Raw genomic sequence first — 144,179 nt, 5'->3', positions numbered from 1 at the left:
TAATGGATCCATATTTGGGGTTGTATCTGTGGGAGTCCTGCTGTTTCCAGACGTTACATCACTGTCTCTGCTATGAATCCCAAGATGCATAGTTTGCTTGAACTTTTCACACTTTATTTGTAATTCCTTATTTTCCTTGTTTGGATTCAGTTAATTTCAGTTCCTCTTCAACTCTCCTTCCAATCCGTTTGCTATCCCACAGCATATGAGGAACATCACTAGACTTTCAATGCACCCGGTTCAGGGCCAGATTCTGCTACCACTGACAAAACAGATAAGTCTGAGCGGCGAAAAAGCCAGCGAGGTGTTTTTTAAAAAACAAAGAAAAGGCATTAAGCTGGACATATCTGCCAGTTTAGCTGCCTTTGATAAAAGAATAAGCGTGGATGATTGAGTTTTCATGAAACTAAGAATATAAAATTCTTTACAGCTCTATGAATTGTGTTAGCATTCTTTCATCATCATCATCATCATCATCATCATCTAGGCAATATATAAGAAATTTTAGGCAATTGATAATAGAATATCCTATATTGCCCAATCAATGGCTTGAAGGTTTAAGAAATGTTAGATAGGGCTGAACTCAATTAATTCAACAAAAAATTATCTTTAGGATGTTTTGGTCCCTCAAAGAATGTTTAGATATGGTGAGCTCTTTTCCTTTCTGTACTGGAAATAAATCTGAAGGAACTTCAGAACAAGTTACCAGTAAGTACACTTGCAATAGCTTATTAGTTAGATATTAGTACAAGGGGGAACTAGGTTCTTGGAAGACAGTGAAGGGTTAAAGGTATTAATGTTTAATTACACTCTATCCCTCAAATCTGGAATCTTTCCATCTTTGAAGAAGATGACCTATATTGAGCTTGGAGTGTTCCAAAATGTGCTTTCACTCTTGGAAGAATGCCTTTGTCCCAGACTCTAAAAGTTGGCTTCACAAAATTGGTCAATTCTCAGTCTTTGAATTATCTTTGTAGTGAAGGAGAGGCAAGTATGGACAACATGATCCCATATTATGTAGGTGTAATTCATTGATAAAAAATTGAAGGCCTGAAATGATAGATAGATGGTAGATTAGATAGATGATAGACAGACAGATAGATAGATAGATAGACAGATAGATAATGGAATTTCTAGGGTTTCTTTCCTTTTTCTTTCCCCACGTGTAGCTTAATATGTTTTTTTCTTTTCCTTCACCATATAGTTTTTTATATAATAAAACCTTCTTTAAAGTCTTTCATATAATAGTAATATTGTTGTTGTTGTTATTATTGTGTAATATCAATGCTTTTCCAAGAAACATTAACTATAATGCTTTTAAACCTTAATTAAAATAGAAATACTAAGAAAAAAGATTCGACAATTCTGTGGCTCCTGCCTTCACACAGTCCTGGACTGTTCTCCATTATCTTGACCAGTGGGTGACTCTGACTCACAAAGAGAGGAAGAAGATAAGTAACTCAGCACACACACATGCAAACAATCCTTAAAAGGTTAAACATTTTAATAGTAGACATCACAAGCTTCATTATGGCTTTGACTAAATATACACACGCAATTCCAAACCATATTGTTTTTGTTGAGCTTCATCACCAGGATCAGCTTTATGGCAGAGATCCAGGGCTGGAGGCTGACACAACTGACTGCAGATTTGTCCAAAAGAACTGAAATACTCATGTTATCATAGCTGCACAATTAATAATTTTATTTATTCATTGAAGAATGCACCATTTCTATACAAATAGAAGCTTTTGAGAACTTGGGATGTCTGTAGATTTCCAGCTCCAGTGCTAGGGTTTGACTTCTCTTGAATCTTGTTTTAAGCACTGGGTTGGGGGGTGGGGGGACAGGGTTTCCTGCTGTTCCTGCTGCTAATTAAATGTGAGGGCTAAATCTTCCTCTTGCTTATCCAGGTGCAGCTTCATTGAAGCAAACGTAAAAAGAGTTTTGCCCTGCATCTGTGGCAGCTTCTCTTTTGTGCCGCTGAAGAATGCTGCGATTCAGCTGTTCCTCACACTATTCATTCGGTGTTTTGACCTGGATTGACCCAAACCAAATATCCTGTACATGTGTGTGTGCATGCGCTATCCGTGAATGTGCCTACTTGTGTGTGGGGGCACGGGAAGCAGGAAATACTGTAGGTTGACTGGTTCAGTCTCATTGTGCTTCCTTTGTGCCAGGGTGTCACAGCTCTCAAAGACCTGGCTGACCAGCGACCAGCCAGCAAGCTGCCTTGTCATCATTTTGCCTGGGGAAGATTTCCCGGCATTTTATTTGTGTCACCTTTTCCAGTCCACTTGCATAGAAGGCGAAATCAAAACCAAGATTCAGAGAAAGGAGATCTGGGCTGCAAAAATCCATGTGCCTCCTAGGGAACAGCAAAAGAGCTTTCTGGGTCTCTTGAGCTTTTGACACCCACCTCTTATAGATCCAAAGCCTTCTCTGTGCCTTAATTTTATTTTTTTTTAAGAAGGTATGGAAAATGTCTCCATCACTAGCAACAAGCCAGATGTTCACCTGAAATCATTCACTTGGACAGGACAAGCTCGGTTTCTGTTGGGCTGAGCTTCCCACTTCCACTTTCGCTTCCACTTTCTGGCCAGCCATTTCTAGCCATGAAGAACACCTCCATATCGCCACTATTCCCATTCCCCTGGCCCTCAAAAGCTACCTGAAAATCATCCATAGTCATCTTCATACTGCTAATCCTGAAAGGCTAAGAACATGGAGTAAAAGTCAGGGAAAACCAAAATAAAATAAATTGCTTGCACACTCATTATATACATAAAGTAGTTCACACACATTTGGGTACATGCTGAAATAGAAATCATAGTAGCTCCTAAGAGGGAGTGTTGAAAAGGCATCAAGATATCTTTCCCAAAAGATCTGCTGAGGTATCTGAAGTATCTCCCTACCCTGATCTTCAGCCTTTAAGTGGAGAAACTGACTGCCTACAACAGTGTTGTCCAAACTTGGCCACTTTAAGATGAGTGGACTTCAACTCCCAGAATTCCCCAGCCAGCATGGCTGGCTGGGGAATTCTGGGAATTGAAGTCCACTCATCTTAAAGTGGCCAAGTTTGGACAGCACTGGCCTACAAGCTCCGCAGAGCTGCATTTTTCTTTAAGACTAGTTTTACTGCAGATTCAAATACACTGAACCCAAGCCAGAAGTAAGTCAGCTGAGCTGATAAATGAAGCCAGCATCATTGGAATAGAGAGGACTGTATCTGCTCTCAAGCTGGTTTAAAGTCCTTGTATAGAAATGCCCCAAAGCTCAAGTATATTCTGTGGTACTGCAGAGTTGAGCAAACTTGTTCTCTGCAGGATTCCAAATTTTCCATTGCTCCCAGTGGCATGGTGAGTGATTCAGAAACGTTATTTGGGGAGGGAGGGGTGGAGAGCTGAAATGTTCAGCTAAATATAAGGGATCTTTTTGGGATTCTGGTGGAAAATAGTATGTTAAGCCTAGCAGAGAAGAAAAAGAAATCACAGCATCAAAAAAACACACAAACCACACTCTATTTTGCTACTAAATTTCATTGGTATGATATTGGAGCACGTAAAAATGGCCACAAAGGCATTCATGTGGGTTCAAAAAGTCAAGATGGCAACCATGAGTGTCCAACCAAAGACCAACCCCTTTTTTACAGGCATTACATGCATAGTGCATGTCAAATCAGAGTGAGGCTTCAACTGGGTAGTCCCAACTAACATCTTGACTTTCTAGACAGCCCCCTATGCAGACATCTTTAGAAATGGAGCAAAGAGTTGCCTTCTGCTCATCCTTGACTTCCAAGTTGGGCAACAGAACAATACAAGAGCCAATTCCATTCCTCAGTGAAGCCACTGCTTCTTACAGCTCTTATTTAGGCTCCTGTCCAAAACCCTTATTCCCACTTGGGATGTCCAAGGTTCATTTTGGCCTGCTACCAACCCAAGAGATTAAAATCTCCAAGTTCTTGAGCACAGAAACAGTTGACTTTTCTCAGATAAAAGAGGTACCTACTCAGGAGCTGAATGGGTGTGTACCATATAATACAAGCAATACTTTCTATGAAATCAGTACATAGATGGATTATTGTTCCATGGTATGCATAAAACTTTGACTCAGTATGAACTATTCTTAGTTTACCAAAAACTTTAAAAAAAACACTCTTTGAAGCTGCAAACAGAGAACATAAGTCACTGGGACAATTCTGCATTTTATACCTTTAATTACAGTCCCCTTAAATCAGCTAACAACAGTGTTTTTGTTCTTCCAATCTATTTCCTTTGTGCCAAAAATGTCTTTGGGCCAAATAAATCTTTCCAGAGAAAACATGTTAGCTTCCAAAGTCCTAAATTTAAAAGGCAGAAACATTATTTCTCCATAAGATAAAAATCCATCCTGCTCAACTTTTACATATTACCCAGTTTTGAAGAGGGCCTGTTTGTGAGAATGAGAATGAGAGAAGATTTTAAACAGAAATACTTTGAGTAGTCAGTTGCTATATACAACTGGTATTAAGAAGCCTTCTGCCTCTGCTATAGTGCTACAGTGCCTTCTGGCACTGTTATAAATATCAGTGGATTAGCAGCCATTGATAGCCTTATAGCCTTACATCAGTGGGCTGAATTCCCTTTGAAAGTTCTGCAAGTTGGCAACTGTCACCATAAATTCCATACCTTGCCAATGGTTGTTTAGCACAGCATACCTACCAAAGTCTACTGGACCATAGTTCATTGAGCTGAAGTTTCTGGATTCACATAGAACCCTGACTGAACCATGAACACAAATCCTAGGTTTATACAACATGCTGGGCAAGAATGTAGTTGGTGAGTTTTCCACCCAGTGGATCTTCTGGGTCTGTCCTGAATGTCCCAACGTTAGGTGCGCTGGACATATCAAAGTGCTTGAATTATGAGATGTGGGGGGAAATGTACTTTTCTAAATATGCATAATTTCAGTAGGATCAATAGGCCTAAAAGATTTGTCTCATCAAGCAAGGATTCTCAATTTCTGCTTAGCTTCAGCTATTATTGCTTGCTAGAAGATGGCGTCAGGCCCCAGTGTATTGTAATGAAAAACAGTTGAGTTTTTGGAAGTCAGAGTGTTGTTATACAGAATCCCTAGATTCTGCTATTTCGGGAATAGATACATTTAGAAGCTTTGTTCTGATTTGGAGAAAGTACAGGAATAGACTCTTCATTATACAAATCTACAGTATGTTTAGAATATCTCAAACAGAGCTGGATATCCAACTTCTGGTAATCACTTTTCTGGTGAACTTTTTATCTTCTGAATGTCTCAACCTGTCTGTTATAATACTTGCAGAATTGCGAGTTTTTTTATGCACTAAAGCCACAATAGTAATATTTTATGGTGAGTCTGAAGTTTGTATAAACCAGATGGAAGGGGGAAAATAGTAAGTGATTTTTATTCTTTTTAAATCCTATAAACTTTCTGATATCTTTTAAAGCGTTCAAATCCAGATATTATAACCCGAACAAGAGGAAAATATATTTCAAGTCTTCAGCGCTTTCCTCAGAATAAGTCCCACTGATCTCCACTGATTAATTTCGGACAGGCAAAACCTTGTTTTAATGGGCTAATTCGGAGAAAGGGGATGTCCGTAATTCAGAAATGTCTGTTAGATAAGACTCTTAAATGTCTGTTAAATAAGAAAGTATGTCATCCTGGTATAACTTCTGTCATTTGCAAGACAATATCACTACACAAAATATAAATCACAGTGGAAATCCTGTCAATCTGTTGCATTCAAGTCCATTAAAGTGAGGTTTCCCTGTATCAGATTCCTTTGTATTATCTAAGAAAACAATGCAAATCAGCCATTTTAGATTAAACCTTCACTGTGCCTTTTTTGATGTTGATCATGTAAACAGAAAACTGGGCCTCTAACCAAGGACAAACTACCATGTTCCCATAGTTGTGGTGGGGAACATGGCAGGAAGTTGTTGCAAGTAGACTAGTAATATGACTGTTCATAATCTTCTAGAAAACAGTTTTATTTCCTTCCACATTTCTACCTGGGAAGTAGCCCCCTTTACTTTTCAGTTGATGAGCCAATTCTTCATCATAGCACCAACTCCTGGGCCATGGTTCTCACACAAAAGCACATTACAACAAAGGGAGGGAAAATGGGCTGGATTTTCTGAAAGTATCCAATCTTTCTTGTGCCCATATAACAGAATAAGAACACCTTATATATTACCTCAACAGTAGCTGGGGAGGCTGAAAGACTGTAAGTCACTAATGGGGAAACGGATTTAGTTAGGCGTGGTTTGTGTTTGCCACATAAGCCATTAGGAAGAGTACTTATCACGACTGGGTTCCTGTAGAAAATGCATAATTCTTCTTCAAAGTTGTAAAGCCTTATTGTTAGTGTAGGATTCTCTTTCTTCTCCTCAAGGAGAAAACAACACTGTTTTTCTCTGTTATGTTGCATTTCTCTGGTTGCATCTGAAGATCATTTTCTCAACTCCCCTGAATCATCTTAAAGGGAGAACTTCGTTTTATTGCATTTTTATTACTAGATCTTGAGAGAAAGGAGACAAGTTGCGCCATTCTTCCAAATCAAAAAAGTTTCTCCAAGATTTTTCACTTCTTTCAGGCCTCTGCTGGATCCTAAAGAACCACAGTGTTGCTTCTAATGTAAAGAACAACAACTATGTCTTTGCACTAACCTTAACTTTCTATGTTTAATAGAGTAAGTCATCATTAACTTTGCTCTCAGTGTTCTCTAACATTTTTCTCTGTCACAGCACAGACCTGCACATCAGAACAGAAACCTTTCTCTGTGGTTTACCTTCCTTCACAGAAACGTTCCAAGTGTTTCTTCTCCCCGACAACACACTCATAGTCTTAAAATCCTATGCTTTCCCCATTCAACCCCTTTGTTCCTCCAAGTTGCTTTCTCATTTCTTCTTGGTAATTTATATACAGTACATGTATGCACACTCTTGTTAGGAGAGCACCATATGCACATCTCTCTATTTTCTCCAGGGAGTCGTAGAGCTAACATCTCCTCTGCCTCCATTAAAAGCAAGCCTGTTCTTAAATCAGAACTCCACAACCAAGGCATCTCTGCTGCATAGGAAGCCCACAGAATGCTTTGTGTTAAGCCATAATGTGATTCGTTCCATTTTGTGACTTGTAAACCCTTGTGATTTGTAAACCATGGTTTATGGTTTAAAATGTTATGCAAACTAAACCAAACTTGGTTTATTCAGTATCCCATAATTAAATGCTCCCCCTCAATCAATCAATCAATCAATCAATCTTCATTTTATAACAACCTCACCATAGGGTACCCTAGGGTGGCTCAGCTGCTGTAATGGTTTTCTAGGAAAGGAGGGTTCTCTGAAACTCGAAGGAGTGGACTTGAGAGGCCCCCCAAGAAAAAAACCCTTCCCCTGAGTTGCATCACCACCCTGCTGCTACAGTCTGATATCTCAAAGGGGCTAAGCCCCTCTTTTTTTCATAGGGGAAATAAAAGACCCTTCAGTCTACTTTTTATTCATCTGGCATTCATTTGAAGGAAAGACAGGAAATAAGTACATTGATTAAATATCTCTGTAGCCTCGAGACAGAGGTGTCCACTAGGGTGGTGTCAAAAAAGTGAAGATGATGGCCACAAACATGCGGTCAATGTGCATTAGGACATAAAAATGGGCAGGGCTTTGATCCCATGCTTGTGGCTGCCACCTTCACTCTTTTGACCCCCCTGCAGATACCCTGCCTCTGGATTTTAGCTTCCCTAAGGGAACTTGTGTTATAGATGATCATAAATACTTCCATGTTTGGGACCAAGATGACAGTTTGCAAAGATCTATTTGATATTTGAGAGCTAGGCTGGTGTAGTTGTCAAAGGCACCAGGATAGGAACGGGGAGATCAGGAGTTCTAGTCCAGCCTTAGGCATGAAGCCATCTGGCTGACTTTGGGCCAGTCACTCCGTCTGTTAGCCTTAGGAAGAAGAAAGCAAAGGCAAAACACTTCCAAAAATCTTGCCAAGAAAAATCCAGGGACCAGCCCAGGTGCTCGCCAGGAGTCAGCCCGGACTCAAAGGCATACAAAATATATATATATATATACTGATATTGAGTTATTGGAATTATACACTTATTTAATGAGTTACTCCTTTTCTTAAAAAAATCTAGACTGCTCTACTATAGACAGGAAAAGCTTACTCAGGAAGAGCTTTTTCAAAAATTTCCCATCAGGGTACTTACCTTATCTCTAATAAAAGTAGTCCTTTTTTCTATTTTAAGCATTTGCACAACTTCCACAAACTCTTAAACTGGCAAGGAACAAAGAGTTTGGTTTGAAGCCCATACAATAAATACGTCATGACACAAACACGAGCAAAACATCTTTTGTTAAAGGTCAGTAGGTTGCAGGCTACATAAACCCACAGTGACATTAATTCCTAGATGTTGAAACAGAAAAATACAGAGTGTATGACTTATTGCTTGACATAATTTGCTTGTAGTACAATAGCCAGACAATAACACAAATATTAATGGAATTAAGAGAAGAGGGTTTTGCTCCATTGCAGAAATCCAGGTAGTGCCAGATGAAGCTCAGGTGGTAACCCCAGCATTACTGTGAAATGTTATGGGTCTGTTTGGATTTTACATGGCTGTACCGCCCCAAAGATACTGTGTTAGACTAGAATCCTGGTTCCAACATTTAGTAAAGCAGTGGGACAGTAGAAGTAAAGAAAGACTTTAATAGAGTTGTGGTACCTGCATAAACACTTTTTACCCGTTAAGTATTTACAGGATATTTATATTTCCTGTTACTTCATATTCCCATTTCAGAGAAGCATTTCCACAATAATGTTCACTAGAAGAAAGTGTTTCAGGTGTTATTAAACACACAGACAGCAGAAACAGATGTGTTTCCACAGAGCCCATCTCTGTATTTCGCAGAAATTTCTTTAGCAAAAGTCCCACTGAAATTAGCATATGTTGCTTAATGCTCAGTGGCCTCATATTCATTAGTGGGAGGGGAGGTGGCATTTGGATTGTTCACATTAAGCATTAGAAATGTTTTAGACCAATTCTATTCCTCTTTTCATTAATTACTATAATCAAACACCAGTGTTGTGTAAATATGATATGGAGCACACAAGTTAAATCGTTACCTTCAGAAGACTGAGCCTTAGAAGATAGTGTTCCTTTAAAAAATACCTCTTACACATTGCAAAAGATACAGGATGAATCGCATGACAGATTTCCACACTAGATGGTTCTGGGGTAACTAATTTGTTGTGGGTGGTTTGTGAAAAATGTGGGTGGTTTGTGAAAAGTGTTGAAGTTAGTTTGCAAATGGAAGAATCAGAAAAGGCTGAACTGATGAATGCATTCTAAAGTGCAAAACTTGAAAGCCAAACTTTTGGGGTCTGTGGGATAGCCTTCCCTCCTACCATAAAAATAGTTGGAACACGTTCTATAGAAACATCAAGAGAAATTATGCATTGCTGTTATTTTCCAGATAGGGGTGCAGGCTATTAAAAGAACGAGTTTTGTTGACATCTCTATTGTGCAGAAGTCCAAACTCTTCAGGTAAGATTTTGAAAAACTAGAACTCAGCAGGCTCCAATTCAGCCTTTGCAGGTGTCTCTCCTGATATGTGCGTCTGTTTTCAAAATATGACTTACCCACCCACTCAGAATCCCAGCTGCTCTTCAGAAACTGGATGGAAGTTCTCTTTGCTCACTGGGCTGCCAAGAAATTACACTGTGCAAATAACAAAATATTTTTGGCAGCCTCTCAAAAGGGGCTCAAGAAATGCCACCAGTTGGGAAGGGAGTTTTCAAAGAGGCAGCCTTAAGCGAGCGTTGGAAGGCGTTAGCATCGCTGATCTCTTGCCAGCTGCGGCTTTGGAAATCCAGCCCTGTAGCTATTCACAGTTGATTACTTCCTGGCATACAGTCTGAAAGTCGACAGCAGGAAAACCAAATCTAGTGAGGGTTTTGGCCAGGGGAAGGGAGGTACGCGGAGCAGCAGGAGGAAGGATTATTCAACATCACTTAGTATGGGTGGAAGAGTCTGTGCGTGATGTTCAGAGTTACAGTTTTGGTACCAGCCCAATGCTGAGGCAGCAGTGATTCAAAGCTTCAGGGACATCTGAACCTTAAATGTTGTTGTTTAATCTATAGGCGCCAGGACTGAATTAGGTAAGCAGGATGGGACTTTAGTTTGCAAAACACATGTCATTGAACTTTGGGCCTCTGTGGGGGAAGAAGAAGAGGAGTCTCAAAACACTGGATTCCAGTAGAAAAAATATCTGTAATTCTATTTTGTATCATGCTACAGTCAACTTGTTTTACTATCCATATAAAAGAGAGATTTCTTACAAGGAAACATGTTAGGTTTACGCACCCTGGGTGCCATTGGTAAGGAAGGGAAGGGTCTTAAATGCTACTAAGGGGGTTGTTTACGGTTGCAGGAATAAGGGTATAATCCTATGGACCATGGAGGAAGACAGATAGAGGCTTATCCTCTACATTGCAGTAGGTTACGGGTGTTCATGGGGAGGGGGAATGTGATGTCCCAGGTGTCATGACATCATACAATGACCTTTTTTGCCTGAGACAAATAAATAAACAAGAACCAGCATATCTGTGGTAAAAAGGGATATGTTGCTGCTGTTACATTATACCCTAAAATATGCAAACTTGGAAGAAGGCCAGCTCATATGGAATATTTTTATACTGAATTTATACACTGCATTAATTCATAATGTCATATAGTTTGTGCTTAGCAAGATGTGCAAGTTTATTGTGAAAAGAAAAATGTTGGAAAACAAAGGAAGGAATGATCACCAGCAATTCAAATAAAACCAATTCAGTTAACGTAACTAAACTAGTTGGCTCATTACTTCCTTGAATAAGTTCTTGGTTTCAGCACAAACATGGTAGAGAGAGATAATCTGACCCTCCTACCTGGATGGTGGTAGGTAAGGGCTCCTTTTTCCTGTCCTTGCTTCTTTTTTCTTTTAAGCACTTATCCATATTTGACAGAAATGTGATTTAGAGAGGAAAAAAACTAACTTCATCATGCCAATTTAGGGAGTAAACTCAGAATAAAATTATAGAGATAGATCCCTCATTGCATCCTTTTCTGTGTCCCTCCTCCTCCTCCTCCTCCTGTCAAATTCCTGTGCTCTTGGAATAAATTATTCCCCATTAACTGAACATAAAGCAGAATCTCTGTTTAGAGCCTTTGCTGAAGTGTTTGTCGGTGTAAATGAATTTTAGCTACGTTTCCTTTTCTTTTTGTTATCTCATACCTTCAGTTTCTTTGGCTTGCTCCTCCTTACTCCTTTTCCAAGCTTTGGAGAACATTCCTTAGCCTGAAAGGGAACAGTATGATGAGCAAGTAGCTTTTGAGCATACAGTATATTATCCTTGCTTAACCATTATAGCCATGGGAAAGCAAGTTTTTCCCCCCCAATTAACTGCCTGGGGGCTGGGGAGGCAGTTATCTTACATCCCCTGAGAATAGCAGAAACTGTCCAAAACAAGGAAATGGGCAGGAGGTAGCAATACATGCAGATGTTCCTGCTGAAAACTTGGATGCTTTTGAAGACCAATCAAGGCAACTTGGAAAGAGTGGAGATCATCCTTCTCCTGGTGAAGGTTTATTCTTTGCATAATGCCTACCCAGGACTGTAGAAAAATATGGAGATGGCCTTGGAGAAGGAATGGAACAGCTGTTACAAAAACATTTAGAGAGGAATTGCAATCTACATTAACCTAGAAAGACAGGGCAGGGTGAGGAAGAAACTCAAGATTGCCCTACCTTGGCTTTCTTCGGTATAAGAGAGGAGAGAGAGAGAAAAACTCTGTCAGGCTTTCAATATTTGTTTTTATACCCTAAAACAATAGAATTCCAGTAGTTCTTGTAGTGTCTGTATCTTGACCTGGCCTTCCTCAAGAGCTCATAGGCTTCTGCCACTGTCTGTCAGCCCTTCACCGTCTTTCCCTGTCCATCTCTCCCTCTCATCTCATCTCTCCAGTTTTGCTCTCCCCCTCCATTTTCACTTTCCTTCCTAGGATACCAAACAAATAGGAGGTGCAGTGTGTCTGAATGGGGGGGGGGGGGGATGGGGGCAAAATTGACAGATGGAGCATCACAGTGCAAACTCCATCCTTTTGCACATATACTGACATTGTGTGGACAATGGGGTAGAAACTGTGTTGCAACATTCCATCTGCCATCTTGCTAATTTTGACACTCCCCACTCCCCCACACAGATGGCCCTGTCTGATGGAAATAGAAACCATTGACCTTGTATCTTGATGTAATATTAAAACAAGGTTCCATTAGTGTATATATTAAAAAATCCACTTAAAATAATTTCCTTTAATTCTCAGTAACTTTATTAATGAGAGTGGGAAATAAATGTATGCCTATTAACTCCACCCTTGTATTGCCACCAGGCCAAGGTTCGTGAAGGTTTCAGCAACGCTGCACATCATCTTCTGTCTAGCACGAGGAAAGCAAAGTTCTTATATTTTGGTTGCTCAACCGGCACAAGATTACTCATAGTCCACACTGACTTCAGGCAGAAATGTTCATCATCAAGGGTGTTGCTTTGGAAACAATCCATATTTTAATATATATATATATATATATATATATATATATATATATATAGGTCACTTTCTCATATTACTCTTTGTCATCTGCATTAGATAAGCCACCTTCAATGGCCATCTCCTTAGCAACCAAGGCACAAATAACAGGTCTTACCTGGCTAATGTGATTCATTTTAGACAAGGAAAACAGCAGAAACAATAATGCCATTCCTTGTAGAGTTCATCTTCCTTTTTATCTGTTAAGAAAGGAGGTACATTTATCCCCTGAAGGAAAAAAGCAGCATCTGCTGTTTTGGAAATGTTAGAACGCAAGCATATTTATGGAAATATCGACAAGCTTGCAATATCCTCCATCTACAAAAGCATTCTGCTTCCTTGTCTCTTGATATAAGCTATCATTTGCATGTCTCCACCTTTTTCCCTACCTCAGCATATACTGTGAAGACATGGCTATGCAATATTTTTCAGAAAAGCAGGGCCATGATTCATCCAGAAGAATCAGTTGGTGGCCACATGTAGACAGGGCAAAAGGAAGGGGATTTGGTCAACTCCTGTCTACAGTGAAGACCACATTTTCTTAAGCTCCATTCATTCAGGTTTGGTGTTGGCCCTGCTGTCTTCCACCTTAGCCCGTCCTACAATAACCAATTTTAATTCCTATTAATGTACTTAAAACTGATGGCAGAGGAGGAGGTGGGAGCTGCTCCAAAATTTTTAGAGGACCAGGGGTTTGAGCATTGCCACAGGTAGCCTTGTAAAACTTGTTCTGCTATTTACCTTCATGCTGGGAAATGCATCGCATTGAACGTAACCCTAGTCAGTATAAAAGGGACAGAAGGAAACCATACCTTATGTGGAAAACACACTTGGCACCAAACTGAGCAAAGCAATGAGGCAGGCAAAACACTGAAAGCATTGTCTATATTGTAGCAATTGTCAATAAACTGAGTTAATGTCTCATGGAAAATTTCTGGTTTGGTTCTAAGGGATAAACAGAGTAGGATAGTTTAAGAAATAAGAGCAAATGAAGGATTATTTTTTAGGATCACCCAGTTGCTAGAAGTTCTCACGAAGCACTCTTCAGAGCCCAAAGAGAAAGGATGTCAGTGAAAACTCTGAAAAAACAATTGAATGCAATGTAAATATTTGGTTCTGGGTGCTCCTCTGTTCTGGGTGTAAATCTTTCTTAGTGGTTTCCACACTGCAGCTATAAGCTGCTTCATTCCTATGAGTAAACCAGCTGGAAGTGAACTGGCTTCAGAAATCCCTTTCTGGATTTTAACTTCTCTCTCAACTTTTGCCACATAATGTTCAGTCTGAATGGCTTGCGACATGGCTCCCAATTGGTGGGTTCCCTTGTTTGTTTATTTCCCACACCCATGCCAGAAAAGCAAGTACCAATCACTTTCCCTTTTCAGGAGGTGGGTCTTTGTGGACACATGGTTTCCATTAATAGAATTTTGTATGAACATCCCCTTGTGCTTGACCTGATGGTGGATCATAAAAAAAGAAAGAAAACAGCACAGTTTTACACTTGAGCTAGAAGGAAGGTAGTGGAGCTCTTGCCAATTTGACCTAGGTGGAGAAGGAAGATCCAACATCACTCTTCCATCAGTAAACTTTAAAGAAAAAGTGCTAACCAGTCCACTAGCCCAGAATAAATTGACTATGGAGGGCCATGACCAATGACCAGATGGGAAGGGCATTTCTGCCACAGTGCACAGTAGCCAATTTGAATGGAGGCTTTGGCCTACAATGAAATGAGGCACAGCAATGAACCAAACAGCATCATCTGAGCTGGCACAAATGCTACATTTCACAAGGAGCAGGAAAAAATGGGAGGATGTTACCTTCCCGGAGGGCTGGAGGGGGATAAATACGGGACAACATTGTGCATTCCTGCCCTGTAGTTCTTACATTGAGGGGACCTGGTCATGCAGATCAGCCCTTAGAAGTCCTTCTCAGTGGTAACTACCATTCATTTCTATAGTGTGTGTGTGTGTGTGTGTGTGTGTGTGTGTGTGTGTAGTACAGGAAGTTGCTACCTTGAGTTGGCTCAAATTTGGCCAAAGCTGCTCAGAATCTTGACATAGCAGGGCTAAATAATACCTTTACTGCTGACCTGACCTGAAACCAGTTGACTGCCCTCTGTAAATATGAGAGTGAAGTCCCTTTGACTGTCAGCAGTTTAAATCTGGTGCTCCTTCTTCCCTTCTTCTCCAGGCTTAACAGACACTTTGTCTTTCTCCCACGTAGTGCTAGCTCACAAGCGGCTGTTTACAATTAATTTGACATCTAGTTCACAACTAGTCTCCCACGCAATGCATTCAATAAATATCTGCAGTTTGGAGACAGAGGACCAGAATGATAACTTCCAACTTTTCACCCAGAGAACTACAAACTTTAAGAGAGCATCTTACAGGCATAATACGTCATTTTTACTGTGTGATAGTTATGCTAGTAATCAATTATCAAATGCATTGTCATTGAATGTACACATGTCAGGGTACAATTGCATAGATATCAATATTGTAAAAGGTCAAAGGCCTTAGGGAGGAAACTGGATCTGCTTAGAAAAGATGATTGAAGGAGGTCAAGATAGATTTTTCAGTGATCCTGAAAGGATGTCACACTGAGGAAAGTCAGAACTGTTTTCTATCATTCCAGAAACAAGGAATGATTTAACCTTCTGAAAGATTTAATCTACTGGAAGGTTGGTTCCAATCGAACAGCAGAAAAAAACTTCCAAAGAGAAGTTCAACAGTGAATCCATTGGCCCCAAAAGTTGGTAGGTTCTTCACTGGATGAATTAAAGTATCAGGGATACTTTAATTTAGATTCTTGTACTGAGCGTGAGGTTGGATTCAAGAGGTGACATGACCTCTTCCAATTTTACTGTATGATTCCATGAAAGGATGAAAACATTGGAGAAAGAATACTTACTGTACAAAGGTACAGAAGCTTGGAAATATTTACATTTCTTTAGGATCCTGCAAATATATAAATAATGCTGACACATATTTTCATGTATGAACTGTGGGATTTTTTTAAGTAGTTACTGCTTTAGCTTTAGTAATAAATTGGATTCATTCAGTTAACAAATGCAGGCACTGCAAATTGTTTTATATCTCCAGGGATAATTAGAGGTGGGGGGAAAGGGATCTGGGTTTCTGACTTTTATGCATACAACTGAAGTTAACCAAAGTTTTCCTGAGTTAGCTGAGAGTATTTGGATTGGTAACAAACAGAAGTACTCAGTTATGAAACTCTTTTACTTCACTTTTCTGGGTATCCAAGTTTCTGTCGCAATTCTTTTCCTGCAACAGTGAAATGTGAAGAGGACCTCATTTAGAAACACAGAAGACTTGAGACAATATGCTTCTCAGGAGTGGGAAAAAACCCCTCTACCTTATTTAAGAAGCTGCCTTCACAAAGTCAATTTTGCTCCTTTGCAAGAATTTTCTGTGTTAATTTTCTTTTTTAACTCTTGGCAGTGCAAAAAGAGCAGCTAGGGGGATGTGACTGGGTTTTCTCTTCTCTTGGCTTCTGCATCTTCTATCAAAAGCGGAATATTAAAATCCTTGCTTTGGTTAAATGAAGAGAAATGCCTTTGGTTCATTAAAGCAGCATCCTCTTAACTTGCTTGCAAAGCTAGTGGAACAACTGGTCTGTGCTGAGTAGATTTAACACCAGTTATCTAGAGGGGAAAGAAAGCGAATCCAGAAGAACGAGGGACATGTCCTTCTTGCAAATGCATTCATGACTGGGTGAGAGAAGGAGGAATATATTTCTTGAAAGGACCATCCCCAAATGGTCAGTGGGCATCTCTTTGCAGTCTAGAGAAGGGGAGGCAATATTTGTCAAGGTACACCAGACTAAAAAAACAATACCATGTAGGTCAGGACTACTTTTATTAGAACAGCTATAGTAACAGAATTTGCTTCCCTCCTCCCTCACTTTATCTCCATGTAAACTAGAGAGGACCCCCGTCTGAGACATTTTCATACATTATTTAAGACCCCTCTTATCTGACCATTGCCTTGGTCTTGGCTCTTCCTCTTGTCCTTCAAGGCTATTCTTTCTACCCTCTACAATATCAGATGGTGAGTGAGGGGATCAGCTTTGTTATGGGCACTTTGTTTGGCCCCCATCCAGGTCACTTGCCCTACCTGAATTTATTTTTAGGAACACAGTCTTTCATTAAAAGACTTCATGGGAAGGTGGCCTCGTTTTATTTTATTTGTTTATTTGGAAAATTTATATGGCTGTCCATCTTCAATACATAACTCTGGGCAGCTATTCTTTCCAATGGTGCCATCTAGGGTGTCCACAGGTCAAAAAAGTCAAGCTGGCAGCCACAATGGTGCAATCAACACTCCAGCTGTTTTTAATGGGCATTGCACATGCTTAAAATGCCCAGGTTCAAACCGCTGGCAACGCTGGTGGAATTCGGCAGGGAAATCTATTGGATGAGCAACTTTACCTCCTTCCTTGCTACTAGTGACAGTCTTACATAATTGAGTAATCATCTTTCTAAACTGGGGAATTAGGTATCAAATCTGTGACCCAGTGCTATTTCAATGATCTTGCATGCTCAGGGATTTATCTCTCAAGGAAATAAATTTAGCCTTCTCTTTTTTAGAATAATATGGGACTTTTTTTTTGCACTGGATGCAACAAATGTTCCATATTAAAAGGGAAAGTATGTGAAATTCCCTCAAGATGAACACAAGTTTTGGTGGTTTTGTTGAAGGGTGCCATTCTCATCTTCTGGCTTCACAGTCTGGTGTACAGCTCTGGTAGTCCTAGCGCTATTCCCATCCGAGCGCTGACCAGACCCAGGTCTCTAGTTTTGAGTCCAGACAAGGTCAGCCAGTTCATTAATTATTACTTGAAATTGGTATTAGTACTTAAAAAGGAACCAAATTCATCTACAATCTTTTGAAGGTAACTTGAATCTTTCTTGAACAAGAACAGATGAGCCAATGAAGCAATTCTGCACTGAAGAAATATATCGCTTCCTTCCTTCCAGCACAGCCTCATGAAAAATGGGGTTTCAAATTCATTCCATGGGGAACCATTACTGAAATAAAAACAGACTTTTCTCAGTTTTCCTCTACATCATAGGGAAAGAATGATAAGTTATAGACATCTACTTAAAACGTTGGCACTAACAGCGCAAATACATCAACACTGAAATGTGACAATGCCAACAGTGATTAACTTCCTGAAACAACCAAGTTATTTACGTTCTGGAAGAGAAAGTTGGCAAGACATTTCTGATAAGCTGGTACTGTCTGGGCATTTCTACAAGGAAGAAGGTCCAATCTGAACAAAAAGACCCACAAGGGACTTTCTAGCATCAACCACTATAGCAGTATAAAGCCTGTCTTCATTACTGTTACGTACTCCCAATGATGATGGGTTGATTCTACAAGATGTTACAAAGCGGTGGTGGTGGTGGTGGTGGTGGTCAAAATTGGCAAGACAGAGAACAGAGCATTATGAGGCAAGCCCTACCTCTTTTGAACATGCATGAAACCTTGACCAAGCACCACCATTTTTGCAGATTTTGATACACACCATGGAGGCTGTTGGAAGGCATGTGTTTTATGCTGAATTTTGTAAGCTACTTTGGATGTACTCTACATTTGTGACACAGAACTCGTTTTGTAAATCTTTCTCTCAAAAAAAAAAAAGGCTCCCAAATGTATAGTTCTGTTTTGTTGCTAAACTGCATCTGATAATAGAATAAATAAATAAGGAAGCTAAGTGTATCTCCAATTCAGGGATCCTATAGCTGCATAGATAGTTCACAAAAAGCATGCATATTAAATTTAGTTAACATCATGACCCAGCCTTAGATATGAACAATGACTATGATTTCCATATTCCTCTAAATTAAGTTTTAGGAAATCAGTGTTTGTTTCTTGTAGAGATCTGAGTGATGCAATTCTGTAGAACTGTTCAGTGTCATAGTGATCTGGGATAGAAGCCTTGAAATTGTGATCAATGTCTTGCTGCACAACTAGACTCCAGCAGGTGATTCATCTTAAATATATTTATACCACATACTCAATCTGCTCCTATGTCTGGCTCTGAGCCTCTCCCATCCCCATCTCCAAAAGACAGATTTTCTTAGAATTTTAGCTTATATAATTGGGTACCACACCCTTTCCTTTGCAGGTACATTTTCAGCAAACTCATATGTCCCCAGTATATATATGAGTTGCCATTCTTATGAAATAAAAGCTGAAGCAATTCCTTTTCTAGACACACTCTCAGGTGGCACTGATTTTTGTCCTTCATGCTGAGAAGCTTCAAAGCTATAAGCCATTGATGAAGACCCACCTCTATTTTGTTATTGGAGAAATGCCTAATTCCTCCATTAAATATCTGTTTATTTATTACTTTTACATCAGGCTTTTACCTGAGAAGATCAGTGATGTGTGTAGCTATCTCCCCTACCTTCTGGCTCAACTGATAAATGTAGACACTTTTTGGCTTAGGTGAGGATTTGGACCAGTCCTTCACAGTCCTTGATATGAAGACTAACCTCTGAACACTACTCTTATTTTGTATCACTGCTTGGGATGGAAGTTGCTACGAAAGAGGCTGGCATTCCCTAATTGTGGTCATATTGTGCCTTCATCCACATTTCCAGGAACTAGGTAAGCATATAAGCCAAGAATTGATGAACACAACCTTTTCCATTTCCACCCAAACAGCAACCATACGGCAGGCCCAATGCTTTCAACAGTGGACCAGATTCATTCTGCTTTAATCTAGCTGCTGACGTTCCCTCAAGGAAACTTTGAGAATTCTACATATATTTAGCAAGGGTGCTGAAAAGGTAATCCCTCTTAAAGAATTTACTTATTTAAAATGATTTTATACAAAATTTATGAGATTGACTCCATGATAACCCAGGGTGGCTTACATCAAGAAAGGCAGTACCAAAACCATGTAAGAAAAAGGAATTCTGCAAGAATTTTCCACATCTGCAAGAAAATAGACTCGCCACTCATCCTAACCCCAGCCCTGGAGAAAAAGCCATGTTTTAATGAGGTCAGGGTAGAAGCCACATGGATCTCTGGGAGGACACTGTTTCAGAGGGCTACCACAGCAGCAGAGAAAGCCCACTTCCTGGGATGGCAAGTTTAACGGAGGGGACCAGGAGCAAGACAACTGTGTCTGACCATACTGGACATGTAGAAGTAACCAGAGATAGAGGGTCCCTCCAATAACCTGGCCCTATGGCAGGAAGGTTTAATAGGTGGTGGCCAGCACCTTGAATTGCACCCAGAAGTCAAGCGGCAGCTAGGGCAATTCATACACAGGCATGGTAAGGTGTGCCCATTATCACCCACACTGCTGCATTCTGGACCAGCTGCAGCTTCTGAGTGGTCTTCAAGGGCAGCCCCATGTAAAACAGATTGCAATAGTCCACGCACGCAAGATGACCAGAGCAGATGATTTTTTCCCAAGCTTTGGCACGGGACAAGAAGAGAATGCCTTCTAGCATCAGCCAGCCATTGTTGAGGAGATATAAAAGTTTCTGTTCTTTTCGGTCACATCAAGTCACTTGTGGGGATCCGATGTTAGCATTCCAGCAAGTCCTACTCTTATACAAAACAGTCCCCAGGCAGCTCTATTGTATGGGAGCTGAAGGCTTTTGATCACTGTCCATGATTGTGCAAAATCTTGCCCTTTCAGGTTTATGCTCTCCTCCTTACAGTGGTGAGATGCAGATAAATTAACTTGGTTCTCAGATGGTTGTTGCTGTTTAAAGCAGACTTGGAGGACCTAACATGAAAGTAGTTTCTATGCTGGCTCTTCTAAGGTGTTTTCTGACTTCTAAGGTGTTTTCTGTCAAACCAGCTGGTTTGCTAGCCCAGACAAGATTGAGACACATGATACAGGTATCTTCATTGCCTCAGGGAATATAAATATGGTGTATTTGTACGGTGGCTAGACACCCTCAAAGGTGACACCAACCAGAGCATAAAACAATTAAAGAAGCCATACAAGACTGGAAAATGTGGAGAGAGCGGGTCCGTAGAATTTGCGAGAATCGGACACGATTGAATGGATAGAATCATCACTGTCATTCTTTGTTTATCCTTTTAGCTGAACAGAGTGATTGCATCTGTTGAAATTTATTGATTTCATGACTGATTTTTAACAAACTGTTAATGTGTCTTGACTGTGTGTGACAGAATGAAACTTGTTTATTAATTTATCAAAATTATATGGCCACACATCTCACAAAAAGTGACTCTGGGTGGCACACAACAGGATATAAAACAATAAACATATCAAAAACCAATCATTATTAAAAAGTTTTTTTTAAAAAAAAAACCATAAGGCATACAAGAGATTAGATGTTAACAGCAATAATAGAGCCACCTCAAGATCTTTTTGAGATAAGACTAAAGTTCTCCCCCGCTCTAACCATCTTATGGTACATTTGTGGTGTTCTCATGTTTATCACCATTCTGTGTTTTCTGTTTAACAATGGGGACTAGCAGAAATGAGCAATGTTGGGCCAAGATCTCTTGATTCAGGCAGGATTTGAATTTAGTTCTCTTTCCAGATGGGGTGATACCGAGACCTAAAGGGGCACAAATAAGTTTCAAAGTTAGCTGAACCCTTGGGATATAACTTTTCTCAGCATGGGAGACTGCACAAGACATGCATGGAGAACTTGTTCATTGCTGTACTTTTTAAACTAGACACATTTGTGAGAAAACTCCATGAAGATATTAAACTAATGAATTTACAAACCACCTGGGCCCTTGTTTCTCATCCTTCTCTTTCCAAACGTAACATTTGTGTCTAAGATGCCAGAATCTGTTTATATGAGAAGCTCTCACCACAATCTGCAGACAAATATTTTATAAGCTTTTAAAGATTTACAGCAGCTGTTTTTGTACTTTATTTTAGAGTGGTGCTTTTTAGGTTATTTGTAGTAGTCTTTTTAATTTTTCATATAAATATTCTCTGTTGTAAAGACACTCTTAGTGTCTCTTGGGCAGAAAACCAGAATATAACAATATTTTTTCCACATCAGTGGTCCTTGCCAACAGCTACTTGTGGAAAAGGGATATCAACATGGCTGGAAACTGCTTAAAGAACATAAAGTGAAGAAACGCATTGGTTCAAGGCAAGATTCAGATGGAGGCCACAGGTGATATCTCAATAAGCTCAACTTCTTCAGCCCGTTTTTAAAGGTGATTTGGGGATAGTTGTGAGTTTTAGTTGTGTGTGTGTGTGTATTTAAAGTTATTAAAGAAATACAAAGATAAAAAATTAATACAAAGAAAAATATAAAAAGAAAAAAAAGTGCAGAGAAGAAGGGAAGGGAAGGGAAGGGAAGGGAAGGGAAGGGAAGGGAAGGGAAGGGAAGGGAAGGGAAGGGAAGGGAAGGGAGGAGGGAGGGAGAGAGAGAGAGAGAGAGAGAAAGAAAGAAAGAAAGAAAGAAAGAAAGAAAGAAAGAAAGAAAGAAAGAAAGAAAGAAATGACTTCCCCCTTCATCAAGACAAGTACAAACAATTTCAGTAACTTATTAACTTCTCTGACATTTCAACGAAAGATCTCTTCTTCCCATATCTCATCTCTCTTATTATAAACAAATTATAAAGCCTTATCATTCAGTCCTAATCAGCAAAAGTCCATTAAAGGTAACCAGAAATAACAACATATATATTTTAATCTTAATCAAATAAATCAGTTTCATATTCCTTTCCTTTCCTTTTAATATAATGACTTATCACTTTCTCTAAAAATACAACAAAAAAATCTCTTCTTATCTCTTATCTATAAACAAATCTTTAAAGCCTCCTCATTCAGACCTAGTTAAAAAAAAATCCATTAAGAGTTACCAGAAACAGTAAAATATATTTTTTAAACTTGGTCAAATAAACCCACTTTGTATTCCTTCCATTTACTTTTAAAAATCTTGATCTTTAATCCCTTCAAATACAGTGGTACCTCGGTTCACGAACTTAATTTGTTCTGCGACTCTGGTCGCGAACCAAATTGGTCGTGAACCGAATCAAATTTTCCCATAAGGTTCAATGTAAATACGGTTAATCCGTTCTGACCCCTCCGAATTTGGTCGCCAACCGATTTTTGGTCACGACCCAAGTCAAATTTCCCCATAAGGTTCAATGTAAATACGGTTAATCCGTTCTGAACCATATGTATTTTATTTTTAAACCACAAAAACATGAAACAAAGTACAGTACAGCACAGTATGAAGAGAGAGGATGCTGACCTTGCTCGAGGTGACTTCTGGCGTGAGGGACAGGAAGGTGGGTGGGGAGGCAGTTATTGTTTGGAGGGAGAGTCCCCCTCCAAAAGGACATCGGGGAGATCTCCTTCAAGGGTGTCCTCTCTTCTTTGTCTCTTAGCTGCACGCTCAGTTCTGGGGAAAAATCTGTCTAAAGTCAGTTGTTTTTTCCTGCACTGCATAACCTTCCGGAAATGAGAGACCACGTTAACATTCATCAGATTCAGCACTCTGTTCATTACAGTTATGTTGGGGTGGTGCTTCTCAAAGAAATCCTGGCACTCATTCCATTTTTCCATGATGGATTTAATCACGTCACTGCTAACCTCCTCCCTGTCTTCCTCTTCCTCAGTGGAATGCTCCTCACCAAGTGCTTTCTGCTGCTCACTCTGGAGTTCTGCAAGTTCTGCTGTGGTCAGCTCCTCCTTATGGTCCTCAACAAGCTCCTCTATGTCTGCACCATCGACAACCAGACCCATACTCTTGCACATGGACACAATCTCCTCCACTACCTCTGCATCGGACCCTTCACAGTCACGGTCAGTGACACATTCTGGCCACAGTTTCCTCCAGGCTGAGTTTAAGGTCTGGCAGGTGACATCTTCCCGGGCTTTGTCAATGAGGCTGATGCAGTGGAGGACATTGAAATGTTTCTTCCAGAATTCTTTCGGGGTCAAGGATGTTTCTTCAGAGACATTGAAACACCTGGTGAAGAGCGCCTTTGTGTACAGCTTCTTAAAGTTGCAGATCACTTGCTGGTCCATGGGCTGCAGAAGAGGTGTCGTGTTGGGGGGGAGGAACTTGAACTTTATGAAGTCGTATTCGGCGTCCATATCATCTACCAAGGCTGGAGGGTATGCCAGGGCATTGTCCATCAGAAGAAGGCACCTTTCAGGCAGCTGGTGGTCAGAAAGATATTTTTTAACGCTGGGTGCGAACACCTCGTGCAGCCATTCCATGAACAACTGCCTTGTGTCCCACACTCTCATATTGGCCCTCCACATGACAGGCAGTCTGGCCTTGTTCACATTGTGTTCCCTGAACGCACGAGGGGTCTGGGAATGGTACACCAGTAGTGGCTTAATCTTCAGCTCGCCGCTTGCGTTCGCACACAGCAAAAGGGTCAACCTGTCCTTCATGGGCTTGTGCCCTGGCAGTGCCTTTTCCTCCTGCGTGATATAGGTTCTCTTTGGCATCTTCTTCCAGAAGAGCCCTGTCTCGTTGCAGTTGAACACTTGCTGAGCGACGTATCCTTCCGCCTTCATGAATTCCTCAAATTCTTTCTTGTAGGCTTCTGCAGCAGCCTTGTCAGAACTGGAAGCCTCACCATGTCTTGCCACACTGTGGATGCCACTTCTCTTGCGGAATTTCTCAAACCAGCCTCTGCTGGCTTTAAATTCCTCACTTGCTGTGCTTGTAGAGGGGTTTTTTTGCAGTAAATCACTGTGCAATTTCCTGGCTTTTTCACAGATCATAGCTTCACTAACGCTATCACCTGCCAGCTGTTTCTCATTCAGCCACACTAACAAAAGTTTTTCCACCTCTTCCAGCACTTGTGTCCTCTGCTTGGTTAATGTCGTTACTCCTTTTGCCACATCAGCTCCTTTGATGGCATCTTTATTCTTCAAAATAGTCGAGATTGTCGACTTTGCCATCTTGTACTCCGAGCCCAGATCAGTCACACGAATACCACGATCGTGCTTTTCCACAATTTCCTTCTTCAATTCAATGGTTATTTTCTTCAAACCCTTATTCTGACCAAGCTTGCTCTGCACCTTTTTCGGAGCCATGCTAACAAGTACACCAAAAAGCTTCTCAGGACGTCGGTTTGCCACCGCGATCTCGCCTACAGGAAGCCACAACCACGTGTCAGCAGGGAAAATGGCCACGGATCCTGTTCGTAACCCAATGCGGAGTTCGTGAACGGAGGCAAAATTTTGCAGCCAAAGCTGTTCGTGAACTGAATTGTTCGTGAACAGGAGCGTTCGTGAACCGAGGTACCACTGTAGTGTCCCACAAGTTGATTTATCATTTTTTGTCTCCTTTCAGAAACTCCTTCACAAGTTTAGCACATCTCTTTTGTAAATCCGAGATAAGAAACCTATCCAAATCACTCTTCTGATTGTTTGTCCCCTTTAATTATTAGTACATTAATTGGTTTCATATGTAAATCCAGTGTAACATCATTTTCCCTATCATTCTTGTAGCCTGATATTTTAAAATCCGTTTTCAGATCCGCATTCAAATCAGCCTCAGTCTGTTTTATCCAGTAAAAATTGTTCCTCTTCCATAACTTCTTTTGAATCCACGTTTATAATAGCAGACTATCTTAAGAGTAATTCCTGAGTGCATTGTTCCCAAATATCCTTGAATTCTTCCACAGTCAAATAATATTGTTTTGTTCTGTATTAATAGGTCTCTTTCTTAATTATAATTTTTAGTTCTTTCTGATTCCCTCTAGTCAACCTTCAAAGTCCCCTCTTATCATGTTTTTTTCCCCCTAATCAACTATAAGAAACCATGGGAAGGTTTCTTATAGTTACTTTCAAAATCTTCACATATATTTTTGTAAAATTTTAAACAACCCACAGGGTATTCTTGTAATTAATTTCAAAATCTTATTTCAAGTCCATTTGGCTCCTTAAACCACTTATAACTTTCCAAAATCAATGTTCTAGTCACCCTTTTGCTCTTTATTAAAAAAAAAATTTTTTTTTTAAGTCCTTAAACTTTCATGAAATTTCTTTTGTCAAGAATAGAAGGAAACTCACCCGGTGTAATGGAACTTGCCTTTATGAAGGTTCTTAAAGTCCAAAAAGCTGCTAACGAGCAATTTCCAAAAGTGATTAAGAAAGTAAGTATGTGAACCCAGTGTCCTTCTGAAGGCTCCGAACTGCAGTTTGAACAAGATGGCTATTCCCTCGGTTCCTAGAGCTCTAAAACCCACTGGAGACCACTGTCTTATGGTGTCCTCATGGGGAACCACTGTATGGAGCACTTGTGGGTGATCCTGGCCCTCTCCTTACTCTGGAGAAGAATTCCAAGGAGGCGATCCATTCACCGGCTCCTCTTTCTGCTGCAGTCATTGATCCACCATCATTCCCGGGAAATTGGCCAGGGATAGTTATTGTTTACAATGAAAGGAAGTGCAAACCGTTGTGAAAACAATCCACTCCCACCCCTTGGCCTGAAACTGTACCACCAAAATTCTTCAACAAAATTGCCAAATTTTGGCAATATGATTTCTGGATTGGAAAGGGTGGTTAAGGGTGAAAGTGGGAGATGGTCACCTTTCAGAGGATGCCTGCTGATATTTCCACCTTGGTTTGGAGAATGAAGCCCCCCCCCAAATTGCACCTCCCCCAGTTGGCCAATTTCAGCAGTGGTGGATGGTTGTCCATCCCTGATCTACACGTTACTACATATTGGGAGAAAGTGAGGGGCTGAGAGAACATATACATACAGTACCTATGATCCAGGTTTCCTCTACTCTTATGATTGGTATGGTAGATCTCATTCTGTGAACAGAGCTCTGTCCTTGCAGCGATATCAAAGATCACCAACAGTGAGATTACAGTGTGATGACCAATAATGACTTTACCAACCTTGCAGTGATCAACCACAGTTACAGCTCACTGTTCCTGTCTACAGGTCTTTGGTGTCTTCGTGCATAGTTAGAATGAGCTCACAGAAGCATGGAGTTACAGAGAGTGGATGAATTAAGCCATAGATACCATACTATTAGCACCTCACTAAAAATAAAAACAAGGTAGCTGAGACTCCAAATAGTTACAGGGAGACTAGGTTGGAATCAGCAGCAACAGCTAAATTTCAGGATGCTGAAAGAAGCAGGAAGCACTGTTTTTCCCCAACTCAGGAATCCTTCTCCACTTCACTATTTTTCTGTTGTTCTTAGCATCAGCAGTCTGTCCCTGACCCCCAGACTTCTGAGTTTTATTAATGGCCCCCAGTAATTAGATGATTGGCATGGATGCTCTCTCTTCATTTCATTTCTCTTTGACTTTTCTATCAATAGTCCTCCAGCCTCAACTGTATATATACTTGCAACTCAAGATTACTCTGGGTACACTGATGATGCAGACTGGAGTCAATGACACTCATGGCTTAATAAATTTATTAAAAGTCAAAATGTCCTTGTTCAGCTTGACCCCTGGTGACTACATCCATGGAGTTTTCTTGGCAAGCTTACAGAAGTGGCTTGCCTTTGCCTTTTTCGGGTATTTTGTCTTCATCTTCCCAAGATTTTTTTAAATTAATATTATCCAACCCTAGCTTTTAGTCTTGAGTTCCCAAGCATCCCATCTAAGTACTAACCATCTCCAATCCTGCTTAGCTTCCAGGGTCAGCATCTGCTACCAGCTGAGGCAGTAAATTTGCTACTAAAGCTTTTCTCATCCAACTGCCACAAGCCTTGCAGAGTATCTGCTAACTCATGCATGCATTGCTAAAAATATATCCCTCAGTATTCCTTGCTTCTTCTTAGTTTCATTCATAAGGTCTTTGAGTTAATACAAATGGTTGTTTGGAGAACTAAATCTGGTTGTCACCATGGCTGGAATGGTTTGGCCTCTTCCCCTCTGGGGAAGGGGGTACCACAACAGACCTTGGAAACCATAGCTGATGCTGGAGCACTGAGGAAATGTGCCTTCTCATTCCTTGGCATAAGCCACATGTGAGCTTTACAGGTGTCTAATTCTGAGGTTTTGAAATCACAGTCGGTTCTTACTAGGCTGGGATCCAAAAGAAAAAGAGGTTCCAGTTGGGTGAAATTAGGAGAAAATACATCGTTGGCATTTTGGCACAGTTATGGTTCCATGAGCTCTGAAGTTCCCAGTACACGCAGCCTGGAAATGTTTACTCTCTTCTGTTAACAAGATTCTCTGTTCTTGCTGCCAATTCCCATGTTTGCAAATCTCCGTCTCTTAGGAGGTTAAGAGCTTCAGTTAGATCCTCAGTATGATTTTTCACAGGGACCCAAGTTTAAATATCCTTAGAAGTGAAAGTAGGCAGTTAAACTCAGAAAATTAAGACATCAAAGCGGAAGGGAACATACCATTTCAAATTATTTTCTTGGACTTCAGCTAATAATCTCATAGGCACTCATGAATGACCTAGAAGCTGAGGAGGGAGAGCTGTGAAGGCACCGTTCCTGCTTGAGATACTACGAAGTATTTTTCTCCCTTCCTCGGCAGTTTAAGTCATCTCTTCCTGTTTCTTCAGGATATTTTTAGAGACCACCCTGCTTCATTTTCTTTGAATGAACTTAAGCCGTGGATGCCATAACTCAGGGGTAGTAATTTAACTAAATAAAATTCTGGGTTCTGAATTTGCCTCTCACAGAAACACTGTTTGGACTCAGTCTTCTGAAATTAATTCTTACAGCAATGAATTTTTGACAATTGCTTCAGGTTAATGTAGACTGTGTGTTTTGTAACTAACAAGGCACCAATATATAAACACATGAATGATGACAACTGCCTTTTTATTTGCAATATTGGTCAACATCTAATGGGAATTGTCAAAATACCTGATGAGCAAAAGGTTGCCTGTCCTTTTTTCAGATATTGCAAATTATTTTCACAATTAATGTCTTATAATATTTGGTTTGCAGCAATCTCACGTAAGCCTTTGTTTACTTCTAATTTCGTTACTTTTTAAATTTCTTGTATTAGGGAAAGAATGATATTTCTGTGGGTGGAGTTGAACTTATAGTGTTTTAAAACCCAATGTACCAAATGTATGTCCCAAAAATCACAAAACCCCAGATATGATTGGCCTGTAATGATACATTTCAGTCACGTTGAAAGAAAAAGGCGTAATTGAAGGATCTTTATTCATGCAGTGGAATTAGAAAACTATTTTATTTTCAACTGCATTATTCCTGCAATGTTTCATTGTAATCAAAGGTACCAGCACACCTTTTTCTACAAATTACTGGTTAGCTACACATTCAAATTAGGTGTTTGTTGAATTAGGTCATAATGCATCTAATAGATTCATCTAATAATACCACCTGTTCTTACAACAGCCAGTGTGTGTGAAGAATTTACCCTTAGATATGCCCTACGGTATTGAAAGGTGTAATGCTGCAGATTCCTCTTTGCTATTAAGACAATATGAAGTGACTGATTTGTTCTCCATAAATTTGTTAATCCTTTTTCAAAGCTAAGTTTGTAGTCCTATAGCTCCTTGGAGAACATCTCAAGATGTTGACCTCCAGTTCACCCTTACCAGCCTTGAATAAAAAACTCAAGAGAGCATTTGGATCTTTCCAGCAATGTCCTCAGGTACGTGCAAACTACTTTCAGACAGCAGAGAACTGTTTTAATAAGTCATGCCAAAAAAGGGGTTAGTGTGTGTCAAACATACCTCTACCCTGAAGGTTGATTGACTGTAGGCAGATTACGGACATACCTCGTAACAATGCTCTCTGTGAGTTAATTGTGCATCTTATGCACAATTGACTCTTTTGCCAGCCAAATGTATTAAAACCCTCAAAACCTAATTAGAGCAAGCATTGTTTTTTTACATTTGGCAGGCTTTTTAAATAATGTTTAGTACTGATCTTTTCTCCTGTACGAGAGAGAGCAATTTCTGCAAGAGTTTGTACAAGAGGTAACAACTGACGTAATAATTTGTGTTAGATCCATTAATCCTTCAAAACATCCAATCATATTAGGTAATTTAGACAGTTGTTGTATTTCTTACTAGCAAAATTCCATAAGTACATTTTCTCAGTTTTAGATTTTGGGTGTTTTTACCCAAAATTAAGGAGAACTTACACAGTACTTGTTACCACCTTCCCATTTTTTTCTTCTTCTTTCAAAAATCTATTAAGGAGTAAACGTTGAAATAGTTGCACAGTGCTTTTGTTTGATAGCACTGGAAGTTTTTTTATGCTCCATACCTTTTTTAGCTCAGAAAATCAAAGCTAGCAGTATTTCCCACAAACAACTGTCATCCCTGCTCATCTCAAGTCTCTCTGTTTGAAGCATCCAGCATTTATTTGTGTCCGTATTATAAAAATCCATCATAGATTGAAGTTTGACTGCAGAAGCCAATGTCACTGCAGTAGTGGAATAAACTTTTTTCATGGCATCAACAGATCATAGCAAGGACTTCATCAGAGTTCCTGGTTCAATGACGCATGCCCATTTAGATAATTCATTTTTCCCTGGTGGGTTAGGAAGCAGGAATCACATAATGGATAATGCCAAGTCCTCCAGATACTTTGGGATTAAACTCAAAATGGATTTTTCTTGCTGGAGATTCAAGAATCCCAACACATTTTTAGGGTCCCAGGCTGCTGAAGGCTGAGGTTCAAGCTTCATCTACCTCCATATTTGGACAATAGTCCATCAGCCGTTGTCTTCTCAGTATAGCCCACCCAGAGGACCAATGCATAATTATGAAAGAAACTGTCCCAACTTTTCTTGTGGATTTGGATTTGCTCCTCGCAGTCCCTGTTATGAAACTGAATTGCTGAATTGGCTGTACAGGAAGTTCCTACTTAGACATTGTGGCCTGCCTGCCTGCCTGCCTGCCTGCCTGCCTGCCTGCCTGCCTGCCGGGAGGGAGGGAGGGAGGGAGATAGATAGATAGATAGATAGATAGATAGATAGATAGATAGATAGATAGATAGATAGATAGATTTTGCACTCTCTTCATCAAGCATCAACTTAGCTTTCAGAACAACCCGATAAATGATGCGACTGATCCAGCCACCAACATCATGGATAGATTCAGACTCTTCATAGATTGTGGTCTGTTTACATTTCTGATCCCCCTGCCCCATTTCAGTTCCCCGGAAAAATGCATGGGGAAAGCCTGTTTGGATGGAAATAAGAAAGTAACTCTGCTTTTAGAGAGTAAGCACAGGAAATTTGAGGTTAATGAATTCTAGCATCCCACAGCATTCTCACAAACTCCCTGCCTCTAGGATGTAAGTACTGATCTCCCTGATCAATAAATATAGGGTATGATGGACATACAGAATTTGCATAATTTATCTTTGCTCCACCCCATGCTGATGAAAACAGTATCAGGCCTTCTGTAATTTTCTATAGAAAGAACAATTGTAGTTTGACCAAAAAAAAAATGTGTGTAAATGTAAAATTTAATGTCACGGGGGAAGACGCAGAATAAAAGCATGTTAGCCTTGCTGCAGTCTCACTTGGGCCTGTCATATTAGGAAACTATTAAGTAGCACAAAATACAAATATATCAACAGAGGTGGAAACTGTATGTATCTGAGAGATACATACAGCCGATGCAGCAATTCAGATTCATATCAGGGACTGCGAGGAGCAAATCCAAATCCACAAGAAAAGTTGGGACACTTTCTTTCATAATTATGCATTGGTCCTCTGGGTGGGCGATACTGAGAAGACAACGTCTGATGGACTATTGTCCAAATATGGAGGTAGAGGAAGCTCCTAGTTGGTAGCACAGGAAGCTTGAACTTTTTTCTTGGAAAAAAAAAATGCTTGCCAATAATTACTGTAATTGTTTTTAAAGTTGCTCATAATGACCAAAATCAAAGAGGTAAGACTTTACACAGGAAATATCACTTCAGCTGGTTCTGCCCTGTATCACTGAAGCTTCCCTCTTTTTGTCTTTCTTGGAAAATGGGTAGACTAGGAGTAGGGATTAAGCTTTATGAAGAGCGATTGAAGGAGCAGGGTGAATTTAGTGGAAAGACAACTGATAGGACTCTTCAAATGCCTCAAAGGATGCTCTGCAGAACATGGTCAAAACTGCAGTAATGCAGTAATTACTTGCAGCAATTGTTTTAAGGTATAGGAAAACCAATGCTCGTTTTTGTTAAATATTTCTAAACAGTAAAAGCAGTTTGACAGTGGAACCAAAGTCCCAGAGAGGCAACTGGCTTTTTCACTGTACACATTCACTTGACTAACAGCCAGGTGGAGTAGTGGTTAAGACACCAGGCTAGAAACCAGGAAACCATGAGTTGTAATCCTGCCTTAGGCACGAAGCCAGCTGGATCTCTCTCTCACCCCTAGGCAGGCAGCAATGGCAAACCGCTTCTGACATCTTGACAAAAAAACTGCAGGGACTTGTCCAGGCCATCACCAGGAGTCAACATGGAGTTGAAAGCACACACGCACACACAATTTACTTGTCAGCCATCTGTTGGGGACTCCAGTCCCTCCCAACTGTAGAATCCTTGGTGTCTCTAAACACATTTGTGTCTTGATTTGGGAGGTCCTGTACCATTTTTCTGAAGCTACAGGCTGACAGTTTCCTATTGCACAAAAGACAAGCAAGGGAACATCTCAGATTTTCAGGGGGCAAAGGTATAAATTAAGCAAACAGAGCACAGCTGCATTTCTGAGGAGGGGTCCTGTAGCGTCTGGCAAACAATTTGGAGCTGCAAATCAGAGAGAAGGAAGTTTGCACATCACACTGAGCCACTAGTTTGTTTAGTGACAAACAAAACAGTGAACATCTGCAGGCTTGGCCCGGCAGGTGTGGCTTCTGAATCATCTCTAATTTGGCTAGCCAAGCTTCATGTAGTTTTCTCTGCTGGGAAGAGCCAGAGAAGAAAACCACCAGCCAACTGAACTTAAAAAATGGATTCATGCTGTTCTCTTTCAGAGAGTCAGAAATCCCAGGTTTACATGTCTAATCTTGACTAACCACGTACAGACCACAAGCCACACTTGCTTGTAAGCATGTTTGCAGCTCAGCCATGTCGTCCTTGTCTGTGTAACCAAGTCTCTAGATGACCCCTACAAGCCCCTCTCATAACTCCTCGAGCATGCAATATAAAGGGTTATTGGTGCCCCATCTTGCAGGATTAGTGTAAGATAATTCAAACAAGAGACACAAAGCATTTTGAATGATGCTCAGCGTTACCTGAGGTCCAATCCATTTAATGTGGCTTGAATGATGCATCCAGAATGCTAAAACAGCTGTACTTTCCACCCTTTGCAGCACATTATTTTAGCCAGAACTAGCTAAAAGGTTGGTTTGCCAGTAAGAAACAAATGCTGCCACTTTGGTTTTGCACCATCTCTTTTGAAGGACGGAACTTCCTTTTCCATCGCCTGTGAAAGCAGAGATTAGCAAAATCCAGGCTTCCTTCTTCCCTTCTGGTTTAAATCCAGGCTTGCCTTTATTTTACTGGAACAATATTGAGGTTTTAACAATATTTTAATTTTTCACTGTTGAAACACCCTCTCCCCCTCTTTTTAAAAAAGGTTTTGAAAACCAAAAGCCCTGATGAAATTTAGCTTTCCGATGACCCAGCGGAAGGTAACAGTTCTCCTGGAACCACAACTTTTATATCAAGATTGTATGCTTTATTGGAAGTTGACAAGTGCAAGTCAAATATACTGACATTTTACCATTTTCCTCCCAATCAATCTCCCAGAACATGCACAAGAACATATGCATCCTATTATTCAGATCATATGCCCCCTCAAAAAAGTGAGAAATTAATTTTAGATTTTGCTTTTGTGAACTGATCCCTCCTGCATGAACTGGAACTGCAATGGACAGAGTCTGACTTCAATATATTCACTTTCCAAGGCAACTTTTAGAACTGACATAAACAGCATCAGCCAATTTCTGAAGAGCTGTATAGGTGCAAATCTTATTCACGTAGCATCAAAAATAAAATTTAAAAAAGAAAAGAAAAGAAATACTATCCAAACTTCAGTTCATTCTTTTAAATTCACTCTGTACAACTTAATGAGTAGTTACAGTTCCTATTTTACAAAGTAATTACACTAAATACACAAATATACATTAAGCAAACAAACCTTCATTTGACGATCCTATGTCACAGCATCACCTACTGGTTCTTCTCCTAGAAATAGATTATTTTTGCACCTTACTTGGCTACAGCAAATGAGTGCATATTTGCTTTTTAAGACTGCAGGCATTGAAAGCCCCCCTTTACTGTCCTCCAGTTCCCCCAAAGCTCTTCCTTATCCCTTATTCCTTTGGCTTCCTGGTGGTATGCTAGAGAATGGGTCTTCATCCCCACCACCCCAGCCAATTTCTTCACATTTCCAGGCCCAACAGCACTTGCATTCATCACGGCACTACACGGAAGGAAGATCTTAAGGAAAAAAAGCTTCAGGCACACAAACTCATACGTTTAGCAGCCAGCTGCAGAAGCTGCTGAAGTCCCCAGCGCATTTGTGCTAATTCCCTGAACAGTGGTAAGACCCTCCCTCCCCCCAACTTAAAAAAAATATCTAAAAGAAAAATTCATCTCCCCTGCTCCCCACGAACAGCTTAATACTGGAAAGGAAAACGCTTTGCGACTAGGAGTGCAGGGCACAGGAGAGTCTTCATAATTGGGGGGGTCAGCATGCAGAGACCGCTGGATTCCTGCAGTCAGCCTCAGCAGAGTCCAGAGTGCCGAAATCCAAGAAATGCTGGACTACGCTGAAGGTCCTGAGCTTTGCGGTGCAGGCTGGGAAGGCTGCAGTGTGGTTCCCTGTGTTTGGGAAGACGCCGGGGAGGAACTTGTCTGCAACTGGGCCTGAAATTGAGCCAGCTGTTCTGGACTGGCCAGTGTCTTCAACAGGTTGTTCTCCTGCTCCAGCTGATTATTCTTCTCAATGAGATCTTTGATCTGCTCTTTCAGAACCTCCACTTCTTCTCGTACCGCGTACATCAAATGGCTCTTCACGAGATCCTGAAAAACAGAAGCAAAAAAAAAAAAAAAGTTGCACCAAGAGCAGAGACTTCTAAAACAACCTGTCAGCATGCATTTCAACACCGTTGAAGGTCTCCATCCAGAGTCCAACTGCTGCACCTCACCATCATTGTGATTTATTTATACGCCACTTCCTACACAACAGCAGCCTGAAGCGGCTTACAAAAAAATTAAATACTCGTGCACGCAGAAAAACAAAAAATACACACCTAAGAAGGACCCAGATTTGTTTTACCTTACCCAGAAAGCTAGTTTTTATTTTAAAACGTTTTCATTTGCAAAGCTCCAGGGAACTGACTTGGTCAGAAAATAGCAGCTGCAATCCTTGTGGGAGACAATCTGTACTGGGAATATTATTAACGTATCCAACTTAACAAATAGCATTCCCAAGCTGTTAAAATAGCCTCAACGGTTGAAGAGAGTTCCGGCTTGCAACACCACACAAATCTTTAAGGCCATCTGGTTCAGTTCCAAATTCTATCTCCTTTCCACCACAGGTTGACGCAAAGCCGCGTTAACTCTCTTGGGGTGAGCGCTTTTTGATAGGATCGGGTTCCCTTTTTCACCCCAAGTCTAAAGCAGAAGGGAACCGGGCTGGTCGTGGGTGGCTCTTCCCTGGCAGAACTGGCGGACCAGAAGGATCCTTCCTCTTGCTATCATGAAGGCCAGGCCAGGCCTGTGGCCATGGGGCTTATTTCCAGAAAAAGGCTCTTGCTCGGCCCCTTGGCAGTGGGGCAACAAGGCAATACTGCCGAGCACTGCGGTGGTCCTGAATGGTAAGAACGTGGCTGGGCAGAGAAAGGGGCTTGCAGAACGGCCAACAGCCCCCAAGAGGGAGTGGGGAGGAGGATGGTAACCTGGGCTCAAGCATGTTCTTTGCCCAACACACTGCCTTTCTTCCTCTGGGGCAAAGCAGGGCAGCCCACTGGGTGGGGCCAGCTCTGTGTTTTAATCAGACAAGGGATGCAACGGGCACAGCCCGAAATGGTCTATTGTTGCACCACTCAGCCTGCTTTCTTCCGCCTGGCTGAGAGGATCCTGGTTGCTGCTCTGGCTTTATGATGGTGGCAGTTGCAGTTAGCTGGGGGAGCCTCTCCCTGCCTCTGGTGGGCCACGGGCCCAGATCACCTTGTGTGCTGGTCCTCTCCTGGCCCAGGGCGGATGCCCTGTGCCCCCCATGCCCACCTTCTGGGCTGCAGCTCATTCCGTCTTGGGGGGGAGGTTGCTTGCCGCATTTCCCTCCCCACCATCCTCTCTGACGTCAGGCCAACCGAGGAAGACCGCCTCCCAGGCTGATCCTTCCACCAATCAGCAGGCTGGGCTATTTATAGCCGGGGGTTATACTTCAAGTTTGCCTAGCAACAGAGGAGAAGGAGGAGGATCCCGTGAGAACGGGCTCCTTGCAGCTCTCCAGCAACAAAAGCGCAAAGCGGAAATTGGGGGGGGGGAGATACAAAAAAAATAACGGGGTGCTTTCTTGAAATAAAGGAAGCGCCCCCTCCCCAGAATTAGATGCTCTTCCCCGATCCTTGCCCCTGACCCCCACCTGCTTTCCGGCTGATGCAGCCTGGGTGGAAAAAGGAAATGATGTTCCCGCTAAGCCATCATGACTGATCGCCTCCTCAGAAAAGGGCGGAGGGGGGCGCATTCCTCGACCTGCATCGCGATGGAGCGCCCGACGCCGCTTCCCCGAGGCGCCCGGCCCTCCCGCCCGGCCCGCGTCCCTGGCAAGGACAGGTGCGCCCCCCGCCATACCTACCATGGCTTGCTCGATTTTGTTGTCTATCGCGACGACGCTGGCACCGGAGGAGCTGCAAGACACAAACGGGGGAGGAGAGAAGCCCACGTTAGCAGCAGCCGAGCTCGGCGAGGGCGCGCGCGGGCCTCGAGGGCAGCGGCGTAGCCAGAGGCGGCGGCCCCCGCCGCCTCCTCTGCTCCCTCGCGCAGCCGGAGCGGACCTCCCGGCGGCGGCCGAGCCAGGAGCTGTCAGGCTCCGTCCAGCCTCCCTCGGACAAAGGGAGCGCCCCCCCTCGCAGCCTCGCCGCCAAGGCGCCTGCGACGCGCCGGGCAGCGGAGCCGACCGCTCCGCCTGGCCGCCCCATCGGACAGCGGACGCCGCGGCGCCTGCCGGATTTACCTACTGTCGAGGCTGAGGGCAGAGCTGTCGGTGCCCAGCAGGGACGACAAGAAGGAAATGGAGAAGTGCCGAAGCTGGTAGACGCCTAGATCCATTGCCCCCTGCCTCCTACACCATGGGGCAGGCGCGCAAGGGCAAGGACGCGGAGCCCGAAAGGCCGGGCGGGCGAGCGGGCGGGGAAGAAGCGCGCCGACGCTGCGCCAAACCGAGCGCTGCCTCACCAACCCCCTCCGCGGCCGGCGCTTCCCCGGCTGCCGAAAACCTGGCGGGGGCTCTCGCCTGCTCGCAGAATGCATGCAGGAAGGCGCGGCACTCATTGGCTGCCCCGCCGCTCGGACACGCCTCTTGCTCCCTCCCCCGCCCCCCCGGCTGAAGCCTTCGCAGCCAGTCGGGCAGGAGCCAAGTCGGTGCGTAAAAGCGCAGCGCGGAAAAGGCTCCAAGACCGAGCGATCCTGCTCCTCTTCTTCCCCACCCCCACCCCCAAAAAAACCATAAAAGGGGGCCGGCCGGGAAGGATACAGATAGCCATCCCAGTCCCAGAAGGGGCATCCTCCAAATTAGCCCCCCTCCCCTGCTGTCTTTCGGAGCCATTAGCCACAGGGAAATCTTCGCGGTTGCAAAGAAAACCAAAAAACGACCCGCAGGAACTTGGTGATGCAAAAACGGGGACGAGGATTTCTCTGGCAGGATGCATCGCACCACCTCTGATGGCTTAGCCGCTCCAAGAGCGCCCTCTAATGGCCTCTAGAGGAAAGGAAGAAACAGCTTGCAGGGCCCCCTCCACAAGGAAATAGCTTGCGACTGCTTGCATGGCCAATGCGTTGGGCGTCAGGGTTCTCTCGCAGGCGCCCTGCTGGAAAGACCGAGGCCGTTTTCTTTGAGGCCCTTTTGGGCAGACCAAGAGGCAGAGAGCAATGCCTGAAAATGGAGCTTAAGTTGCTACTACTGCACTGAGAACCACACACGAACAACGGAGGGGAGAAGAGGTGAGCCACGCCCCTCCGAGAGCTCTCTTCTTCACCCCTGTCCTAAGCAGGAGGAAGAGGAGTGAGAACCCTGCCTTCACCCTGCAAGAGAAGGAAAAGCCAAGAGATTGGGGAGAGGCAGCAGCTCAGTGGACCTTCAGAAAAGTCCTGCTTCCTCCCCCTACATCTCTCTGCGTGAGTAGGGGGCCTACAAGCCAGAGAAATCCCTCTCATCTGCCCTGGATGTCTCCAGAGCAGGGCTCCTCAACCTCAGCAACTTTAAGATGGGTGGAGGTGAAGTCCACCCATTTTAAAGTTGCTGAGGTTGAGGAGCCCTGCTCTAGAGGATAGCCTGGTCCTTGCAAGGGGAGTGCAGATGGTTTGGAGACCTCAGGCTCTCATTCCCTTGCAGTCTCCCTCTGGGAGGTACAAGAGTGGGGGATCCTTCCCAAAGCCATGTCCTCAAGACAGAAGAGCCAAGTAGGCACTGGCAGTCCACCTCTTGGTTGAGAGAGAGCCGACCGTGGCTGAAACTTCATCTGCTCTCTTGGCAATCTCCAACCTTCTCTCTCTCTCTCAATCTCAGCAAAGTAATGGGGAGACTTCTTTTACACAGCAGCAGCCAGACTCAAGGAAGAGAGCAGCTCCTTCTCAACTCCCCAGAGAAGGAGCTGTTCCTTCAATGACCTGTCCAGGGAGAGGCCTTACTCTAATGGAGAGGCTGAGCTGTAGATGGGAGACCCTTTTCTCTCCTTCGCCAAACCTCAGTGGAAGCAGGACCCCCTTCTTAGCCCTTTGGCCATCTCTGCTTATGGGCCAAGGAGCTCATTTCCCTCTCCTTGCTCCAAAAACATTTTTTTCCTTCAAAATGAAAATGCCAGTCTTATCTGGTCATTAGGTATTTCCTTAGTGCAGGCCTGCATCCAATATAAAAAGAGTAAGCTTTCGGTAAGAAAATAGCAGGTGTACATTAAATTTTGATTATTTCCATTCCCAAGGTCTGTCCATAAGTTGAATTTGTACGTAAGCCAGAACAGTATTATTGTATAATACTGTATAAGTAGTATGGTGCAATGAACTCAAACCATTGTGTATTTAACTCAAATCACTGTGTATTTAACTTGAATTTTGCTACAATAGGCTCCATTCTTAACTTTGGGTCATCCATAAACTGAGCATTCTTAACCTGAGGACTACCTGTATTCCAAAATGCAGTCATACAATTTCAAACTATGTCACTTAGGCCTCGGTTTAATGCCAAGGGTAATTCAAAGCATCTTGGAATAAGGTTCTCTTTCTGGCCCCTGAAGAATTCCAACTTGGAATTGTAAAGACATGAAATTCCAAAGAGGAATTCTAAATATGAAAACTCTTTGGGCTTCTGCTGCCAGTCACCTCTACGCTTGCCAGGAGTGGCTTGTTTGTAGCTATGCTGACACGGTGCAGGAAAGTTCTGAATTAGGAGGAACCCACAAGAAAACAGCAAACTTTTCTTTCACTTCCGCTTTTTCCTGTAGAAACTGACCCAACCTTCACATTTTTCCCCCTTACTTCCTCTCAATAGAAGCTGTGTGTGTGTTCAGCACCACCATGTTTATTACAGAAGGTCACCTAGCTTCTAACAACCCTCTGCAATTTCCCCATATTTTATGTATTGAAGAATTCAGGTAAAGGCCATTCAGAAGGGAAGAGACTAAGCAGCTGAACTTTTCAAGGCCACTCCTTCAATGTTTATTAACGCAAATGTTCAGCCATCTGAACATGCAATTCTTCTGCTTGTTTATTTCAGCTTGCAAGTGTAAAGTGCACAACTGTGTCTGCCACCCTGGGAGAATCTTATCATTTGCAGGAGATTAGCTTATCTCGCATGAATGTCAACCCGCAAGGCATCTGGCCGATGCCCTTCTTGGAGGAAACAGCCCCCCCCCCCAAAAAAAAGTCATTGCCAAGGGCTTGAACATGTTTTTTTTCAAGTATTCCAGGTATAATGCCATCAACTTCAACATCATTCACAAGGGAACAACAATGAAATATCTGAAATCCGGGGGAAGGGGGGTGTTTACAAGCTGCTATCAGAAAAGGAGGCATTATCTTATAAACTCTCCCTCAACACATCAAGTCTCTTAGTCAATTTCAGGTATAAGTCTCTTCACAATATCACATTAGTTCTTCCAGGAAGTTTTTTAGACTTTCCAGTCTAACCCAATATTTCCCAGGGGTCCCCTAACCAACTCTGACCAGGGTTAGCTTTTGAAGACTGGTGAGGTTGGCCAGGGGTGGCCATCTAGCTGGGCCACATGCTTAGAGAAAGCCAATAATTGGTTTACATTTCATTTCTGTCCTAAGCAGGTCATCATCATCCTTCTTAGTGAGCTTATTTTATTTCTTTCTACTCCTGTAGCCTGGGTTACCAAAGCAGTAATGGAAATACTTTGGCTTCCAAAGGAACTGCCATAAAGGTATTACAATCCCATTAATGGTCATCAAGCACCTTTTCTTCTCTGTCAAGAAGCCAATGGAACATCATGTATTCACCATCAATTAGAATACTTTGAGCAGAATAATCTGTATACTGAACTGCTGCCTGACCTCTGAATCAACTGCCATTATTTGGAAACAATAATTTCCAAATGATTATTTGGAAAGAGCCATTCCAAAAGCTCCTTTCAAGATAGCATCAGAGAAAGCCCACACTGCTTTAAAAAGGATAATATTTCTGGCTACCTGCCACACAGTGTTGGCTGCCAGTGTCTGTCCCACCCAGAATAGACAGTGCAACAATACTTTCATCCTTTGGCAAAAGCCATCAATCGTGGGGACATCTCTGGTTCCACCCAGGGCAAAATGCAGCATAATAAATATAGAGGATAATCACTGAGAAAATCTAAACTCTTAACACTAAGGTGTTAAGATGATCACTTATGATCATCCCATGCTCAACTGACCCCATCTCAAACAACAACATCCCAGCATTTGTTACAGCCAGAGCTGCAATTTGGGGGACCCTCCAGGTTTTGGGGGAACCAACTCCCACCAGATCTTGTCATTGCCCATGCTGACTAGGGCTGATGGAGAAGGGTAACATATTTAGAAGCCAAGAAATTCCTCATCTCCTGTTACAGTAGTAGCAAATGTCACCTGCAGGACAGTTCTACCTATTTTCAAAGTCCATTGAGTTCAATGGGCTTGATCCCCAAAGAGGGACGTTATAAAATCACAGTCCTGGGAAAGTAACACCAAGACCCTTGGGCATTGTTCTGAATGTGGCACAATCAGGTTTTGTGCATGCGCCATCTCAAGTCATGCTCATTTAAGAGTTAGCGCTGTTCAGTTCAGTACGGCCACTTCAGATTCCTGAGCTATAAACTGACATTAATAGTTTAGCAAGACGATGCAGAATCTGAAGGTCCCTTACTGGAAACTGGGGCACAGACCAGGAGCCTTGCAAGTAGTGTCCCCAGTCTGTCTGTGATGGCAAAAGACAGAGGAAGCAATGGAAATCAGAACTCTCATGGGACCCAGTTCAGAATATATCTCTTTGTCTTCTGTACATTTTACAGAACAGTTGTGCTTTCAGTGTGTAGGCAAAGCTTACAGTTTTAAAAGTTTTATAACTTTTAATTGTATTTCTGATTTTAGTTTGTTGTAAGCTGCCCAGAGTCCCCTGTTGTGGGGAGATGGGCGGGGACAAGTCTATTAAGTAAATAAATAAAAAGCGTGTGAAAGAAAAATCCATTATTTGTTTTAGTTTGCAGATCTCACCCAAGTCTCTAACTGTGGTACCACATTTATTAACTCAGTGGAAGCTAGACTTTCATAGTAATTATCTTCCTAAAGTAGATCCCATCCCATAAACCGTCCGAGTAAAATAATTGTCCATATAACACTCCTACCACACAGAAAGCAAGTGTGGTGGGGTGGGCGTATTTTATCCCTAAATTTCTTAAAACACAAACAATTCCTAAACTTTTCTCCTCTGCTCTATAGACTAATGACATATGAGCACAGTGACCACACACCCTTTGTTCTAAAGGACAGCCCATTATTTCAGAAAGCTGTCCTTTAGATTTATTTAATTTGTTTATTTTCTTGATTTTGCTCTTGAATTTTCCTTTGTAAAGCGAAGTTACAAACATAAACAATTTTTTTTATTCTTATGAACCTCTTTCAGATTTGCCCCTTTTTCAGGTTTGTCCTTTACTTTTTCTAAGAAAATATGGTCACTGTACATACTGAACAACATTCCTCATGAGGAATGCAGACCACAGTTGATACGTCATCTGCTGGGGAAAGAAAGCATAGTAAAATAAAAGTATTTAGATAGCTTAGAGGAATTAGCTGATAAAGCACTTCAATCATGTCTCTTCTTTACGCACAAATAAAGATTTATTATTTTCTCTGATCCAGGTAAGATGGAACTCTCACCTTGTTAAAGAATAGAGTTGCATTTCCCATTATTTCTAAACCCACAGAGATGGAAACATACATACATACATACAAAAAGGAAGCAAAGCGAGGATCAGTCAGGGAAAAAGAAATATTGCTCTCAGATGCAGAAACTGAATTTTTGAGCTCTAGTATTCCTACCAGATATACTGGACTACAACTCCTATAATTCCCAGGCACACATCTGGAGATCACCAGGCTGAGAAATTTGCTTCAAACAGTAACATCATAGAGAGAGGTGTTAGGATGCACAATAAATTTCTGCCATTGTTGTGTTTAAGTACTGCAGTGTTTGGTCAGCTCTACATTCAACCAACTTCATGACCAAGTCCTGAGCAATCAGAAAAATAAAGTTGCACCGAGGGGTCCATACTGATTGCAACCTTCTAAATCCTCGAAGATACTCATCATGAATTTTCACCCATGGACTGAACAAAAAAGAAGAACCAGCCTTCATTCTGTCCCTTAACAATCTCCAAAGTTAGCAGTGAGTTCTCAATAAAGCAGTTGTACAAAGTTTGTGCATCAGAGGATTATCAAACAATTAATAAAACTTCTGTATGTACATGTGTGTGTATTATTTTCTTTGGGTTAAAATTATTCTTCAGTATTGGCCAAACTCTGCTAGTCATCTGGGATATCAATACAGTAATACCAGTGAGAGGTGCCATTGGGTCACAAGTAACAAAACGAAGACATTATTTTAGAACCAGCTGAGTATCTCCTACCTGGGTAAATAAACACAAACAGCACCTCTGCCTTATCAGAATCAAATTTTAAAAAATCAGGAGAGTTGTTTTATGGAACCAGGCAAAAATTCTTGTGAACAAGAGGCTATTACATTATTAAATATTTTCATTTCTCATATTATACAGTTAAGGAACTGAAGCTCAAATCCTCATATGAAACACTTCTTCAAATGAACTGACTTACATTTAAGTAATACCCAAAATGAAATTAAAAATTAATTCCTAATTAATGATGGCTCTATTTTCAGGACTTGGAAGGAAAAGAAAGGAATTTTTAATTACTGTTGCTTCTCTGTGTATTTGAGTCTAGCAAATTAAAGCGTCTTCTAAAATCATCCAACCATCGACTAGCGAGGATGGGTCTTCTCGTTTCAATTATGGCTAAGTGATGTATGAAGATGTTGCAAGTCCCTTATGGGAAAATGGCCTTGCTCTCTCTTACTTCCTATAGCTAAGGTCTCACTTCTGAAGTGGTTATGGTAATGAACTTTAATTCCCATATTCCTCATGGCCACTGGGGAGTTACAGGAATAACCTTTCAAAGGCACTAGGTCAGCAGCTGGCCAGCTAGGCTGCAGTACCGTTGAGAAGGCTTTGTGTGGACAAGTGCCCAATTACCCCTCAACTGTGTTTTGTTGCTCAAGACTACAAAACAGATTTTTAAAAAATCTCATTGCTAAAACAAATTTCATTAGCATTAGGGTTTTAATATATTGCTTTTTAAAAAAAAGAAATCTGAGATAGAACTCTTTAAACCTATGTTTTTTGAGAAATATATGAATGTGAGGATAAAAGTTGATTGCATGTTTGTTGATTTAGAGAAAGTGAATTATAAAGTGAATAGGCTTGAATTATGGACTGCTTTTCATGACTATGGAGTTGAAGGATGATTCCTAAATACAGACAGTACTCTACTTATGAACTTTCAAGTTATGAACTTTTGCCAATACGAACAAACCTATCTGCAACTCCAAACTAGAAGGTCCCAGAAGACGGGAGAAGGTGGGAAAATATTAGTTTATGGTGCCCCGCACACATATGCTTGGCAGCACCATCACACATTGGGAGGCATGTTTTTTATACTTGGTTGGACTTACAAACAAAATGGACTTACAAACAGCCTCTTGGAATGTAACCTGTTTGTAAGTAGAGGACTGTCTGTATAGTAAGATGGAATGGATGATGATGGAAATAAAGCGATGTTTAGCAAATGGTCCAATGCTCAGCAGGGAATAAGTCCCCTTGACTGTTGAATGCATTTATGGATAAATGAATACAGAACATAAATGTATAATGAAGTGGCATTAGAGATTATGTTGGTGGAGAACATCAATTGCATTTGTACTTTTGTATGCAATCAGTGCTGTTGGATGAGAATGCAAACAATATGTAGTGAATGTTAGATACACAGTACAATGCAATGAGGGGTGTAGATCTGAAAATTATTATCTCAAAGACCAATTTCTTGCTTCATGCCTCAGTTTCTTTGGCTTTCCATTTCCTACTCTTTTTCTCCATGCTGCATCATGCTGCTGATCCTGAAAGGGAACCGCATGATGTGTGTCTGCACATGTATGTTTTTAAATCAATTTCAGGCTCACATTCTCCATCTGCTCTTTCATTTGCTTAGACTGTTCTGATGTCTACACTTTCTGTCAAGCTTTTCCATTCTTCCAGAATGATTTCTTTGTAGCAGTCACATCACTCCACTTCCTTGAAGACCACTGCAACCCAACGTGGTTATATCAGTGCTTCTCAGACAACTGTGCCCTTTCATTCCCACGTGTGCCTGTGCTTTTCTTTTTACAGACAGCATCCCACATACAATGCAGTGCACGTAGCCAAAGCAGCTACATTTTTCCAATACTAAGCAAAACCACAGCATACATTTTCTGAAAACTTGGTGTGTTGTAACAAGCCATTCTGTCCCTTCCCACAGGCCTCTTCCTCCTGGGCAAACAGCCACTGATTCCCTGCAAAACAATGGCCAGTTGTATGCGTGGCTGAATAGAGAATTGCACTTCTCAGTCTTCTTCTACCATGGACAGTAGCCTTTAATGAAGGAACTACAGTACATACATACAATAATCTATGGCATTACAGACCTGAGTTTTTCAAGGGTGGTGAAGCTTCCTAAACTAATCTACCGTCCTCTGCAGGAGTATATTACAGGGATGAAGGCAACTCCTAAGCCTACTTTCTCCAGGAAAATAACTTCTGCTACTGCCTTGACTGGACCTCTATGTCAGCCTGAACTGAAGCACCAATTCAGCCAACTACACAGAACAGCACAAATTATGTATGATTAACTGTCTAAGATCCACTCCCTTTTTCAGGGCTTAAAGGAGAGAAGAAAGAGAGAAAAGTAGAGGCATGAACTGGAGGAATCACCTATAAGCACGTCAAGTTGGGAGTGAATGCTCCCCAAGCTAAAATGGTAGGCTTCAAGAAATCTCAAAAACCTTTCATTCTCACACATTGGCATTCCACATTCCTCAAAACACCCAGGGCTATGTCAATTTGACAACAGTTTTCACCCACAAAAGGGGCAAAGATAGAAAGTGTACATACAGTGAGCAATTACTGCTACAACAGGGAGAATTAAATTAGTTTTAATTCTCACCATGACAATAGAAATTCTATTTGCAAATGTATGGAAGAAAGCCTGGCTCTGGACAGTCAAATTTAGCCTATGCTTGACCTGCTCAGGTTCACTCTTGAAAACAAAACAGATAGGCAGATTTAAGATAATAGCCTGTAGGTATAAATGATTTATCTTACTGAATTTTATTTAGCTCAAGTCAAGAAAGCCATCCTTTCAAAGCATGGCTGCACTAAAAAAGCAATCCAGAGTATTTCTAACCTGAAAAAGCAACTACAAAAATACAACATTCAATCCACTTCAAAATTACCTCTTAAGACGCTGCTCCAGATCCCAAAACATTTTCATGATTAGTATTCTGCAAAGAACTTGTTTCCAGAGATCCACTGGTCGTATTTTAGTGCCATGCCTATCATGACCCTGTTAGACAGCAAGAAGATTAGCAGTAAAGCAGCATTTTCAGGGATCTTAAAAGGAGGAACTGATCCCGCAGTGTAACGGGCTGGTTATGCTCAACAGAAAAAACAAGCAGTGACATCAGAGAGGTTGAGATCACATGTTGCTCTGTTATGTAAAGCACTAAAAGAGATTACAATCTTCCTGACCAAGATTTCTGAGTATCTTTTTGAATTACTCATTTGTTTCTCAAAGCCTAATGAGTGAGTCAGTCTTTGCTTTCTTTAGCTCAAAACAGCCTTCCCTAAACCTCAGCCAGACGGGTTAAGGAAGAAATTGTAATCCAACCTGTACAAAAGATTTGAGGAAGGTGCCTGCTAATGGGTTCTCCTTGTTTTATTTCAAAGGAAGTTTTCCATGGACGAATGTTTCCATAGCACACTGGATATTAAGGCAGTTTTTCTCCTTTTATCTCACAGCAATCCAGATGTTGAGTTTGGCAGCCAGAGAGGAAAAATTACAGTAAAGGCAAATTCTCCCTCAAGGTGAGTTTGATTCCTGGATGACTACACAGATACATCCATGTTCTTTTCTTTTCTTTTTTGGCAGCAAGAGGTACATGGTTTTTCCACTGCCTTCTTCCCAAATGTATTTTCAACTGCCTAGGATGAGCGCAGAATCCTCAGATCTTCTGGTGAGCTCCTATCTGAGCAGCAGTGAGGTCTAACCTTGCTTAACTTTTTCAAGACTAGCAAAGGTCTGCCAGGTGCAATAAGAGAAAAGGGAAAATAGTAATTTCTGCATGGCTAAACTGGAGTGTGGCTTTGCTGTAGAAAACTAAAGATTAGTTCTTAACCTGAATTTTATGTCAGCTTTAAAAAAAAACTTCTAGTTAAATGACAGGATTAACTAGAGGCCCAGTGAACAGCCTTTACAGGTCTCCTTTAGGAAACATTACTAGAAGAAAAAAAAATAAAGGAAGGGAAATTTAGGGAATTGCCTGTAAAAGAGTTCCAGCCTCCAGGAATACATCTGAAGATGGTTTTCTGCAAGAGATCACACTACACATCATCTTAAATCTCATTCAGTGGCTTTGCTTGGAAAATGTGAAAGAGTGTAAAGCAGCTTAATAATTAATTAAAAGGTCATACACATTTCCTCATGTGCTGGAAACACAGCACCAGCTCAATTAATAAGTGACAGAAGAACTTCCACCTTTATGGTATTTTGAGGTTTTCTGCTAACTAACAGTCAGTCTCCAAGGAATACAACAGAATCATGGTAAACTGTGAAGAAAACCATCTTCAGATGTATTCCTGGAGGCTGGAATCTTTTACAGGCAAATCACTAAATTTCCCTTCCTTTATTTTTTTTCTTCTAGTAACATTTCCTAAAGGAGACCTGTAAGAGATCAGACCAGAATATTGCAAGCAGCAGCCGACGATGATGCAAATGCAAACAGGGGAAATTCACAAGACAGTGTCTGTGTATCACATGCCTGGAGTTACTAAACGTGACTGTAGGAAAGAGAAGCTCCAGGGCAGCTGTTTTCATCACCAATCACGTCACCATCGAAATCCAAGCTGAACAGCTTTCTTCACCTTTAGCAACTCAGCATGAATTCAAATACTCATCTCTATCTCAGATCCCTTAGGTCCTGTCTGCCCATTACTAGCTGCCAAGAATCCTGTAGGATGGTGGAGGGGCTCAAATAAAATAAATAAATAGCCTGATCAATCACTATCCTACTGCCCCTTGCAAACGGCATGAATGCTGAAGGATATCACTTAAAGCAAGTAGCTAGGTTGCAACATACCTAACAGACAGATTTGTCCTTTGAACACTTTTGGGACCTCCTGGATGCAGAGAAAGCCACTGGATTCAGTCATTAGTCAAGCTTAGAGGAGATTTACTGTCATCTGCTCTGAGTATATACGATCCGTCTATTTCACAGCATTGCTCCAATGTGTCTTATTCAATTTATAAGATGCTCAAGAGACACTTGAAGGACACATCGAGCCAACACACTTTCCTCCCCCTCCAGATGAAGGTTCTTTTAGAGAGGCTTGGCTTCTGTGGACACATCCATGAAGCTATCTTAGGAACAACATGCAAGTGTTTCTCCTGAGAGGTTTATTTGACTTCCCAGTCTAGCCTTTAGCTTCAGATGATCTCCCATCCAAGCACAAAGTGGGCCCAAACCTCAGCACAAGACTTCGGTATGACTACTGTCCCGGTTTCTTTCTTCTCTTGGCACATCTCTTAATGGCTCTTCTCCTTGACAGAATCACACTGTCCTTTACTTCCTTTACTGCTTGTAACACGGTGCAGAAGTTCCCACCTATATCTCCTGAACTGGAGCCTGCTCTGCTCCACCACTGCTCTTTCTACGTCTTTGGATTAACCCTAATTAAACTGAGGACAGCAGCAGCTGCAGGGCCTCACTGCTTTCATCCAAACCATAAAAGCAGCTTTGGGCTGAAAACTTTGGGGCATGCGTGCAACATTGCAGCCCAAATAGAAAAAGGATGGAACTCACACAATGATGTGGCGATGCTGCTTTCATCGGTCTGACCACCCCTCTGAGGATAAATTGCTCCTCCAACATTGCTCTCTCAGACATCTCAAATATCTTTTGAGAATCAGGGGTCTCCACTGGGTGACCAATCTTTCTTTTTGGAGACCTGCATGATTTAGGCTTTCTGCTTTACTTATTTAATTTCCCATGCACTAAATTGTGGCTTACTCTTCTGTGCAAACACCAAAGATTCTTGCAGCATCTTAAAGCCACCCATTTATTACCACCACAGGCTTTTATGGTTCACTCATCATTACTATGGAGATACACCGTTGTAAAGTATCTGTAAGGGACAGTAGTCCTCAAAGAGCAAAATACAAATCATTCATTCATTCATTCAATTTGGATGCTGCCCAACTCCAACCAACTCTGGGCAACTCACAACAATAAATAACACAAGAACAGCAGAATACCCCCCCCCCCAAAAAACCAAGACAAGTACAAAAATAGCTACAAATTATGGGAACACCCATAATTTTGGTTCTTCATGCCAAAGCAGGAGACAGCTATAGCTATTTAAACAAAAATTAAGCAGGGTAAGACCCGGGTTCTCCTTGGAATGGAGACCACACAGGAATTCCCTGGCTACAGACTACACTAGGAAGTCCAAAAAATTCCAAGAAAGGAAGACCAAACTTTGCCAAATAGTTGCCAGGAACATTTACTTCTGTATTAATCAAATTTGTAAGGCCACCCATCTATGACATGAATGTGCCAAAAAGTCACACTAATGATTTGATTCTCTTTCCTTTTTAACTGCAAAACATGCAAACTGTGGCTGTAAAATAAAGCTTTGGGACACAATGTTATTTGACATACTTTATTCTTACACATAATGCCATTCTGTTAGGAAAAATTGCCATGGAAAGAAAAGAACTGCCATTGTTTGTGGGAGAGTGGATTTGAATGGCCAAAGGGGCTGCTTTTTAATAAAATTCACTTGGAATGCAGCCGGCCATCCTGATGTTCAAATTATGAACAGGCTGATGTAAAGCTATCCATGCAAAGGACTAACCAGCCATTTATGGCATCTGTCTGAAGCAAACTGCAGGTTTAGATTTCCAGGAACAGGGTTTGTCTTGCTCCGGACTCAGCACTGCCTCTCCGTTTTCTCTGCTTTCACTATCACTGGAGCCAAAACTAGATGTAATTCTACACACACATACACACACACACACAGAGTGAGTAAAGATATACTGGGAGAAAGAGGAATTTACTGCAACAGCAACAAGTGCGTGACGATAAGGAGAAGTGAATCTTGTTTTATCTTCCTGGTTCCACTTGGGCCAAACCCATTTTTCCCAGATAAGTTCAGATACTGGAATGAAGGGGGGGGGGGTGTTTTTTAAGCAATGCAGCACAGCATGATAAGAGGACCAATGGCCCTCAAACACCTTGCCCTCCTTTGGTGCCCAGATTAGATCCATCTTAAAAGTGCCCATCTACACGACAGACAGGGGAAGAAAATGCTTGCCTTTCACATTTACTTTGGTCTTAAGATCCTGCACAACGTAAAACACGCTTGATAATAATGGCAACCATAGTATTTCACAACTGTGGCAACTTTAAGATGTGTGGACTTCAACTCCCAGAATTCTGGGAGTTGAACTCCACCCATCTTAAAGTTGCCACGGTTGAGAAACACTGCTGTAGAAGGAAGATATTGTTCTGGTTAGGATGGGAAAAACTTATTTAAGGGAAACACTTTTGTATGTTGGAAGTTTTAAAATGTTTATATTAAAGTTAGTGTTCTGGTCCTTTTTGCACAGATCAACAACTCAGTGATAGATCCCCCAAATTTTAACCAATGAAACACCTTCATTGCTTTGAAAAGCTGGCTCCAGTTACAATGGAAATCTTTGAAATATTTCCATCTATTTCCTTCCCCACCAACTTCCAAAGCTCTGGGACTACGACACGCTGCCTATTCGGCCCTGGCTGTTAAACAGCGACATGCTGCACACAAATGAATTAAACACAGATCACCACCGCAGACAACAATTAAGACCAATAATATGGAAACTCCTGAAGTGATTTTCAGTCATTACAGAGATAGAAAAGCTAGCTTTTCCATGCGCTTGCCTGGACATCTACCTGTCCTTCTGCCGTGTATTTCATTCAAGGTCTTTCATGTGCCCTTCGAAATCCTGACTACTGTCAGAAGAAGAAAACTTTACTTCATCTGGAAATAAAAGCATTGTGAATGTTGGCAAACACAGAAGCATGTTTTCCTTTGAGCATGAACAAAACAGTGTGACTGAAAATGCTCCATCTGAACACTTGAGCTGACTGTGTTCTGCCAGAACAAAACTCCTAAGACATACATATTTTCTTTCCAGGTCAGAATACTTCAAAATAGCCTGTTTCAAGATTGTTTTCCATAACTCGGGCATTCAAAATGCCCATGTCTTGCCCCAAGGTTGGTTTTGTGCTTGACACGTTTTGAGCTCAAAATATTCTGCATTCCCTTATTCTTCATAGTAGTCAAACACAATTAACTAGGATATGATTTGGAGCCACAAAGAATAGGCAAAAAGAAAAAAAAAGGTAGAATTCAAACACTGTTTTTTATTGCTGGTTGAACAGCATTTTTGGCAAATCTGTGAGAAGAATGACAATCTGTGACTTCTTCCATTTCTAATGCATTTGTTATTCACTTAAAAAAATAAGGAAAGCATCTTCCCAGATGGAAAAGCTATTGAAGTCATGGCAAAAACATTGAGGAAAGCAGCAGATATCCTTCCCATGAAATCCAAATAAATGCTCTTCCAAAATCTTTCAAGAAGAGGCCGCTCTTGGAAATACATATTCAGATGACTAATAAAGGAGCGCAACTCCTTTTTTCCTTGTCTAGATTTGGGGTGCCTGCAAGAAATGAAATGGGGGAAGATTCCTGTTCTCCTGGGAGAACCAGAAATACGTAGGCCCTGCTGTGCGGCTCCTGCTTTTGAGAAAAATAAATAAATAAATAAATAACCAGCCACTCCTTAACCAAGATACAATGTTCTATAGAACCTTAAGATGGAGATTTGCAAATACAGCAGTTAAAGAGGAACAGGAAAGAGGGGCAATTAAGCCAGCCAACTGCAATGCCTATAAACTTAGATGGAATTAAATGAGAGCACATTAAATGCATCTGGGCAGCAAAAAGCTAAGCAAGCCACAGTCTGTGATATCCCTTGATGGAGCAAAGTGTTCCTGTCGGAAGACCTGCCCATGTTTGTACCAAGTATGTGGGAATGAGCTTGGGAGGCAGGAGGAAGAGCCACAGTCTAGACAATAGTCAGATAAGAGGCAGCTGAGTCTGCAGAAGCAACGGGGGTGTGGCAAACGTCTCAGAAGGGACCCTCCCTAGTTTCTTGGGCTGTACAGGCGAGGGGGGAGAGAGAATTGTACTTTCAGACTTGCAAGATTTTGTTAATGTAACCTTACAACAAAGTTAGAGCTAGTACCTCTGGGTGTGCTTCTTGTCTGGACTACCTCACAAGGCTGACATTGCGAGAGATAAAACTGGAGGGAAGTAGGGACATTGGGGAAAGTAAAAAATGTCACAATGGTGGATGCAAGCCTGCAAGCAAAGCTCCATCTCTTTTTTACATGCATGTAATGCGATGTACATTAAAAAGAGGGGAGAGGGTTCAATTACCATCATGAATGTTTTGATGGTGGACGCCCCTGAAGGGAAGAGAGAACATTTGGAGGCATAGACCACTGTTACCTCAGTTCTGCTCAGGGTATTTATTCACTGCTACCAGCCTGTTACTGAATGTATTTTAAGATTCTATTGCCAGGACCAGGCTAAATTGGTGAACAATCCTAAACGCAAATCTCTCTTATAAAATGGGAACCGTCATCTGAAACTAGAAAAGGAGAAGCCGTTAGTGAAGCCGGTTTATGAAAGTGAAACTGATTCACGTGAATGTGTGCCCACCATAAGCAGCTCACAAATTATAATATGCTAGGAAAGGGGAAGAAATTATAGTGACTGTTCTCATTCAGTGTATTAGTTTCATAAAAAACATGCAAAGTGTTGCAAAATAAAATCTCATCATATAAACGCTTAAGCACATGAGTCGTTCAGCACTTGCTGTAGAGTTCTTACAACATACCCAATCACTTTATTATTTAAATTAAAGAACATTACATTTCTAAAATGCACGTATTTTGGATTTTAAAATAATCCAGAAAGGCAGCTGCATCAGGAGGCTTTTTAAGAAGAAGGTGGAGAATCACCTCTCAGGTATGGTTTAATTGGTTGTCCTCTACATTGCAGAGGGCTAGAATAGATGAATCTTGGGGACTCTTTCAACTCTGTAATTCTGTAATTAAGGAGCCACATATACTGAAAGCTTTTTGGAATGTTCTATCACTGCACCGAAGTGTGTGTGGGTGGAACCGGAATTAACAGATGTTGGTAATAAACTGGCTGCAATAAATACTACCTGATGTAAAAGGTTAGTGTCAGTTTGCTTGGAAAGCTGGGAGTTGTAGTCCAAAGGGAGCCAACATAGGGAAGGGGAATCTGCAGCATCACAAAAGAACAGGAAAAAAATTGAACTAGAAAATCGCTATTAAAATGTGTAGCAGGACAAGATGAAGAAAAGAATAAAGCACGTTCATGCAACTATGCAGAAGAAAACCACAGCACAGACCATTCAAATCAAATGAGTCTGCACGTGAATACTGCATGATAATTTCTTTGAACAAGAGAACCAAATTCACATAATTTCCAGAAAGAAAAAAAAAGTTTTAAATATTTGGTATTTACTGTTATAAAGAGGCAACAGCAGGAATTAAGGGAGTTAAGCTACATTTATTGGAGTACATCTATCACAGGATGCAATTAAAAAAAAAAAAGATTATTCTGGTTCAAATGACAAAACATTTTGAATCTAGGGAATTCTAGCAGCAGAACTGAAATGTGCATTCTGTATGCAGTCCATGCACACCTATGTGTAAACGCTGAAATGCAAATAAGCACACCTGTGACTCTTAAAATGTGTTTTCCGTTTCTGGTGCTAGTCACTTCATAAATGTTAGTTTCAAAAAGCCGTCTATTCACATGGATTTCTAGAATGAGCACTGCCCCCCCCCACAAAAACCCACACCTTTTGATTCTTTAGATCCTGTAAAATTAATATCCCAGAACAAAAGATGGAAATACTAGATCCATATAACCATTGCAAACTGTTACATGGCTATGCTGCCTCCATGTGGGAAAAATAAAGCTAGCTACGCCTCTAACATTTCTCCCGCTACACAGAAACGTTAAGACCACAATTTACCATCTCTCTGACAGCATTCAGTTGATCCTTAATAGGTTAATATAGTATTTGCTAAATGTAGGGTTTTTTCCCCTAGCTAATATATTTCAGAGTTCACTGATGGAAGGGAAACTAGTAGAGAAATCTTTGATTATTATTTCAGAATGCAGTGTCATATCTCAACAGTTTTTAGTATATAGAGAGAGATAAAGTAAAATACTACAGCAATAGAAAAACCCTCATTCAGTAAGTTAACATTCCAGGAATGTTTTAAAGACCAAAATACTTCAACTCCTTCCACACATACATATATGCATACATATATACATACATACATTTTTCCTTTTCTGGATTATTGCGCCCACAAATAAACCAGAAAAACTAAAAACTGCAGAAGATTCTTCCAATTCCCAGATTTCTCTTGCAAACTAGGTAAATATGTTGCAGGCTATGATTTCTGCGGGCACTGAAAGGGCCAAGAAGGTAACTGTTTTTAAAAAGTTGGGCTCTTAAAAACTAGCAAGCTTTAAATTATCCTCTAGGTGGCACTACTTGATAAATTTATCTAATATTAGATAGTTGTATATAAGGTAGAAAAATGGATTGGACAATATCATCCTCAGTCTTTATTGTTTCTTTGATAAAGAAACAGTATTTATTGTTTTTTTAAAGGAGGTTTTGGTTCTTTCATGAAACAAATTAATTAAAGCTAATGATAGACAGATAGACAGACAGAGCAGACACACCACTCTTCTCCAGTCTCACACCGAACTCCTTAAGAACAACAGACTGTTTTAATAAATACCAGAGATGGATTTGATGGATAGACACGGTTGGAATGTTTTTACGAATTACTTTCAAAGCATGCACAACCCTAATATTTAACTTCTTCTCCCAACAGATCATCCTTTCTGCTTTCTAAGAAATATAACAATAGGAAAGGAAATAACATCCCTCTAATTCATGCCCAATTTAACCGTTGTTTAGTGACAACTGAGCCACAAAATCAAAAATGACATAAATATTACAATCAGGAACCTTTTCTAAGCTATCCATGACTTGAGCTACAAGGGAATTCAAAGGATTCCACATTACAAGAAAGTGGGAAAGTATTTGGAAATATGAAATACAATGAAGACAATAAATTTCTAGGATCTGGGTCAGGAGTAAGCAACATGTGGCTTTCCAGATGTCATTGGACAAAAAATCATACGATCCCTCCTTGTTGACTATGCTTGACATGGTTACTGAGAACAGGATCCACAATATTTGGAGACCAACACTGTCTATCCCTGAGCATATGAAAAATAAACTTATTTAATTTGGATAGATTCAAAAGGGGATTGTATTCATAGAGACCAGGCCTAATAGTCTTGAAGATTCAATGTTATGTCCATGTTGGGAACAGCACGTTGGGAAAACTAGTGAGAACCTCAGAAGCATATGGTTAACCACTGTAAAAAAGAAAATACTGGATTAAAATGGCCCATAGCATGATCCAGGAGGGCTGTTTATGTTCTTAAAAAGATTAAGAGAAAACTTCAACAGGGTATGTGCAACAGGAATTAGCATTAAACTGGTACGATACCGGCAAACTTCTTGAACTAAAATAAACCTATCTGGGAAACTTTGGGCATTATTATTATTTAACAAAGACATGTCCTCTTGTGACAACACATTAAAGCTGCAGAGATTGATGGTCAATGAAATGCTGTGGCACCACTTATTTGGGGTAAGCTATATACCTTCTACAGAACAATTCAGCAGCCACAATCAACAGCTATGCCAAATTCTGTAGCTATTCACTAGTCAACAACCACCAAGAGGGCCTCATCCGTTGGAGCACTGAAACCCTCTTGGCCACTTAGTTTGTTTTTCATGTGTTTGTTTTAATACAGTTCAACCTGTATTGTTTTAATATGTCTTATTGCTTTTCAAAGTGTACGCAATGCATTACAGTCTTAGACGCCCTCTGGACATCCTTGTCAAGAGGTAGAAACACTGCTGACACTTCACCAAGGACACAACGATCTCCAAGGGAAAAGGAGCTGATTAAATGAGGGCTAAGGCATATCAATTAAGTGAATGCATAGTTGGCTCAAAAACTGTACTAAAATAATGCTCATCAACAATTCCTTATTGAACTGGAGTGAGGTATCAAGAGGGTACTGCAAGGCTCAGTCCTGGATCATCAATATTTGTATTAATAACTTCAGTGAAGTGGTGGAGGAAACATATCAAATTTGCCGATGACACAAACTTGGGTGTGAAAGTTAATATTTGAAGACAGAAACAAAGTTCCAAATCATCTTGGCAGGCTAGTGAAACTGGTGAAGATAATAGAATGGATTCTGATGGAGAAGAATGCAAAATTCTTAAATTAAGAAACAAAAATCAATACTCCAACTACCTGGCTCGGTATTTGTAAATTAGAATTTGTATTGGTTCTGGCTACCACATTTTAAAACAAACTAGAATAAGTTCAAACAAAATAGGAAAGGTTTAGAAAAGAGCAACAAGGGTGATTTGGAGACTAGAATCCAAGTCCAGTGAAAAGAGACTGAAGGAAGTGGACATGTTTTGCCTTGAGAAGATAAATGGGGATATGACAGTCTTCCTCAAATACCTGAAAAGATTTCATGTAAAAGAAGGGAAATGCCTATTCTCTATCATTCCACCCAAACAAAGAGTAGTGGTCTTAAGTTAGAAGACGACAAAATTTGGTTCAATGTTAGAATACAAAATTCTATTTGCAAGACCAGTTCAGTATAGGAGTTAGTCACTGGGATGTTTTAGGCTCTTCTTCACTAGATATAGCCGTCTATCAGGGATGCTTTAACAAGTATTTTTAAATTAAGCAAACTAAATTTAACTTAAGTGATTTGGACCTTGGTAGCCTAAATGACCCCTTCCAACTTTAGATTCTATAATTTTAGGAAGAAAATGTGAATTCAGTGGGGCTTCTGAATATAGCAGCAAACAGAAACCTATCTGATTTTACAACTTCCTGGCAGACAATCAAAAGCATTTCGCAATTATTTGAGGTCTAATTAATATTAGCTGAATCTCTATTTCCCACAAAACCCTCTCCCTCACTGTAGCATCACAGATCTCTCTGAATCATATATTGCATTAATTAACGTTATTTTTCTCTCCACTGCGCTCAAACTCCGTCTCTTAATACCTTTTGGTTCAACCAAAGCCTTTCCCACTGGCCTTGCTTCTGCCGTTTTCTTTGAAAATATTCCACAGTAAAAACTTAAATGTCCTTGTTCACCATATTCTTCTGTATTATGTTCAAACTATCCACATGTATCTCACTCATTCATGATGGGGGGGAGATAGAGTAGGCCTTTAGACATTATTTCTTATCACAAGTAGCAGACTTACAAGCTCTGCAGGTAAAAGCATCTAGCCAAGCTTGGCTGATCTTGAAAGCTAAGCAGTTGGCCCCAGTTAATACCTGGATGGGGGGACCACCCAGGCCTTCCAGGGCTGTTGGTCAGATTGGGAAAAGTCTAAAAACATCTGAAGAAAGCAATGACAAGCCATCTTTGTAGCCAAGAAAACAGCATGGATGTAGCCACTAGGAGTTGAGCTTAACAGGGTTGGTCTTTACATTTTTAGCAAGCGTCTGGAACGAAACATGGAGCAGCTTAAAGTCTTCCCTAACACAGCCCATTTTGAAATGAGGCGTTTGTACTGTGTATAGTTTGTATAATAAACATAATTTATTTTTAGCTTTTAAAAAAATCTACAGCTCACTTTAGACAGAAATCAGGGTTTTACAAAGTAATTTTACCCATGGTACTTGTAGTAGTGAAAGGCACTGGGCTAGGTGTACACACATTAACAAAGTACTTATACCACAGAAACAGAGGAAGAGCCTATTCACAGCATTAGGGAGACTGTAGGGAACCATATATTTAAGAAATAAAAAGATTATAGTTACACACACAAACAGTTCACAAAATATGGCCAACATGAAAGAAACTAGCTTTCACCAAAGAAGTTTTACAAATCAAGATTGTTCCTCAAACTTGTACAGATACAGCAAATAGGACAGAAACAAAATGTGTGTAGACGCTTGTAAATATTCATTAGACAGTATTAAAACTTTATATATTAGTATTTCTGACAGTTCTATTGTATCTATACAGCTCTCTACAAATGATACTTCTTTAGATTCTGATTTTAATGTGGCATCTCAGCTAAACTGTCATTTATAAAATTGTACATACTGTACTGATGAAATTGTTTTAAAATGGCAGGCACCAGTTCCTTGAAGTAGATTAAATTTGTTTTTCAAGTGATGGACACTGTATTTTTATGTGCATCTAATTGCTACAATTGCACCTCTAGCTTTCTGATCCTGGGTCTAATTTTGACAAAGACCTAAACTATTTCTGCTCTGGAGAGAAAGAAAACAAGTATTTTGTTGTGTTTTTAAGATAAAAAGAAATATTTTTTTAGTAACACTCAACTGCAGCCTCAAAATTTTCTGAAAGAGTTCCTCTGCCCCCTCCCCATTATATTTCATCCTTGTCTAATCTGAATTCCCTTCCTCTCACTTGTCAGAGCTGCAATGATATGGCACTGAAACTTGCCTATGTGAGCCAAGAGCATCAATAATATAAAAACGGTGAAATAAGCAAATTTGCGCTCCATCTGCAGAGATGCAACAAACATCTAGCAGGTCAACCAATAATGAGGCTATATTTGGGTTACTCTCCGCTAAGATGCAGGGGGGGACCTTCATATATCCACAAGCAGAAATCATCTACTATAAGCATAATAGTGCCTACAATTTAAAGGAATATTTTTTAAAGCTGCCTTGATTCCTGGCAGATTTTTTGAGGCAGAGGTCAACAAAATATGGGTAGTTTCTCCTAAAGAGAAGAAACTGAAGATGGAAAACTGAATTAACAGTAGCAGAGACATCCAAAGGCTAAACGGGATATTTTTTGACATTTTACTGACAGAACAGTTGTAAAATATTTCAAAATGTACTTCCAGAATGTAGAATAATGAGAAAAATGGTGATCCTGTGTTTACACAACATGCTTAACCCAGCCAGTCACTACTTCAATCAAATCTTGTTACTGGTGGCTCTGACAATACACGATCACACTTGAGTTGAAAATCACCATCTGGGGAAGAGAGAGACTCTGCCTAGTTTTTCCAGGGAGTGCTTAGTAATTCATGAACTTTAGCACCCAGAAAGTACTAGCAAGGCTTCATGAAATCCCTAGCCCAGGAGGAAATCAGTAGGCACAATTTGGCTACTGTAGTCAACTAAATTTGAGCGGTGACTTCTGTGCTACTTGAATTCAATACAATGAGCTCTGTAATGGTGAAAGATTGGCTTTTTCAGCTGTTCTTTTTCTTCAGCTTTTTCTTGCAGGCCTAGGAAGGCAAACAAGGGATTAGCTACATTCCCAAGACATAAATGATTGAGTGGAATTAGTATAACCCTATGCAAGACTGAGATTATTACTGGACTTACATTTTCTAATTTCTGCACACTAAATCTCCCTGCCTGCCGATCCAGATAAGCATTTCATGGGAAAAGAACCACTGGGAAAAGAAGCGAGCCAATGAGAACAGAACCTTAAGTCCCCTTTAGAAAGACAGGGCTTAACCATAAAAACCTTCCAAAGCCTAAGGATTCAATGGTAAGGTTTTTCCCAATCACGGTTCCATAGTTCCCAATCACAGGCCATTCTGAGAATTCTAGGGGTTGAAGTCCACACATATAGAAGGTGCCCATATTGGGGAAACTGCTGTTGTATTTGTGGGACAGCTCTATATACATCTCTCCATATACTCTGGTCAAGACGAGCCATGTGTTTCATCTGTCCAATATTATGGGGATCAGGTTATAGTGCACTGAGTTTGACCCATTTCCTCTTGAAAACTGACAATGTTCAACAATCTTTTAAAAAACTAGACTGAACTTAAAACAAACATGAAAACTAAAAGAAAGGTGAAAGATTTATATGATCTGAAGAGAAACCAGAGCGGTTCATGTGTTGCTGCACTGCCTTTTTGATAGAAACCTACAAAATATGTCTATTTCCCCATGTATAACATAGAACTCAGGCAGGGTGGAGGCTGATTACCTTAGTCTCTTGCTAGCTGATCAGGAGGCAGGGATTCCAGACAATGGAGCCCAGTTCTGTGTCAGAGCTATGATTAAATGCAAACAACTCCTCCAAGTGAGGCGATGCTGAGCCTTAACTAGGCTTCCATAACTCAATATATTTTCTCTTCCTTTCTTTCTTCCCTTCCCCCTTTTTTTTCTCTTTTCCTTTAAAACATACACATACCATTCTTTTGCTATCTCTTTGTTATAATTGGTTAGACCATAATGGTCTTAATTCCAACAAACCCCAGCAGACTTCAGCAAGTATTAGATGTATTGTAAGTTAGCATAGATTTACATTCTCATAGTCTTTTATAAATTCTAGTATACTAGTATGAAATTATGTCCTTTCATAGTTATCTATACCAGTTATTTATAAAATTTAGATTATTCATTGTAAAATTAATTGTAATTCTATAGGATGCTCTCACGTTTTAATTCCTGTACCCTGTAATTTTACGTTAATAATGTTCTCTTTATCTTATTTTATTCTATCGATATGATTTTTCAATTTTTATTTCTATTTTACAGTAATTGTTATTAGTTCTATGCTGGTCTATGACCAAAACAAAATTGATTGATGGATTGAAAAACTAAAGAAACGCAATTCAGATAATAGTGATGTGCAACAGTTGCACCATTCTGCTAACCACCAAGAAGGTTCTAAGACCATAACCAAGATAATGTATTTTTCTCTCTACAAATTCCAGAATTTCTCCCTGGTTTTGTTTTCTGAATCACTAAAGATTTCTGGATTGTTTTCTCATTACTCCATTTTTTTCTTCATAAATGGCACTCACTCTGCACATCAGAACGTTCTCTCCATATCTCAACTTCTTAACTAGAGAAAGGAGGTCTGTCTAACTCTTTCTTGGGAATGTCTCAATTACTGGCAACATAAACAAAAGGACCGCAGAGGCCTAAATTTTTAAACCATGTAGAAAATGAAGAGGTATAGTTCCTTTAGAATCAAGCTTGAGTGTCATGTCCATGGATTTGCTTGGCACCATGGCTAAAGTATGCAACAGCATAAATGACAATCTGTAAAATAAACCCAATTCAGACTGAGACTGTAGAAGAGTTAGGAGTTTAACCCTGTGCTCTGCATTTGGGTTCTGATTTCGGGCAGGCAATTACAAATTTGCCCTGGAAAGAATTTCTATTGAAATAAATGAGAACTTTCCTCCGAAGAAACAGGCCATCTCCAGATTAGCAAAGTATATGTGTGAATAAATTCACATTCTATTTGGCATTAAATTGCAGACATTCTGTCAAAACATGTTATGTTGTAGTCTCTAAAGCTATTCTTAAACTAATTAAAATATTTATTTTGGGGCTTTTGATTTCAGATGAACCGAAAAAGACAAAGTCAATTCTATTAGGTATTTCTGAATTAAGGAAGAAAAGGAACACACAGAGATCCTGGCTGAGGCATATCCCTGATATTTTCTTAGGGAATGAAATAGTATTATGGTTATTTCAAATGTCTCCATTAGAACAGGAATACACACACACACACACACACACACACACACACAGAGGCATGCACACAGAGTTTCTGTAGAATTTTAGATCCCTAGACTAATTTCCCAATATAGTTAAAGTTGTGTATCTAATATATTGTTAGCAAATATAGCCAAGTTAACATTGTCAGTTTTTATGAAACTGGACTACAGTACAAAAATATAACAGTAAATCTAAGGTGTGACACATTATGGATGCTAGATTATGAATTCTCTTTGAGTATCTGGGTATCTTTTTAAAATCTGATCTGATCTACCACCAAGCAGACTGTCTACTGAAATTGGAAGAATGTAACATTGTCCTATCAAATACAGTGGTACCTCGGGATACGAACTTAATCCGTTCCGTGACTCTGGGCGTATCCCGAGTTGGTCGTAACCCGAAGGAAATTTCCCCATAGGGTTCAATGTAAATCCGGTTAATCCGTTCCGCCCTCCGAATTTGGTCGCACCCCGAGGCAAATTTCCCCATAGGGTTCAATGTAAATCCGGTTAATCCGTTCCGCCCTCCGCCCGAATTTGGTCGCAACCCGAGGCAATTTCCCATAAGGTTCAATGTAATTACCGTTAATCCGTTCTGGCGTCCACGGACCACGCGTCGGGCGGGAAAGCAGCCGGGCGCGGTGTGGTGCGGCGCGAAAACGGCCGGGTGCGGCACGGCGCGGCGCGAAAACGGCACAGCGCAGCGCGAAAACGGCCCGGTGCGAAAACGGCCTGGCGCGGTGCGGCGCGAAAACAGCCCGGTGCGGCGCGAAAACGGCTGCGGACCATGCAGCAGGGCCGGAAAAACAGCCGCGGACCACGTGGCATGAGCGGAAAAATGGCCGCGGACCACGTGGCACGGGCAGAAAATGGCCACAGACCACGTGGCACGGGTGGAAAATGGCCATGGACCACGTGTCACGGTGGAAAATGGCCGCCGATCCGGTTCGTACCCCGAGGCGGAGTTCGCAAACCGAGGTAAATTTTTGGGGCCGGAGCTGGTTGTAACCCGAAAAATTCGCACGCAGAGGCGTTCGTATCCCGAGGTATCACTGTACATCTTCTCATAAGGCAAGATGATAAATGGATTCTTTTGGATGAAACTGGATCATTTGGATCTATTTTCAGCTCAATGTGTCAGTAAAGAAATTGCCACAATGTCCTATGACAGATAGGGAGGAGGAGAAAATGACCTGGCTGGACCTCTGAGAAGATTTTAATGTTACTGACCATCCAGAAAAGTTATCTCTGCTGGGGACACTTCATTTCATTGGCTTCAATCCTTGGACAGCTTATTCCAAAGAGAAATTGGAAAGCATTTGAAGAGAGGGCGGAGCTGGCGTCGCGGCGATACGGCGGGTGATCCTGGGTTCCCAGGATCGCAGCTGATATCTCCTCCCCTGGACGGTCCCGACGGACCTAAGCCGTCCCAAAGAGATGGCGATCGTAAAGGGCGCGTCCCGCGGATCTCAGGGACGCCGCAAGTTCCAGATTGATCCCGGGAGAAGCTCTTGAAGCCGGCGGAGGAGAGCCAGCCAAAAATGGCTGCGAAAGCTGGGACAGCTCCAAAGGAAGAAGGAAGAGAGGGGTGTCAACTGGGTGAGATGGACTTTTATTATTCAACTATTCTTAGAGAACACCTTAAGTAACTTAAAGAGATTTTTAAAAGTGAAGAAAAGTGGATTAAGCGGCGAGATTGAACCTTATAAAAAAAAGAAGGGAAAAAAAAAATTTCTTTTCAACTTTCCCTTTTTAGTGGAATTGACAAGATGTTTTTCTTTTAAAAAAATATATTTTTTAACTGGATTGGCTTTTTCTTTTTAATATTCAATAATTCTTTATTTTAAGCCTTTTTTTTGACTAAGATTTCTTTATTGTTATAAGAAATTTATACTTTTTGATTTTGAAATGGGGAAAGTGGAGTTAAGAGAAAGTAAATGAAAGAAAGTTGCACTGCCATCTAGAGGCGCGACTTAGTGCTTTTTTCCTTCCATTGTGACGCATGCTCAAGGACTCTGTGCTTTCTAAAAAGATAGTGGGATGTGCATATTTATACAGGTGCCATCCGTAACTATAAACAAGAAAGTGGAGTTGAAAGCGATTTTGAAAATATCAAGATGGAAAGTTTGAGCTAGTCACAAGAGCCTTGATTAGTGGCAGTAGCTCTTTTTCTGCTAGAAGCTCTGCTTTGCTCTCCATTCCCCCCTCCCAGTTGGATTTTTTTTAAAGAGACTTAGTCTCTCCCCTCCTCTCCTTTTTTTTTCTTTTTTCTTTTATTTTTCTCCTTTTGCCTCTTTTTTTCTCTTATTTTTGGCAAGAACAAAGATAAAGAATCCTTTGACTCAATGAAGGTTTATCAAGACAATAGACTATACGAGAAACACAATGTAGAAAAAGATCTTTAAACTATCGAGGATGACTATAAAAAACTGGAAGAAGAGCTGCAGAAATTCCCGCAAAAAAAAAAAAGAAAAAAAGATATTAAAGCTAAAATGGACTTAATTAAACATAAAATGGGATCAATGGAAAAGGAAGAAATAGTACAAGAAATCAGAAGCATTAAACAGAATTATTGTGAGGCCTATAAACTGAGAATTAAAAGGGTTAATCAACTGATAAATGAAGAGGGACAGACTTGTTCTTGGCACTGAGGGTGAGAAAAAGATTATACAAGATTATAATGGAAAATTGTATTAAGAGAATGCACAAAAAGAAGTAAAACAACACTGAAAGAAACTACTTCAGATGTTTAAAGAAAAAACGAGGGGAATACAACAATGATGGAACTGACAGAAGCTTTAAAAAGCAGAATGTTTGAAAGGACATTTATTATTGCTTTCTCTTATCCAATAACATAGAAAAAGGAATAAACAGCTAGATATTTTGGGATATTGAATGAAAAGGGTGAACTCAAAATTATGCAAGCGCTGGAATAAAGTATAAATCTGAGATGTATAGTTAAAAATTGTATTTGATTGTAAATGTCTTAAGAGATTAGACTAAAATTTATATATGGTTGAATATAGTAACACACAGATTTTAAACTAGAGACATTTTTGTTGAAATATGTAGTGAAGAATCTGGTTAGAACTGTAACCTGGTTAGAACCGTAACTGATACTGTAACTGATACTGGTTAGAACTGTAACTTTTAAGAATTTGAAAAATTAAAAAGTACTTATGCAGGAGGAAGTTATCAAAAATTATGGAATGTGCAGAGATGAGTTAAATTGAGATTTGATATTAGAGTAAGAAGATAAGTAATTTTATATGACACGGGATTTGTTTTTATTAATGATTAGATGAGAAAATATAGTAATGTAATGGATTAGGAAATTTTATAATAGAAATTTGATATTAACTATTATATATATACACATATAATCGATAGATGAAAATGTATTACTAATCCTATTGAAAGTTAAAATTTTTTGTAATAAATGATTCTATAGATTAGCTATGAATGATTAATAATTGTTTATTGATAAGTATACAAGTATATTTTGAATAGATGATATGAGAATTTAAGATTATGAAAGGGGCACCAACGAGTTGGTAACTGGTTGACACACAGTATAAAATGGAAGATGCTTTTTTTTATGCCTTTTATGTTTTTGTTTGCTCATGTATGTTTTGTGTTTGTTGTAAAAATAAAAAAACATTTATAAAAAATGGAAAGCATTTGAAGAACCACATACCAAAGCTTGCATCACTGATACATTTGCTGTTCAGCTTCTGCTCTCCATCATGGATAAACTAGCAATTCAGTTTCTGCTGTAAAAAGTTTTCTCTTTCATTGTTCAGCAGTTTGCAAAACAATGACCTTCATCCATTAAACATTCATATTTTTAAACACCTTTAACCCAATCATTTTGGGTCAACCCAGATAACAAATTCACCATTTTCTAAATGATATTCCTTCAAGTACTTTCATTACCTGCATCACCTCTTCTCTACACTAAAATATTCAGCTCTTTCTTCTTCTTCTCATAGGATTCAGTTTTCTCCCTCTTCATCTTTACTGCCTCTAATCTTGAGATGCTCTGCTTTGCAGCATTTTATACATTTTACACAACAGAATATATTATGAGGATTTTTTTTCATGCTTAACTTCTTTATGAAATAGCTGATTAAGATCATCCTGAGATTTGGAACAAGTTGCCAACAATATGCAAATAACGCCCAATTAAATCTGGAAGACATGGAAAATACTTAATCAGTGTCTGTAAACAGTAACAGACTGCCTGAGAAGTTGGAACCGTGGTTCATCTAAGAAAACAGTGTTCATGATGTCCCTGAATAGAATTGCAATCTTCCCAAAAAACTTCAAAACTAGATCCATCACTTGTCTCCATAATGGTTTTCATGGTGATGAAATTCAAATGAAGTGTACCTGTGCAGTTCTTCCTAGGTAGTTTGGTCTCAGTGGTTCAATCTTTGACATTGGAATGTTCTAATGCATGCAGAGACTCCCTCTAAAACTACAGTTAGAATACATAGCTCCTGGGTCATAAATTGGTGGCAGAGAACCACCAATATATTACATATCTTACCAGTTCTTGTTCAAAGAAGACATTTGCTGCAATGCCTGGACAAGATTCAGCAAATACGGTTGGTCAGTTACTGGATTCAAATCAAGAACAGTTTGAATGTGTTTTTGTAATTATTGTATTGACTGTGGAGATCTGATGAATTCTATACCTTCAAGGAGATGAGACTTCTCCAATGATATTTACGAGAGCTGTCAGCATTCATCAAAATAAGTAAAACTGCCCAAACCTGTCGACCAGGTCTACTGATAAGCAGCTTTGCTTTCACTGTTTTACTTATTTGTATTATCAAGTTACTCAGTGTTTGATATAATGAGCCAGTCAAAGCTTAAGTGGACTCCCTGCAACAAAATTTGTTTAAGTGAGCTGGAGCTCACAAAAGCTGATACCTTTTAATAACATTTGTTAGTCAGAAAAGGTGCTATGAGATACCTGATGTTTTGCCACCGTAAACTAACATGGCTCTCCTGCAATGTCCCAACAAAGGAATGGCTAATTTAACTCCGAAATAAGAGATATATCTGCACTATATTTCTACTGAATCATTGATGGAAATATTGGAGAAGATGTCCTAGGACTAATCCTTGTAACACCCCACAATACTTCTGTCCAATCTAAAGAACCACTGATGAGCACTTCCATATCCACTTAACTGTCATGTCATTCAACATACACCTGTTAGTCAGAATGTCACGGGGGACTATGAATGCTTTGCTGAAGTCAAGATAGATTATGTCTAAAGCATTCACACAATCTATTAATGATGTCGCCTGATCAAAAAATGAGTAAAATGAACATGGCAAGTTCTCTTCTTGGCAAATCCATGTTGATTTCTGGTAATTACGGCTTTGCTTTTAAGGTCATTACAGACTGGTTTCTCTACATCTGCTCTAGAATCTTCCTCAGATTCCTATGCCAAAATAACTGGTTCCTTGTAGTTTACTGAATCTTCCTTTTTCCAGTTTTTGAAAACAAAGGCATTTGCTTTTCTTCACTCATCTTTCCCCATTTCTCCAGGATTTCTCAGAAACAGTACTTAAGGGTTCAGCCATACCATAATCAAGAACATATCTAAAGAAACCCTTTTGGATATTTTTGGCATCCTTTGCCAATCCCAGCTCATTCTGAGGTTTTGCTTCCTCAGACACATGTTTTACAGCTCCAGGCCATCTGTATTCTTCTTTTGTGACCTGATCCTATTTCCATTTCTTATACAAGTCCTTTTTTCCTTTCAGATCTCCACTAAGCTTTCTGTGTAGCCACACTGGGTTCTTTTTCTATCCCCCATTTTTTATCCTCACTGAAGGTGTTCTGCAACTGTGCTTTTAATATCTTCTTCTTTAGGACCTCCCACCCAACTTTTGCTCTTTTTCCATTAGCTTCTCCAGCCAAGAAACCTTATGCGTTGCTCTGAGTTTACACACAAATCTGTGTTGTTGTTTTTTCAAACCCACTTAAAGTCATTTATATCAGTAAAAAAGTGTAGAAGCCAACAGCAGGACTGGTGCTGTAGCGGAAGAGGATAATTTGTTTAACAGATGCTCATATGGAATAATGCACTTTTGTCTGTGTTCTTTTCTTATTTCATTCCTTTTTCTACTTTTTAAATTCTAAATATTTATTCTTAGTTTTAATCTTTTGTTTTAAAATTCTAATAAAGTTATATTAAGAAAAACGAAAAACATCCTACCATCCACACAGCTGCAAGGCAGATACTCCCAAAAACCCATTAACAGAGCATACCTGCCCATGTCCATGTGGTGACAAGGGGACTGAAACCATTTCATATGTATTACTACACTGTAAATTTTAGAGGAATATCAGGTCTGCTTATATTCTGCCCCTAAAATGCAAATTTCCAGGAAGGTCAGACAATTTCTATGTGAGCCATCTTCTAGAAGATTTAAAACCTTTGATCACTTGTCAGTAGCCAAATTTTGTGTTGCCACGATGAAAAGAAGGCATAACTGGTCACAGAAATAACCACTTCTGTTTTATTTATCTCTAGGTTTAATACATGCTAGATATCTCATTTTAGGTTTTGTAACTTTTTCAGAGAAGTTTCAAAAAAGTTTTGGATCAGAGTACATTTGAACAAAACATACCATTGTTGTCCTGATGCTTTCCCAATCCAGTGTTCAACTTGCGGCCACAATGTGCCATAAGTCCACATACACACCATGGGATTTCAGAAGCACATTATATAGAAAAATTCCCCTCTCACCCCTATGGGTGGTATGTGTCTTCCTCAATGTTGGATCCTCTACCAGAGGCCTGGGAGTTTGAGGGTCCTGCGCAGGATCTGAGCTGTTCCTAGCCCTGCACTCTTCTGGACAGAGAGCTCTGATGTTGTTCCTGGGATCTGTTGGAGCTACTCTCTAGATTAGGAGCCACAGCCCCGAGTGCTCCTACCACCACTGGGACCTCTTTGGTCTTTACTTTCCACATCCTCTCTAGTTCCTCCTTCAAGCCCTGGTACTTCTTCAGCTTCTCATATTCCTTCTTCCTAATATTGCTGTCACTTGGCACCGCTACATCTATCACCACCACTATCTTCTGGTCCTTGTCTACTACAACAGTGTCTGGTTGATTGGCCAGTACCTGCCTGTCTGTCTGAATCTGGAAGTCCCACAGGATCTTAGCCCTGTTGTTGTCCATGACCTTCTGTGGAATCTCCCATCTGGACTTGGGAGGGTCTAGCCCATACACTGTGCTGATTTTTCTTGGAAATACAACTTCTATCGACTTCAACAACTGCTGTGAAACTGCCATGGGAGAGATTTCCCTGGCATCTAAGGTGGGAAAGCATCATTTTACAAGCAGGGTGGGAGAAAAATCAAATTAAGTAACCATTAATGTATTGATTTGAGCATGAAACTGAGCAAACTCAGGGAGGCAGTGAAGGACAGGAAGGCCTGGCGCAATATGGTTCATGGGGTCACAAAGAGTCGGACATGACTTAACGACTGAACAATAACAACAATGTATTGATAGTTTACATTTTCATTATTTTATCTTAGTTCCATTTCTTTTGGGATTTCCAACCTTCCTATGCAAATACAACCTCAGTATTACCTGTGCTGCACACTCTTAAGCCAAGCTTCCCCATCAACCTCTAAAACTGGATGCTCTCTAACTCCTTTCACCACTTCTGCTCATTTTCAGTGACCGAATCTTGGTGATTTTTAGATAATCAGAGCAAGGATGGAATTAATTTACAAAACAAAATAGATAGGATTTTCTTAATGGGTTTTTAAATTAAGGCATACCAGTTTATGTTTGACTATTCTTACTTCCTCTGATACATTTACAAGACCCAACTATGGATCTCAAGAGCAAAAACAAATATATCCATGATCTAACTGAAGAGATAAAAATATATCACTCTGATTTGACATACATTTTAAGATAGTTCATTTAACTTGGTTTCTCTAGTAACTGATATGTCTCAACCATTATGGATATACTTGCAAAACTTGGATGAACAATTCAATTATGTTACAATACAATGCAATGTACATGAACTTTTGGAGACAAACTAAAATAATATGTTTCTAATTTTTTTAAAAAATTGACTTTTGGCAGAAAACGTTGAGAGAAAGAAAAAATGAGATTAAAAGATAAAAAAACACCTCTCTTTCAAACACATGTGTTCCCAAATGAATAAAACAAATAAATCCTCCACTATTTTTCTAGACATGGTCTACTGCACAATTAATATTCAAAAGAAATATGCAGGGTAGCAATTTGATATACGATTCTGGTATTTGTTATGCTTATTTGTATATTCTCTCTTGATAAATCTTCCCTATCTGTTCCCCCATGTTTCTACATATGGGTACCTTCCCATATAGCTTATTAAATGTACAACCTGAAAATCATTCCAGTTTTCAAGCATAAAACCAAAACTCTCTTCAAACCTTATTGTTAAATTATGCATTATTACTTCTGCCTCTATATAAAGTTTCACTTACAAGGTTTAATCTGGCTTAATTCCCAGTCCTTCAGCAAGGAACATTAGAATCCTCTTTCAATATACTTTGTGTTGGAGGAACCTTCCAATCCCACTATTTTTATATGCATTAGGAAGGAACTAAATAGGCATTCGGCCTCCCACTTTCGGAAACGGTGAGCATCACTATATTAATATATGGCAATACATTTCAGCACAGAGCACAAGCTGATAGCACTATCAAAAAACCAGGAACTCTCTTAGTCTTCGGAATTTTCCATATGTGTGCAGTGTACGTGTGGAAAATATACCTTCAGGTCCTCCCCATCTTGGATGCCTGTCTACTGCCACATCTTATCAGATGGTTGCCAAAATTATTCTCTCTCTGAAACCTCTACACTGATTTCACTAATGCACCGTATCCAACTAAACTGCACGCTCCAATGTTTCCTCCATTTCTCTCTCTGGCAAATGTGCTGTTACAGGATCTACGGTTTGGCAAATGACCGCATCCAATTTGTGTGCCATTTTAAAATAAAGGCAATGGCATTCTAAATGGACATGTAGAGGGTGCCCGTTCATTCTGCACTACACAGCAATACAAACATTCCTTATTTAATGAGGAATCATTTTGATCTTGTGACTTGCGTGGAGCTGGCGTAACAATCAACTGACTGATTAAATATTGTGAAAGAATATCATGAAAACTGTGATGCTAATAATACCTTAAGGATTGTTCTGTTAGCTACTCAAGCACAGCTCCTGTGGTACAAATTTGCTTTAAAAAGGGGGGGGGAGTTATTTGACTTTGTTGATGTCTTTATCTTTCTTTTTTAATTGTAGGTTGTTGGCATGCCAGGAGAACAGATACGGTGGATTACAAGTAGTCCCCAGTTTAAGAATTAGTTCCATTCCCAAAGTCTGTCCTTAAGTCGAATTTGCATGTAAGCTGGAACAGTGTTATTGTATAATACTGTATAATTAGTATTGTGTAATTAAACCATTGTGTATTTAACTCGAATTTTGCTACAATAGGCTACGTTCTTAACTATGGGTCCTCTGTAAACCAGACGTTCTTAACTCAGGAACTACCTGTATTTGCATTCAATCTTTTAACATCATTTTAAAGAGTAATTTTCATTGTTTCACAAGAATAGCTGATTTCTTTTGTACTTGGATTGACCAAATACAAGTAAGTGTTTGAAACTAAGTTTACAGTTCCTAGTAAAAGGAACTTCTACTGCTTTAAGATTAAGATTATATTAAACTATTTTTTAAAATCAAATGTCAAGTGCAAGTTAGCTCCATTTCACCACATTTTTCCTCCAACGAAAAAGCTGCATCAGTAGATCAAATACTATAATAAACAACCATATGTGTGCAACTATCTTACCCTGTAACTACATCTATCTGCTTCATCCATCTGTTGTCAGGAAAACAGCTGTAAAGTTTAAAACATTTACAGAAATCTTTTGTTGTTCCCTACTGTTCAAGGGTCTGACAAAAAATGCACTTACAAGTTATTGTGGTTAAAAACCCATGCTAAAAATGTAAGCCAAGTAAAGCAGAATGGCAATTCTGCTGTGTCTTGCATCAGATTTTTGGTAAAGCTAACCAGAATGGGTACTGTAGATAATGCCAACACTGAGGGCGCACATATGTACCTAATTATAGGGACAGAAGAACACAGGCAAGTTCTAGATTAGTATCTTGGTCATCGCTGTGACAAATTGCTGACTGCAATTTGTCCACACTTCCTTTCAACACAGAAATGGAAGAAGAGAGTTCTGGCTGTTAAGCGATGGTCCAGGTGGAATCTGAGATCTCCCATATCCTTGTAAAGAAATAGAGTTGACCTAGGGTACAGAGAGGAAAGGAATGAGCTATTAAGGGGGATTTCATGGAAAAGACAGAAACTTGGACAGGCTTTCAGAATGTTATTCTACCTCACTACTATGAAGTACATTCCTGAAATCCCTGCCATGCCTGTTTCTTGACCTGACCTACCACAAATGTCTGACATCAATGTTGAAAGCCCATGCAAGTTTCTCTCTGTCCCAGCTTATACTAAACAAAATCAAGGTGGGGTCATTTTGTGTTTCTTACTCACGCTTCCCCCTTTCTGTGTAATCTTTTCTTCAAGTCCTTCTTAATGGCTTGTTCCTTCCTTCCTTATTCTCAAAATCAACTCTACATTCCTTTACAATCTCCCTTGGAAACAGCAGCCAAAACTCCTAAACAAGGAAATGACCATTATATCAAATGACAGTGGTATTATAGTTACATACAACCCACACGTTCGATAAATAGTCAGCCAAAGTTTTAAGCAGCCAAAGATTGAGGACAGCAAGGATTATAGTCCAACTCATATATATGGGGGCCTGTGGAAGGCTAATCTTAGCTATATGTGCCAAGAAAGTTGAATTCAACCTTGCCTTGTAAATATTTCTGTCGTTACTAACCTGGAAACTAGTAGCAGTAGAGACTGACTCATTGAATTGCTGGCATAGTATCCAAGGTCACATAGTTTGGAAAAAGTCCAAAATGTCCAGTGCTGACACTTTCTTTCTTTCGTCTCCCATGGCTCATCTCTCACCTACCCTGGGTGAAAAGCCTCCTTCACTCTCCCCAGCTGATGAGATACTCACCCAATTTCTACCTGACTGTGATGAAAAATAAAATATGTCATCCAAAGGCATTCCTAGATAGAATTATCCAATGAAAACTATTCCATTTTTCTCCCCACAAAGTCTGAACTAGCAACTTTCTCAACAGAAATGGGCAGAAATAAAGCAGAACAGAGTTTCCAGACATCCCACCCAAGTCCTAATACAGACCTTCCCCCCATCCACACACACACAATAATTACAAATTTACTCATACAATTTGTGTAGAAAGCAGGAAATGTGAGAACTAGAGATTCTGGGATTCTTCCAATATTGGTTCTGAAGCACTGAACCCATACTGCTATTACATTTTTCTCAACTATGAGCACCATTTCCAGAAACAACACAGAAGTTAACTGCAAGTAATAAATAAGTGCAGCGAGAATCAAAGCCAGGATAACCAAAGTATTCTGCAATATGCTATCCTCTTTTCCAGGGGATAAAATAAAATATAGGCTCACTTAACTGAAGTTCTTAGTATAATATGCAAGATCAACTTGCTAAAGCTGAAACTTGCACTGGAGATCTGTTCTGCCTTAAGAGGAAGGGTATGTGATTCTGAGGTTGATTTTCTAGAATTTGCAGGACATTTTGATGCCATATGTGGAACAGAATAAACCCAACTTCCTCAGCCCAAAATCCTGATTTAAAGGTTAAGAAGAGAGACGGGCTAACTGTAATTAAAAGACAAAATCAACAGAGCATGCAAGTGCTGGAGGCAGTGGAAGCCATGACAGAAAGCAAAGCAGCTAGAAAGATAGAAAGCAAGAATTAAAGTTTAAATAATACAAAAGAAAAAAAATTAAAAACTGTTTGTATAAACATGTTGTGGCATGGAAGCGTTTAAAATTTCCCAAGACAGCAGCTAAACATACTTTGTGGGAAGATATCAGAGAGATTCACTATTTATCTAAACAGATTCAAAGCTGGCAATAACAGGTATAAAACCTTTCGGATTCTAAAGGCATTTCCTTATGAAATACAGTTTCTCTGAATCTATCACAAGACAGTGTTAAAAACACACCTTTAGCATTATATGATTATGGGTGAAATTTGTAGCGTTCTATTGCTGTTTCTCCTGGCTTCCCACCAGGAAGCCAGCAAGAAGTTGCAAGGAGGTCCTTGCTTAACGACCCACGATCCTCCCTTAACGACAGCAACGGGAACTGCCGGGATTGCCGTTGCTAAGCGATGAGGTCACGTGACATCGTGCTTTACAACCACATCGCTTAGTAACTGAAATTCCAGTCCCGATTACTGTCGTTAAGCGAGAACTACCTGTAACAGCATCAATCTGGTACCCTCATCAACTTGCTTGAATTACCCACAGCAACTTGTGATGAAGGTCATTAACCTAAAAGATTCTGCCACATTCTATTTTCTTAAGACCAGATTCATCCGCTTGCAGTTTTTGTGAAGAGCACCTATCCTCACTCCAGTCACCTTACTGAAGTACAAGCTTGATTTGACACTCAAACAATAGAAACTATTAAATATTTGCCAGTTAAATATTACTAGGAGTGTTCAAAAGCTTTAGTTGTAGGGCGGCAGGCATGGAGATGAGATTCGCGTCTCTTTCTCAAGTGCCATTTCTGTTTTGGGTGAAGTAGGACACTTTGGAAAAACACAGACAGAAGAGGTCTATACAACAGAGTTTGGACTAACTTAACAGGAAGGAAAATGAAGCCTTAAAAGCTCCTCCTTCAATGCAAGATAATCAAACAACTATGTAAATATTATTTCATTTTTTTTAAAGCAAGCACTATTAGAAGAAGGCAGGAAGGAAGATCTGATATACATAAATAGTTGCCTTCTGCAGATTCGGTCCAAAGATTTAACTAAACAGAGAATTACTTGCTTCATCTCACAGATTATTTCAAAATCTCAGACAAAGAAAACCTGAACTGCTGTATGGTCCTTTAGAAGGAACTGGTGAGGTTTAAATTTGCATTTGAATTATTCAACGGAATTAACACCTTAGAACTAAACGTTTCTCGTTCTATTTAAACCATATCACAGACACATCAGAAAAAAATATGCTGCGTATATATTCAGACTAGAATTGACAAGATCAGTTTTTTTTTCTTTTCTGAAATAATGTTAAACCTCTATTTTCATTTATATTAAATAACTGCAGAACTTCCTTTTTGAGGCGAAGTAAGACAAGTGTATTTTAAGCAGTTTTTAATTACATTCTCTGAGAAGAAAACTAATTAACTTCCATGGTTAATCTGCAAAATGCAAATGAAGTCATACAGTTGCATGAGCCAGTCAGAAAGCATGTTTAGTTTGGCTTCATCAGCAGTTGATAGCCTACAGTCACTTGCAAATATGAAAATACATTAAAGCACTTTCAACATGTTATCAGAACTTATAAAAAGACTTTCATCCACAAAAAAGAAATAAATATTAACATTCCTGTTCAAGACACAAACATAGCCTCCATTACTGGCAACCAGCATGGGGATGTGACTGGAATGATGACATCTGGAAGAAACCAGTTTAGAATTATTGCCTTTGCCTATCACAAAAACTACTCTGGAAGGATATTAAAAACCATAATGCCATTTACTTTGGACTCTAGAAGATTACTTGATTCTTCAGCTACGCTTGATGTATCTTGCTGGTCTAACATCCAATGATTCAAGTCCACCAAGGCACAGCCTTTCTGCATCTTTTAATTTTGAGATGGTGGCACTTTCTCCCCTAGTTCCACTGAGGGCAAAAGTTCAAGCAAAATCCTATCCAATTGTTCTACCCGCATTCTTCAAACTGGATTTTGCCAATTCCTTTTATCTCTAGTTCTTTCAGATTTCTTCTGATGTTACTATTCTATGGAGAACTTTGAGTGATGAAATGCTTCTTTCTTTAACCACAATAAAAAAAGCAACTTCAAATATTCATGAAGGTTCTGTTAATTTTAGCCAGATGGTACACATCCATGTAAAAGAGAATAATTATCTTAATTAACACCTTAGCAGCCAAGGCACAAATATATTCTTGTGCTGAATGAAGACTACATTTTAAAAATGGCACTGTGACACTTCATAAAACAATTTGATTCAAACACGTCCAGCTCTCCAACAGCAACATAATTTGTGAACAGTAAATGTTACAAGGCTTAACTGGAACGTCAGAGTACCCTCAAAATATCTTCACCAGCATCATATCATGAACAAATTAAGCTATGGCTAGACACACTAACTGAAACAATTAAAAGTGGTGTTTCCATGGATATACTAATCCCTCCAAACCACAAAGCTAAAATAATTCTAGAGATAAGACTGGAAGATAAGAGTGCTGTTTTTAAATTGAAAGGTTAATCCTTGCAGGCCAAAAGGCTTGAAAACTATTTACACTGTCGTCAGTAACTGACATTTTGTGCAACATGCTAGAACACTGTTGGTGGTTTTTCCAGGCACAGAAAACCGATTCTAGTTATGGTCTTACAGTAAATCAGTGATCCAATCCCACCGTATTTTTCATTGGGCTGGATATTCTCCTGAAGACACCTGCATATCTTCATTTACTTATTTATTTTTCAAAATGAGTCACCGCCCATCTCACTCAGTAAGGGATTCTGGGCAGTTTACAGTAAAAACGAAAAATAAATACTGGTTAAAATACTGATTAAAATACAATAAACCAACGTTCAATGAATAAATAACATCTTCCAAGGTAACTGATGGTAAGTGATGGTAGTTGACTTGTGGGAGCGTCTTCAAGGTGCCAGCCACCCCCAGGGTTGGTTACCCCTCCTCATGCCCCACAGGAGCCATGGGAAAAGCCAGGTCTTCGCCCCTTTCCGGAAGGCCGGGAGAGTGGGGCCTCGCCTCACCTCTGGAGAAACAGTGTTCCACAGGGTGGGGGCAACAGCAGAGAAGGCTCTTCTCCTGTTTCTATCTTATCTGGCTTAACATTGTCTTGAGAATCTCACAGAACCCCAAAACTGGGTATGCTGGCTTGGGTTTCAGGACTATACTTTTTAAAACCTTCAGAGAGCCCTAGCCTATGTGTATTTGTTTTAAATACACTATAATTATCCTTAATTATGACCATTTTACTTTTTTTTCCCTTAAGAAATTCACAAAACCACACAGCACTCTTCCTGCAGGAAACACCACATTGAGAAAACAAAACGCTACCTACAACCCTATTAAGTTATATGCTATTCATATGGAATTTGACCCAAATTTCCTGAAAATCAAACAGAAGTTGGCTCATGGCATTTTCCTCCCACATATGAAGCGCTTTCACCTATCTTGCTTGACTCCAGCTTTTGCATTATAATTAACTCTGGCATTACTTTCTCACGGACATATTACTGCGCAATGTTGGAGTCAACCACTCTGTATCTGTTGAAAGTCTATTAGTCTTCATTTAAGATTACATTAAAATACATTTTTTAAAAAAAGGAAAGGAAGAGAAAATCAGAGCGGCATTGGGTGATCTAGGGTAAAAACCACATTCACCCCCAACATTGACATGCCTGCTTTCACCAAAGCAATTCTCTCCCATGCAAAACCAGGTTAGCTGTGAGAAGTGGGATCATTCCATCTTGGAGATCCTTGCTAAGACAGCAGCATGGCATGGAATGTACTACCTTAATGGATTTGATCTTGGCTTTAAGAGTCTAATCAATCAAAAAAATATTTATCATTGTTTCAAAAGTATCTGGAAACATATAAGCCACAGGACAATAAAACCTTTATTGCAATGGATACACAAGGTGACTTCAGAATTTGCCCATAAAATAAGCAAGAAGTCCAATGTTCGGTGAATCAGTTTGGACAATGTACATAAGCTATAAAGTTTACACAAATTGTGTATGAAACCTTTGTAAACCCTTTTCTCCTGAATGGTCCACTCAAATCAAGGTTTTACTGTATGGGAACACAGGAACTACAGCTATTAAATCCAATATACTCCACCTTGTCTACAAAGCATATTAAATCTAACATACTCTGTCTTGCCTGCAAAATATTCCAGAGAGCAATCATGGAGTTCCGAAACCCAGAAGTGTGATGGCACTTTAACAGTAATTCCAGCAGATACATTCCTGCCCTGAAAAGCTCTTGCATAATAATTACCTTAATATTTTATGAGGCCAGAAGACTCTCTTCTGCCATCTCACTGTTCCTCTTAAAGTCACACCATTTTTTAGAGAATCCCAAGGCTGCAAAATAATAAGACTCTGAGATCCCAACGTTCCCTTCCCAAATATTTCAAGGAACACAGAAACAATATCATAGCATTCACATGCACTAGTCAGTTGACTTAAGACAGGCAGGACATTTTTAAAAAGCAGCGTTGAGAATTGGAGAGGACCTTCATTCTTAGGGTTTCCAGGGACAAAACAAGGTGATTTAAAATTAGATCCTCACACAGCTGCTCCCAAAACAGAACTGAAACAAAGAACAGCACATCTTTTTTTCAATTTGCTTGCTCTTCTGGGTGATTTATGTTTTAGACATCCTTTAATTATACAAATTGCAATGTTTATCAGAAGCTATTAAGAATTAGGAATGCATCTTTAACATGAAAAATTTTTAAAAACTGGGCTACAAAAAATAAAAAATAAAACAAAGCGAAGCGAAGCACCAGTAGATGGCAGCAAAGGGTTCATGTTTTGGTATCGCTATACTGCCATCTAGTGATTGTTTGAACTTTTGCAACCAGAAATCTGGTAGCTCTACCTTAGGAACAAAATGACCTGGTTTGTAAATGATGTTAAGTTGTAAAGTCCTTGATGCTCTCTGAGCTTGGTTGTTTGCTTGCAGACATTTCATTACCCAACTAGGTAACATCATCAGTGCATCATCACTGAGTTCAATCCTGAGCTATATATATTCTCTTCTCTAAATCAAGTTGTGTTTTGCATGCCTGTCCTTTGGCTGAGCATATAAACTCACCTCATACAATCAATTGTAGACAGGCTGGTGGAGTGATTGTTTTGCTAGGGGTTTCTATTTAAAACCATGGTCTATAAACTCTGGTTTGATTTTGGTCTGTTGCTTGTTCCAAAGCAGCCCAACCTTTAAAACACACTTTTTGTGGGGGGGCCCCCCATAGTTCCTCATTTGCAAATTGCTCCATGAACTCAGGTGATTTCCCAATGCCAGATCTCATGTTTGTCCCACAAAGCAGAACATTTTACAGAAGGAAACAAATGAAGCTCAGAAAAATAGACACAAACAGAATCCCACATGAAACTAACAAATTAACCCACTACTGTTGCCTCCCAAGTCCTCCACAGCCTCTGCCTTGCATCAAGTCACAGGCCTTATTAAAGAAACCTGGAGACATATCCATCACAAAAAAGCAAGCTCCTGCACAAACACACAGGCCCAAATCACCATAATCTACAAACACCCACACACAAATAGTTTCTCAGCCCCCAAATATTGGCACACCCTTTAACTAGCAGATACCACAAGTAGTGCATCACTCTGCTGCTCTAAGTGCACTAGGAATACCATCTGGGACTTGTAAAAGAGATAGAGGACCAAGAACTAACTAGTTATTGTTGTTTTGCAAGACTGACTTTGGCTTATTTAACAAGCAATGGTCAAAACAAACCTCAGCTTAGGTTCAGATGACTACCAGTGGGATGGAGAGTTATATCAAATGAATACATACCATCTCTGAGCCAACAGAAGCAGGATAAAAGAGTATTGATACTTTTGAACTTTGGTGTTGGAGAAGACTCCTGAGAATACCGTGGACAGCCAAGAAAACAAACCAATGGTTCATGGAAGAAACCAACCCAGAGTTGTCCCTCAAGGCACAAAGAACCAGACTCAAATGATCCTATTTCAGACCCATTATGCGAAGACCTAGCTCTCTGGAGAAGGCTCTGATCCTGGGAAAGTGGTAGGAAAGTGAAGAAGAGGACCACCAGCAGTAAGATGGATGGACTCCATTATAGTGGTGATGGGTGCACCATTGGAAGCCCTGAAAGACCAGGTTAGGGTCCACTCATCATGGAGAAAATCTATCTATGTGGTCACTAAGAGTTGATAATGACTTGATAGCACAGAATCAGTCAATCAGAGCAGATAAAGGCTTCCTAGCAGCCACACTAACCAAAACTAGGTTTTTCATTCTGCCTTTCTGCTTCACAGGATTGAAAAAGAAACCCAGATGTGGAATTTATTGTCTGAAAAAAATCAATAATAAGAATGCAAACTCAACACTCCTGTGCTCAAGACTGTCTTTGGGATGAAGAGAATGAACTACATAAAACCATCTGAGAGAAATCAGAATGTCTAATTCACCTGTTTAAAAGAAAAAGAACTTCTATACCCCATTGGCAGAACATTAATTTTGTTGGATATTTTAGAAGTAAAGTGACTGTTACATATATATCCACATTTCACCAAATAGCAGAGAGGAGAAATCCTAACCCTATCCTTCCCATTTAGAAGGCAACTCTATCACTCCACTTCATCAAAATTTTTCACAATCTTAGCACACCATTTATTGCAGTTAAATATCCTGTGTTCTAGCTATCACACAATTAATTTGAACTTAAAACTCCCAGCACAATTACCCTGCCTGAATTTGTACATTTTATCACTTCCTTTTCTTGCTTTTTTACATTAAAGGAGGAAAAACAGTTCAGTTATGCCAAAAATAATGTTTCCTTTCAGTTCATGCATTCATGCATGCTGTACTGGAAAAAAATGCTCAAGAGTATTTAAAAAATTTAAATCTTGGGGAAAAATGTTTGATGGCTAAGTAGGAATTCCCCTACTCTGGATTTTCCTATGCATTTATTTTCTCTTGTTTCTGAAAGAGCTTTGGACTTGAAAATATGCAAAGCCTCAAAATCTACTATTGTTCTTAACTATAGGCTGCTACAAGAATGAATGTTTCTTACGGTTTTCCAGCACAGAAGTTTTCCCTCATAAATTCTAACACACTGGAAAAACCAGCCAAATTCATAGTTATTTAGCACTAAAGAAGCATATCCATCCTGCATATGAAAACTCTATTTTGTCTCTTTTTCCTTCTCCTCTGTTTTCTTTTTTGTATCTTTTTAATTTTTTCTGTATACTGAAGCATTTAAAATAAAAAAATAAATAAAATAAAAATTAAGGCACCCACTCTCCACAGGACATGGAAACAACAACTGACTTGACTTCTATCATTAGACACATAGATTTGTATAAATTGTAAGGTTACATTAGCTCATGTAAAAGAATTAGCTCATCTGGTTGTGTTTCCTGCCTGGTATACCTGGGAAGGCTGACATCCATCTTGCAAGTCTAAAAGTACAAATCTCCCACCCTCTTCTTTACAGCCTGAAAAGCTAGGGTGGGTCCCTTCTGAGCCTCTTCCTCCACCCATTATGCAGCTGAGGGCTATGCCTCCTCTTATCTGACTGTTCCTTAGGCAGCATCTCTTCACCTCGCCTCTCAAGGTCTTTCTCACATAGCATCACACACTGACATAGGGTTACCTGCACCTTAGCAACTCCTTTAACAGAGTGCCTTAGGCTATTTTCCTTCATAAAATGCTAAAATATGGGCTAGATGGTATTATTGTTCAATAGGCTCACAGTTGGTTGAATGACTATACCCAAAGAAAGATCTTTAATATCTCCAACTTGAAGGAAAGTACCAAATAGAGTGCTACAGGGCCCTGTGCTGTTCAACATTTTTGTCAATGACTTGGATGAGAAAGATGGGGGATACTTACAAAGTTTGCAGGTGACAAAAAGCTGGGAGGGGTGGCCAGTATTTTACATGGAAGACAGAAGACTCAGAAAAAAAAGTGGAAGGCATAACATAGGGAAGACGTGGCCTGGCCATAGTACATGTGAAAGGGATGTGAGTGCCCATTCGGGCTACATGTTAAAACACAAGCCAGCAGTGTAACGCAGCTGCTAAAAAGGCAAGTGCTATCAGTGAGGAATGCTTAAAGCATGTTTTGCCTACAAAAAAGATAACTGAGGGAAGATATGACAGGGTTGTCCCAAGGAAGAGTGGAGTTATTCTCTATTGCCCCAAAAGGCAGAACCAGTGGGTTGAAACTGCAAGGAAGCAGATTCAGGAGGACAAACATCAGGAGGAACTTTATGATCATATGAACTCTCAGCCAGTAGAATAGGCTGTCACATGTAGTAGTGAATTGTCCTTTGCTAGAGGTCTTCGAACAGAGGCTAGATGGTAGTGGATCCTGAGTGACAGGAAGTTGGACTAGTTCACCTCTAAGATTCTTTCCAACTCTATCATTCTTGTGTTCAGCGATGGTCCAGTATCTAAGCACAGTGTTTAAGACCACCAACTGTTTTTCTAATGAGTTAATGTGGAACCTACTGAATAGCCGTGGCTGAAGAACATCCAAGATGTCCACTTAACAATGTCCCTTTTCTGATTTATTATACCATAACAAAAAAATCTATGTCTTAGAATGCACTCTTTTAGTAAATGGCCTGTGGAGTGCCAATAGAATGATAATGACTTCATCTGAACATCTAAAATTTTCTAACCCTTACCACTTACTCTCCAGGCTATCTGACAAAGCAGGGAGGATATGATCTCTTCTGACAGTCTCTGACCCAACAAGTTGACAGGATTCAGAAGAAGAGCAAAGCAACACTACTAGGATCATCTCAGCTTCAAAGTCCGTAATCCGTTGGAGTCTTTTAACATCACTGGAGGAAGAAGGTAACCATGGAGCATATCCTGCTTCCCACAGCCTCTGTGCATAGAGTCCTTGGTCATAAAACAGGGAAGCTTTTTTTGCTTAGAGAGACAAATAAGCCTGCCTTAAGGAATCCAAATTTTCAAGTCACTTGTCTGAAGATCTGAGGGTGAAATACTTACTCCAAATCCCAGGCAGATTTTGATCAACGCAATCTGCCATGAGGTTGGATGCTCCAACCAAATGTTCAGCTTTGAGAGAGGACAAGTTCCCCCTCCCCCAATCTCAAGACTGCACCTTCTTACAGAGCACAGAAGAGGAAACTTTGATCCTCTGCAATGACTTAATATGCCTTGGCTGTCACACTGTAATTCTTATCAGTATGTGTTTGTTTTGAAGGCTGCTTTGAAATTCCAATTGTTTGAACAATTGAACAAATTCATTGTTCAAAGTTCCAAGGACCTGATGCACTCTGATGTTTCTTTCAGTTAACTGAAAGTAGCACCTGTAATAAATCCTCCCACTGCCCTACCCAACTGTTTTTCAGATTTTTCTGCTCAGACTCAGGACAAAGCAACAGCCAGCTTCTTCCAAGAGGCAGACTTCAACATCCTTTGTATTCCATAAAACTGAGGACAGGAATGAATAGGAAAAAGAGAAAATGAAACATCAGAAGCAAGGAGGATCTGCCTATCAACAGCTAAAGAAGAGGCTGAGATGATGCTCTCCAATCATCCTCTCTGCAATCAACACTGAACATGTGCTGAAACCCAAGATCGTATGCATAGCATGTAACTGATTTAGCTAGGCGGACTGTATTCATTTTACTTAGAATAACATGGCTTCACAGTTTTCTTTGCTTGCCTGCACTGTCCGCCCCTTTCCCAATAAACTCATCTGGATCATCCTCAAATGTTCCAACCATGAAGACTTCAGGAAGTTCTTCTGAAGACTGTTTACAAATTGGGGTGATCTGGGACACTTCCATACATTCAAAATGTCTTTCAGTTAAGAAAAGGAACGGAACATCACTGAGATAAAGGTACAAGTAAGTGCCTTTCTGTCTCAGGAAAGCCACTACTGAAGGCAGGATCTTTACAAAAACCTAGGGAGCTAAGTTTAATACAAAAAGCTCTGTCCTAAAAATGCCAGCAATAGATAAATTAGTAGTATTTCCTGAGACTGGGTCTGAAAGGTAAGGCTTTGAACATCTGCCTTTTTCAAGAACCTGCTTATCCATTTCAAATCCAAACTCTTCCTTACTTTCCCATTCTTTTGAGGAACAAAAGGCAAAAATAGAAGAACAGACTTCCAATTTTTTTTGAACTAGAGTAACTAACATTTGAGAGAATTTGGAATTTTGTACAGTACTGCATCTTTGCCTGGGACAATAAGCAAACTCTATATCATAAGCCACTGGAGATTCACTGCAAAGCATATACATTTGAGGTAGTCACTGATCCGTTTTGCTTTCTTACTCCTTGAGAAAAGACTGTTGAGAGGGTTGGTTAATCTTCCTGTAGGCTTCTCAGGGGTGAGGACATTTGATTCGAAACCCCTTAATTTTGCTGAGGATTAAAAAAGACTGTTGAGATCTTCCCTTTAGTGTAAGATTCCCTGCCTTCATTAAGGCTTGAGTGAAGGAAGCAAAATAGGAGAATCGGTATTGCTGTTGTTTTGGAGGAGGAGGAGGAAGAGGAGCAACGTCACTCAAAGACCTGTTATTTTCCCTGTAGCCAGGACAGTTTGGGAGAGCAGGTCTACCATCCCTACCTATTAGTGTAAGGAGGGAGAAGAATCCTGAAAGATAAGAGAATCTCAATACTTTCCTGAGGGACATTGATAAATTATTTCTTCCACTACCATTGCAACATAATCAGCTGAGCAAAACTGACGTTATATTTCAAGAAATTTCAAGTCACTAGAACATTAGGTGTACAGTATTATAAACCAAAATGTGGCTTTGGAGGAAACAAACCGAACCCTTGAAATTCACAAGAAGCCACTGAAACAGAAGGTTTTAGAGGAGCAAGGCTCACATGAAAGAGCAGGATTGATCCCATTGCCTATACATTCCACAAAACCAGAAATTAGGAAAAGGAACACGGGAAACAACTCATACAGTCCAAATATGAATTTAAATTGGAAGAGACCATAAAATAGCAAGCCCTAAGAGCATTAGTAACCAGAATAAAAAGATGGACTTGATTCCATGGAGCAGTTCATATATAATAGATTATAACACGGCTAATTTGTTCTTTGCTTAAGGTGCTATGCAAACCCATCTTTTATGTCACAGCATTATAAACAAACCTGGCCTTTGTAGCCTGAACAACCCGCCATGATTATAAAATCCTGAGTTAGCACAGAATGTGACTATAGCTAGCAGCATGAGGCAGCTTTGCACGTGGGATAGATGTTTACAACTAAGAAACAGAAGATGCAAAGGCACGTGCTAGATAATACCAAACCATAATGTGGTTTGTTTGTTTTTTGCTTAGCATAATGCACCAAGTCAGCCATTATGGTTTTGCATTCCATGTCAACCAGGCTATTCTCTCACTTCTGCAATGCTCTAATAGATGCCCTGAACACCACAACAGAGGGGCTTTTGGATCAACAGCTTGTTTAGAGCAGAGATCAAGGCCCCTAGGAGAACTGCTGTGCAGAAATAGGGGGCAACGAGAATGGAAGCCATGGTTCAGGGCAACTAGGTTTAAATACTTAGCACTGAAGTTTTGCTCAGTGATGGAACATAGGGGCTTACCTGGAGCACTTCACCTGGACAAAGCAAAGTGAAGACTGCTGTTGGACATCAGGGTGAGAAGATAAATAATTGGAGAAGAGGGGGCTGAGGAATAGCCCATCTGTACCCTGTCCAAATGATACACAGAATTTATACATGTCTCGATTTCGTTCCACTCAGAAAAATTACGGGGGCATCTTGCCCTCCAGATAAGGTTCTCTTTTCTTCATTCATGACATGCACTAAGCTAATCCTGCAATCAACAAGACAACAAATTAGGCCACATAAAAAACACAGCCAGCAAATAAATGGGTACAGTAGTTGCAAAACTTCTATTAAGACCTGTTGAGAACAGCAGTTTTTCAACTTTGTCTTTCAAGCATACGACCCATGAAAAGTGAGCTTTCAAGCTTTTTTGAAAATTTAAATATTAGGTTGTTTTTATCAGCTTTTCTGATGTTTCTATTCGCATTGTGCTTCTAGTTTCCATTTAATCTTCTGATTGGGTATTGACACATATGAGTTCCACACAAAAATACTATAGAACTCATATTTTTGTTGACAGTCTAATTAAAGAGGGATTTTTTTCTTTCCTATTTCCTTGTTTTTTTCTTTTCATTCTGACATGTGCCTCCAAATATGTGATTTTTTTTTCATTCTTTTTTAAAAGATACGGGTGTAGCTTTAGTAGACATACAAAATCTGGAATGTGGAATCCAGACAACCACTAGATGGCCACAGAAAGTTTCCTGTATCTTTCTAATGTCTTCTGGTGGTCATTTGGACTTTTGCAGTTCATCTAATATTTGCTTCATAGAGAACGCCACTAACAGCTACCCTAATCAAAAGCATCTCGTACTGGCAAATCAGATTCCTTGTCCATCTCTAATTTGATGACATAATCAATTATCTTATTAAGCCTAGGGAAATTTGTTAATTTCCCTCAAATACTGGTAATATAGAACTAAAATTTACGGTAAAGTTAATTAACAAAATTCCTGATAATCCAAGGGGTCATTATTTATTGTTGGAAGACAAATAACCAGTTGTAGTAACAAGCAAACCCAGAGATTGCCAAATCCTGGTAAATGGCCATAATTAATTATATATTTATTCACTCTTCTAAATAAAAGAACCAAAACCTTAACAAGGGCATATCAAAATTCCCCCAAATACAAAATCATATTTTTCCATATGTTTAGCTTTTAATTTATACTACAGAAGGTTTGTGTTTTTTTCTCTCCCTTGTAGCTGAAATACAGAGGCATATACATTAAGTTACTGGCACCAGGCAGTATCTCATTAGATACATCTGATATACCTAATTAGATATATCAGTACAATTCAGGGCATAATACTAAAATTACCCACTGCGATAATTTACATTTCAGCGGTAGAGCTAATACTTAGCCCACCAACACTTAGTAGATTAAATTTTAACCATCGCTCCTGATAAACAAGATTGCTTTGATAGTTTTATTATTTTAATGGTGGTAAGATAATTTTGCTTCTGTAATCCACATTAATTATTAAACCTGATCAGAAATAAGAAAAAAATGTCATTATTTGATCTTCAGCGACCTCGGTGATTTCCTAACAGGAAAAAGTCGGAAGAGAGATTGCAGAAAAGACAGATTGAAGAATACTGAGACTGAGTCAGCCAACAGTCCTTTTTAAATAGTGTTGATGCATGATGTCAGACAAGAAGTCCAACAGTGATTTTGAATAGAGCCACAGAGGTACATTTCCAAGATTATGAAAGATTAACCATAGCTTCTTAGAGTTAAATGCCAAAATATGCATACAAGAAACTGGAAAAGCCAGAGTTTCCACCCACCCCATCATTACCTCAAGGATGTAGAAGTTAATAATTGCTAATAATAATTGTAGTGCACGAAAACTGCCTTTCCATGTATTAAAACAGCAAAACCCTTTGTGCACAGCACAGAGTGCAGTGTCACTGTTCCCATCCTGAATTTTTATTTTGTCTCTTCACAGTAGCAAATCAGTAAAAGCAGCTAAGTCATTAGTGAACATACTAAATTCAGTATTAGGAATGATGACAAAAAGGGACAGACAAAACATTGCACAAGTTGATCTATACAGTACAAGACTGCAATATGGTAGAGAGTTTTGATCATATTATCTCAGAAAAAGACAGCTGGCAAAGGTGTCGAAAAAAGCAAATAACATAATCCACAGGAATAAGGTATCTTCTTTCTAAACTGGAATCCTCATAAAATCCTAATGCACATTTAGGGTAATCTGTGAAATCCTTTCAAATCCATTCAATGGATTAATTGGAAGGGAAGGGTGGGATTAGCCCCCCCATAGAATCCAAAATATATATTTATGTACAGAATTCATTGCTAAGCCAGAGAGCATAGCAGCATTGAGCACACTCTGTAATTTTTCTCTGAAACACAATTATTCTAAGAGCTAGTCAATGGCAATCTCTTTCTCGCTTCAGACAGCTGGACCTAACCTACACTGAAATATCCGGGTGCTCTTTCTCCTGCCCTGCAATCGATTTGCAGATGTAGAGAGTAAGGAAGATGACCTTGGACAGAAATATGCAAGAACCGTTACCTAGTCAAAGGGGGCTGAAACATTCTTTAACTCCTGGGAAGCAAGGTAACATTCAGAAGCAACTCAGGCAAACACCTCCCTGATTCACTGGGGTATAAGATGATGGGGGGGGGGGGAGTTACAGCACAATCAGACTCGCAAAATTGATGTCAGCCCCACAAGGGAGACCAGACCAGGAAATCAACTCCACAGGACTACTTTACTGGGACTGGCTATAATAACAGAACAGATCAAAACAGATAAGAATCCATCTTATACTCCATTAATTAACTGATTAATTGTTAATCTGAAAAAGTACTATTATCAGACTCCTGATTTTTAGTTACCATAGCCTAAGATGGCTCCCTCCCTTAACGCTCCAGACTTAACGCTCCAGAATGTTTTACAAAGGGTTCCCATGCCAGCCAGGCATCCCTGAATAATTCAGATGGAGCAGAGCAGAGCAGAGGTCTCTCATACTGTGACCGCCCTCAGTAACATAATAAACTTTGAAGGTGAACAACATCTGATATGCAGCTACCATCTGATTACAAGGTGCAAAACAAGAAATTGTTTCAAAAACCAAACAAACATTTCAGGACTTGCATTTCAGGACTTTTATATCTTTTTCTATTTAAAGCAATGTCACATGTACTGTTTAAAAATGCCCTGTCACAAAAGTTCCCACCCCATGAATTTGAGCCACAACTTAATTATTCATACCCAAGAGACCCAGTTTGCTCATATAATCATTTTGTTGTACAGCAAATTACATGCTGTTAACATCTGTAAAATTCTTAAATTTGGAAACACTGGTTCTCTCCCTCAATTCATTATTTTATTTCACATTTTTTCCTCGCACGCACAATTGTATATCTGTTTTTAAAAGCTGCTTATTGTGATTCAATTTTGAAAGGTAAAAGCAAACCAAAAGACAGATTGAAACACGTATGAAAGTGTCTTCTGCCTACATGCTTCTGAATGACAAGTCAAGAAAAGTGGGAGACTACCAAGGGCATCAGTAAGAACAACACAGTAAGACCACCAAACTCCATGAAATATGAATTGGGACACCTGTGCTACAGACTGGTTTGAATGCTGAATGCTGAACAAAAATCATTCTATGATCATTCCTATTTTGTCACTTTACCTAAAAACGGTTCCTTAAAATATTGAAAACTTATTGCAGGAACTGAAACAAACAGAAATAAAAACATCCACTGATCTTTATGCTCCAGTGGATCAGTGCAGGTAACATGTTGCATAAAGTTTTTTACAAGTTCAAGGCAAAAAAGTAAACTGGACTCAGTTAACTCAGTACATGAAAAAAAATCTGATTTTCCTCTTATCTCTTTAATATTGCCCTGAAGGGGTAACTATTTTTGTATGATTGAGAGAGAATTAAAGGGCAAAGAGGGTAGATTAAGCCCATCTCACTCCTCATTTTATTAAAAAAAGCTACATCACCAAAACAGGGTGATTTTGCCAGGAATTTCAGCAGTATGACTAACTGGTATAGGCCAACCCAAACTATAAAAGGATGTATTAATATTCATGCCTCTGGGGCCCAGGTTTACATAGGTTACATACAAACTAGAACACCTTTCTTCAGTTCAAGAAAATATTTCAAGAAAATATTCTCCATCACCCAGGTGATTAAGAAACCTCTATTTTTAAAAAAAACTTTATGGAAATCATTGGAAACAAAAAATAACTCTACACTGATACAATTTAACAAGCATTAAGTGTAAATCTACAATAAGGATAGCTGAAGATGATAAAAAACTAAGATCATATTGACTTTGGTAAAACTGCAACCTTTTCCTTTGATACCGTATAAGAAATACTTTACTCAATACATCAAATGCATCAATAACCCAATATAATAATCCAAGAGTTATTTCCCAATTTTCTGGTTTATAAAATTATAGCCAGATAGCTTGTTTCTTATTCTCATCCTACTGACATGATTCACACACTACACAAATCTACCATGTGATTTGTTTGGTTCAGACTTAGTAAAATCCAATTAATCCACTCTGCCACAGCATACATGAACCTGATCAATTGTAGCTTATTCAACAATTTAATTAAGCATAGCTATTACGGGTGAAGTGGTACACCAGAAAAGGATTCAGCTACCATTCATTTCTCAGTAAAATGAAAACAGAATCTTGAGATGTATCTGAAAATTAAAATTTTGTAATACAGAGAGATTAGCAGTGCTCTGGATTCTTCCAACAGAAAGGAGATCGAAGTCCTTCATATCCATCTTCATTGTAACAAGCAGGAAGTTTATTTTACAAAATTTGTGTGAAAGTATGTTTCACAGGTTTGTCAAAACCCTTGCAGCTTGTCTGAAACAGTGTTACAAAGTTTGATAATTATTTGCAAAGTCTGGAGCTTTGCAGTTTTTATATCATTGACCTAAGGTAACCAAAACTTTCAGATTATTTTCCCTCCTTTCATTCGATTTGAATTAGCTACTTTTTAATCCACTTGGGGAAGAACCTAATCAACTGACATAAACTGCTACAAAATGTTATTGTCAGGGTTGCATTTTTAACTTCAATTATTCTCCAAGCATATTTAGGTTAATATAGTCATACAACAACACTCCTAGAAATAATTTAGTTTTTTTCTCTTTCTCTCACAAGCAGAATTACCAACTAATTTGGTTTCATTGCACTACTTCAGAAGTAGAAAGTCACAAGTAATTTAAAATCAAGCCACACAACCCTGCTCAGTTAAGGTAGAATCAGAATTGTAGAGTTGGAAAGAACCTCAAGGATCAGCTCATCTAACCCTCTGCAATGTGCAGGAAAACCAATTCAACACCCTTGAGGTGGCTCTCCAGCTTCTTCTTAAAAACTTCCAAAGATGGAGAACCTCCATAAGATATTAGAGTCCACTGTTAGTCACCAGAGAGCTGTGGTAGATATTTTGCACAGAATATGCTCTGATTTACAATTGCTTAAACATCCCACTGTTCTTCCAAATTTCATATCAAAGGTATTACAGAACCACACTGTGTTTATTTGCTTTACCAAGCACAGGATAGCAAAATTGTGTTATTCTACTTGGCAGAATTGGAAAGTAGAAAAATAATCAGCAGGTTGATCAGCAAAACACCTAAAGAGCAATCTTCTTGACAATACCATTAACAGCTCACTTCATGCTTACACCACAAATTGCAGTCACTATCAGAGAAAATTCATACTTCTCAAGTATGACTAACTCGAAAAGGAGTCAGATTTTTTGCCAAAATGACACTGCAGCCTCTTCCAATGTACTTTCGATTCCTCTTGATCATTTGCAACTGGAATCATACAAAGAGACCTGGAATACACTTGGATGAAGGAGATATGCAACATTGCTTCAACCTTTTTATCACCCAGGAGGGAGAGTGGCCCAACTCATTTTGACTGAACTCCTTGGATGGGAGGAGAAAATAGAATGGAAATGTAAAATCAGTGCTCAATATCTGCTCCACAATGAATCTTACCAAGCCGTCTTAGAATTTTGGGTTAAGATACCTCACTGATTATGCATATACTAGGTCTGTGCAAAGGTGTAGAGGTGAAGATTTGTACAGAGCAGCCTCTGAAACTGCTTCATGAACAACACAGTCTAACAGCTGTTTTATTTCACCTTACTTCTGGGACCGCACTGAGCACCTGAAGTCTTTATAACGAAAACTGGGTTGGATGAAGGAAATGAAAAAATAATGCAGTAGCAATCTGGCTATGCTTTCTCATCTCTGACATAACAGGTTCACTGTACATTTCCATCAACAAGAACCTGCAGACCTTTTTGTTCCAGACTGAATCAGTCTTGGATATCACAGGTGCAAATTTGCAAATGTATTTCATATTGTGAAGTACCTTCACTAGGAACCTTGATGAGTTGCACAGCTGTCACAAAGGCTATTCAGTGAAGTACAGATTTAAATCAACCCTACCCAACCTGGTGATTTCCAGATGTCTTGGGATTAAAATCCTCAGCATGAGACGCATTGACAATGCAGTAAACACACCCATATCCTCTCCAAAGTACCTTTTCTGCTTCAGATCTGAATAGCTGCACATCCCTATTGGAGATTAGGTTAAGCCCAGAGAATCGGTGTAATATTATGACTAAGATGCTGGAATCAGACTGGGGAGATCCAGGTTCAAGCCACCTTCTTCCCTAGAACCTCACTGGGTATCAGAGACAGGCATTCTCTCTTGGTCCAACCTACCACACAGGGGTGTTGTTTTAAGGATAAGAGGGAGACTTTCAGCTAAGCTGCACTGAGCTCAGAGAAAAGGTGGGGTAGTGATGATAATAATAATAGTGCAAAGAGATTTCACATCTCATAGGCCACTGGCTTCTGTGTAAAAGGAAGAGAATAAGCAACAGCTAAAAATAAATCAACATCCTAATGTTACAGAACAAAAGGATTCACAAATGAATGAATCCACCCATACTGAACGTGCTTGCCACAAGAAAAATGCTGAAACCAAAGGTAGACAATCTGTAGCCTCCAGAGGCTGAACTACAATTCCCAACATCCCCCAGCAACGGCCATGCTAACTAACAGCGCTGGAAGCTGTCTGCATAAAAATCAATTCAAAGATCACAAAGAACAAGCTAACTCATTAATTCTCCTTGACTTCTCTTCTTCTCCCCCCCCCCCCCAAAACTACATGTTTTACCTAAGGATGGAAATAACAACTGGGTTCCATACTTCTGCCATGGTTTCTTTTGGGTGCAACCTTAAATCAACGCACCCCAACTTAATGTTAATGCCAAAAATCTCCTCTCATCTTTGATTCTGATATTCTGACCATACAACTTTCTTCTTAAATCAGCCTTTCTCTAATCTGCATTTCTGCAGAATCTTGCCTGACAAAAGAATCTCAAGATCCTGAAAACATGCAGACGTTCATGGATATAGGGTTGGTCTAATAATGTTGCCTTCATATGGTTGATGGGCAAATTCTGAATTAGGAATGGTTCAAGTCTCAGTCCTTCCCAATTCATTCCCACTCCACCTTTCACCTCTAATGAGAAAAGCAGAAATGTCTAAAGAGTGAAGGCTTCTGTGGATTCTTTGGTCGGATTCTAAATATGGAAGCAGACCCAATTTGGACCAATGTACTCTGAACACTGCAGTTCTTGAGTATCTTATGCATAAAAAAAGATAATCTGACCCCCAAGCTTATGTTTGAAGGTCTCCCTAAGACCCCTTCCACTTTTGGAACTACTGCAAAAGGGCAATCAAGCCTTTTTGCAGAGATTCTTTTGTCCACTATGCACAAACTTCATTCTTGTTAGCATCCAAGGCATTCATTAGAAAGCTGGTACTTGGCCAGGACTGAATAAATCACATAAGTCCATCTTACGTTTCCCTTTGAGATTATCTTACCTGTCTTCCTCACCATCGAGAGATGCCAGCGGAAGTACCTTCAGGGGGAAAAGAGAGGAGACAGTGCTCCCATCTGCTAGGACTGAGGAGGCGCCAACACCGCCTTCAGCACCAGAAGGCTGGGTTAAGCCAACCAAGGTGGATTCTGTAGGGCGCTTGGTATCTTCAGTTCGGGTTGTAATTGACTGAGCGAGGGACTGCACAGAGAATTGGGAAGAGTTCAGTGGCACGCTGGGGGCTCCAGGCAAATTGATGCTAGTGGAAATCAAGGCAGGTTGAGACACGTTTTGGACCAAGTTCCCATTTTGCATACTTGAAGGCTGTGCCAGGTTCTTGGAAGGAGCCAGGCTCATAGGCGCAGGGGGCCCACTTGCAGCTGAATGGCATGGCACAGGAGTAGCACTAACAGAAGGTATTGGGCTGACAGGAGGCAACTGGGTCATTCCTTGAACCAGAGGATCTGCTGTTTGCATTGGTATCAAACTACTCTGTGGTGCAATACCCAAAGGCCGAGAAAGGCCCGGTGGGGCGCCTTGGGACCCTGGATGAACGATCCCTGCCGGAACTGAGGGAGCTGCTTGGGAGGGTGGAGGAGGAGCAGCAGCAGCAGCAGCAGCACTTTGGGGCATCACCGAAGGACCAATCTGATTTGCAACCGACGGTGGCTGGGCCACAGGAGCTACACTTCCTTGTTGTCCAACGTTCATCATGGGAGCAGGAGCTCCCACGGCGGGAATTGTGGGTTGGACCTGAGCAACAGGCTGAGAAGGGGCCACAGCAATGTGTGCTTGGACAGGAAGCTGTGTATTTGGAGGCTGGGCGATGGGCACCGTCGACCCGGTTCCTACTACTGCAGTCCCAGGCTGCAGAGAAGAAGCCGAAGCTGGAAGCATCTGCTGCTGCTGCGGCTGTTGGCTGTAGTCCGGCACCGGGGCTTGGGTTCCTGGCTTCACGTGCCCTGGAGGCATCTGCATAGACATTGGTGGCAGAGCTGTTGGGTGCTGAGCTTGCCCCTGCCCAAAAGATAACTGTTGCGGCTGTGGAGCAACTGGAACAGTGGGGACTGGTTGGGCTGGCGGGGTGAAAGGCAGCTGTTGTGATGCCAGAGTTGGCTGATGGCCAGCAACTATGTTCACCGGAGCAGGAACTGCCGAGGCTGGAGGGGGAACCCCTTGCTTTTGCGAAGGGTAGCTGACATCTTGAGGATGAAGCTGGACTTGAGAGAGCTGGGACTGAGAAACGCTCTGGGGTAGGCCGGGTGCCGACAGTGGTGGAACACCAGCGCTGCTGAAGTCCATCTGCTGAGACCCAATGCCTTGAAACGCTTGCTGTTGCACCCCAGGAGCGGCCCCCATCTCCCCGCTTCCCACACTTTCTGTATAGTGGCTGAGGGTGCTGCTGACAGAACTCCCACTGGTACTTTCCCTTTCTGAGGTCACTTCTAGGAGGACATCTACTGTTTTAGCCACGGTGGCTCCCTCTGCCACTGGCCCAGGATTCTCTTTGTCGTAGAACTCTGTGCACGTCCATCGCCCTTTCTTAAACGGCTCTGAACTAGAATCTAATTTCACAACGCGAAATCTCGATGTGCTGCCTGCAGGTTGCAGATGACCCGATGCTGCAGCTGCCGCCACCGCCACCCCTGCAACTATGTGACCAGCACTTCCAGTGGCATTCGAGGAAGCACTGGTGCCGTTGCCAACCCCGCCTGAGAGTGCAACGTTCCCAGGGTGGCTCCCGCCAGGCAAAGCCATTCCATTCCCAGCACTCGCAAGGTTACCGAGGTTCTTGCTAACCTGGTGTGCTCTGCCACTTGCCCCACCGGCCATGCTGCCGGCACCGGCTCCACCAGCAGAAGCGACCCCAGGGGCACCACCAGTGCGGAAGTGAGCCACCGTGGCAGCTGCGAGGGTGCCAATGGAGGACGCTGCTGCAGAACCGGGCCCCGCGCTCTCCAAACTTCCAGGGACGGGCAGTCTTCGGAAGGAAGGGCTGGATGGAGAACCCCCCGAAATCGGTGGCCCCCCAGCCCCTGAGTGGGAGGAGGCCTGGGGGTGCCCATGTGGGGGGTGGGCATAGTGGTGTCCGTGAGGAGGGTGGATGCTCCCATTGGTCAGGGCTCTCGGCTGAGGGAGGCGAGGCTGGTTGGGGGAGACGGCGCCGGGACTCTCCACCTCGTGGAAGTTATTCAGCGTCTCCTCCGAGGAGCTCCGCTCGGGCTCCCCCAAGTCGGTGGCCCTGGACAGGGAGACGTCCAAGATCTCGGAGGAGGAGAAGTCCTCGGTGTGCGACTCGTCCAGGTCGTCGTAGCTCTCCGTGTCCTCGGCGATGCTGTTGTTGGAGCTCAGGCTGGCGGAAATCTGGGCCGGGGTCACGCTGGTGATCTGGAAGCCGCTCTTCTTCTTGAGCTGGGCCCCCGCTTGGCCTAGGGGCGGCGGCGGCGGCTGCGAGAGGAGGGTCAGGCTCTGCGGTGGAGGGAGCGGCGGCGGGCCGGGCGAGGAAGATGCTGCTGCGGCAGGGGAAGGAGGCGGCGGCGGCGACTGGACCAGCAGGCCAGATGGGTACTCTTCCAAGCTGGCGCTGGCGCTGGCGCTGGCGCTGCCGCTGCCGCTGCCGCCTCCGACGCTGCCCGCCGCGCCGCCGCCGCCGCTGCTGCCACCCCTCCGAGGCAGCATCGCCGGGTGCGCCATCTTCTTCGCCCGCGCGTCTGCAGCTGAGTCAGGGTGGTGCATTGAAGCCGGGCAGGAGCGCGACTCTCCAGAGCCGGGCGGGAGGAAGGGCGGGAGGCCGGGCTCACCTCGCCCCGGAGGAGAGACCACAAGACGCGCACCTCGCCCGCTCCGGGGGTGGCGATCCAGGCGGCGGCACGCCGAGCCCCTCCGCCCTGCCGCTCAGGCGCTGGCCATCCGCTCCCGCGTGCGGCCGACGGCGGGGGGCAGGGAGGCGGCTTCGGCGCCGGGCGGCCGCCGCCCCCAACTCGACCAGCAAGGCTCGGCGGCGCCTGCCCCGCAGCCCCCGGCGCTCACCGGGAAAAGGCAGCCGGCTTCCCAGGAGGAGGAGGAGGAGGAGGAAGGGGAGGGAGCCGCCCCTCTCGACGCAGACGCGCAGTCCCGCTGGAGACGGCGGGCGCCAGGCGCGTCCCCATCAAGAGCAGCGGCCGCACGAGCTGCAGGCGGGCTCGGGGAGGCAGCGAGGCTGGCGCAGCCGGGCGACCTGCCTGGTCCTCGCTCCTGCTCCTGCTGCTGCCGCCCCCGCCTGCGCGCCGTCGGCGCTGCTCTTCCCGAGGCCCGGAGCTCGCCCGCCTGCCGCGCGGCCAGGCTGGAGAGACGTTGAGCGCTCCGCCTCCTCCGCCCAGACCCTTCGCTCCGGAGCCTCGGCTTCAGAGGCGCTGGGGGGGGGGCGGGGGAGGCGGCCAAAAGATGGCGCTGGCGGCGCAGGCGCAGGCGCAGCCCGAGCGCAGACATAAAGGCCCCGTCGGGACGAGCGAGGGAGGCGGCTGGAGGGCTTCGCCTCCTCTCGCGGAATGACCGAGGCCAGCCAGGTCCCCGGGCGCTCCGCGCAGGCTGGCCGGACGCGCGCTAGAGCTGGTCCGGGGTGCGGCCGCTCCGCTGGCTGGCCGGCTCGGGGCGCTTTCGCCTCACTCTCGGTTTTCGCTTTTCTTCCCGGGCGGGGCTGAGCCCCTCGGGGAAAGGGCAGGCGCTTCCTAGCGGGCCCGCCGTCGGTCGGAGAGGAAGGAGAAAGCGACGGGCTGCGCTTCGGGGGCGTTCGGCGGAACCCCGTCGGGGTGTCACAGACATCCCCGAGAAGCGGGTGACCCCCGCGAGTGACTCACTAGCAGCAAAACTCAAGGGGACGGCCATCCCCGCCCGCCGGGTCCGCCTGCCCAGAAGGCGGCCGCGGCCGCTCGCCGAGAGCGCTGCACCAGAGGAAGCCCCTGTTTCTCCGCGGAGGGAGCCGGCGGATTTTTCCAGAAGCTTGCCTTCTGGGCAGGGAGAGACGGCGGGAGGGTGGGTAGGTGGGTGCGCGCGCGCGAGAGAGAAACTCATGAATTGCCCATCCTGTGTAGGCTGGTCCCAGAGGGCACGACTGAAGGCAAGCGTAGCCAGGAAAAAGCTTGCACTCTGCTCCGACTCCGATCCAGCTGAAGGTGGTTTGGATTAGTCTTGGAGGACGAGCCCTGACTGGCCTCTGAAAGTTTGCCCGAAGGAAGCCCGCTGTCCCCGCGACACTGCCGCGTTAAAAAAAAGAAAAGGGGGAAACGCTGGCGTCTCGTCCCTCCAACTCCCTTTGGCTCCAAGAACTGCGTCTTCCGAAAATCACCCGCTAGTGGCTGATCCTAGAAATGCTTCCACGTCCTTTTAAAAATACCGTAGACCTTTGGGATTTTCCAGACGCCAATTCATTTGGCTTTACAACAAAGAGATTTGCCACGCTTCAGCGGCAAATATATTTATTATAGCGTTTCCCCTTCCTTTGGCTCACTTTGATGCTCCGAGACCATTTGTAACAGCTTCCTGGAGAAATACTGCATTGGTCTCTCGCAGCAAACGCTTGAGATACACACTTCTGAAGAGAGGCTACTGGCTCTAGATTAAATATTTGTAAGGCGAAAGGGGGGCATGCGTTTGAATTTGTCCTGTTCAGCTGCCATTATTTTGTTTCATAGATATTCCACCAATAAATATGTATCCCACCAATAAATAAAGATCAACTGGATCCAGGCATCTAATGTTCTCCAGATGATGCCCTCCTGATGGGATAGGACACTAAATCTCTCTCTAGGAATGCAAACTGGACTTTGTAGAAGCAGGATAGAAAGAGTATTGATGCTTCTGAATGCTTTATTTATTTACCTATTTATCATATTTATATAGAATGTTGGTGTTGGAGAGTACCATGGATAGCCAAGAGAATAACAAATGGATCCAGAGCTCTCATTTGAGATGCCAATGGCCAGGCTCAAATTATGTTATTTTGGACACTTTATGCAGACCTAGCTCCCTTGAGAAGACCATAAGGTAGATGGAGAGGATGGCCATCAGCCAGGTGGATGGACTCAATTACAGCAGTGATGGGACACTGTTGGAAGACCTGAAGGGCCAGGTTGGGAAAAGGTCATCCAGGAGAACATCTATGAGGTCACCAAAAGTCAACGCCAATCTGATGGTGCATAATCAAAGGAATGCAAACATTCACTTGTGAGCTTTTTCTCCGGCTCTTGCATTTTGCCATTCATTTCTCAGCCTTGGATGTTGGGGACATCTGCAAAGGGTTTTGATAAGGGGCTTCTGCATTGCAGACTCTTCCAGTGTTGCCAATTTCAGCCCCAACACCAGAGTTGGGATTACAAACCTTAAGAATTCTCAGCCAGGAACAGTCCTAGCACCACTAGAGCGCATCACCTTGAGGAAGTTTATGGAGGGTAATAGCTGCCCACCAAGGGCAATCCCAGAGATAAAATGGACCATAGATGCCAGAATTACAGCAACATACAAAGCTTTATTATGTAGCAGAAGCAACATGCAGTACTTACACGGGAGTTCTCATCCCAGTCAGCCGCTACAGATGTGGCAGGAGAGGTGCTTTGCTGTGATGTGCCTGTAAGGGTTCCAATAGTCCTGGGCTCCCTGCTCCCATAGGGGGCCAGGAAAGGGTAGCAGGGCAGTCGATCACGAGAGTGACATTTGTGCATTCCTATCAGTAAAAGGTTGTGTGCCGGAATGAGGGGTACTTCCTGCTCCCCAAGCTGCATGCAGTAAATCTAATGATGGCAATAGGAAGCTAATTACCTGATCAGGGAGTACAAAGAGTTAATCGTATTGTTAGCAAGAATGGAAAAACTATTTGCATTGAAAAGGGGAGGCCTCGCAGGCAGCAGGACTCCCTTGGAAGAAGTAGCAGGAAGAGACTAATTGACTAATAAAGACATTCAGACACTGGTCAGCCTTGCAGGATAATTTTTACAACAGGAAGGCTGCTTTGAACATCTGGTAGCAGAAAAACAACATGCATGTTAGAAAGTAGAAGCAATCAGCTTGTTTCCTGTTCTTAAGCAATTGCCAATCCATGTAAATAAACAACTAGGGTGGAAAAGAGATTTTCCCCTTAAGATGAAGGCTTTACCTTGCTTATTTCTTAAAAATACTATCTGAAATAATCAAGCAGAGGTTTTTTTTTTTAAGTTGGGGTTGGAAAAGCTAATCTGAATTCCTACTGCATATAAATTGTGCCAAATAAAAGTGTGATGTAAATTGAAGATAAATCTATAGACTTAAATTTTAAAAACACTAAGACAATAGGGATGGCATGGATGTGTTCGTGCATATCCGTTCCTAGCTCTCCATCTTCCGTTAAAAAAATGGTCTGCCAGTTCCAACTCTGAGACAGTAGGCAAAATATGTAGTCATTTTTATACCCACCTTTTTTGGAAGGGGGGGTGAAGTGGGAAGAAATGTCTTTTGCTGTTTTTCATTGAGTTTAGCCATTGAATAAACATCCTAACAATAACTGATATATATAAACTGCCTGGGGAAGAAAAATTGTGAAGTTTGCTTCTTTATCTCCCCTGATAGGAAGTGCTGGTAATCTCCTTAAAGGCATTTGGATATCTTGACTGGGCAGCAGTATGTCTGTGCTAAATGAAAATGGAGGAACCAAGAAGTATTTGGTATTTTGAAGGAACCAAGAAGTATTTCTTACTCTGTTCCTTTAAAAATGAGTGATTCTTCTTCTAAATATTTTTAAAAAGTCATAGTCAATTCAGGTAATTTGGGTCTGGTTATATAGGGTTTTGTAAATAGTCCTTTGAAATTTGTTTAGAGTAGTTGCCACTTGTACTGTTTTAACAAGAAAGTCACACTCTATAACTAATCTGTACAATAGTATGGACACAGTAATCTAGACTATCTGAATTACCCAAACCCTTGAAACACAAAACTGCCTATAGTATTATATTTACATTATAAATAATGTATAAATTATAAATAATATTTATTATTTATAATTATCATTATCATTATAAATAAGAGTAATCAAAGTATGATGGAACTAAATCATGAGTCACCATAGCCAGATCTGACATCTTCAGGAATAAATGTACAATACTCAGAGAACAGGTCTTCTGTTTCTGCTAGACCTGGTGACTAGCTTGGGCCTCAGGCCTACCAAGATATATAGGCTTTACCTTTATTAATTTGTAATACAAACTTACAAAAGCCCCCCGCCCCGCTTTTTTTCCCCAGTGGGTAATGCCTGGCTCCAGGGAATGCAAAGGTATCAACCACAGGTTGATGATTCCAGGTTGAGTTCCTATCTAGCCAACACAGATCAAACTCCTCTTCCTTGATCTACCTTACCAAGTAGGCAACTAGAGTGCTTAAAAGCAGGCCTACCCCTCTCCTTCTTTTGTACCCCTAAAAAGCTGGAGGGTGTAGAATTACAAACCAAAATTAGCTGCCTAACACAGAGCTCCAGAAGGCTCATCACCATGAACACCTGGAAACTTGCAAACTGTAATTCTTCAGAGCTCTACATAATGTATTACCTTCTGCTCTTCTCTGTGGCAGATATAATTAAACATGAAAGATTACATCCATGTGATTCTGGAGAAATAGAAAGAGTCAACCATGTCCTCCTTTACTGTAATTACTATAGATTTCTCCAAAAGTACCATATAACACCAGTCCTCCAACGATTCCCAGGCAAAACAGATGAGTTGATAATTTATAACAAGGAGAGTTGTCACCTATTGGTGGGAAGCAGTGAAGACAGTGTCAGCTGACCCCCTCAAATAAATTTAGTTTTATTCTGTAATTTATACTTTAAATTTTAATTTTCCAATCCATGATCATAATAAAAGATCTTGATGTTTTGATTGTACCCCTAAACTGCTATTGGGGGGGCATGTTACCCACAATGGGAAGGCAATGTAAATCATGAGATTAGTAGACCTGTCCTTGAAACATTTAACCAATCTTCTCTCAAAATGTCTTAGTGGCCTTGTGGCAGTGAATCCCACAGGTTAGCAATGTTATTGCATGCCCCCCCCCATTATATATACATACATACATATATATATTTAAAGAAAATTTTAACAAGATAAAAGCAATACAAATGTAGAAAAGAAACAAAGAAAACAAAAAAGAATAGTGAACAAGTGAGAAGGAAAATAGAACTAGAATTAGAACTAGAATTGGAACTAGAATTAGAATTAGAACTAGAATTAGAACAAGGAAGGAAGGAAGGAAGGAAGGAAGGAAGGAAGGAAGGAAGGAAGGAAGGAAGGAAGGAAGGAAGGAAGGAAGGAAGGAGAAAGTTTATAAAGAAGCAGCTTCTGATCTTTTTGACAATGGTTATAAAAGCATTTATATTTTCCCCTCTCTCTTTAAGGTTACATCATAATTTCCTTCTTTCCATAATCTACCCTAATCATCAAACCCATGAATCACAAATTCATTTTTTTTTTTTGCAAAAAGTCCATAAGGGGTTTCCAGTCATTAATAAATGTAGTAGTTGATCTTTCTCTAAGCAAACAGGTTAATTTTGCCATCTCTGCTAGTTCCATCATCTTCACCACCATTCCTCCATTCTGGGTATATCAGAATCTTTCCACTTCTGTGCATGTATTAGTCTCGCGGCAGTGATCATATATACAAATAGTCTTCCGTGGCTCTTTTCTAATTGTCTGTCCATTAATCCCAACAAGAAAAGTTCTGGTCTCAGTTGAATCTCAGTCTTTAAAATTCTTTATATCAGTGTACAACCCAACATTTTCTGGCTTTTTAATGATGTTATTGCTAATAGAAGAGAATGTTATTGCTGTTTAAAGAAGGGCTGACTATTTCTGTGGACAAAAAGGCTCCAGGGATAAAGCCTTTGTTTTACATGCAAAGCACTTTTAATCACTGACTTGGCATAGTCTATTGTGTTCTGCTTTTAGAAAGTGGGACTCTTTTCCTGCCCTCGAAGTTCTCAAATTTAATGAAGAGGGTATTGCCAGTCAATCAAAATTTTATTAGTTTTTGACCATCCACAGGAATGTTACCATAGTCATAGAAAATAAACATACAAATTAGGCTATAAAAATACTGACTAAAAAGAAAACCATCACAAACTATCCAATACATTCTTAAAATGGTGTGTCTTCTTGTGGAATAGGTCACTGAGCAACATAGCACACATGGAGGAAAAATGGGCAAGGATGTTCTAACAATGCAGGTTATGGGCAGAAATTAAAATCACAGCCTACTTTGTGGTTTTGCCCAGTTTCCTGCCAATGCCTCACAATTTTAATGACTTTTAAACACCTCCCCCACTTTCTAAAGCCCAAGTGGTTCACTTTCTTGTTTCCGTTGGGATAGGTTTGACTGGAGTGACTCCTAGTATGTTTTGAAGTGACTGTGAACTCACAAGCACCATTAGTCAAAGGCCCTGTAGTAGTGTAATACAACACATTCAACATTCAGTTGAAAGGCACTTGAAGAATAGTAGGATCGGTACCAACTTTAGTGAGATGTGCAGAAGTGTGCAGTGAAGGCACCAAGGCCAGCTCTCGCTCAATAAACTGATCAGAAGTCATTACTCTACTCAGAGATCTGCAAAGAGAAGAATAGTACTTATAATACTTTCTTGGCCATGTCTTTCCTAACTGCGATAAAAAAAAAAAACTTAGCCCATTTTTATCTTTTTAACTCTTTCTGGCCACCTCGCAGAGCAAGATACCGCCTCTGCTGGAAAATGTAGTTATTGTTTATGAAATGTTCAGAAACTGTTGAAGAAACGTGGAATGTGGTTGAAATCATAGATATCTTTACATTGTTGAATTTTCAGCCCTTCCCTAAATGTTCTAAGTCCAAATTCTCCATAAAAGAAGCAATTCTCACTTAAAGTACCAAGCCTATTTTGGCCTTTGAAATTTTCCAGCATTGCTGTACAATATAGACCAGTGTTTCTCAAACCTCGGCAACTTTAAGAGGTGTGGACTTCGACTCCCAGGATTCTGTAGCCAGCATGCTAGCTGGGGAATTCTGGGAGTTGAAGTCCACACCTCTCAAAGTTGCCGAGGTTGAGAAGCACTGCTATAGACTGAATACAGAGAAGGCAACGTTTATTGGAACCCAAGAAAGGGACTTCTTTGTTTAGCTGTGAAAATAATGAAGATGTAAGCAATATGCAATTTTTTTTTTTGCTTCAGACATTGCACTACATTCAAGATTTGTTTCCACTTCTTTTCAAAAAACATCCTGAATGTTAATTTACATGCTAAAAATTCACAATAAAAAGTACAGTAGTAAGCTCCAAAATGCAGCTGTATCTGATGAGCTGTGTCCCACTTTAACAGTTTAGACTTATTTGGGGTAGACTGTTTTAAGTGCAAAATGAGGCATTTCAAGCTTGAAACTATTCACATTCAAAGCATTCTAAAGGTTTCTGTCCAAATGTTTAGAGGGTTCCAGGTTTATTTCTGCTTTTGTTATCCTATGCTCTCTTATTTCAAACAATATTTTAGCTTTCTATTGGTTAGCAACATGGGCTGAATTACTGTAAATGCTTATGGCAGTAGGTATTAAACTTTCTTCTTTTTAAAAATTTGTCACAAATCTCAACTCATCTAGGGTTTGAGAAGGGAACCTTTTCCATGCTAAGTGTCCTATGAAATACCTCAGTAAATGAAGAGACACATAAAAGATTACCCATGGCCAATGCCACCAATTGCCTTGTAGCAAGGATCCCAGCGTTTTTTTTAAGCATAATTTTTATTTTACTGTTGGATGCTCATAGCGTGGTTTTCACAGCTATTTATTGGTGAAATGATTACCCAAAGTAACGCCATGTGAGATAATGAATATGTGGTGATGTCTCATTAGCCATGCTGCTAGCTTCTTCGCAGCACATCTATCGCTGATGGTATTTGGAAACTATCCTTGTAATTCAAATCAATCCTTGAGGTGAATTCTGAAAGGTGGGACTATATTTAATTATAGTTCAAGTTTTTAAAATGGCGGTTTGTGGAAGTTAATAGAACTGCATTGAACACGCTACAGGGAAATTTCTCATTGCTCTGTCTTTAAATGGCCCTGTCATAACACGCATTGTATTAACTACAGAAGAAAGCAAACTTCATCTAGGACAATGAGACAATTACAGACAGTTTGAATGTTATCAACTAAAATCCAATTTAATGTTTCTGTTTTTCAAAAGCTAAATGGACAATTTAGGCAATATAAACTTTATTGGGTGCTGATGTTTTTGTTCTGATGCCTTTGAGTCAGAGAGGGGGACTGGCCCGAGGTCGCCCAGCTGGCTTCATGCCTAAGGTGGGACTAGAACCCAGTCTCTTGGTTTCTAGCCTGGTGCCTTAACCACTACTCCAAACTGGCTCTTATGCTGATATATTACAACTTTAAAACCAGAGCAGAAAGGGGGCAGGGAATATTGCTTTATCTCAAAGTCTAATCTGAGCAGATAAACACCTACTGCATACTTCTGTTCTCTGGTAAAAATTTTCCATCACGGGAATGAGAATAAAGCAACAATAAAGATAAAACTCAAATCACTTGCAGAATGTGTCCATTATTTGCAGGTTAAGATACAGAAAACTGATTTCTAAGGCTTTTCTTTTGTATATTTTTTCTTTCAGCATAGTGAAGGTCGCTAGTGATACAGATTTTTAGTATCACATGAAACTGCCCGCTGCTCATTCAGAAGTCCAAGGACAGGACAACGGCGATGGCATTATTTCTTTTTTGCTGGTCTATCACATTCACTCCGAAGTTGGGATGGGCTCTGGTTTTAATATTAGGGGGTTGCATTTCCTTCCTTGTCACCTACAGTTGGCTTTCCTACCTCTCCTCTCCAACGTGACCACAGTTCTGTAACTAAGGTGGGCAAGGGGAAAAGCACCTCTTATTAATAAACCACTGGGAAGAAAGTCAGGGCAGGACTCGCTCACCTGATGTGGCCAAGGCGGCTCATACACCTTGTTTCAATCTAACGAAAAACAAGTGTTCTGCAGGTTATGGTAAAAAAAAGTCAAAATGGCAGCCATGATGGTGTGATCAAAAGCTCCACCCATATTTTACATGCATATTGACACACTTAAAAAATAGACAGAGCTTCAGTCGCACTGTTGTGGCTGCTACCTTGACTTTTTTTGACCACACCCTATGGACATGCCTGACGTAGACTGTGAATAAAACAGTGTTAATATGATTTTTATTCACACTTACAGTAAGTAAAAATGAATCCCTGAAGAATAACATTGCAAGATCATAATATCACAAGGCCTAACTGAGTTTTAGTTTTCATCAAACAATTAATTTAAATTTATACAAATTCTTTGGATGCAATGTACAATCTGAGGAGTTTCAGCAAGGATCCCAATATGGGCAATAGTCACCCATGTGTGGGTAAAAAAAAAAAAAATCAGTTGTCTTTACAAGTGATCGCTGTAGATTCCCAAACATCCTCATCAACAGCAGGAGATGCAGAGACTTCCTTGCTTTCAAATAGTTCATTTGGTTTTGTTTTGTTCTGGTCAAAGTTGAGAGAGTTGATTACTTTGCAAGGCTTGTCTGTCGCTGACTCTTTTGCATGCCAAGGAGTTGGCTCGCTGTCCAACAGAGTGCTTGAATTAGTTTCTAAATGGGGTCCAAGGCCATTATTTTGGAGAATATAGCGGATACACTGTAGAATCACGTTCCTTTCATGTCGTATGTCCTTTGCTAGAAGCTAAGAAAAGGAAGAAAAGATACATGGTATATGGCCACCAGTCTCCAAAGAGCTACGTTAAAAGAATTATGCAGAGTATTACAAACAAGCATGGTCAGCAAATGCATTTCCAACCCAGAGCAGGGTTTGAATTTATTTTATCTTTTAAGCACAGCCAGAGATGGAAAGAAATCATCCAATACAGTCTCATGTTGGATATTCACTTTGGTCTGGCCTTGACCCCCAAATTTAGTGCAAGATTCTGCTACGAATTGGGCCAGAGAGAGAGGATGCGCTGCAAACCTGGGTATAATTCACGCGCCACACAACTGGGACTTGCGTTAAAAAAGGGTCATGGTATAAATGTGGAGTTCAAGAACCATCCTATTGTGACAGTATCTTGTCAAGCAAGACATCCAAAGACATGTGGCATATGTAGTTGCAATGCAGCCTTTTAGGCCACAAAATATGCTGAACTGCCTGTAACGTTCAGAATATACACACATAGGCCCTTGTTCTGCACAAAGAGTATGTAGCAGGGCAGTAGTTCTATGACATTATGTACCATAATTTTTCTATTACTCCTGAACATTCTCACTGGTCAATCCTGTTTTCTTGTGTTAAGGACAGCGCTGAAGAAATTTTTCATGAATTTTAGCAGCTGTTTTTCCTTGTAATGTATTGTTCCTGTTATGCTTATAACCTGAGTCAAGGCCATCTGTTGGAAAGAGGTTTGCTGAACAGGCATGGTAAAGCAACATAGCCACCAGCCCTGCAGCCAGAAAAAGGTGCAGAATGTCAACAGATATTTCGAGTTTATCTGGTTTCCGCAGAGCAGACTTTTGAATTCTACAGCTGAGCTTATATATCATGCTTAGCAATGGTTTGCTGAATAAACACAACGCACTCAGCCAAAACCCAACAATCCGCATTAATATATTGATAAGCCCAATCTGTTTTTGCAGTATTTAACCTGAGGAAAGAATCTGGGGGTAAAGACTGCCTAAATCAACATTCCCATAAAAGATACCTTGTTGCAATTTCATCTTATTCTGGTATATTGGAATGATGACTAAAGTAAGATCTATGCATTTCAGTAGGTCTGTTCAAAAAAAAAAAAAAAAATCTTCACCAGCAGTGCAGTAAAATCTTCTAGAGAACTCTTGGAATCAACAACCCTAAGCTGAAGGGAACAAATTTCTACTTAAAGTGATAACATTCATAGGTACCAACTAAAAAAATACTGAAAATAAAAGGCCTCTTACCATTTCTAGCAAAGTTGGGTGGTGGTTTCGCAGTGCAGGAAGTGATTTCTTCTGCCTTTTCAGATTTCTTGTGCTCCTTGTATGTGATTTTGCTCTTCCCGGTGTTGCCCCTTTATATGGGTAACAGAGAGCTTCTTGATGATCCTCCTGTTCACAGCTTTGAGAGTTGTTTGAAGACTGAGGGGTATTTCTGGGAATGGCCTCATTTTCAGCTACTGTTTTTGCTACAGGAGTGATGGCCTCTAATTTAAAAAACAAATGATTAAGCAATGCAAGGACTCAAATTTTAAAAAAAAACAGCTATGAAAAGATACTGAGTTATGAGCATTGTAGTGCATATTTTACTTGTACTGGATGAACCAAGATACCATTTTTATAGTTAACACAGCCTATCACAAAAATAAAGTTCAATTTACTCACATTTTTTAGAAATAGCAGGAGTCAATGATATCCATGCACCCTATTTTTACCAACTCTATATTTAACACAGGTTTTGTTATGGGTTTAAAGTCACATAGCTGAAGGTAATCTACAAACATATGAGACACAGTTTCTCCATCTAGATTTATTTATGGTCAGATAACTTTTTGATACCGTACTGATTAATAAAGAACTGATTTAGGATCATGGCATAGAATCTAAGTTCCTCCCATCTGCTTTTTGTTTTTTTTAAATCACCACATGGATGATAGGAGTCGATATTCTCTACAAATCTGTCTAATCTTCATTTAAACTAGCTAAACAAATGCTACTCACTTTGTCACAGTAAATTCCCCAAGTCAATCATGCACAGTATGAAAAGACACTTTGTCCTGAATCTGTCATTTCACAGATCAGTTATTATAATGGTGTATAATCCACATCACGTGCATCTGCATCTACAATGAACAATGAGGTGAAAAGTGCTCCAATATTTTTTTAAGATGGGGGGACTAAAGCACATGGTTTTTACAGTTTAGATGTTTTATAATTTAGAAGTTCATTACAGTTTGGCAACAGTTCCTTTTAGGAACTGTGATTGCATAAGGTGATTATTTATTATGCATATAAAAAAGGAGAACTAGTGTTAATATGAACAATCACGTCATGTGCTTGCAGATAAAATTAATTATTTGGAAAAGAAACATTGGGAAAACCTTTCAGTAAACCTAAAGGCACTTCAAAATATGTGCAATGTTGTATTATTTCAGCAATACCATCAAAACTTCCATCTAAATTGACAGGCTGCTCTAAGAGAATAGTAGGTACTCAGATGCTAATTCACAAGTACAAACATGCCAATTAGTGCCATTAGCTACGAAGCTACACGTCTTGAATTGTTGCCTGTCAACACGTTCATTCTGCAACTCCATGAGTTAGTGATGGCTTGGTATGAAGATAACCCCAACCCTAAAAAGTATACCACAGTTCTATCATGCTATGCTCTTTTCTCTATTACCCTATTAAATATTGTGCAAAATGGGCTGTTCTATCAGCATTTCTTTCCCCCGGGTTAATTCCCCCAACCGAAAATAGGCCTTTGGAGGGCAAAGGAAAACATTTGGAACAGTGACCCCTAGTAGTGTGCAAAGGGAAGCCATTTTCTGTTCTAGAAGACTGACTTCTGCAAACAGGTGATCCATCTGCTCCGCAGAACGTTTGGGCTGGGCCAAAAAATAAAGAGGAACGCTCTTTGATCAGAATACCCCATGGTCTTATTTATTTTGCCCATCTTTTTTATTTCTCCTGCTTCCATAAACATCCAACTTACCGTCCTGTTCACTCTCGCTTTCAGACAAGCTGCCGTAGTTGACAACCAGGGAGCTCAGGGCCGGGGTCACCTGGTTTGGAACAATACTAGTTCCCAGAGCTTGATCTCTGGAAGTTCCTGCCTCTTTGTCTGATTCTGGGAAGAGACAGACATTATTTATGGACTGTTTTATTGACATGACTGATAAGCTGATGAAGGTGACACTCTGGCAGGACTGATAAAGACAAACAAAAGTTGGCCAAAAATAAAGAATGGACAAATAAAACTGAGGGGCATCATAGTAGAGACAACCGGACAAGTCTCTGGGGTTTCTCTGGAAAGACTCAAGTGCTGGATGTGCTGTGGGAAAAACATCCACTTCGACTGGGAACAAAGTGTTTGGAGATAGATAGGGCAAAGTATCTTTTATGGGCATACACGGCTAGTGATCACTGGGCTCCTCGCCAAAGGAACGCAGAAAAGCCACGAGATCCACAAAGTTACATACCCTCTGGAAATAATACACAGGCTTATAAAAGTGGTGCAAACTATGACATGACCTTTACTGCAGGAATGCAGGATCTGATAACAACATGGGGTGACCTTACTGTGGGCTGACCTGGCAGCTTTGCATGCTGCTCTTCTAAAGAGACTCCAAGCCCGCCCTTTCTACCGATACTAGCACCTTCTGACATAAGCAGTGTCCCTTACTGTACTTATATACTGACTCCCTTCACACCATGGAAAAAGACAACAACCCGGTTTTTGTTATGTCTCCTTCCCTTCCAGCATCATTTGGGCAGCTTCAGTTTGCCTGCTCTAATAAGTACTTCAGAATCATATACTGCATATAAACATATTATTTGTCCCACACAGACCTCACAAGAGGGAAGACCTAGTAAGAAGACTCTACAGCCCTCGTCTGTCAGTCTGACCACCTTTATGGGTGAACATATAAGGAAGTGGTCCAGTGATAATTTCAGAAACTGGTATGAGGGAAACCAAACAACCTCACCAACGTTTATCTGCTTAGAGATACCAGTTCATATAAGGGTGAGAGGGTTTTCTGAACCCTCTAATTCTATCTGAATTTATTCTGATATATGACTACTGTCCCAAAGCTTCTTTCCTAGTGAACTAGTGAACAAATGAACCCACTTAAGAAAACAGATGTGTAAATGAAACTGACTTAACTCTGGCACCAACAGCACCTGGATGGACCAAGGACTCTACTGAGACCAGCCTTGAAGAAAGAAACTGAGGACTGGGGTCACAGGGGGAGTTTCATTTTTCCTTCCACTACAGCAATCCTTTTTTCCCAGCAGCTCTTGGCCTTTTAGCTAAATAATTTGTTCATTTGTCACGCCCAAGAGCTTGGCTCCACCCCTATAACTCTTATCCCAATTTTTGTGCAGAGATGTCACTATTGTAGGTCAGTGGCCGTTAGGAATGGACAAAACCTTTTGTTCTGGAGACAGATTGTAAAAAGAGCTTCTTCCTCCAGACTCTGATCTGGCTATTCCAAAAGTAAACCCAAAACAGGAAACAGTCTGTACCCAATCTGGCTCTCACAGTACGCTCTGTAGCAACAGCTATATTTTCCACAATGTTCTTGGGAGTGACCACGCTTTATGAAGTATATAATTCCTGGAATTACAGGTGGCTCTGACTTTCTTTGCTTTTAGGAAGCAAGTTAAATTATTGTAGCAAGCTACTGGACTGTAGTTTTGTTTGGGCGACCATCATAGCTGAACATCATTAATTTTTAATTGTCTTGTATTTTGAACTATTGTGAGCTGCTCAGAGTCCACAAAGAATTTATTTATTTATTTATTAAACACATTTATATGGCTGTCCATCTCACTGAACATGATTCTGGGCAGTGTACAACCAACAATTAAAACAATGTCACAACTATTAAACACACTTTAAAAAATAAATACAAACAAGATTGCGGGAGAACATCCATCTAAATACATTACAACCATCACACAGCCCCAACTGGGGTTGCTTATAAATATTGTTAAATAAATTATTAAATAAATAAAACCTTATTCCTATTAGTTTATTTAATATCTTCCTTTTAGATTTCCTTAACTGTAGCTGTGAAATTCTCTTCTTCAGGACAATCAGCAGGATTCACCTGCCTTATTTAAGCTGTCAAACAGCTCTCCTAATTTATCAAACCAGATATTCTTACCTTAAGCCAAACAAGCTTTCTTACAGTGGTGGTTTAGTTTACTCACAGTCTCCCTCTAAAACATAGTCTCAGTTAACCAACACCAAGAGCTATTTTACTCTCTCTTAGATTTTGAAGAATTCATTCAGATGGATTAGTTCTTTCTCCTTCAGGTGAATTTCTCTTAAATTCTGAGTCTAACCTTCTAAAGGCAGCTTCTCCCCAGTTGGCTGCTCAAAGCAACACATTGCAATGTTTGAAAAAATTAAAAGACATAAAAATTAATTGCACAAGGTTTATTTTATAACTGAAATAAAACACAATTTCCTCCATCATTGCTTAACTAACTATAAACAAAAACAAAAGAAGTATCTTACCAGGATCACTACTGGCCAGAACGCTAAGGGGGTCTCTATCTGTTATAGAGTCTTGTGTGTCTCCAGAAGGTTCTCTTCTAATCTTCTCCTCAGCTCCATGGTTGTTGGGACCAGTCACAGTTGAACCATTTAGTGGGAAATCTTTGTCATTAGAAACTTCCCTAGATTTATTATAGCACCAATTTGTTCTTCTCTGTGTGTTTCCTTGTTGTCTAGAAACTTCATATTGAGGTTTCCACATTCCCTTCATCTTGCTGAAAGAGAAAACATTTGTTCCAGACCACTTCTAGATTAACTGTGAGCTGGACAAATACCATCTCACAGATCCCCAAATCCCTGAGCTTTTACAAGACCCTTCAAATCATTCATGCCTCTAGCCAAGAATCAAGAGTTTGAGAAACATTGCCCAGGAGAACATTGACAGATTCCTCTCCTTTCAGGTTACAAGCTACACTGTGTCCCTTGTAATAATTGCCAGATATTCTGAAGATGTCTAGTTTACAGTTCTTCTGTAGCTACACAGGTAAAGCTATCTGTACTAATGCTGATGGTAATCCCACGCTGGTCGAACAGGCTAGCTTGGATTCTACTAGCCTAGAAAATAGAACAAAGGAGGCCAAAATAATCAGAAATGAAGTAAGCTTAGGCTGGGTTAATATCTGGGTGGAAATCTGGAAATCTCAAAACTGCTCTGAGTGTATAGTAACAGTTAATATAGTAATCTGTGTTCACCACAAACCCTTCCAGGACTTCACTGACTTTAAATCCTCCCCGCTAGACATCAGGTGGGAGAAGGTAGAAGTCTAGCCCTCATTAAAAACCCAGTTAGCTTCTATGTCCCAGAATGGAGGGTGGGCTACTATTCTCCTCTAGCCAACTTCTGGCAGGAGAGTAGCGCACATGAATCCTTAAAAGGGGAAGACGTGGATCTGAAGAGGAGGTATGTTTTAAAGGGGTCCACCTGCACCCATCCTGAGAACTGCTACACCCCCATGGCAGCCATTTTAAGATGGTGCCTCCAACATTTCCTAAGAATTCAAAATAGGCCATAAGTTCAAAAAGATTAATACAGTTAATTTAAAAAAAAAAAGTGGGAGGGGGGAACAGACTGGCTGGTTACATTCAGAATTTACTAAGAAGGAAGAGCAAAGAGATTACAATAAACCTTACCCAAATTGCAATGTGGTCAGCACTTCTCCCCGACATTCCTTTTCCATCTTTAATGCTTTCTTCTTTTCAATATTTGCCAAAGTAGGGAAATTTCTAGAGTAATATGCAGAGGAGGCTTAATGATCAATCCATTTACGACAATAAAGTGCTCAGTAAGTTTAACCTTCAGCCTCACAATCAATCAAATCACTACATTCATTCATTTCTGTAACTGATCACAACCCTGAGTCAGTTTTCCTCTATTAATGGCCCCAGAAAAAAAAAAATGCAAATTTGCAGGCAGAGAGAAAGAATAAATAAAAGTTTTTTGGGGGGAAACCCCCTCTTCTTCTGCCATTAATAGACTGGCATTTGTATCTCCACAAACTAACACCTACTCACTTTTTTCTTTCTTCTCTCCATCTAGCAATTTCATCTGGTGTGTCTAATTTGATTCGCTTGGCACCAGGAGAATGCATCTAAGAAGGAAGAAAAAAACACATCTCAAAGCATTATGAAACATGCACCTCTTTTAAAATTAATTGTAAAAAATGCTGTGCAAGATAAGATTGGAAAAAATGACCACAACTGCTACTTGTTTCCACTATATTTCCCTCTTACACAGTGTTACAATTTGCAGGTACTGTATCTCTTATGAAGCCTTGCTAAGTAGGTAAAATTCTTTGGACAGAAGACTACTTAAGAATCCCATATCTGGAATCTTGAGCGGTGTGGAAAAGGTGAGATAGGTGTATCACTTGAGAATAGAGCGCATAAGACACACACCTGTCAATGTCTGTACTAAACAGGTATGGTATGACAGGAAGCCAGAGAGAGTATTTCCTGGAATATTGGCTCAAAATTGTGGGGTGGGAAAAAGAAGCGGTTAAGAACAAAACCAGAAAAGCAATATTTATCAAACTGAAATGTTTCATCTGCTAGCTGAAGAACAACTCTCTTAAGGTTCAAGAGTCACAAGAAGGAGCAAGAGACCCTAACATTCTGGAATAAATCTCACCCAAAGGTGAAAGGATCCAAAGGATCAATGGGTTAAATTATCATTAAGAGTTCAATATACACTCCTTTTGTTTATTAATATTAACACATGCTTGTGTTTTAAATATTTCATGTTCAAAAAGTTCTCATAGCCCTTATTATTGTCTCCTCTTCGTCAGTGATAGAGTTCTGGAATTTCTGGCATAACTTAAAGTACAGAAGCACAGGAAATGAGAAAGACTCTACAGATTTGTGGATATTATCAAAGATGAGAGCACTAAATCAGAACTCAGACTGTTTTGACAGAATATTTTCCTCCTTACTTTTTTTTTACCTCTAAGATTCAAGGCAATTTTCATTGGTTGCATTGTTGAAGGGGTTTTTTAAAAGCAGTGACACACCAAGCAATATGCCATAAGCATCAATGCTTGACCCCCACCATTTCACAATACCCGAAGCTCATTCTGCAGCTTTCAAAGCAGTTACATAAAGGTGTTCTGCTGTTTATTCACTGTAACTGTTTACCAGTCACAGATACTTCGGACAAATTCCAAAAACAAGATGTCTAAGATAGGAAAAGGAGAAGACCACATTACAATCCTTGGAAAAGCGTTATCAGGCTGAAACAGGGGAATACGTACATTTTTCCAATGGATCTGAACCAATTTCTCATGTGCTCTAAAGTTGCAGCCATCTTCTGTACACTGAAAGAATAAAGACATCACCTTTAAAATCAGTTTAGCAAGCTAAAAATGTAGCAGTACAATATGTTGAAATTACAGTGATTTCCTTTCCTTCCTTTACTTTTTCTGCATCCACACCACTAGTCTTTCTCCTCTTATTTCAAAATGGACCTATTCTCTAATTCCAGGGGAGTTTGCTGCTTATTCCCAGCTTAACAGAGTGATCTGTGACAAGACTTATTCCAAATCCCGACATCTAAAACTGCCTTAAATTTTAATTTTCAAAAGAAATTCTGTAGGCGCAGGTCATTTGAGTAATCTCATATCTTTTCAGTGGGAACAGATGTAGCAGTGGTCAGAAAAAGAAATTCGCAACAGACAAACTGTATTCTTTCTTTAGTTTGCAAAAGATTAAATATACTGTCCTTTTACTTCCCACACATCACTCCAGGAAGCACATAACTGGCTTCCAGCAGTATAGTAAGTAGATAAGAGTTTTGTAGCCAAAGATACAACTTCAAACACTCTTTAATGCCATATAATAATCAACAAAGTACTAAAACAATAAGATAATGTCAAGGAAATCAGCCAAGTGTCACACACTTTAAATAATTTGTTAAAACATCCTTTTTATTTGCTACTTAATCTGAGCTACTTAAATCAATACTCACATCCAGAAGCAGGAACAACACAAAAGAGCTAAAGGACTTCACTCATAACAGTCTATCCTTTCCCTCAGAACTAAGTATTTCTTAGTGAATAAAGTACATAACGTTGCCCGAGGCTCAATTATTAAATCAGTTTGGCTGCTGCCATTTCATGGTCAAAACTCCACACCACTGTGGGATGACTTCAATTTGCTTCATGTTTCAGACAGCTGGGTTACATCTTTTAAATTCTAATTATGAGAAAAGCTGGTCAAGGAAGCCGAGCAACATCCCTCTGAAAAGCTGGAAGGCTTTACATCGGGGAATGCCATACTGCAGCAACTGAATGAGACAGTCCTTTAACTCTTGGTTCATCCTGTGTTGTAATGTGGTTTGTTTGTGTTTGGCTTAATCTGATGGGTGAACCTCCATCAGCATACATACATTTAGCATGATATGTGAACCAGGCCACTGTGACTTGTTTAGCAAACCACAGCTACCAAATCAAAATTTTCATACAGCCGAAGGCCCACAAGAAAAACAAAGACAAACCAGCCAACAAGGGAGAATGTAGTCTTCAAGATGCATTATCTGCCACATTCTTGAAGATGAATTACAAAACTTGGTGATAAGTGACCTGAAAGTTCTTGTCAGCTAAGAGGAAGGCTATATAACAATCATCCGGCTGCCCTGGCATTTTTGCTAAAGAAGTAAAGGTTAAATTTTGATGTAAAGCCAAATAAAATCAACAGTGTAGAAGAACATATGTGACCATTTCGACCTCTTCCATTCCACAAGGGCACCGGTGGCAAGTTACAGGAGTTTTGGGATACTTGTCTTGCAGCAGAGGAAAAAGAAGTGTGTTGCCAGGTGCCCTTGTAAAGACCCATCAGTATTTGGAACAGGTCAGCATGTAAAGGTAAGATGCCATGATTCTCCAATCAAACATTGCCAGAATTCTACAGAAACTAAATAACTGTCTGAGGTTAGCTGGGACACAGAATGTCATTTCTGGATAAGGGGCTTCTTCCAGCCGGACTGAAAATTATCACCTAAGGTGGGGCAAGCCACAGTTAAAAATCCTGGCTTGCAGTGCTTATGTATGAAACAAGCTTATGTTTCAAGCTTACATGCCAGCTTTGAAAGGTCAGACTCCATGATTATTCAGCTCAATAAATTGTGCAACTAATGTTGCCCACCACTATTACAACACACCTGCTTGTGCTGAGAGGTATGTTCTTCATATTTCTCCTTGTTTTTAAAGCCACGATCACACGTATCACAATAATGAGTAAAAACAGGTTCCTTTCTCTTCTTGTTCTATAAAAGAGAAAGGAGACATTAAGGATGAGTTGTGTAACTAGAACTATTCCAAGGGCCTCACAATGAATTCAAAATAACAGGCCATTTCTGGCACAAGATACCTGCCCAAAGGACAGCTTGTACTGGTGCTGAACAAATGTTACCAGCCATTTTACACAGCCCTTAAATTTAATCTTAGGAAGGTGCCATTCAGGCGTCATGACAAACCATAGTTTATTCCAAGAATGAATAATTTCAGGAGCCCTTTGAAAGCAATCAGATCAAACCTCTGCAAAAGTTACTGGATTCTCCCTAGCGATACATTTGTCAGGAAAAAAAAAAGCAAAGAAAGGGGACCTCCCAACTTCTGATTTCAGCCTCACCCTCTGTCCATATGGCTCCTGACAGGGCATGTGCGTAAAAAAAAAAGAAAGATCCCTGGTGCTCAGTTATGGATGAAATGAGACACAGGACCACCCCCCGCCGCCCTCCTTGTATCTCCAGCGCAGTGATAAGAGAGACTAGAACTTTTGCTTCCCTCTTTGCTTTGCTTGCTAAAATAATAGAAGTACCCCCAATCTGGACCATGTTAGGGAAACAAAACAACTTCAAATTATGACCCATGGAACTAGCTTGCTTCAAAGAAGCCACTGTTAAAGGGAAAGGGTGTGCATGATGAATGGTGACTTATCAAAACAACCACAAATAGCTTAGTCCTAGATACACAAACAGAATGTGGCTCACTTATACTTCTACAATTATTCACTCCCACCTCTGCAGCTAGGAGGAGAAATAAAGCAGGGTTTGGTTTCACTTTAATAAACTCTTGGTGTTACACGTGAAGCAAGAATCATGGCTGAAAAGGAATTCTGCTATTGGGTTGTTCAGGAATCGGTTGTCTTTCTCTGTAATATTTAGTACTTTGTGCTTTTCTGCTTATGTTTGTGGTTTAAAGTTGTAAGCCATCTTGAATATTCTTTTCCATCACAATGGTGGCACATTAATCAAGTACACCAATTAATTGATGAATGAATTCCTGGCTTACACCAATAACAAGCCAAACATCAGCTCCAGTGTATCCCTGCATCCTGATTGATTTCCTCTTGGGAGAGAAATCTGTTTCACAAAGGCTCCATACTTTCTGTGCAAGTAGAACTAAATGACAGCTTAGAATGATATGCTAATGTGGCTACTGAATCACAATTATTATTCCATTATTATTACTAATATCCCTCAGTTCCAGGGAAAGTAACCCAACAGTTACAAGAGCGCATCCTAGGTGAACCAGCAAAGTCAAGTTCTCTTTTTCATGACAAAAGAGCATTTACCATATATGTTCACAATGCTAGGAACTATAAAACTGAGATAAATACTATAAAATAGTACCAAATAGCTTACAGTCTACAGCAGGCTTACAAAAACGTGTGCATTCCTTTCGTTGAAATCAGAAATACAGTACTGTGCAAAAGTTTTAGGCAGGCATGAAAAAATGCTATAAAGTAAGAATGCTTTCAAAAATATATATTGTAATTGTTTATGTTGATCAATTTACAAAATGCAAAGTGAACGTACAGAAGAAAAATCTAAATCAAATCAATATTTGGTGTGACTACCCTTTGGCTTCAAACCAGCACCAATTCTTACACTGGCATACTTTGTATACTTGAACAAAGTCAGGGATCTTGTAGGATTAGAGTCAGGTGTATGATTAACCAATTATACCAAGCAGGTGCTAATGATCATCAATTTCATATGTAGGTTGAAACACAGTCATTAACTGAAACAGAAAAAGTCGTGTAGGAGGCTTAAAACTGGGTGAGGAACAGCCTCTGCTACTAAGGTGAGGTTGTGGAAGAGAGTTTCATGTCAGAGGTCATACACCATGGCAAGACACAAGGGAGTTCTACTGCATCAGCAAGGTCTCTCCCAGGCAAAAATTTCAAAGCAGACTGGGGTTTCAGGATGTGCTGTTCAAGCTCTTTTGAAGAAGCACAAAGAAACAGGCAATGTTGAGGACCGTAGACGCAGTGGTCGGCCAAGGAAACTTAATGCAGCAGATGGAAGACACATCATGCTTACTTCCCTTTGACATGAGATGTCCAGCAGTGCCATCAGCACAGAACTGGCGGAAACCAGTGGGACCCAGGTATACCCATCTACTGTCCAGAGAGGTCTGGCCAGAAGTGGTCTTCATGGAAGAATTGCGGCCAAAAAGCCATACCTCCGATGTGGAAACAAGGCTAAGTGACTCAACTATGCATGAAAACATAGGAACTGGGGTGCAGAAAAATGGCAGCAGGTGCTCTGGACTGGTGAGTCAAAATGTGAAATATATGGCTGTAGCAGGAGCCAGGTTGTTCACTGAAGGGCCGGAGAGCGGTATAATAATGAGTGTCTGCAGGCAACAGTGAAGCATGGTGGAGGTTCCTTGCAAGTTTGGGGCTGCATTTCTGCAAACAGAGTTGGAGATTTGGTTGGGATCAATGGCGTCCTCAATGCTGAGAAATACAAGCAGATATTTATCCATCATGCCATACCATCAGGGAGGCGTGTGATTGGCCGCAAATTTATTCTGCAGCAGGACAACGACCCCAAACATACAGCCAAAGTCATTAAGAACTATCTTCAGCGTAAAGAAGAACAAGGAGTCCTGGAAGTGATGGTTTGGCCCCCACAGAGCCCTGATCTCAACATCATCGAGTCTGTCTGTATGAAGAGACAGAAGGATTTGAGGCAGCCTACATCCACAGGAGATCTGTGGTTAGTTCTCCAAGATGTTTGGAATAACCTACCTGCCGAGTTCCTTCAAAAACTATGTGCAAGTGTACCTAGAAGAATTGATGCTGTTTTGAAGGCAAAGGGTGGTCACACCAAATACTGAATTGATTTGGGTTTTTCTTCTGTTTGCTCACTTTGCATTTTGTAAATTGATCAACATAAACAATTACAATATATATTTTTGAAAGCATTCTTACTTTACAGCATTTTTTCACACCTGCCCAAAACTTTTGCACAGTATTGTATAAATAAAAGCAGCTGCATACAATTTACTCTGAACTTGCAATTAAATACCTTCTGTTTTTGCTTCCTGCCTTGACAGGTTCCAACTTGTGGCATTCCAGTTTGTTTCACTTGCCAGTCTTCATCAAAATGACAATGTCTGCCTTCAATTAGAATTCAGATAGAATTAAGTGATATGAAGAAAATAAATAAATATAAACAAAATATAAATAAATATAAATGCGATTCTGTTTTAGAAAGGAAGCACCATAAACCATGACCATAAATTCAGGTCTCTCATAAAGGATATAGATAACCAACATCTGCAATTGGTAATCTTTTCAGAGGAAGAGATTAAAAACAAGGCTCTTGCATTGTTTCTCTAGAAGAGCACCGTTATACTCTTCTTCCCTTAATTTTGACCATGAAGCACTTATTACATCTGTCTGTGGAAGAAGATATGCAAAGCACAATCATTCCATGAGAATTCCCAAGGAAGAGCATGCATAACTTGGGATTGATATAGCAGGAAGCTCTCTCCTATGTTTGTGACAGAATGGATTTCTGAAAGCAAGGGCCTCCTTAAGATACCTTCTTCTCCTAATCTTTATGTCCAGCTGTTTTTATATCAAGTTGAGTGATCCTTCAGATAACCAGGCCCTAAGCTGTTTATGGCATTAAAGGTTAAAACATAATATCCTGAATTTGATGCACAAAACTCTTTGAATGTGTTTATATACAGAAGTCTGGCTAAACAAGTTACAGTCACTCGCTTTGTGATATTCACAATTTTAAGATGAAGTGTTGATAAATGAGGTGGAAGAATTTGATATATTTAAATGAAAAGTGATATAAAACAATGCCAATGTAATAATGTAAGTAAAACAATTGTAGATTATTGATGTGATGTGTATTACATATTTGAATCCTTTCATAAATAAAATGCTCCCTGGGTGCCTCAAAGGAGAAAGATTTAGCAAAGATTAAGTACTTTCCATGAAAGAGCTTCCAAAAACTATGAAAATACTCTGGACACTACTACTACAGCAACAAAAAGCCAATTTGATAAGAGAAGCCAGTAAGGGTTGGCACATGTAAAAAAGCTTTTAAAAAGATATTGGGAGAAAAGGAGAACTGAGGCAACCCTGAGTTCAGAAGAAAGTATTCACCCTTTACAGCTTTACACAGAAATGAAATTTGTGCTGATGCACCCTGTTTCATACTGTGAAGCTGGTTAAATCTGAAGTTTTCTATAGAGAGGCAGGAAGATGAACCCAACCCAGATCGAGGCAGAGTAGAAAGGGGGCTGCTGACCCTGGGGGGAAACAGGCAGGATCCCCATAACTAATCAACAGGGAGCTCGTGAAATGGCTATATTGCATGTAAGACCTGGAAGGCACCCTCCCCTGGTTTTATTTACATTTACGTTTTAATGGTTTTTAAAGTTGTTTCTAACTGTTCTGTTTTACTGTACGCCGGCCAGAGTCAGATTCGTGAGACAGGCGGCTATATCAATGAATCAGTCCGCTAAACACACCTTGAGGCCCTGCAATCCTAAGGCAACTCACTCAAGCGCCTATTATTACTATTATCATCATTATTATTATTATAATCATCACTACTATTATTATTAGCATCATTATCATTACGAGCTACATGTATATCCCGGCTTCCCTTGGCCGCCCTGAGAGGCAGGCTTCCCCTAATTACTCTCCGCAACAACAACCCCGTGAGGTAGGCCGGGGCGGGGGGGGAAACGGCTGGCCCAGGGACTTTCGGGGCTGAAGCGGGGCCTAAGGCTCCAAGAGGCGCCCGGTACCAGCAACAGACCTGGGCGTAGCGGCGGCGGCGAGCCCCAGTGCCAGGGCCCGGGGGGTCCCGGCGGCCAATGCCCAGCGGAGCCCCAGACTGGGGGGGTAGGCGGCGGCGGCGGCGGCGGCGGCGGATACCAGAGATCCATAGCTCTGCTGGGCCACACGTGCGACGACTAGGCGCGCGTCCCCCCGGCGATCACGTCACTTCCGCCCCAGACAATCGCAACGTTATTAAAAGAGCCGGAAGTTGCCTTTCTACGCGCCGGAAGGAAGGGAGACCCGGGAACGCACTGCGCAGGCGTCGCAGAGCTCTTGTTTGGGCCATGGCGTCCCGAGATCTTATCGGGCCGGTGCTGCCTCCGCATTTAGCCGCCGCCGCTGCCGCCGCCACGGTCGACTCTGTGCCGGGTAAGAAGAAGGCTAAGGCTTTCCCTCGCAGGAATAAGAGGGGCAGCTCTTGAGGGAGAAGGGCCCACTCGGGGCTCCTTTCAGCCTCGGCTGACCTAATCTGGAAGGGAGGGCTGGGCTGAGCAGTGCCTGTATGGCTGGGGCTGGACGGGTAAATGAAATAAATGCATTCCAGAGGAAGGGGATAGTCCCCCTCAAGGAGCAGCCCGTGGCCTCCCTTGGCTGATCCCAATAATGGAAGGCAGGTCAGGTTTCCTTAGTAGTTGGACAGGAGGCTACCAGGAAATCTAGGCTGGTCTGAAAAATTGGGAAAACCTCGCAGAAGAAGGCAGTATCAGATCTCTTCTGTAAGAGCCCTCTTCCTTCCTCCTCCTATTATCATTACTCCCACCTCCTATTTTCCCCACGATAACAACCCTGTGAGGTGGGTTGGGCTGAGAGACCAAAGTCACCTAGCTAGCTTTTATACCTAAGGGGGGCCTAGAACTCACCGTCTCCTGGTTTGTAGGCCAGCACTTTAACTGCTGCACCACACTGGCTCTCGACTCAGCTTTGAAGTGTCTGTCACAGGCCAGCCCAAAGTGATTTTCATTCAGGCAATGAACAACATAATAAGCCTCAAACTGTGGTTGAAACACAACTTGCAGTGCATGTGCAATATGCACATGCTGTCAAACTGTGCTATCTGGATTAGAATAGGGTGAGCAATTCAGAGGCCTCATCCCCCCCAAAACCTCAAATTGTGCCCAGTATTAGTTGCATTGCTGAAATTTAGCTGCCAAATGGCCAATTTCTTGCAACATATTCCTGGGGAGAGGAGGTGTCACATTAAGAGTGGTAATAGGTTCATTAAGCCACAGTGCAAGCTATAATGTTCCATAAAAATCCAGCATTATTCTTTTTTTAGGTAGCATAAATATAAAAATCAAAGTTTTTAATTTAGCGTGAGAACTCAGAAACTGCATCAGTGTAGCTGGGACTTGTACTCAGAGAGGTTAAGTTTTCTGGACATTTTTGAGTCAGAAAAACTTCATATGCAAATAAATATGATTTTAATTGGCATATTACTGCAATATCCACAGTCTGTGTAGATATTTGGGAAAGATTATATGATCTAAAATCAAATCTAGTCTATTTCATGAAGATTGTACCCAAAGAAGCTAACACTTTTGATGTGTGGAGAAAAGTTATTTTTATTAGAATGTTGGAAACAATGTAGGGCAATAAGCAAGAAAGGGTAAATGCAACAGCAGTGTAGTTTCAGCTTCTCAACACAGTCATGTGAAAAGCAAATAGCAGACAATTTTAAAACTAACAAGTGTGCCTGAAGTGCAAAATTTGACCTTGGAAAATTTTCTGCCTCATATCTCCAGCTGCACTTGAACTAATTTTCTATGTTCAAGGGTCTATGTTAATCTTTTGTACCAAAAGTGTGTGATGTTTGTGTGTCTTAGTGTGTCCTCCAAAGGCATACTGGCACCAGGTGCAGTACTCAGAATGTTGGTACAAAAAAAGAATTGTAATACCTTAAAAATTAATAAAGGCTTTACTATAATAAAGGCTTTACTGTAATAAATCATTTAGCCTAAGATAAGAGTAAACTATTGTCATGTCTGGATTACTTCAGCAGGCTATAGATCAGAGCTCACCTCAAAGAATGTGTCCACATCTTATTCTCATTATTCTCATCTCTGAGAAAAAACGTTTTGATAATTTAGTCTAAAAACAAAGCAATATTCACGTGAAATATGTAATGATATAAAAATGCTCAGTTGCAGGACCAGCATTGCCTCCTGGCTACAAGGAAAACTCTGAAAACTCTGATTATGAGCAGAAATGTGCCTCTGCTTGGGTGTCCAGAGAAACAGATTGGGATTCTGAAGAGGATGAAGATTCAAGTCCAGTTCCCAGGTTAGTGCATTGGCATAAAAGTACGGAACTGCTTTGTCAGGCAGTTGATCCTCATGTGTCAGGGATGGCCAAGTTTTGTATTCTGAGTACTGCCCCTGGTGCCAGTATGCCTTTGGAGGGCACACTAACACACACAAATATCACACACTTAGTGCACCTCCTCCCACAGACATATACAGCATGCTCTTCATCAGCCTGCCTCTTTCTCGAAACAGAAACATGAAAGTTAGGGCACTTCCTTTTTTTCTTTCAGCAAAGGGATGGAAGCTGTTTGATTAGGAGAAGAAATCCTGGCCCACAAACACATCTGCCTGATACATAACATTTGGCAACAGATGTTGAAGTTGGGAAAACAACAGGATGGAATGTGAAGAAGATGCTTCTGGACTATTGTATGGAATGGGTAAAATATGGATTGCCAGTGAGCGTGGTCTCTGCATGTTGTGAGACAATAATGTAAATAATGTTCTCACAACAAGGAGGCGCGATTATCATAACAAGACCTTGTCTCAGTTGACGGCTCAAAACAGATCCCAAAGATCCTTCCTGAATATAGAGACTTGACATCTTCCCAGGCATAAAGATATAAAAGAGGCACCTAGGACATAATTATTTGGTGCCATCCAACCCAAGGGAGAAGACTCCAACTGCAACTATGGATCAGCTCATGCACAAACTCATCTTCCCTGTACCATGCTTGCTTCAGTTTAGCTACCCAAAGTGTGATGATGTAAGCATGAATAATGAATACATTCGTGACTGAATGAATAAATGAATAGGAGCTGGAATTTATATTTTATAAATTCCTTTATATTTTATATTTTTTACCATGTGATTCACTTGTGCCTGTCATGCTGCTGTATGCTTAAGAGTAAAAGCCCTAAATGAACAATCATAGATCAGTGTTTTTATTGGTTAATATCCCTCCCTATTGAATGTTCCGTGGCAACTTGGTAATTCTGTCCTATTTGGGAATAGAATTGATTAAAAATTGTACATAGCACAAGCTGTATCACAGATCCAATGAAGGTAGAATTCACACAGGTTTTTGATGGAGCAGGTTCAAAGGAAGCAGGCAGGCAGACAAGACTGTTTTCTCTTTCCATAACCTCATCGAAGTTTCCTCTTCAAGATCCTGGCTCACTATGCTATAATGGAAGTTCCTCTGGCCCCAGACCAGAGTGCTTTTACTAGCTCCTGATGAGCAATTTCAGATCACTGTCTTTGGTGGTTCTTCCAACCTTTGCCCTTCTCAGTCTTCCTGGTTCTGCCAAACTTTCAACCCTCAGCTTTCCCTTCAGTTCATGTCTTGGTATTCTGCAACACCTTCCCTTTGCATCAAAATATTTCACACTTTCCAGTGCTCTGAATTTACAGTGAGTGCACTGCAGTGCCCAGAACACCTTTGTGTGCATGCTGCTTTGTTGATATTTCTTCTGCTGTGCTTTGCAGTCATGATGTTGAAGTTATTCATTTCAGTTTGCCTTTTCTATGTTATTCTTAATGCAAACATGTTGATTCTGAGGAAACTCCCAACTGCTTGCTTCTCTATGCAGAAAAGTGGTTTCAGCTGGCATATGAAGGTCTCTGGGAGATATGTGGATGCTGGATTGGAGATCAAAAACATTCCAGAAAAGGCAGCAGCAAGCTACACCTGTAACACCATTAAGAAAATGAGCAGGAGTCAGGCTTGAGTTGAGGCCATTTTTACATGTTCCAGCAAGAGTTGGAACTGTTCTGTTAATTAAATGCTTTCTACCTCTTTGATGGCTGCCATTGTTCCTTTCCTAAGTACTGTAAAAGGAGTATATTGTCCATTGGTTAATGAACTAATATGGAATGTTCTTAATCTGTGGGTATGTCTTTCATGTAAGATTATGCCTATTTGATGGCTTAGATCTAATTAACTTAATGTTCCCTTCACAGTTACAACTAATGGATTTTGGTGAAAGCTGACATTCTCAAAAAAATAATACTTGAAGGAGACTTGTAATATTTAGAGAGTCTTCATCAAATTCATGATAGGTACATATAAGCCCATATTGTATCCTGGGACTAATGTTTATATAAGACATTGCATGCTGTGTAAATAATTTTCATCTGAGTAACTTGTATCAGCGGATTGAATATTGTTAGTATTCAAAGGAATATGGATCTCTGCTCCAAACCTGTGTTTATTGCAGAGATTTTAGACCTGAGCTTGATGAATGCCGATGTTGAACCTCAGCAAAACTTGGGAGATATAATTGGCTGTTTCCAGGTTACGTTCAGACTTTACACAACAGCACTAAATACCTCAGACATTTTGTGGCCAGAGAGGAAGATACCCAGAGTTGCTTTGTGTGAGATGGGTGGCTATATAAATGTGACATAAATAAACAGATGATACACCCTGACGTGTATGCTTGGCTAATAGTTTAGCCCAAATCTGCTAACTCCTGCACACCAACATTTATAAAAGATGATTTTGAGTCTTGTTTGGACATAAGTCCTTGTAGATAGGAAAGCTGTTTGCATTATCAATATGCAATTGCTTTAATTATCAATATTTAACTGCAGTGAACTGAAAACTGGAGGTAGTTTTACTTGAAGATTCCCTGAGATAAGTTCCAGTCGTGCATTTTGTTTGAGATGTAAGCAAACTGCTATTCATATTCTAATAATCTTTATACCTGTATTCCTTATCTCTATTAAGGAAACAGAGAAGATGTCAGGAAGATGACGACGATGGGTTTTTTGGGCCTGCTCTTCCTCCCGGCTTTAAAAAGCAAGATGAATCACCAGAAAGGTAATTCACACAAGGGTGTCAGGGAGCAGTAAAGGGGGCACGCAGGTTTGTGGGGCATGCAGTAGAAGGCACCATTCTTTTTTTTTTTTAATAAATTTTTTATTTTTTACAACAAACACAAACAAACAATAACATAAAAAGCATAAAAAAACCATCTTCCATTTCAAACCGTGTGTCAGCCAGTTACCGATCATTTGTGCCATCCTTTCATAATCTTCACTCATCATTTATATAAAATCTCATGTCATCTATCCAACACATATTTATATATTTATCAGTTATCAATTATTCATTTATTACTAGTCTATAACACCAGCTTTCATAATAAGATTTATATCATTTTTATCCATTGATTATATATATATATATATATATATATATATATATATATATATATAATAATTTATATCAGTTTGTCAAGTTTCTATTATATAATTTGCTGATCTATTACATTACTATATCTTTTCATCCAACCATTGATAAAACAAATCCCATATCATATAACATTGTTTATCTTCTTGCTCTCTAATTTCAAATGTTAATTTACTCATCTCTGCACATTCCATAATTTTCTTAATGACTTCCTCCTGCATAGGTACTTTTTCATTTTTCCAATTTTTAGCAAATACAATTCTAGCCGCTGTCAGAACATTTACAATCAAATATTTCAGTTCTTTACTATATGTTTCAGGTATAATTCCTAATAGGAATGTCTCTGGTTTAAAGTCTATATGTTGTTTTATCATTTTTTCCAACCACGTGTGGATTTTAATCCAATATCTTTTAGCTTCTGGGCATGTCCACCACATATGGTAGTATGTACCGGGCTTCTGATGACACTTCCAACATTTATCAGAATTGTTCTTGTACATTCTCGCAATCCTTGTTGGAGGTAAATGCCACCTGTAAAACATCTTATACAAGTTTTCTTTATATGCAGTTGACATTGTCATTTTATAGTTTTGAGACCATAATTTTTGCCACTTCTCTAAATCAATTCCGTATCCAAAATTTTTCCCCCATGCAATCATTGTATCTTTAACCTGTTCTTCCTCCATCTTAAATTCTAGTAAATGTCCATAAAGATTTTTAATCACCTTTTCATCAGTACCCATCAAAATTTTATCTAGAACAGTCAGCTCATCATAAATACCTTCTGCTTTAAAATCTTTATCGAATCTAGATTGTATTTGCAAATATGAAAACCAATTCATTTTTATACCTTGTTCTTCCAACGCTTGCATAGTTTTAAGTTCACCCTTTTCATTCAATATCTCAGTATATCTAACTGTTTGATCCTTTTTATATGTTATTGAATAAGAAAAGGCTTCAATAGTGGATATCCATCGTGGAACTTTTAAATAATATTGTCTTCTTGTCTTCTCCCAGTTTAAAAACAATGCCTCTCGAATATAATGCCTTCTAAAGTAGCCCTGTGTTTTCGTTCCCTTATACCATAAGAAAGCATGCCAGCCCAACAACAGGTCATGTCCCTCTAAGGTCAATAGTCTATTATTTCTTAACGTTATCCAGTCCTTTACCCACATCAGATTTGTCGCCTGGTAATATAATTCCCAGTTAGGCAAGACAAACCCACCTCTTACTCTTGCATCTTGTAGTAATTTAAGCTTTATTCTTGCCTTTTTACCCTGCCAGATGTATTTCAATACAATTTTATTTAAATCATCAAAAAACTCTTTCCCTAAACGAATTGGAATTGTCTGGAATAGATATAACATCCTAGGCAATATATTCATCTTAATAGTGGATATTCTCCCAATCATTGATAATTGTAAATTCTCCCATTTTGTCAGATCTATTGCAATCTGTCGTTTAAGTTTAACATAATTATCCTCCTTCAATGTACTACATCTTGGTGTAATATATATCCCTAGGTATTTAACCCTGTTTGTAACCTGTATTTCCAAGACTTCTTCCAATTCTTTCTTTTGCCTTGCTAACATATTCTTTGTTAATATCTTTGTTTTATCTTTGTTTATTTTTAATCCTGCTACTTTTCCATATTCTTCTATCTTTTCAATTAATTTAGGTGCTGTTTCCAATGGGTCCTCTAGTATAAATACTAGGTCGTCTGCGAAGACTTGCAATTTGTACTCTTCCTTTTTGATCTTCATTCCTTTTATTTCTTTCTCTTCTCTTATATTCCTGTTCAACACTTCTAATGTTAAGACAAACAACAAGGGCGATAGTGGACAGCCTTGTCTCGTCCCTTTTGTTATGTCTATCTGTTCTGTTAAATCTCCATTTATCATGATTTTTGCAGTCTGCTTATAAAGGCACCATTCTTGAAGGTCTCCCCTTTGGTTAGTGAGGCTTGGAAGTGCATGGCACGTTTGCATTTTTTATCTTGCCCTCTTGTTAGGCTCACATCCACCTCTCAGTAGTGAGTTTCTCTCTCTTAAAGCAGTAAAGCATGACTCAGAGCCAATATGGTGTAGTGGTTAAGGCACCGGGCTAGAAACCAGGAGACCAGGAATTCTAGTCCTGCCTTAGGCCCAAGGCCCGCTGGGTGACCTTGGGCCAGTCCTTCTCTCTCAGCCCTAGGAAGGAGGCAATGGTAAGCCACTTCTGAAAAGCCTTGCCAAGAAAACTGCAAGGACTTGTCCAGGCAGTCGCCAGGAGTCAAAAAACCGACTCAGAGACACCCAAGGGGAAAAAAAAAGGGCATGGACAAAGAACAGCTGTCTTTGTGGTTGCTCTCTGTTCTCTTATTCTCCCCATTTGGGATTCTTGTCATAAATGACAGGTTGGTGCAATGATGGAGGGTCTGAGATATGAATCCGGTTCTCCGGGATGGTTGGAATTCCTTTTAGAATGAATGGGGGCTGATTCTGCCTGGGATAATTCCAGCAGCAGTGGCGATAACTTTAAGCTTGGCTAGGCTGTGTGAATTCAGCCCAAACGTGAACTGGTGTCCGACTGGCAAAAAGACACGTGAGAGGAGAGTGACTGACACCCTTTATCAGGAAGACCCGCAGTTGTCTTAAGTGCAGTTTTGAATGGATAGTTGAGGGCAGAAGAGCATTCTCCTTAGGAGTGGAAATGTGGAGTAGATGAGAGGAGCAGCTTTGGAAATGGTGTCCTTTCTTGGATATCTTTAATGGCTCATGTTTAGCTGCTCTGGGCTGCTTTTGAGTTATTTGCTGATTTCTTGTCCCCTTTCCCCCAGTGCATTTGCCAGCGGCTAAATTATTTTGCCAAACAGGCTAACTAATCCGTGCATTCCTTGCATTGCATTTTGTTTTATGCAATCAGACAGGATCAGGAGACCCTTGAAGCAGTACACTGAGAAACTTCATTCCTGAGATAGCGGTTAATTACTACTTAGCAGCTACTGCCGACTTCTCTGTGTCTTGACAAAACCAAAAAAGAGTTTGTCACGCACTTAAATTACATAAAACAAATTATTGACATACAGGAAGATCTAAAAGGGCTTCTCCTCAAGGATGTATCTAGATTTTTTAAAATAGTTTCTCCTAGTGGTCTGGAAATCCCTATATTGTTGGTATTAAAATGGAATAAGTTTGGAATATATCAGTCAGGGAATGTGTGTGTGTTGTGCTAATGGTTACACTGAGGTTTCAAACTGGATCATCCTTCTGTGGGTATGAAAAAATCAAATTGTAGCTCTTATGCATATTGATGGCAACATTTCCAGAATCTTGTGAATATTCTATTAGTACCTTTAGAAGAATAAGCAACACAGAACTGGTTTCTGAAATTCCAGTTCAGATATATAAGCTTAACCCGCCCTAAATTCTGATAAGGTTCTAAATCAACACTTCATTTCTGGAAATCCAGATGTGACCCCTGATCCCTCATCAGTATAAATAATGAATTGCTTTACCCTTATAATAGGCTCATGGATCCATTGAAATTTAAACACGCTAAGGATATATCAGTTCTCAGCCATGTCATGCGGCATTTCCTGACTATGCTATTGCTACCAGTGTTATAAATGTCCCAAATGGTCCACAGGCTGATTATTCCCCAAGAAATGACAGAAAGTTGGTGTGTTAAGATCTAACCAAATTAGCTGTTTATACTCACAAGAGGTGAGAAACTGGAAAGCCTTTTAGAGATAAAGCATTCTGGATTCATTCTTCCTCAAATGGAGGCCAACCTGCAAGGAAAAATCTGTGCTAAACAAAGGCCAGTGCAGGTAAATATTGGAACCGATGCTTTGTTATTTGATAGGCTTCAATCCAGTGAAGGATTTCAGGAGAGAGTTTTTAGCATCTTTTTAGTATTGGTGCAGTACAGTAATACTAGTGGCAGAAGAAGAAAAAAAAAACTTTTGCTGTCTTAGTAGGGCTAGAGAGGAATATGTTCTGTGTGAAGTTCCAGAATCCAAATGGGGGCTGTAATAGTAGCATCTTTAGCTGTGGACAATCACAATGAAAATGGATTTCTTTCCAGTATTAAAAAAGCTTCTCTGTGGAGTCTTGGGGTTCTCTGAGCTTGGTTGTTTTCTTGCAGACGTTTTGTTACCCAACTAGCTAACATATTCACTGCTGGAAATGAAAGCTTCACTGCTTAATATGTCCCATTCACCTAATCTCCCACAGAGTTGTCAAGTTTGTATATAAGAAAAGGCCAACTACCATATTATTATTTACTTCCTCTCTGTTCTCTATCTCAACTAAGCTTTCTCAGCTGTTCAGCCATGTCTTCTATAAAGTCAAGTGACTTTTCTAGCTATGCCTCTAACATTGCTACCAGTGATGTTAACTCCCCCAACTGGTAATTGATTGATTATGTGCCATCAAGTCAGTGTTGACTCCTAACAACCACATAGATTGATAGATTTTCTCCATGACCCAAGTGGTAAACAATCTAGTTATTCCCCAGGAAAATTCCTAGGAGTATTTCCTAATCAGGAGATGGCTGGTGCACTTCATTTATATTTCCAGGGAGTTCAGGTCTGTGCATCCTAGAGCATCTTGTTTATTAAGTCCCTAAGAGGGACTGGTGCATCATTGAGACAATACTTGAATTGTGCTGGAAACAAATTGGTAACCAGTGTAATTGGTTATTAGGGATCTGCCTGGGAATATTCAACAGTATGTCATTGCTGCATTCTAGACCTGTTGTGCTGCTTTTAAAACATTCTTCAAAAGAAACTACTTGGTGCACTGCAGTAATTCAGTCTACTTGTGCCATTTTGGTCATATCTGGCTTCCTCTGGAACTGGCACAGTTGACACACCAGTTTAAGCTGGGCAAAACATCTGAGTGCAACAGAATGCACAGCTGATTTTTAGGGCAAGTACTACCTCATCTGAAACAGGAAGAAATCCTATTCTAGAGCTTGTTAACTTTCTAACCAGGAGTGGCTCCCTTTTCTCTGGGTTATATCTCAATTGATTAGCTGTCATCCAATACATTGATCAGTAGTCTCCCTAGAAGATAATAAAAGAAAAGAAAATAATTTTATTATCTCCCTAGAAGATAATAAAATAAAATAAAAATAAAAAGTTACATATCGCCTGACATTTATTTATTTATTTGTGTGCCACATGCTTCTGGCAAAGCCAGTCTACTGCAGTTAATAAACAAAAAGTCCAATCCATGCTGATGATCAACAAAAATAAATACAAAAAAAAAAAAAGACTGATTAGCAACAATGTGTCCCAAGATTTCCTGGTGAGCATTTCAGTTTCGTGATTATGTTGAATAAGATGGCAGACAAGAACCAAGAAAGAAGAAAAATTATGCAAATTGAACATGAGTTCCCCACTGTCCCCTTACACAACTAGCAACTAGAGTATCTCCCCAGCCCAGTCCTGCCAGATGCTCCAAAAGGATCTACCATGATCAGTGGCCTGGAATGTTGACGAGAGGTCAAGCAGAACCAATAGGGGCCTTCTGATTCTGTCTAGTTCCAGAGTGACAGAAGCCATCTTCATCCCAACCCAGACTTGAATCCAGATTGGAATGGGTTTGACAATCTGTCTCATCCAGGAATTTCCTATACCACACCCAAGTGTCCCAGCCCTTCAAACACTAGTTAGTCTAGCTAACAACTGAAGTTGCAAAGTTGTGGTCATTAAAAACAGTCTGAATTTAAAAGGAGTCCATTCTCACCAATAGCCGAGGTCCAAGTAGCTTTGCATTAGCAAGACTGAGGCCAGGATTGAAGTTTCTGAGAAGGTTAAAAACTAGCTGTAAGGTATGTGGGGTCAGGCTGTAACAGCAAAAATAAGACTCTCCCAGCCTCTATCCAAATCAGCTGAATACAGCAAAACTACTCTCAAGTATACCTGCCTGAGCCAGCTGTTTCTGAGTGTAGCCATGCACTTCTCTATCTCCCTGCCCTCTGGCCCTTCAAATAAGGTGTTCCCACAGCTGGATAGGCAAGCTGAGCTAACCACGAGCTTATATCAAGGGCAATGGGCCCTTTTTCAGCTATTGGTTGAGTCTGGGCTGCCTAATGGTTTTTCAGCTATGGCATCAAGAACGGCAGTGCAGTGAGATGCTGATCCTTGTTCTGACAATGGAGTATCCATTCTCTGAATCCACTCTAACAAGCCTTAATCAGCCAGGAAGTGAAAGGGCGAAGCACACATATGGTTGGGCTCATGGCGTCTTGTTCTCATCCCCAAGCTGCATAAATTGAAACTCACATAACAAGTAGAAGTTATGTCATTGCAATCTGCTATATACAAGGAATCCAAGTTGGAAGCAATGCAGGCAATTTTTTTCTGCCAAGCGTCTAGCAAAATGTCACACCAGGCTGTGAAGTTGTCTCCCTTAGGTCAGCCTTGATATAATAGTTCTTTTACAGCTTGGAAGAGACTTATTGGATGATTTTGTGTGGATGTGATAGTAGTGGAAAAGCACAATTTCACTGCTGCCTTCGAAGTTCCAGCATAAGCCTTAATGAAGACTTTCTCCTGTCTTCAATCAGATTCATCCTGAATTTCATGCATGCACCCACTGTCTGCCTCCTCCTTCTCTCTGTCTGGAGGGAGAGAGCATTCGGGAGTTGGGCAATACTGTGCTTCAGAGGTGAAGGGAAAAGAGTGCCTAAGAATGCACACAGGTGAGCATATAGCACCGATTAGCACCTCCTTAAACCAAACATATGTCTCCCCAGGATCATACTACAGTTGTTCTGGGGGAAGGATGCAGCTGCTTTAAGTAGCTGCCAACTGGAGCTGTGTGAGCACCCCAAAGTGCTCTGAAGGATCTTTTCACCTTTGAATGCTACGGAGCCCTACTCAGGAACAGCTGTTTCAACTGCCAGTTGTTGATTTCCCTGTCCCAGCGATTGACCAGGATTTCAACTGGGGAGGGTGAAGGAAATTCCCTCCCCCCACCAACAGTGAGGAAATGATCCGGTTCCATTTTGTTCTGGACTGGGGAGATGTTCCCTATAAGCCTAAACGCTACCATATGCTACGCACCTAGTGAGAGGCAACACATCGTTCTGTACTTTCTACATCTTTGCCAACCCTGTTGGATATGAAGGAGGGATGACCAACCAGATTCGGGCTCTCCTTGAAAAAAATTGCTGTTCACGTGTGATCTTTGGAAGTCAGCATAGATTGTGTTTTGAATAGTTTGTTGGAAACTTTAAACCTCTTTTCTCCTTCTAAATAGTCTCAAATGTGATATGCATCAGAAGAGTCTTAGGCATCAAAAAGCAGCATTGACGATTCGGTTATTCTATAAAAAGCTGAAGAATCAGGTCCTGCATTGGTATTTAACATGGAGTCCAAGAGAACAGACATGACTGGCTTCTCTTTTAAAGGACTTGAATCTACAGGTCTTACTGTGGGTATCGTTAAGAACAATAAGGTCTATCCTGCTTGAGGACGAGTGAGTGAGTGAGTGAGTGAGTGAGTGAGTGAATGAATGAATGAATGAATGAATGAATGAATGAATGAATGAATGAAGCTTTTCAGGTCACCAGATTGATAAGAGGAACATAATATACCTTTTAGTTGGAGCCCTTTTCAAAATGCAGGTTGCCATTAGCCCCCTGCAAGTTAAATCTTCCTCTGCAAGTTAAATCTTACGGAGAATCCAGCCTCTTCTGTAAACAGAAGGATAGGGGATAAAAAAACTTACAAGCCTTTTGATTCTTTGCAAAGAAACATTTGAATGTTTAACTGTTGTTTTGATACTTTGGTAATGCTTTCAAAACTTTTGAAAAATGATCCAAAGTTTAGTAAAAGGCTTTTTTTTTTTAATGGCACAAATGAAATGAAATACAACTTATTTAAGATTCTGAGAAAAAGAGATTGCTTATCTTGATACAGCTATTGAGACAGAAAATAAATCATTTCTGTTTTGTTAAGAGCGTCTTTGTATTTCTCGCCAGCCCAATCTTTGGGATTGAATGTGTATAGCTGTAGAACGATAACATATTTTTGGTTCCCTGGCAAAAGGAGGAACCTTACCTGTTGCCAGTAAGAATTCTTTACAATTGGCACATATCTCAGGAGAAAACAAACTGTATTAGTGATGATAAAAGTTAATTTGTGGGGGGGGAAATCTGAACCAAGAATTAAGTAACTTTTTGTGGTTTTGATAACCAAAGTGCCATGATTGGATTCTATTTACACAAGCTATAATTGTAAAGATTGTTTAAAAAAAAACCATTCTGTGAGTCAGAAATGTTGGCTGTTTTGATTTAAAAAACAACAACATTTTTTGCAGTTTTGTGAGCAATTTTTCTCCTCTTGTGTCACATTGTATCCAATGATCAGAAGCTGATGATTTGTTACATTCCTCCCATGGTGGTTCCAAAGTGACTCGGCTTGTTTCATCCTTGTAGATAAAAGTTTGAGGCTATTTAAAGGGGCTGTAGATTCTCTTTCAAGACCTGCTCAGAGCCAAATTTGCCTTCGGTGTTTGGCAGGGAGGGCATCAGATGGGTGCTGTAGCACCCATTCTCAGAATCGGGCCCAAAGAGGGTAAGCAGAAGCGTTATGTGACTTCCACATTTCATTCCATTTTTTTGTATTAAAGCCAAGTCTGAACCTTAAGTATTAAAAAGATGTGGGGTGCTGGTTTTTATACATGGAGTTGTTTCTGTATATTGTTTGTAGGATGTAAGAGACTCATGAAGAGAAGGGTCCATCCTGCAGATGGGAGGAACTTAGAGGGAAGTAGGAAGTATGAGGTATCCTGGTCTGTCTGGACAGGCAGGGAACCCATGACTTTTGGAAGCAAGCTACAGACTCCTCAGTAACATTAGTATCGCAGGAAGAATGCAGGGGTAGATGTGTGTAAGTGGGATATGAACTTATATGCTTGGAAATTTAGCTTGAGAGCAGCTTTTAATAGCTATTCTTTGTATGCTGTACAGGGCAATGTTATTAAAATCTAATTCTCTTTCTATTCTTGAGACCTATTATAGGTCCTGCTTTACCACCAGGCTTTAAGCAACCATCAGAAGGTGCTGAAGAAAACCGATGTTACATAACCCAGGTATGAGAAAAAATACACTGAAATGTGAAGAATTCAGCATTTGTTTGTGGGATGTGTTTTGACCCAAATTCTTTCTGTGAAGTTGCTAACTCTGAAGCTTTGAAAAACATTTGGCTAATCAACAAAGCTGTTTGCATGGATTTAGAAGTAGCAAGTTGTTCATCATATGATGGGGGTTCACAGTTCACTGTCAAATTACATGAAAATTAAAATACACAGCAGATGAGTAAATACATGAATAGTATCTTTAGTACCGTTCTTATCTTACAATAGCGAGAAGAAAGGTTAAAAAATTTGGAAATGTGAGGCAAGCTTGGAAGAAACTTGACCTTCATCTGAAGAAAGGCAGTTATGATCACATATGTCTGTCTCCTCTTAGCTCTTTCTCAGAATCCCAGACATCCTTTCTTTTCCTTTTATTTGTGACCCATCATTCTTTCAGGGCCAAGAGAATCATGTTGTGGCACTGAAAAAGTTCCTGCTCTTGTAGGCCATCTAATGGGAAGAACTAGTTTCTGATGCCTTATAATCTCTTTTTCATTGTTTCCTCAATTGAATTTGTTGTTTCCTTCCCAACAGCTGTCATAGAGACAGGGAACCTCGGCAGACATCTGATGCTACAAGTATTTGGAGTTCAGTATCCAAAATAAAGGATGTATTTCATATATCTGTATTTGCTAGTTATTTCTTTCACCAGAGTCCCAAGCTATATCCCAAAGCAAGACCTTGTAGTCACTGTATACATTTGCCAGCATAACCATGAGAAAAATTCCTCTTTTCATCACAGTGCCTTCTATAGTGATCTCCTCCCCCCCCCCCCCAATGTCAGTTGTGGTTTCATGGAGATTATGCTATCTGTAGCTTTCAGAGCTATTTGTCCATGTTACCGATGGGTTCTGCTGTGCAGACAGGAGCATCAGATCTTTACCCAGTATTGCTTTTCCTTTTTTTAAATATAATTTTTATTGAAGATTTTAATTACAATAGTAAAAGCAAATACAAACTAAACTCAGAGAGAGGAGAAATAGAAAGAAAGAAAAAAAAAGAAAAAGAAGAAAGTAAGATAAAGAAAAAAGAAATATATAAAGAGGTGACTTCCAATCTTTATCACAAGTATAAACAAACTTAATAACTCTTCACCCCCTGTAAGGTTACAAACAAATATCTCTTCTTCCCATAACCCATCCCTTATCTATATGCAAATCCATAAATCATCAACTTTTCAGTCCTGGTGTTAGCAAAAACTCTATAAAGGGTTACCAGGGCTTTATAGAAACATGTCTTATTTTAACTTTGGTCAAACAAACCAACTTTATATTCCTTCCTTTTACTTCTGACAGTCTTGAATCTTTAATTCATTCAGATGTTGTTGTAGCGTTTGGTCCCTGTTCAATTTTTCTTTTTCACATCCCAAAGGCGTCTTCAGAGCTTTAACAAACCTCTTTTGTAAATCCAGTAAAAAGTCATTATCGAGGTCATTCTCTTGGTTTGTCATGTATATTTCCACTTTGATTTTCAAAGCTTTAACCAACTTCTTTTGTATATCCAGTAGAAAGTCTTTATCCAGGTTATTCTCTTGGCTTGTCATGTGTTTCCACTTCAGCTGCCTTCTCTGTCATATAATTCACACTTTTTTTTGTTATCCAGTATTCCCATAAAAAGCTGTTTATTTTATATAATTATTTCCAAAATCTTATACAGGTAGTCCTCACTTAATGACCATTCATTCAGTGACTGTTCAAAGTTACGGCAGTGCTGAACAAATGATACTTACACTCGGTCCCCAAAGTTACAGCCATTGCAGCACCCCTGCAGACACATGATCAGAATTTGGGCACTTGGCAGCCTGCCTGCACTTACGACTTCAAGGGCACTTCAACTCCTCCCACCTGCCTATCTCCCCCATCTCTGCCCTTCTGGCCACCCTGCACAGCGGCACTCCTCGGCAGTGTCGGCAGTGCTGGAACTGAAGTAGAGCTCTGGCGCCTTCAGCAGTCTCAGCCAGCTGCCACCACTCCCAGGCCTCTGCTTCAGCCCCAGAGCCACCCCCACTGCCAAAGAGTGCCACCTCAAGCCCCTCGCCACAGCCAGCCACCCCAGTGCCACAGCACAAAGCCACAACTGCCCCCGCTGCTCTGTGTTCCGCAAGCCCTGCCAGAGCACATGTGGGTAACATTCCGTCATCTCCTTGTCTGGAGAGGTTCCGAACTGGTCTAACTCGCCAATTCTTGATTTTTGCTGCAGTCATCATCTCCGCTCTTTCGGAGACATGTTTAGTTCACCATGACTCCCCCGGAAGTCCCAGTATTGCTTTTCCCAGAGCCCAGGGCGCAACTGGGGATCTCTGGACCTATTATTCAAGCAAAGGAGCATGGATTAGCCAGAAGAGTCACATGCCGGTAATTGCTACCGTGTTCTAGATTTCTCAGTTGGAATTCTGGGCTGCCCTGCTGCCGGTGGATATTCACATTACTATTAAGTGATTTTCCCTCCAAGAGAAGGGAAAATCCCTTATTCCTTATTCCCACTTAATTGACTATGGTGTCAATTATCCCTTATCCCTTATTATTATTATTATCCCTTATCCCTTATTATTATTATTATCCCTTATCCCTTATTATTATTATTATCCCTTATCCCTTAATTGACTATGGTGTCAATTATCCCTTATCCCTTATTCCCACTTAATTGACTATGGTGTCTGGGAGAAGACTTCTGGTCCTGCGGCTATTACTTGCAGTCTTTGTGGATTGTTTTTGCGTGAATAATCGTTCATGCAAGCCAGCCCTTGCACTTTAGATTGATGTGAAGCAGAAATAAGAATGAGTCCTAATAGAAATATCTGCCAACAGCCAAGTATAATTACTCTTGCAAGGAATGGTACATTCAGATATAGGCATATCTTCTAATCTGTTCTCCTCGCTTGCCAGTGTGCTAGAAGAGGAGTCTTATCTGCTTTAATTTCATTTCATTAGAACTATTTCTGCTTCAAGAAAGATCTGACAGGGCTGTAAACATAAAGAAGCTTTGAATAGTTAATCTAAAAATCATACTTTAGCTGATTATTCTAGGTTGGTTTGTTTGGATTGGTTTGTAAAGTAGGGCTACAAATGAATCCCCTCATTGCTGTGCTCAAGGAAATATATATACAAAAGGATGAAGTTAAACTGAACATAGAAAATTGTTAAACTCAATTAAAGCAATATAAATACAAGCCATTGTGATGGTGATAGATTAATTTCTTTGTTTAATTGTCTCTGAAAAATAATAAGTAGCTTGCTCTTGAATTCAGAGATTGGTAATAGCTGTGGAAGAAGATGATTTTAAGCAAGGACACAAGGACAGCTTGTACATTTTGTATTTTAAGACAAGAGTTGATGTTCCCAATTGAGAAGACACTCCATTTTTTACAAATGTGAATCAGAAAGCTACATGTAGAAGTGGTATATTCTTAGCAGCTAAGAAATTATAAGAACAGCTTGCTTTACAGTACTGTTGCAAGGATTGTGATGCATGTGAAGCTTTAGAGGTCAAAGTGCTGTATAAATATTACATATTATTTAAAATCTCAGTTTTGCTGAGTTGGTGGGATTTTGTCTTTATTTTGTGTTGTGCTAAAGATGAGTGATAGTAGTGAAGAAGAGGAAGCCGTCATTGGTCCTATGCCAGCCAGGGGGTCAGTGGAATCCAACCCAGGTGCTGAGATTGAAGATCGGGCTCGGAGAATGAAAGAGAGGCTTCTGGGACATGTTGATGTGAGTTGGATGCATCATTTATGTTGCTTTTTCTCAAGTATCAATAGCTTTACACAGGCATTTCTTCCAAGCTGGTCTGTTCCTCATGGATACTTCCCAATTTTGTATCTTGCTAAAGGACGGCTCCAAACAAGCTAAAAGAGAGTCTTGGATGACAGATCTTCCACCAGAACTCAAAAACTTTGGCCTTGGTCCACGAACATTCAAAAGAAGACCCGATGATAAATCTGGAGATAGATCGGTTTGGACAGATACTCCGGCCGACAGAGAAAAGAAAGCTAATGTAAGCCTGTATTCCTATGTGCTTTGTCAGAGAGAATATTGTTCATTAATATTTGTGGGTTGGCATATTTGAACTCTGGAGGTAAATAGTTTTGGAGTAAATCAGGCTGTGCAGAGGTTCACTTGGACAAAAATTTGGGGTAAATAGGTCTGTGCAAAGCTTCACTTTGGAGACAGATGCCAATTCAGTCCAATTTCTGTATCTAATAAACCCACCAAATTGAAGCTTCAGATTGAATTAGATGTGTACACGTTGATTTGATTACTGTTTTTCCCCGATCAGTGCAGAAAAATCGGATACCCTCAATATGACTCTTTCAATTGAAAGGTCAAACTGAATTGGCTTAGGAATTCAAACCTGTTTGAATTGTCAGCAGAAATCCTGCTAAGGATTCAAATCAAATTAGAGGAGGTCAGCACAGCCACATAAATAAGCATTGCCAAAAAAGCAAGTTGAAGAGCATCATTAGCCTTCAACAAGCAAGGCCTCTCATTCCCTGTAGGGGAGAGAGAGAGATGGAATTTTAAAGAACGCCTCCCGCCCTGCTTCAGAGGGTTGATCCTGGAACGGTTAAAAAGGCAGAAATCTCTCAGCCCGAACCTTTGAGTCAACTCTAATTATACTGAGAGCGTACCTATACAGGTTGGCCTTTCTTTTTCCTGAAATAAGAGAAGGTGTACCTAGGCTGTGCAGTCACTATTTTCTACCAGGAGAAGCAAAACTGCCCTTGGGTCTCATGATTTGGGTGCCTTAAGATGTCATAAAGAATACCTCAATTAATCAAGACTCCCTTTTGATTTATGCATTTCTTTGGACTTCTGCTAACCCATCAATCTTCTTCTGTTCTTCAGGAACAGCAGGAGGCAAGAAAGTCCATCTCTAAGGACAATGCAGAAACTTTTCTCTCAGAGAGAGACAAAAGACTGGCTGAGCAGTTGTCCTCGTACAATGTAGGTGTCCTTTAATCTCTTTTTCCCCTTCCAGTGATGTTGGTTTCTGTGGAAACGTTTCTTCTGCTCAAACCTGTCTTTTCTGAAATCTCTTGTTGGTTTCAAAAATATCAAGACTGAGCCATAAACATTTTTTTTTCTGTGTTTCTATGGAAACATGTTCATACATACACTGCATTCTAGCAAAATTATTATTGAGATTCAAGTCACTAGTAGTACAACCATTGCTTGTACCTTAGCAATGTAAAAGGTAAGGTAAAGCTTTTGCCCCTTCATGGATCACTGCCCCTTCATGGACCACTGCCTTGTCATGGCGAAGGGGCTTGCGTAACTCAGTGAAGCCATGAGCTATACCGTGCAAGGCCACCCAAGACGGACAGGTCATGACAGAAAGTTCTGACAAAATGTGGTCCACTGGAGAAGGAAATGGCAACCCACTCCAGTATCCTTGCCGAGAAAACCCCATGGACAATGTCAAAAGGCTAAAAGATAAGACGCCGGAAGATGAGCCCCTCAGGTCGGAAGGTGTCCAATATGCTACTGGGGAAGAGCGGAGGGCAATTCCAAGTAGCTCCAGAAAGAGTGAAGCGGCTGGGCCAAAGCCGAAAGGATGTTCAGCTGTGGATGTATCTGGAAGCGAAAAGAAGGTCCGATGCTGTAAAGAACAATAGGAACCTGGAATGTATGGTTACATAGCATCACTGGAGCAATGAGCATGAAACCGAGCAAACTCAGGGAGGCAGTGAAGGACAGGAAGGCCTGGCGCGATAGGGTTCATGGGATCACAAAGAGTCGGACACGACTTAACAACTGAACCACAAAAGCTTTTTACTGACCATTTCCTGGTTTGATTAGAGCAGGCTTCTCGAAACTGAGTGCAATCTCCAAGTCCGAATTCTTAGCCATGGTAATGCTGGCTGGAGAATTTTGGTAGCTGAAGTCCATATATCTGGAAGACACCCACATTTGGGGAAGTTAGTCTAGAATGTTTCTTAAAACAATGGGGAAGAAAGCTTCATTTGATAAGCTGGTCACGTGATTAGTCAAAGTTGGTCATCGGACTTTGCCTTCAATTACAAAGCTAAAGAAACTTCAGTTGGGTTCAGATCATACAAGACTAGGTTTGCATTAAGAGTGCCCCAGCAGAGTTGGTTATATGCAAAGAATGGTCTTTGAGTCTCTAGATGTACCTCATTTGTGATAACTGAGCTGCTGGCACTTGTCTGTCCAGATCATAATCCAAGACGACAATAAGAAAAAGGTGCCATTTGGGGTTGTAATACCCTTAAGGATTATGAACAATTAATTCCAAAAACACCAAGAGTCTATGTAAAAACAGGATAATACTTCATTGGATTGCCTTTTTGCCAATCAGTTAAATAAATTGTGATAGTTCAATATATTTTGGACTTTTGTTTGTGCCTTCAAGTCAATTTTGACTCCTGTGACTGCCTGGACAAGTCCCTGCAGTTTCCTTGGCAAGGTTTCAGAAGTGGTTTGCCACTGCCTCCTTCCTAGGGCTGAGAGAGAGGGACTGGCCCAAAGTTACCCAGCTGGCTTTGTATCTAAAATGGGACTAGAACTCGCAGTCTCCCAGTTTCTAGCCTTATGCCTTAACTACTACACCAAACTGGCTCTCTATTTTGGACTTAGGTATTCTTTAAGTTGAAAAGAGTCTTTATTAAGATTGTCTCAATATGTAGCTCTTAGAAAGTTGTCTAGATCTTACCGAAGCACAGAGAAGAGGTATAATAAGTGGCTTTATTTGGGTTCTTGGGGCTTATTTCTCTTTGTCCTATCTAAATATATAAGTAACATTATTTTCTTTTTGATGTGGCCTTAATTTCATTCACTTTTTAATCAGATGGTAAGCAAAGGTAACATAACTGAGTTCAAAGGGACTTTCAGATATATTGCATTACAGCTTTTTGTTCCAATGTCTCCAATTTCATGTTCTCTTTCTTTTGATTTTCTAATTCTTCTAATGTTTTACCTTTTATTGGTAAATATTTTAAATTCCAGGAGTCTCAGAGATCTGAATCTCTAATGGACATACATCGGAAGAAGCTAAAGAGTAAAACTGCTGGAGAAAAGAATAAACCCCAGGAAAGAAGGCCCTTTGACCGAGACCAGGATCTTCAAGTCCATCAGTTTGATGAAGCCCGAAAGAAAGCAATCATAAAACAGTCTAGAGACTTGAACACTAGATTTTCCCATGGCAAATGCAATACATTTTTATAATGTATTCATACAGAAATAGCAAGAGTGCTAAATAAAGCATTTTCTTTGTACATACAACACACACATGAAAAGTAACGTTCCTTCAAATTGGAGAGCTGCATTCTGTTGTCAGATGTGCTCATCCTATGGCCAAGGGTTTTTGAGCAGACCTTAGGACCCCATTATGTCAATGGCTGAATTTTGCTTGCGTGATTCCAGCTGTTGGGTGGTGGGGGTAATCTAATGGTGGGATGAGTAGAGTTTGCCTCCCAGAGGACTCCTGCTACCTTCACCCACCCACCCAAAGAGATAAAAATAATAATTGCTCGCTCTCTTCTGGTGATATTCACTGAATGGTTTCCTTCCCCAGGAATGTCAAGAGGCTGAGTTGTGGCCTGCAACCCTTTAGAGGTCGTCCACCCTTCTCTGGAGAGATTTCCTTTACATTTTTATGAAAACAAATAGGCCCATTTGAACTGAGAAAGTTTTAAATAATCCAGAGGCATACTTGTAAACAGATTTTTTAAAAAATAAATTTCTTCAGCTGAGATTAGTTTGGAATTTCAAATGTCGGAATGATACGTGTGTAACTCAGAATTTGGAGTTGATAATGAGAGGGGGAAAATAAGATGGTTGCTGCAAATAACTTGGGAACTGATCGTAATTATGCTACAGGAAAACTTACCTGTACATTTGACACGGTTATGAATAAAGCATAACCACTCTGTATGTTAAAATTGTCCCAGGCTGCTTTTTTTTTTTTTCCCTGTTCTCTCTTTTCTTTTCTGCCTTTTACAAGATGATTGACAAGAGCTATTGATAAACTGAATTGGAATGCATTAAAAAGGTTTTGGTTCCTAAGAGTTTCCCGAAGGTTCCTTTGAAATCTCTGGTGGAGTGTATTTATTATTATTTAATATATTTTTATAGCCACTTCCTATTGCAAAGCATCTTGAAGCAGGTTACAATAAAAACAGCACTAGCATCCATAATAAACAATACATTAAATAAAATAAAACATTAAACCCAAAAGATATTCATTATAAAGAGGAAGGTGGGGCGGGTGGGTTTATACGGAAAGTTTATACGGAATGAAGCTGGCAAAACCACCTGCTTTGATGTCAGTGGCCAAATATCCATTGACCAGGAAAGGTGGAGGAAGATAATTAGAATTTAATCCCTGGAGCATAGTCTTATATTGGTTATGATCTCTCTATGCTGTACCGTCCTGGACAAATCTGTATATATGGCTCCATTCTTGTCTGCAATAAAGAAAATCAATCTTGTGGCATTGTGTCTGTAATCTTTCTGCCATTAATCCAAGTTTCAAATAAGATATTTGAAGAACTGAGATTTGCAACCATGCGGATGTGAAGCTGAGTTTTCAATGGATGTGTGAAGATACAGCAGGTCTTCCTGAATTTTAGTCGAGAGAGTTTATGATAGTCCAGAATGGAAGATGGGATTTTGATTGCTTGGAAGTAGCTTCCCTCATATTGGGAATGCTACCATGATCAACGTTTCACTCTATACTTTGGCCTGTTGGAATCGCAGTTGTCTCTCTGGGTTAGCAATTACAAGTATCATAGAGGGAAGGATGGTA

The 144,179-nt window shown here is 40.6% G+C and overlaps 3 protein-coding genes across 6 annotated transcripts; 1 reads left to right on the top strand and 2 right to left on the bottom strand.

Annotated features, from left to right (window-relative positions):
- Positions 1-33,483: 33,483 nt before the first annotated feature.
- Positions 33,484-96,360, bottom strand: TSC22D1 (TSC22 domain family member 1). 3 transcript variants are annotated; one of them, XR_015795916.1, is made up of 4 exons: positions 92,952-96,358; positions 36,382-36,433; positions 35,808-35,977; positions 34,464-34,601 (listed from the first exon to the last, which is right to left on the bottom strand). XR_015795916.1 is itself a non-coding variant. In XM_088139463.1 (3 exons), the coding sequence occupies exons 1-3, from the start codon at positions 95,681-95,683 to the stop codon at positions 34,344-34,346; spliced, it is 3,042 nt and encodes a 1,013-aa protein (XP_087995589.1). In that variant the 5' UTR covers positions 95,684-96,348; the 3' UTR covers positions 33,484-34,343. The 3 variants fall into 3 exon arrangements, 2 of the variants coding, with proteins under 2 accessions (XP_087995589.1, XP_007441982.3); XM_088139463.1 differs by lacking the exon at positions 35,808-35,977 and having other exon boundaries at positions 33,484-34,601; positions 92,952-96,348; XM_007441920.3 differs by lacking the exons at positions 34,464-34,601; positions 35,808-35,977; positions 36,382-36,433 and adding an exon at positions 67,872-71,766 and having other exon boundaries at positions 92,952-96,360.
- An 8,782-nt stretch (positions 96,361-105,142) lies between these two features.
- NUFIP1 (nuclear FMR1 interacting protein 1) lies at positions 105,143-121,005 on the bottom strand. 2 transcript variants are annotated; one of them, XM_088139461.1, is made up of 10 exons: positions 120,817-121,005; positions 119,059-119,150; positions 115,900-116,004; positions 113,996-114,058; positions 112,761-112,837; positions 112,380-112,472; positions 111,210-111,463; positions 108,675-108,809; positions 106,925-107,166; positions 105,143-105,680 (listed from the first exon to the last, which is right to left on the bottom strand). In XM_088139461.1, exons 1-10 carry the CDS (start codon positions 120,944-120,946, stop codon positions 105,375-105,377), a joined length of 1,497 nt encoding a protein of 498 aa, XP_087995587.1. In that variant the 5' UTR covers positions 120,947-121,005; the 3' UTR covers positions 105,143-105,374. The 2 variants fall into 2 exon arrangements, with proteins under 2 accessions (XP_087995587.1, XP_087995588.1); XM_088139462.1 differs by having other exon boundaries at positions 119,059-119,146; positions 120,817-120,945.
- Positions 121,006-121,069: 64 nt separating this feature from the next.
- Positions 121,070-143,864, top strand: GPALPP1 (GPALPP motifs containing 1). Its single transcript, XM_088139460.1, has 8 exons — positions 121,070-121,208; positions 122,981-123,119; positions 125,815-125,907; positions 135,287-135,368; positions 138,989-139,123; positions 139,242-139,406; positions 140,258-140,356; positions 142,379-143,864. The coding sequence occupies exons 1-8, from the start codon at positions 121,124-121,126 to the stop codon at positions 142,595-142,597; spliced, it is 1,017 nt and encodes a 338-aa protein (XP_087995586.1). The 5' UTR covers positions 121,070-121,123; the 3' UTR covers positions 142,598-143,864.
- The last annotated feature ends 315 nt before the right edge of the window (positions 143,865-144,179 follow it).

Source organism: Python bivittatus, unplaced genomic scaffold, assembly GCF_059951505.1.
Source record: "Python bivittatus isolate LINGU-HERP-01145 unplaced genomic scaffold, Pbiv_v1 ctg000210_np1212, whole genome shotgun sequence".
Taxonomy (NCBI): domain Eukaryota; kingdom Metazoa; phylum Chordata; class Lepidosauria; order Squamata; family Pythonidae; genus Python; species Python bivittatus.
Note: the sequence above shows the minus strand (reverse complement) of the source record. Positions and strands in the feature narration are given on the sequence as shown.

Excerpts from the sequence above, each read along its gene's own strand:
- GPALPP1 (XM_088139460.1), top strand. The coding sequence starts at position 121,124 with ATGGCGTCCCGAGATCTTATCGGGCCGGTGCTGCCTCCGCATTTAGCC. Across the intron at positions 121,209-122,980 it reads CACGGTCGACTCTGTGCCGG|TTGCAGGACCAGCATTGCCT; the intron begins GTAAGAAGAAGG and ends AAAAATGCTCAG. Across the intron at positions 123,120-125,814 it reads GATTCAAGTCCAGTTCCCAG|GAAACAGAGAAGATGTCAGG; the intron begins GTTAGTGCATTG and ends ATCTCTATTAAG.
- NUFIP1 (XM_088139461.1), bottom strand. The coding sequence starts at position 120,946 with ATGGATCTCTGGTATCCGCCGCCGCCGCCGCCGCCGCCGCCTACCCCC. Across the intron at positions 114,059-115,899 it reads ATACCTCTCAGCACAAGCAG|TGTACAGAAGATGGCTGCAA; the intron begins GTGTGTTGTAAT and ends TTATTCTTTCAG. Across the intron at positions 112,838-113,995 it reads TTCAGATCCATTGGAAAAAT|ATGCATTCTCCTGGTGCCAA; the intron begins GTACGTATTCCC and ends CTTCCTTCTTAG.
- TSC22D1 (XM_088139463.1), bottom strand. The coding sequence starts at position 95,683 with ATGCACCACCCTGACTCAGCTGCAGACGCGCGGGCGAAGAAGATGGCG. Across the intron at positions 36,434-92,951 it reads CTCGATGGTGAGGAAGACAG|CTCCTCCGGTGCCAGCGTCG; the intron begins GTAAGATAATCT and ends TGTGTCTTGCAG. Across the intron at positions 34,602-36,381 it reads ACAAAATCGAGCAAGCCATG|GATCTCGTGAAGAGCCATTT; the intron begins GTAGGTATGGCG and ends TCTGTTTTTCAG.